The following is a 144179-nucleotide window of genomic DNA, read 5'->3' on the forward strand; positions in this document are numbered from 1 at the left end:
AGCACCGCATCACAGGATCCCACCCCATAGCCTTACTTATTGCCAAATTACGCTTTCCATCACTCCATTATAAATCTGTAGTAAACCCAGTTACTTGAACTAAGTTATTCCAGGTTTATTCCAATATAATCAAGAACAAAATTTAGCTCTAAATCAATCCTTAGCCAAATAGCTTCCTGAAGGAAATACCAATTATGCCTGAACGGAAAATTCAATAATTGCACAGTATGAATAAGCTATATCATCAGGGCTACATTTGCTAGTCCTGACCCCACATAAAACTAGAGGCAGGTAAAATGGAGCTAAATGAGTTGTGTACTTTACAAGTCTTTGGGCCAGCTGGGGAGTAGGCGCATTTGTGATACAAATCAGAATATCCACAGGACTTGTTTGAACTTATACCAGCTGTGCACAGATTCACAGGAAGGGGATTGGAGGTGGGTCCTGAAGTATAGTTCCCAGCAAACATTTAGGACAATTCAAAAGAGGCATTTCTTTGGCATTTCCTCTGATAGTCACTACAACAGCTCTGGAGCATATGGAGAAGTGCCCTGTTCTTTCCAGCTGTTTCATATAATAAGAGTCACAAAGCAACTGCCACAGCATATGAGAAGCTGGCTCTAGGACTGAACTGATTATCTTACAGGCTTCCTCCCAGATACGCCTAGAATCTAATATGGTTCACTGGCCTTTAGGTGACAAAAGGGTTAGCACTAAGGTGTCGTGATTAAGCCTAATGACTATGGTCCAAATTCTCCAGTGGAGTAGGTCAGGGTAGTTCTACTCACTACAGTAATCTGGCCTTATATATGCTGTACTGGAAGAAGGTGGTTATGGAGAAGACCTCCTGGCATGCTTTCATATTACCTGCTGTGGGGACGGTGATGATGAACGACCTATCCTCTTGGTCAGGAAGGGGTGGGTGTTTAGAAAAGACAATTAAAATGCTGACAGGCAGGGGAAGACTTGCTCGTTGGTATACACTCTGAGAAAGAAACTGCTGGACTGAAACTGTTTAGCCATGTTCTGGGGTGCAATCCAGACTAGCAAAATGTTGTTACTACCTGTCCTCTAATTGTGGACAGACCTTAAATGCTCTGCTATTGTGGCTTACAGCCTAGACACCAACAGCCAGCAAAAACAGAAACATTGCATGCCTGTGTGTTAACCAGTTCTAATGCAGCAAAGTTGATTCCAGCTGTCTGCTTGTTACACCCCAGCAACAGTGGTATCCACCATCCTGGGCTACCCCTTCCAAGGTGACACAAACAAACCCCAGTTCTGACTGTCCTAACACCCTGTGCTCTGAAATACTCAACCTTGAGCACTGGACCAGTCAGATGAATAAGATTCCTTTGTCCCTCTGAAGAGAAACCATGCATAGCTTGTCACTTTAACTGGAGTTAACCACTTCAAATCAAACACGGCAGTGGGCTGGTTTAGATTAAAAGTAAAATAAGTTTATTAATAAAAGAAGATAAGGTTTTAAGTGTTGTGGAGTAAAATAAAGTTAGAAAGGATTGCAAACACAACATATGCTTTCTAATGCTTAAACTTTAACAAGATATCATCTCATTATCAGATCAGATTCTTACTATACATTGTTCCAGCACTGTGGCTGACCACCTCTCTGATAAGAAGCTCTGTCTACCCAAAGACAAACTGCTCAGTTCTGTGACTTCTTGGGTGAAAGATAAGTGGGGGTTCTGTACTCCTCTCTTTCATAGTCCATTGAAACTTTCAAATAAAGGCTTCTGAAGGCCACCTCCCAAAATGAAGTTCATTCAAGCTGTGAGAAAGTAGATTTAGGCCAGGTCTACACTAGAACTGAAAGTTGCTCCTAGATACGCAATTCCAGCTACGATTGTGTAGCTGGAATCAGCGTATCCTAGGTTTGGCTTACTGGATCATCCTCACAGAGGGAGTTTGACAGGAGAAAGCCTCATGCTGACCTCCTCTACTTCTCGTGATAATGAGGATTACCAGGGTCAACTGTTGAGCCCTGATAGTTTGATTTCATGTGTCCCCACTAGGCATGTGAAATTGAACCCAGAAAGATTGACCCTGATTGAATTATCTCCCGGTAAGTACAGACATACCCATAGAATCAGCTAGAGAAAGAAGTTCTATGCCAGTTTCTTCTCCCACTATCAGTTGCTAAAATGCAAATTAATCTGTTCCTGCCCTCTACATGCAAATGGCAAATTTACCCATGACTGTTAATCAGCTCCGATGATACTTTTGTCTTGGAGAAACCTGTTTCCTCACTCTACAGACTTGTCTGGTAAACACATTTTAATTCAACATTTTGTTCATACCTGTATGATCCCTTGGGAATGTGCCATACATACACACTACTGCTACTTAACCCTTGTACTTCCCATGGAGCTTAGATCATCTACAAGTCTCCTCCACTTCACTCTGTCTTGGGACAAAACTTCTAGCTGGCTCCAGGAGTACCCCAGTTGTTGTCCTTCAGTCTCAGTAAACCTTCTCCACATTGTCTGAGGTCTTCCTCTGGTGCGTACGCCTTGTGGTTTCCATGTGAGAGCTTAATGGACTATGCTGGATGGTAATTTTCTGAGAGTATGGCCTAGTCATCCCCACTTTCTTCTCTTGATTTCAGTGTCAGTTGGTTCTTATCCTGCTCTGTTCCAAAGCTCTTCATTTGTGACCATATATACACCATAGAAAAATATGAATTATGAGTATGTTAGTTTTCCAGTGGTTCCTGACATAACACTTATCAGATATAATTTGACATGAATAAATTGGAATACCGTGAACTAGTTAACACAGCTGAAACTGACTACCAAATAAAAGCAAGGCTCTAACATTACTGTACTAGTAAGCCGTGTCTACACGTGCACGCTACTTCGAAGTAGCGGCACTAACTTCGAAATAGCGCCCGTCACAGCTACACGTGTTGGGCGCTATTTCGAAGTTGAAATCGACGTTAGGTGGCGAGACGTCGAAGCCGCTAGCCCCATGAGGGGATGGGAATAGCGCCCTACTTCGAAGTTGAACGTCGAAGTAGGGCACGTGTAGACGATCCGCGTCCTGCAACATCGAAATAGCGGGGTCCGCCATGGTGGCCATCAGCTGAGGGGTTGAGAGACGCTCGCTCTCCAGCCCCTGCGGGGCTCTATGGTCAACGTATGCAGCAGCTCTTAGCCCAGGGCTTCTGGCTGCTGCTGCTGCACCTGGGGATCCATGCTGCATGCACAGGGTCTGCAACCAGTTGTCGGCTCTGTGGATCTTGTGTTGTTTAGTGCAACTGTGTCTGGGAGGGGCCCTTTAAGGGAGCGGCTTGCTGTTGAGTCCGCCCTGTGACCCTGTCTGCAGCTGTTCCTGGCACCCTTATTTCGATGTGTGCTACTTTGGCGTGTAGACATTCCCTCGCAGCGCCTATTTCGATGTGGTGCTGCCCAACGTCGACGTTGAACGTCGACGTTGCCAGCCGTGGAGGATGTGTAGACGTTATTCATCGAAATAGCCTATTTCAATGTCGCTACATCGAAATAAGCTACTTCGATGTAGGCTTCACGTGTAGACGTAGCTGTAGAGTCACATCTTGCTGTCTGTAATAGTTTAGTTTGCCAAAAAGCAAGTGTCCTGTGCATCATATTTGCACTCTATTGTCCTGCTGGAGGTAAATATATCCAATTATGTCTTGTTTTGTTCTTTTTTTCTAAAGTTTGCCAATAAATTTTGCTTGTATTGAGGATCTCCGGCACTGAGAGAAGGAGATTGCAGTCAGAGAGAATAGCTGTTAAGGGCATCTTTTGAAGCCAAGGGCACCAGACATTCCAACCTTTTCATCAGCTGTTCTTTCTCAGAAAATAAAGGCAAGTTCAAATTGTTCCTAAACATTAATATAATTGTCACAGAGTGGCTGACATATGGGGAGTTGGGGTCAGCCTAGTTGTGACAGGGTTTGTTAAGGAGGATGAGCTCACCTACAAGTAACTAACTGCCTATGTGGCTGGTAGGCAGCTAGTGACAAAACCTGAACCTGAAAAAGGCTATCAGAGCTCAGCTGAAAAGCAAAGCTCCCAGAGAAAGGAATTAAGTGGGACATTTCTGATATGCGCAGAATGCTTGCGCTATAAGGAACTGTGTGTTCCTAGGAAAAGTGGTGTAGTGGACAGGAACCCTCTGGCTGTAGGGAACGGAATTAAGATCAAGAGTAGCTTGTAGGTAAAGGGTCTGGATATGGAGGCTGTCTCCCTGATGAGAAGCCTTGGTGAAGGACTTTCTTGGATTTCTTTTAAACTTCCTGTCAATAAATACTCTCCTTGGAAGGGAGGTACTTGTTTGGTGAACTCTACTTGTGAGACAACCGAGGAAATGGTCTGTTGTACCTGTGGTGCCACAGCTGTCCGCAAGAGAGCGCAGGGGGATGACATGTACCTTTTACGGCAAGAAAAGTGTACAGTTTTAGAATGTTAGTAAGTATTCATTTGGTCAAATCCTGAACTGAGGCCTGCCCCAACAATGTGCTGACTGAGTATGGACAGGACCCTCTGTCAGCATGAAAGCCGCTGGGTCTCAGCAGGGAAGCAAGGGTAGTCTTACAAAGAAGGAAATGTTTCATGGTGTTAAAAAAGAAAATTCTGTGGAACAAGGAAAAACAGACTTTAAATCTCTGGTGCCTGAATAGTCAAAATTCAAGAGAGAATGAAAACAGGTATCAGAATCAGCTGCTACTCTCACCACATCTTGTTTAATAGGAATAACACAAGGAGCTTCTTGTCTTTCAGTTCTCTATCATCTGCTTCCCAGACAGTTAACCTGGCTTTCTGTGCAGTCTGTGGAACTCAACCATTCTCCATTGATCTGGAACCTAGCAGGTTCTCTCTAGATCTCAACCAATCTCAATTTCTTAGTAGGAGAAGCAGCGCTCACAGTTACAAAAGGGAAGGTCTAATAACACCCTAAAATATAATAAATTCCTGCATAGTCCTCACTTCTATGTGAAAAATAATCCCTACTGTTATTTCAATGTCTAAAAATACCTTAGTGTGGTGTGCATTTATTTAATGCTTATAGCAGCATATCATTGCCATAGGATAACAATCATATAACACAACTGAATGTTAATATTTCTTAAAACCACTTTAATATAGCTCTTAGATGAAGGCATGCACTGAACAAATAAATCATGGGTGCTGATAAATTAACCTTTTACCATGCTTAGAATTCTTTCAAACAAGATTCAGGAACCTAGGTACCTTTCACACTCATTGGCTACGTCTACACGTGAACGCTACATCGAAGTAGCTTATTTCGATGTAGCGACATCGAAATAGGCTATTTTGATGAATAACGTGTACACGTCCTCCAGGGCTGGCAACGTCGATGTTCAGCGTCGACGTTGCACAGCACCACATCGAAATAGGCACTGCGACGGAATGTCTACATGCCAAAGTAGCACACATCGAAATAAGGGTGCCAGGAACAGCTGCAGACAGGGTCACAGGGCAGACTAGCACTTCCAGGGCAACAGCTAGCCACTCCCTTAAAGGGCCTCTCCTAGACACATGCAGCCTGCACAGCACGCGGTCTGCAGAGCCATAGGCACGCACACCTCGAGCGACGCAGTCATGGACCCCCAGCAGCAGCAGCAGCAGCAGCAGCCAGAGGTCCACACAGCCACCCCTGCAGGAGGCAGCTGAGCACCTCCTTGCCACAGAGGAGGAGCTGCCCGCAGGGGAGGAGGATGCAACCCCCAACCCTGCAGCACCCCGCCGCGCCCCCGCCCGCTGCACACGCCGCCGGCTGTGGAGCTACCCCACCAGCACTGACTGGTGGGAGCAGCTGGTGCTCAGAGAGTGGGAAGACGACCGCTGGCTCCAGAACTTTCACATGAGCCGGCAGACATTTCTGGAGCTATGCCAGTGGCTCACCCCCGCACTGAGGCACCAGGACACCTTCATGCAGCGTGCCCTCAGCGTGGAGAAACGGGTCGGCATCGCTGTCTGGAAGCTGGCCACTCCAGACAGCTACCGATCCGTGACCCAGCAGTTTGGTGTCAGCAAGGCCACCATCGGGGCTGTCCTTATGGAGGTAAGAGGACCCACGGGGGGAGGGGGAGGCAGCCCTGGCAGGAGAGGGGAGGGGGCCCCTGGCAGGGGAGGACCACACACAGCCTGTACACCCCTCATTGGTGCTCTCCCATGTGCTTCCCCTGCAGGTCGTCCACGCCATCAACGCCCTGTTCCTCCACAGGCTCATGAGGCTTGGGGACCTGGATGCTGCCATCGCGGGCTTTGCCACCCTGGGCTTCCCCAGTTTCTTCGGGGCTCTGGATGGGACTCACATCTCCATCCGTGCCCCGGAACACAGTGGAGGATGCTACTTAAACAGGAAGGGCTACCACTCAGTGGTCCTCCAGGCCTTGGTGGACAGCCGGGGCCGTTTCCTGGACATTTATGTGGGCTGGCCTGGCAGCACCCACGACGCCTGGGTATTCTGGAACTCGGGCCTGTGCCGCTGGCTGGAGGTGGGGACCTACATCCCCCAGTGGGAGATCCCTGTGGGGGACACCACCATGCCCCTCTGCATCATCGCAGATGCGGCATACCCGCTCCGGCCCTGGCTCATGCACCCGTACATGGGCCATCTGTCTGCCAGCCAGGAGCACTTCAACCAGCGCCTGAACCACGTGCGCCAGGTGGTGGAGCGCACATTTGGCCGCCTCAAAGGGCGCTGGAGGTGTCTCCTCACCCGCCTTGATGCGGGCCCCACCAACATCCCCCAGATTGTGGGCACATGCAGCGCCCTACACAACCTGGTGGAGAGCAAGGGGGAGACCTTCTTTCAGGGCTGGGCTGTGGAGACCGGCAGGGCCGATGTGCAGCCACCCGCTGCCCCCAGTCGCCAGGTGGACCCCGAAGGGACCCAGGTCCGGGAGGCCCTGCGGGCCCTGTTTGATGAGGCCGTGGGGTGAACGCTGGCAGGCCCCCCACTGCCCCCCCATCCTCCACAACACTCCCTGCCCCTACGCCCACACCACAGAGCACCCAAGAGCACACACCCCAACTTTTCTTGTAAAAATAAAAGCAGACAGTTGTTCGTCAGCTCAAATATCTTTAGAACTCTTATTATTATTATCAATAAGACTAACTATTTAGAGGGAAAATCTAACTTATATATATATATATATATATATATATGTATTATAAAAATAGGGATAACATGAAAGGGGAAGACAAGGAAGGGGAGAACTATTTACATGGGGGGGTAAGGATCAGCATTGTAACGGGGTCAAATATACAAACTATTTACAGCAAACTAACTTAAAACTGGGGGGAATATATACAAAGGGGGAGGGGGGGGCCACGTCCTGGGCCCCACGCCCCTAAAGTCCAATGCTGGGAGTGGACGGCCGGGATCCCCGCCTCGGCCTCAGCCCTGGCCGGGGCTGGCTGGGGGCCGGGCGGACAGGGAGATACAGCCGGCGAATGTCAGCTGGTCCCAGGTCCCCCTCGGCAGAAGGGCCCTCGGTGGCGGGTGGCGGTGCAACGGCGGACGGCACAGCGGCTGGAGCAGTGGGTTGAGCAGCAGGTGGAGCAGGCACGGCGGGTGCTGCGGCGGCCGGCGTGGCATGGGGGGGCCAGGTAGTCCGCGATACGGTTGAAGGTCTGCTTGTAGGCCCCCCATGCCTCCTGGCGCCAGGCCAGTGCCCGCTCCTGCAGCTGGAGGTGGCGTTCCTCCACCCACAGCCGCTGCTCGGCGACCTCCAGCTACCGACGGTGGAGGGCCAGCAGCTGGGGGTCCGTCGCCATCGGCTGGTGGTGCTGGGTCCACCGTCTTCCCCGCCATGGGGCTGGTCGGTCCTCCGCCAAGGGGCTGACCTGGTGTGATGGGCCCGGAGGGCTGTCCGGGACCACTGACGCCTTGCTGGCGCTCTCCGGTCCTTCCGATGGTGCAGCTGCGGAACACAGGAGGGGGGGAAGAAGAGTGGAGACAGCTGTTAGTGTGGGCCCCAAGCCATGGCCCTTGTCCCCCCAGCCCTCTGCTGCAGGATCCCCATCCCCGTCCCTGGGAGATGCTGCTGTGATGGGGTTCAGGGGTCCCCCTGCACTGCACCCCATCCGCAGGCAGGAGTGACTCTCACTCAGCAGGTACAACAGGAGGTTTATTAGGCAACAGATGCCCAGTTTCTCACAGAAGCAACAGTACAGCAGTCAGAGACAGTCCTTCCAACCCGTCCTGGGGAGAAGACCCCGAGGGGTGCCCCTCTGGGGTGTAGCTTTCCCCCTCCTCAGGCTGGCTGCCTTCTAGCTCTCCCTTCCCCTAGCCTCTAACTGCCGTCCCCGATTCAAACCCAGCTCAGCTCCTCCCTCCTCTGTGTTCAGGGCACAGGTGTAACCTGCCAGTTGTAGCCCCAGGATCATCCTTAGCCACTGGGAGCTATTCAGCTTGTTTCTCATATCTAGCCTGAGTCTCGCATTTGCACTCCCCCAACTCCATCACATGCTGCTGCTGCTGCTGCTGCTGCTGCTGCTGGGTGTCCCACCCCCTGCCCCCGGGGGACCCTAGAGGTTCTGCTCCCCCCAGCCCCGGGGATGGGGCATGGCACTGTCGTGGTGTGGGGGGCAGGGGGTGATGCACTCTTCCGAGGGACATGCCACTGCTGTCCTTGGGGCCATGGTCATCTGGGCATGTGGAGGGCCCTGGTCATATCTATTACCCCCGCCCCTCAACCCCGGGGGTGTGCACCGGGGGGGTACATACCTGACGGTCCACTCCCACGGTCGGGGGACACCAGGGGGGCAAACGCCCGGCTGGAGCTCCTGGATGGGAGGATGATCTGAAGGCCGGCGTCACTCGAGGAGGACTCCCCCTCCTCCTCCTCCTCCTCCGGTGCCCCAGGGGCGGGCTCCTGGGGGGGTCCCCGGGGTGCGGGGCTTGCCTCCGAGGCAGACTCTGCCTCCGGGGCCTGCTGGAGCTCCTCGGCCGAGGTATCAAGAGTGGCCGGAGGGGAGAAGGTGTGCCGGGGGCCCAGGATGTCCCTGAGCTCCCTGTAAAAGGGGCAAGTGACGGGGGCGGCCCCAGATCGGCTGGCCGCACCCCGGGCCCAGGCGTAACCCTGCCGCAGCTCCTTCACTTTACTCCGGACATGATCCGGAGTGCGGGCAGGGTGACCCCGGGCAGCCAGGCCATCGGCCAGCTGAGCGAACACATCTGCATTCCACCTCTTGCTCCCCATTACCTGGAGCACCTCCTCCTCACTCCAGAGCCCCAGCAGGTCCCGAAGCTCAGCCTCCGTCCAGGAGGGGCCCCGCTGCCGCTTCCCCACCTGGCTGCTGGGCTGGGAGCCCTGGCTCCCCTTGGGGGGGTCCCCTGGGGGCGCTTGGGGGGCTGGCTTGTGGCCATCGCAGTTGGGGGGGTGTCTGTGGCTGCTCAGAGACGTGCAGGCTGGCCGCGTGTCTGGGCTGCCGCCTGCACGTTCTCTCAGCTTCCTGCACAGGAAGGGAGGGGATGGGGAGCTTTAAGGGGCCGCTCCACGTGGCGACCATCGAGCTCAGGGGCTGGGGAGAGCGTCTCTCAACCCTTCAGCTGATGGCCACCATGGAGGACCCCGCAATTTCAATGTTGCGGGACCCGCAACGACTACAAGTTCCCTACTTCGACGTTGAACGTCGAAGTAGGGCGCTATTCCCATCCCCTCATGGGGTTAGCGACTCAGACGTCTCGCCGCCTAACGTCGATGTTAACTTCGAAATAGCGCCCAACATATGTAGCCGTGACAGGCGCTATTTTGAAGTTGGCACTGCTACTTCGAAGTAGTGTGCACGTGTAGACACGGCTATTTAGGTACATAAATATGCAGCTAGGTGCCTAAGTCCCATTTATTTCAAAGATTTACTGAGGGTGTTTTCTAAACTCAGGGTGTCACTGCTGACACATTTAAAATTGTCCAGAAGGAACCGGGACTTATCCTTAACACATCCCTCTTAGGATTATGTTTTCATTCCACGGGACATACTTTCGCTTGCTTTCAGCTACTAATGGGAAGTAAAACTGCTTGTTTTGATTTTCTAGGCTTCTCTCAAGGCTTAAATTGTATAATAAAAGCCCAAATTTGATCACTAGGAATCCTCCTACCCCACTCTTCCCATAAAACAACAGAGATCCTGACATGTTGACACATTCCCCCCAAGGTGTGACAAATAAATTACAGCTATGATGAGCCTCTCTACCCAGCAGCAGGAGGGAGGGTCCAGAATCCCCCACAAGACAGCCTCCTTTTCAAGCATAATTGTACAGCACTGGGTGAGTGAGATGAAACACCTTTCTGTAATGTAATTATTAGTAGGAGGAAGAGGGGTGGGGAAACCCCTCATCTTGAGGGCAGCATTACATAAGGGAAGAGATTTGTATTCAGTCCATCTTCTTTTAGACAGAGAGAAAAAACAGATTTCTGAACAACTGGCAAATCTGAAGCTAGCAAGAGGATGAACCAAATGAAAGTTTAATGGGGAGAACATGGGATTAGGTGTTCATTTATGACCTAGGAAACGCTCGCCTCCCATCAGCCAGATTTTGTGTGTGGGGCAGGGTGGTGGGGGAAAGGTAGCCTCCTGTTGGTATGATTGGGGGGGAGGGGCAAAACTACCCTTGTTATTGTTTCAGGGACAGTTGATACCTCCCTGCTGGGCATTTGGTTCCTATACCTGAGGGAAGAGGAAATATGATGCTCCCTGAAGTCTAACGCTGCCTCTTCTCCACCTTCATCTTATTATCTCCCTTTCCCTTGCTCCAGTCTAGGTGATTTTTAAAAAAAACAAGGGGAGAGAGAGAGAAAAGCTGTCACTTGGGAGATCCTGCTGACTTTTGGCCTCCTGTGCGTAGATTGCATTATCAACTTAGAGAACAGGTCTGATCAATCCTACTTCACTGCAAAAAAGGTTCAGCACATCAGGTCCTGGATTGATTGATTTGTGTGTGTGTGTGTGTCTGTGTGTCTGTGTGTGTGTGTGTGTGTTGATTTATTTATAGTGTCCGTGTGTGTGTGTGTGTGTGTGTGTGTAAGTAAAGTTGAGTTTTATTTTCTGTGCGTGCCGTATACTTGGGGATGGTGACAAAGAATACCATGAAGGCTGCAAGATGCCAGTAACACCAAGCTGCTAGATCCATGGTTTTGCAATATTCATGTTTTGGGGTGTAGGTCTTTACACAGTTAGACCAAAAATCCATTCAGCCCACTATCCTGTCTTCTGACAGCAGCTGATGGTAGGTGCCCTGGAGGGCATGTGATCCATTCCTGCCTCCCTCTCACTCCCAGCCTCTGGCAAACGGAGGCGAGATACACCAACCCAGCCCATCCTGGCTAATAGCCACTGATGGGCCTATGCCCCTTGAATGTAGTTCTTTTTTCAATTCTGTTATAATCTTGGCCTTCATAATATCCTCCGGCAAAGAGTTCCACAGGTTGACTGTGAATTATTGAAGAACTATTTTCTGGCCTATTTTCAGAAGTGAACTGGGCATTTTGAAGTTTAACCCCTTTCAGAGCTATCCCAGCTCTGAGGGTTTGGGGCAAACTGTCCTGTGCTTTGGGGCCCCGTGCTTCACGGGGACACAGAAGTGCAGAGCCAAGCTGGCCTCTGGTGAGCCTGGCATGGGTAGCAGGGGCCAAGCCTGTTCCTGCATTAACTGGCAGCAGCAGGAAGCAGAGCCACCTGCCCCAGCCTGCACTGCAGTGCTCTGCTCTGCTAGCCCTAGCGTTGCTTGTGGCAGGTGGCCTGAGGGAAGGGGTAAAATAGGGATGGGGAGAGGGGAAAGGAGTGATGGTGGGCAGGCAGGGTGGTGTTGCCCCCCCCCCACACACACACACCAGCGTAGCCCTGACTCCCACTGAAAGCCAGTAGGACTTAGGCTCCCAAATAGCATAAAAATGCAGATAGGAGATTAGAGAGATTTTGCAAACTGTCCGATTCCCGACTCTGGGAATGTCTAAGAACCATCCAGTGGCCTGTCTGCAGCTGCAGGTGCTAAAATGCTCTTGACAATCTGGTCCTTAAGCTCTTTGGCAAATTGTACTTCTGCTCTCTCTTTTCTTGTTCACATGGGGGCTTGTGGAGACAGAGCCGTAGGATCCAGCATTGCCTCCTACCCCCCAGGTATCTCGTATGGTGGGAATGTGCGTGGACTTAAATAAACACACATCGGGGCCAGGGTGTGTTACGTATCCAGTTTATTTGTGCTGCTGGATCAGAGGGGGCTGGAGAGGCTGATGGCTGCCTGCACCATGCCAGTCCCCAGCCCTGACATATTAGCCCCCCAGGCTCTCGGGGTATGGCCCCAGCTGCTCCCTGGAGAGCCAAACTGAGGGTAACAAGAGCTGCCCGCACCACGGTCCTCTCCAGCGCCATTAGCAGCCATAGGCTGGGGGTGGCTGCCCACAGCGCTGTCCCTCTCTGCTCCCCCATGTCAGCGGGGGGGCGCAGGCTGGGCGTGGGGGGCTGGCTCTCTCCTCCCCCTGGCAAATCAGCCGCCGGGGAGGGGAGGACAGAGGCTCGCTCGCTCCCTCGCCAGGCTGCGAGTGGCTCGGCAGCGCTCCTGCCTCTTCTCCTCCCTCCGCCCGTGGAGCAGGGACCGGGCGTCTTGGATGCCGGACTCGCGCGCTGCCGCCGCGCCGGCGATGTGCTGAAAAGGGGGCAGCTCCCCCGGGGCTCCGCTCGCCACCCCTCGCGTCCCGGCGGCAACGGGGCTCCCGCCCGCGCAGCCTGACGGCCCGGCCGGCGGTAAGTGACCAGGGCGAGGCGGCGCTGCCGGAGCCCGAGCCGGGGGCCGCGGGGGCTCATCGCACCGGGCGGCAGAGCGCTCCGTGGGGGGGGGGGCTGCTGCCTTCGGGGGTGCGTGCGGGGGGCACAGAGCCCTCATCGGCCAGACGGGCGGCGGGAGGGGGTCTATATGTGCCTGTAGGGTCGTGATGCTCCTCTATGATCCTGGCACCTGCCCGGTCTCTCGGGACCGAGTCCATAGGTGTCAATACAGTGCTGGCGCTCCGCCCGGCACGTGACGGGGTCTATAGTTGTCTATACAGTGCTGGCGCTCCGCCCGGCCCGTGACGGGGTCTGTAGGTGTCAATACAGTGCTGGCGCTCCGCCCGGCACGTGACGGGGTCTATAGGTGTCAATACAGTGCTGGCGCTCCGCCCGGCCCGTGACGGGGTCTATAGGTGCCTATACAGTGCTGGCGCTCCCCTCGGCACGTGACGGGGTCTATAGTTGTCTATACAGTGTTGGCGCTCCGCCCGGCACGTGACGGGGTCTATAGGTGTCAATACAGTGCTGGCGCTCCCCCCCGGCACGTGACGGGGTCTATAGGTGTCTATACAGTGCTGGCGCTCCGGCCGGCACGTGACGGGGTCTATAGGTGCCGGTACAGTGCTGGCGCTCCCCCCGGCACGTGACGGGGTCTATAGGTGCCTATACAGTGCTGGCGGGTCCATGAGTGTCTATGTGCTCCTGGGACCTGCCTTGTTTGTGGGAACAGGTCTATAAGGCCCTGGCGCTCTGCCCTGTCTGTGGCCGGGTCTATACGGTCCCAGTGCTCTGCCCTGCGGCTCCGGATTCCGCACGTGCCTGGCCCCCGGGGAGGAGCAGTGCGGGGCGGGAGCTGCTCCTCGGCGGGCCCGGGTCGCTGCAGCCCTCGGGGGGCGCGGGGTGGTAGCAACCCTCAGCGGCTGAGGCGGGGGCGGGGTGGCGCCCGCAGCTCCCGGGGAGCTCTTGCGGGAGGCAGAGCGCCGGATCTCATGCGCTGTGAACGCCGGCTCCTGTTTGCAGCCGTGGGCTCGCTGCTCTCTTCTGTGGGAGGGCGGCGGGTTTGGCGGTGGTGAGAAAGAGCCACAAGTCCCGCTGCTGCTGCTGATTTTTGCATTTAAATCATCACACGTTAGCGGCGGTTGCTGCAGCCCAGATGTTTGGCTTTAGACTCCCCCCCCACGCCCGTGCTCTTGCTCTCTGTGTGGATGGAGAAAGACATGATCAGCAAAAGTTAAAAATCTGGCAAAGCCCCTTTAACAACTTAAAAAGGGACTTCAATGAAATTCCTTGTCCCGCATCTACCCCTAGGGCCACTTCCCAATGTTTGGAGCTCAACAAACGTATTTTCTTTTAAAAATGTATAAATGACTTTTTCATCCCTGCTGCCACCAGAAATACCCACAAAAATAATAAGGGCACTGACTATGCCAGGGAACAAGAGAAGGCAAAATCCTATCAGATGCACTAAGCAAACAAAAAGGGAGAAAAGATTTTTTTCCCTTCATAGATTAGTAGATTATAAGGTTAGAGGGAGTAGTATGATTATAGGGGTATAATATAATTACAATAGAGCTTACAAGGATTACTTGTAAAGATAGTAGATAAACAATTTTCAGACAGATGAGTGATATTTGGGGGTGGGGGTTAAGCTGATAGTGCCTTTTAAATCTGGTGCCTCTGAATGAAGATATGTAGAAGATCATCTAACCAGAAGGCCAAGTCCAGCAGTTCTTAGAACAAAACTCCCATTCACATCAGTGGGAATTGTGTTTCGGTCGAGAATAGCAGGATATGGAAAAGACCTGTTATGTCAACGAGTGCACCTCCCTGTCTGAAATGGATTATAGTCTATAGTGAATTGAGGCCTTTCCATTTAAGACAAAACTTGTCCTAGTTGATTGTGAGAGTACTGCATGAATGTGTTTGTCCATGGCACTGTTAAACTTGTTTGTACAGCAGCATATTAGAAAATTGAAAATATGAAGACTGTTCAGAGAAGTGTTATGATTGTTGTATCCACTCCTTGAACCACTGCATGAAATATTGAACCCTTCTATGGACAGACACAGATATCTGTGTCTCTACATAGATATATGTATATAGAGATGTATATATAGATGACTGACGGATAAAATCTTTTTATACATAAGGTGCCAGTTAGAGTTTGAACACTCTTCCCTTCCGAAAAATATTTTCTTACTCAAAACATTTGTCTTGTTTTTCCCTAGTGCTGTGTAAAGAAAATCTTTAGCCATGGATGTATTCATGAAAGGGCTTTCCAAGGCTAAAGAAGGAGTTGTGGCAGCAGCAGAAAAAACCAAACAGGGAGTGGCAGAAGCAGCGGGAAAGACGAAAGAGGGTGTTCTTTATGTAGGTAGGTGAGCAACAGACAACAAATTGTTATTAATGTGTTTACTTCATTTTTCCTGAACTGAATGATCAGTGAAAAGATGAGAACCAGAGTTACCTCGCTGCAAGGATAGAGTAACTCAATAATAAAGATACAGTCATGGAAACGAGATCATAATTGAGTCCTGAATCTAGAAGTATAACCTCCGTAAAAATGCATACTGATTCTTGCTAAATCCATTGGTGTGTCATTGCATTGTGATAGCCCTCCGTTATTTAACCCTGTGCTAAAAGCATAGATGGTAGCATACAACAGGAGATTTCTGTGCCATACATGGCACTCTGCTATAGAAGGCACGTGTCAAATAATAACTGGCTCGCTGTCCAAGGCCCCTAAGAGTTTAAGGGCACACAGGCTGGTGCTGTAATAAACAGCATACAAAGACAGAGTGACAGTGTAACCAGAATGCTACTGAATATATTGCTTTTAAGGAGTTTTATTTTTAAGAAAGACTCAGTAATTTGTCAATTTATCCAACCCTATCCTTTCTTGCTGTAGAAAGCAAAGGGCGTTCGGTAGCTGGAAGGGAATACGAGTTGTTTCACATGATTTTAAATAAAGATTCCTGATATTCATCATTCTGTGTACAAACTTCTCATTCCCTCCACTCCTTGACTAAGTTTCCTCTAGTGGGTGCTTTTTACGCTGAAGGCCTTTTAGCACCTTCCTTCCTTGGAGCATGAAGGAGTAACCACAGCACCGCTGTGAGATAGAGGAATAATTAGATACCCATCTTACAAATGGGAAAACAGAGACAACAGCCGCGTCTACACGTGCACGCTACTTCGAAGTAGCGGCGCCAACTTCGAAATAGCGCCCGTTACGGCTACACGTGTTGGGCGCTATTTCAAAGTTGAAATCGACATTAGGTGGCGAGACGTCGAAGTCGCTAACCCCATGAGGGGATGAGAATAGTGCCCTACTTCGAAGTTGAACATCGAAGTAGGGCACGTGTAGACGATCTGTGTCCCGCAACATCAAAATAGCCGGGTCTGCCATGGCGGCCATCAGCTGAGGGGTTGAGAGACGCTCTCTCTCCAGCCCCTGCGGGGCTCTATGGTCACCGTGTGCAGCAGCCCTTAGCCCAGGGCTTCTGGCTGCTGCTGCGGCAGCTGGGGATCCATGCTGCATGCACAGGGTCTGCAACCAGTTGTCGGCTCTGTGGATCTTGTGTTGTTTAGTGCAACTGTGTCTGGGAGGGGCCCTTTAAGGGAGCGGCTTGCTGTTGAGTCCGCCCTGTGACCCTGTCTGCAGCTGTTCCTGGCACCCTTATTTCGATGTGTACTACTTTGGCGTGTAGACGTTCCCTCGCAGCGCCTATTTCGATGTGGTGCTGCCCATCGTCGAAGTTGAACGTCGACGTTGCCAGCCCTGGAGGACGTGTAGACGTTATTCATTGAAATAGACTATTTCGATGTCGATAAGCTATTTCGATGTAGCGTGCACGTGTAGACGTAGCCAAGGAGAGGTTAAGTGACTTGCTCATTTCATATGAGGAGCAAGTGCAGAGCTAGGAGTAGAATTTGTGTCACAAATTCCAATCCAACGCTTCAACCACCAGGTCATCATCCTTGCTTAGCATGTTCCAAGCTCTAGAGAATTGTATCTTCCAATGGCTCAGATGAAAAATTCAGGGGGAAAGAACCTGTAAAACAGATGATGATTCAATGGTTGGTTAATAAAGTAAACCTATGTCTCTGTTTCCTCCAAATTTAAATTAGGTCATGAGAAAGGGTGAATGAAATAACATATTCTGTCCAGTATGCTCATTCTGTTTTTTCATGATACAGCTGTTGTGTGCACTTGGGGAGATGTGTTCAGATTTGAATATGGTTGAAAACTGAAATAATTTCCTTGATATGGGACTATTGGGGTTGCCATACATTCCTGTTGTTTGTTTGTTTTCCTGAATCCTAATATCTTAACAGGTTAGCTCTAGTTTGTAACAAATTACTTCTGCTCCAGATATATTGGACTACACATTTGAGCCTATCTTGAACATTCTTTTCCAGTTAAGCCATAGTAAATTCCATTTCACGATTAACACAAAACGTAGTCATTTTGAAAACTAAATTTAAAATGACTATGTGTTTCAGTGTAAGTAGGCCTTTTTGCACAATTGTCACAATGTCTTCCAATGTTTCAATGTCTATTATTAGTTGTGTTTTAGGCATGTGTTTTATTTTCTTGTTGGTCATGAAAGCACTTTCGTGATTTCTTTTTATTAGGTAGGCTCATAAAGCATATGTTGAGTTAATCTTCATGTCTTTTCCATTTGCTGTGATAATAAGAATGCTGGAATCAAACCTGCTTCAAATGAAGTCAGTGGTCAAATTGCCATTGTTTTCAAGGTGCTTAGATTGTGAGCTGTTTGGGATAGGGTCTGTATATTAATAATTAATCTTAGTGCCAGAGTGACCCCACACAGAATTGATTTTTTCATAAAACAAAAATATACACATATGCAGTTGCACTAGAACAGAAAAGGGGCTACTAAGCGAAAGATCCATTCTCCTGCACTCCTGGAGAGATGGCACCTGGTGTTTATTGTCTCTGGAAGTTCCTCTTCCCTGACTGTAACTGTAGTTCAGAATGTTATCTCATCTAGGTTGCCTGAGTTGCCTTCATTTTCCTGAGTGAAATGGGAAGCCAGGTATTCCTATATTTAGTTTCCTGGCACAGGGCAGTAGTGATATCCCATATCTTCTGCTCAGCCAGAGCCGAGAAAGAGGAGGATAAAATTCCTAAAGGATTACTAGAGTAGAACTATTTACAGTGGAAGGAAACACACTGAAGCAATTGAGGATTTTCACTCCACAGTCCAAAATGTGGAATTGCAACCAAAACTGAATGATTTTCAAATAAGTTCTGTAATGCTATTGGTTGACACCTTCCCAAAAATATCCTGTTGTGACCAGAACTGAGAAGCTCTTAATATTAGTTTTTAAATCTCAGTGATCAGCTAGTCAATGACTCTTTGTCATCAGTTCATAGGGAGAGATTAATGAGAAACTGAAGCCTTTCTGTTGAAATTACTGCTGCCTATTGTTCAAGGGCCCCCCTCCTTCCCTTTGGTGGAGGTTCAGGCCTGTGGATGGTTTCTGGCATAAGGAGCCCAGCCACTCCTTCTGGTACTCCCTTCCCTCCTATCTCTAGTCTACAACTGTTTGTACTCTATATATCACACTTGCACTCCATCTCCTCTTCTTATGCTTACTCTCCACTCCTGTTCTATCCCTCCTTCTCCTGTTTCTGACCCCTCCCTCCACTGTGGAGGCTTTTAAAAGCTTCCAGCTGGCCTTCAGCAAGCCCGAAGTGGAGTCCCCTGGCCCCAACCTGCCTGGGCCAGCTCCCTGCCAGCCGCTCCTAATGGTCCTGCAGGCCTCACCTCCAGTTAGGAGGTCTTTTACCCTTTTTGGTCTGCCTTTTCCCTACTCTGTACTAGCGCTCCGGCCTGGCCTTATTACAAAGAATAATGAAAAGAAAAATCTAATGGAAAAAAGATGGCAAGAGAATTCTATGGAAAATAGCCATTTTCTGGGAAACAAGGGAATAATTGTAATGGTTTAATCTTCTAGGGCAGAAAGGAACATTTCTATCTGCAGGTAAGGAGGCTACAGAAGACTCGAGACCATTCATATTTCATTTTATTTATCCACATCATGAATGCCAGTCTCCTCTCCCATTGTTTCTTTCCTCTTTAGTGCCTGAACCGATGACCACTGCAGTCATTGGAAAGCCCTCTTGCGTGGCCTTTGCATTGGGCCTGAGTTAGCTTCTTTCTTATGCTCTGTGTTCAGTCTTAGTGTGTGTGCATCAACATAAGGCAGCTAATGAAACCAATGGAGCAACACTGATTCATACCAGCTGAGCATCAGGCCCTTCATAATCAATTTAGAACACACAAAGGAGCAAAGCTGATTACTGGGTGTTAAGAGAAGGGGAATGGGACTCAGCAACCAACCCTGCATGCTGGTTTCTGCTTTGCCACTGACTTGTTGGATAGTCTGTGCAAGTCCCTCAGGCCTGATAGTTCAAAGCTGAGTCCTGCTGTTGTTTTTAGGCTTAGTGTTTATGGATTTAAAATGGATTGTTTATTGGTGTTTGTCCTCATGCCAATTTCATTTGAGTAGGGGCTAGATTCTGATACTCTTTCAGTGAGATTGTTTGAGGAATGTGGTATTACTTGATGCAAATAAGACCATTTTAATTTGCCCCTTTGATGCTCTGAATCAGGGACTGCAGTTTGCTAATCTTGGCCCCAGGGAAAGGCTGTGGGACTTGTCAGGAGATGGTGTGTTGCAGAGTGAAGCTTTGCTATTCCCCTTTCCCTTCTGGGGTAGGATTTTAGCGTAGGACAAAATGCCCCTTCTCCCCCACGACTTTAACATTCACTGGGCCTGTGTAGCTCAACTGCAGGTTGTTGGGATCCTCTCCATCAGCTCCCCCTCTTCACGGCACATTGCTACAATATGGTACCTTCCCCAAACTCTTTATGTTGTAGAAATGCCTTTGCTGCAGCCGTCTCTCAAGACATGTTGTTTTTTCTTTGGCAGTAGCAAAGCTAGTGAGATAGCCAAGATATCCCAGTTCTGCTGCTGGAATAATGTGCAGCCTACTCCCCACTAAAGTCCTCGTGGGCACCCTTCTCCAGGGGAACACTCAGAAGCAGTAATTACCCCTTCTCACCACTGGGCTCGTGCTGCCCTTTTCCCAGCCAGCTGTTGCTGACAGTGGTGCATATGCTCCTGCAGTGAGGGCCTTAGCCAGATTGATGTCTGAATGAGGGGGCTGTTGCACTGCGTCCCAATTCAGTGACGCACTGAGAATGCTGGGCACTTTGAAAGAAGTGCTCAGAAGTTTGTACTTTGCAGGACTGGCCTCACTGCCAGCACACAAAATGGCTACTGAAGTTTAATAACCCGGACAAACACTAGTGAAATGGGAAGGAAGGGGAGAGGGGTGTCTGTTACTTCCTGATTTTTCATTCAAAGGTTTAAATTCTGGCTAGTGCCTGGCAACAGATGTGACCAGTGGGGCCAACAGTCAGGATGAGCCCTGGGACAATATGTGGGAGGGCAACTCCATGCCCATGGAAGGGGTGGTGCCAAGGGCAGCCAGCCCTTGGCACCGCCCAGACCACAGCCTCCTCTTCCCCCCAGCCCTTAGAGCTGTGCAGAGCTGCACTCCAGCAGCAATTCAATGGGGCCTGGGGCTCTGGCTGTCACTGCTACCATAGTAACAGGAGCTGTGGGTCCCTTTGAATCTCTGGGCCCCAGTTCAGTATCCCCCTTGTCACCCCTCATCATCAGGCCTGGAAGTAACATCCACCCTTTCTTCTCTGTGGCCTCATGAACAGTGTACGCAGGAGAAGTAGTGTGGCTGTGTGCCACTATTCTCCCTGAATTGTGTAATCTGTGCAGAGAGGCCATCGCTGAGTCAGACTATACATGCAGGACATGTTTCTTGACTGCTGCTCATGCCCTGTATCACCCCTTCACAGCTCCTGTCGTGCAGGGTATGCGGATCGGTCTTTCGATGATGTTTTGGAATGGCCAGAATAAAGACAGCTATTATCTGTCATGTGCTCCTACTCGGGGCTGCCAATAAGCGGAGGTGGTAGCATAAAGGGAGCAGCTGTCCCAGGGCACTGGGCCCTTTGAATCCCTGCTGGTCTAGGTGATGCTGAGGGCTGGCTGGAGAAGGTGCAGCATGGTCCACGGGATATTGAGGGCCAGCTGCCTCTGGCCCCTCGTTCTGCCTGAGGACTTGTGCCTCCCAAAGGTCCTGGAGCTGAGGCTCCCCGACACATTTCCTGAGGCCTAGCAAAGCCTGTCCCAGCCCTGCTCCCACTACTGGTGCTCTCGCCAGTCATCATTTGTCCAACACAATTCACCTGCTGTCCTTATAGGGCCACATTCTGAAAGCAAGCCGGGCATAGCCACAAATGGGTCTGCATAGGCCCAGCCTCCCACTTAACACCCAGCCCCAGCCTTGGCTCTGCTTCTGCCAGGCACTTCCAGTACTTCAGCTGGGCCTGGGGAGAGAGGGTGGGACTTACAATTCCTCATACCCCGATCCCTCCCCCCCAGCAGGAGAACCTGGCAGGTGGACTGAGCAAGCCCCTGAGCCCACTTTCTGGCTAGAGTGAGAAGTGGGCAGATAGACCAAGATAAGCTCATGTGCCCCACTCCCTTTCTCCAGCTGGAGCACTGAGTGGGCAGATCTGGGAAAGCCCTGACCCCCTTCCCTGGCTGGAGCATCAGGCAGAGCAGGGCAAGCCCCCATGTCCTGACTCCAGTCCCCTGCAGGAGCACTTGGTGGGCAGAGCAGGATGGGCCCTGAGTGCTGGGCGTGGGGGTTGTGGCCACCCTTTTTTGTGGAGGGCCCTGGTGAGAACGTAGATCTCTCTTCTTCCCCCAAGACCAGCTGAAGCGAGGAGGCAGTTCCATTGTTCCCACCCACTTTCATTGCCCAGCCACCTGAAGTTGGGACCCAGACATCTGTCCCCTCCTGTCCATCTGTCTATGCCACTCTACTAGGCAAAGCCTAAGTGAAAGGGAAGCTGTGTTACAACACAGCACAAATAAGGTACCAACATGAAGTGTGAGGCCAGAGAAACGGTACAGCTAGCTGGCTGAGATCTATTGCCAAGGACAAAGTCTTTATGAGAATCTGCACTTTTGGGCGGACCCACTGGCCAAACTTTCATGTGTACAATGGACCATTCCCCATGCTCCATAGACCTGATATTTATGTCACATACAGTCATGTCAAGCAGGGCCCACGTCACTTCATTCAGTGGAATGATGCCTGTGTAACACTAGTGTAAGTGAGGTAAGACTCACTCATCTGTCTGCAATGGAGAATTCTTCTGGGAGGGTTTTTGCTGCTTTACCCATCCTCTCCCTATCCCTACTGAACTGAGCGATCAGACTCCAATCCAGCAAAGCACTTCAGCTCATGCTCTATTGTAAGCATGTGTCCTACTGAATCCAATGAAGTGCTTTGTTGCCCACTTCTACAACTCTGACATTGCTCTTGTGCTTAAAATGGAATGTACTTTGCTGTATTGAGGCCAGAGCAACTATGGCCATGCAGGATTGACCCTGGGTGGCCTAAGAGTAATCCTTACACATTGGAAGGACTTCTGCTTTGCTTTAATCACATAGCTCAGTAAGCTTGCAGTGATCAGCATTTGCTGTGAAGGAAAACAATCTGTGTTTCTCTGTGTGCAAACCGAAGCGTGGCTATAAAGATCAGAGGATACTATTTCTTCACCCTTTGTTCTGATCTTTTGCTATTTTCAGACAGAGAGACAATTTTCTCCAAAGTACTCGAGGCAAGTCTGACATCTTCATTTTCCAGGCTAGTGCATGAAGTCATTTCACATGACACAAAGAAATAATTCTTTCCCCTGCACTTATGGTTCTTATTCTGTTCTTACTCTTTAATAAGAAGACATTTTCAATGATGCAAAAGTTTATAAGTCTGGTAGTACAATAAACGACATGATGCTTGTTTAGGTTTAACAACCTGTCTCCAGTAACACATGAAACATAGTGCTCATGGAGCCTATGTGCTGTTGTACGATGTTTACAATTACATTGCATGGTGAGTAGTCTCAGAGGGGACATCTGGTTAGTCTCTGGCTTCATATATAATTCAGCACCTTAAAGACTAATCAATGTATTAGGTAATGAGCCTTCAAAAATTCTTCACCTAATAAATTTGTTAGTCTTTAACGTGTTAGTCTTTAACAGGACTACTTGTTATTTGCAGTTACATTTGTGTGGTGCCCAAATGTGACAACTCTAAAGAATCCTGACAATCTTTTTCTAACACTAAACAAGAAACTTTATTGGAATAAGGAAAACAATGTTAAACCTTTTGCTACTTTCTCTCTGCTTTATTGCAGACTCAATTCCACCTAGAATTTTCACCAGAGGCTCTTGTTTGGCTTCCTACTACAGATTTAAAGAAACATGCTGTTGAAAAGCCCTTGGATAAATCAGTGTAGCTACGTTTACACTAAAGAGCTGTGTCAAAAAAACCCTGGTTTTGTTGACAAAATTGGTGAAGCATCCATGCTAAAAATGTGTTCTGTTGACACGCTGTTGAGGCAGAGCACCTTTCTTGACAGAATCTGTCAATAAAAACACCATATTGATGCTCTGGGGGGCCCTCTGTCAATGGACAGGGCTTCCGGGTCACCAGGCAGCCCTGTGTGCTGTGCTTCTGGTTGGCAGTTCTTTCAAGAGAGTGGTGCTCTCTGTCGACAGAGTGGATCACAAGACTGATCTGCTTTCATGTGTGGCTGCAGTCTGCCCACAGAAGTTTTGTCAGAAGATAGCTTCCAACAGTAATTTCTGTTGACAGATTGTTGTAATGCAGATGTAGCCTGTGTGAATATTCAACATGGTACATAACAATTACCCAAATAAATACAATAATGTAGCCAGCAGTTTTTAAATACTAGCTCTGTGGGGGGAAAAAGTTTTCTTATATGATAGTGTGTGTAATAAAGAAACTAAATGCTTCTAAAATTTAGATAGTGATACTGTACCTTGAAGACCAAGACCAATGGCATTATAAAGGTATTACTGAGGCTTCCATACCTGTTCTCTGCATTGTAAATGCTAAGCATGTTAAGATGAAGATGGGCTCATCCCCTTCACATGTAGCTAAGCTGTAGAATCAGAGAACTAGAAGTCCAGAATGGAAAAAGAGATTGAGGATGTGATTTTCAAAACCTCTTCCTGTTGGTTTATTTCTGCTCCCACTAAAGTGAAGGGGAACTTTACCACTAATTCTAATGGGTGCCCGTTGCCTTCCCAGTGTAGGATTTTTCCCTGAAGAGCCAGGCTACATTGGTTTGATTGTTGTAGCTGTCATATCATACCATACACTCACGTCCAATACTGTATCTAGCACTGCTAGCTTGTGCCACGAGGTGTCTTTCAGCATAGCTGCTTTCCAGATTCCTTTCTTGTGATTTGTTTAATTGCTTCCCACAGAAATGCTAGCTTGTATTTTTTTCCAAAATGAATTTTATGATCATGTTTGCTGTCCGTCTAGGCCCTTTAATATTATTTTCCTGTCCTTACTGTTTTCAATCCTCCCCTAATTAAGGCCAGAGAATTGCATTGTAAGTCACATCGGCTAACCTGAACCTACACAGCCTTACACACATGCAATTATGCATTAGCACAACTGTTTACATGAGTGAGGTAATTCATGTGCAAAAATCTTTGTAGGACTGGCAACTTATTTAACACACTGTTTACTAGAGCAGGGGTCAGCACCTTTCCAAGGCAGAGTGCCAAAATTCAACCTTTTAACTTCTATGTAGAGTCCGAGTGCCAGTGATACTTTTTAAAGTCACTGATAGTCCTGCTTACAATAGCTTCATTAATAAATAACTATGTATACAGAGCTTTACTATTTAGATGGGGGTTGGTAGCATTATCTGGTCTTTTGTTAATCCACAAGCTGCATGGTTTTGAACAAGGTCACAGCTGCATAAGGGAGGTGGGATGGGGTTGAGCTCCCACCTCGCATACCAATGAAAATTGGCTCATGTGCCACTCTCAGCACATGTTCTGGGGGTTGCTGACCCCTGTACTAGAACATAAATGAAATTGATAAGTTCAGATCTGATATGGATACTTCCCCCATGCTGCAGCTCAAAACACTGACACATCTTCACCCTGTATTGGTGGTTCTACAGTCAGTCCTCAGTCCTTATGCCATTGCTTGTATCAAACCTGATTTGAATTAATTTTAAGCATTTTATGAGACACTATAACAATTTATTAAAATCTAGCTGTGCTATATTTACTGCTTTCCCATCACCCACTCACTTGAACCTGCATTTGCTAATGGGTATTGCTTGTAAAAAATCATTGTAAAATGATTTTGCTTTGTTTAGGTTCCAGGACCAGGGAGGGAGTCGTTCATGGTGTCACAACAGGTAAGCACACAAGTACATTATTTCAGCTACCTTTTTACCTAAAATCTGTGATCTGTCAGGCATCTGTTTGTTCCCTGGGCTTTTTTGTCTTTGCACAGCCTCCAACATAGAAATTGGCAGCTCTGTTTGGACAAGTCTCCTCTTCCTTGAGTGTGGGCAAGGAAAGGCAACAAGTATTGAACATGAGGTGGGATGAAAGGGAATGTATTAGGGAGTGTGGAGTGGAGTGGGGTGCTTATGTGTCTGTCAGGAGAACTGGGATGCATGATGCTGTATGATTTGTGGGGTGTGGGTGTTGTAAAGAGGGTGATAGTTTGTGTGCGATCTGGGATGGAACATGCTGATGCTACCTAGGGATTAGGGACCAGTGGTTGGGAGAGGAGGCTGCAGAAGCTAGTGGTCAGGAGCTCACTCATGTACTCAAAATTGTGCATACTTGCCCATGGCCATATTAGCTGTAAATCAGGGCATCTGTACATTGAATTGAGATGTCTAAGAATCGGTGTGGTAACTTAAAATCAGTAAGCAACATGCTGCAATAACCATTACGATGCAAAGTCGATTAAACTCTTTTATATCCACCCAGAACAGTTAGGACTTAAACTTTTAAGCTGTTGTCTCATCAGTCTGCATTGCACTGACCTGCATCCAATGTGTCTTCTTTGGAATGCTTGAGATGGGGCATGTTTACACTGAAGCTGAGTGTGTGCCTCTCAGTGCTGGCAGAGAGATGCACTGTAGCTCTAGAAAAAACAGGTAGATGTGGCCTGAGTGGCATCATGAGCTAGCTGCATGAATGTGGACCTGGAGCAGTGGGACTAACAACTGCTGCGGGCCCTGGGACAAAGTGAGAGGGAGCCCAGCTCTGTGCTCCAGAAAGGGCGGGGCCTGGGTCAGTCAGCACATAGAGCTGCTCAGAATGTGATGCTGGGCCCACCTCAGAGCCAAATAGAGCAATGCTGCCACGGCACTTCAAAGGGGCCCAGAGCTCCAGCCACTGCGAAAGTAGCAGCAACAGTGTCCAGAGCCCTGGGCCCCTTTGAAACACCAGGGCCTGGCACAAATGCCCTTTTCACCCCATCAGTGGGCCTTCCTGGGGTACAGGAGGCTTGTCCAGGGGTGGCTAGCCTGTGCCATGAAATCATCACTGCTATTCTTAGCATGCAGTCTTGGGCAGATCTAACACATCTGTCTGTATGCTGGAAGACATGCTTCCATCTGCAGCACAAACATTCACCTAAAACCCTGGGAAATTACACAAGCAAGGAGTTCTGGGGTTCTGAAGAGCCCTGTGAAAATTAATAGGTCAGATAAGGAGACAGAAAACAAAGGGTAAGACAAAGAGTGTTTGCATTGCCATCTGCCCCAGGCAGAAGCCCAGGGGAGCTAAATAGCAGTTGATTCATGTTCAATTATACAAACTCTAGAATTTTTGAAGAAAAAATTATTGTGCAGCTTATGTGGCCCTGTTTCACATTGTATGTTAAATGAACGGTCGAGGAATCAGCAAGGAGCTGTTTTAGCAGCTTAGGTAAAACTACAGGTAAGCAACCAACTTTGACAGTGCAGCAAAATTTAGCCTTAGGACACGTACTGACACATACTGTTGGTACAAATAACTGGCAGTCTTGTGGTGTCTTTAACAAATTTATTAGGCCATCAGCTTTTGTGGTCACTTCCTCAGATGAAAAATGGAGAGGAAAAAGAGAAATCAGGGTTTGTATGGAAAGCAGGAAAGAGGGGGAGGGTTACCTGTCACTGGTTGTTATAAGTCCTTGATATAAAGTTTGCACCCTGACATCAATCTGGCCATAACTCAGTTAAAAGTTAATGAGAGGAGGAAAAGGAGACTCCACTTGAACTTGCAGAGGATCCATGATGACTGGTGAGTCTGAAGTGTGGTATATCCAGACAACTGGCATGAACATCCAGTTAAATAAGTTGTGGTGATGATGACCAACTGGACTTGAACTTGAAAAGTCCAAGGACGCTTTGTGAACCTGGGGCACATGTATCAACATTAGAATCTTTCTGTGCAGCAGCCTAGCAGGGACGAAAGCTGATCATCATGAAGAAAGAAGAAATGATTTGTTGTTAATCCTATGAGTACCGGTCTGTCTGATATTCATGAGAAAGGGGCTTCCAACTGAATTCATTATGTGTTTGAGAGGATTCTGGAGAAAAATGCCAAATTTTGTTTGTAAGACACCAAATACAGGGAGTGATGCAAAACACGCGGGCATCCATTCCTCTAAATGTTAGTTCAGTAACAAAAATATTGACCGTAAAAGGATCATTATGCATTTTAGACAAACCAGAACAGAACATCAGAAATGTCTAATATAGGCCTCATCCAACTCAAGAAATGGCTGACACCAAGCTGAATGGACAAACTTGAGCATTACTGATAACAATTCCCTTTTTTTTATTTTGTTTTGTTTAATTCAAGGCAGTTAAGCTCCAGTAATGGAACTGGGTTGTTGAATGTAAATTAAAAATATTAAATGGATAATAACTCTGCATATAAGCTCAAGAAATTAACAGAATAGAGCAAACTTGCTACAAAAGCTGGAGGACACATTCTAAAGTGACACAGAATAGTTTGCTATGGAGTGAGTGACTAAAGAACTTGTTCTCTCACACTTTAAATTGGGGAACTTCAGTTTAAGAACTGAATCTCTGGTATCTGAACAATTGGTTTGGAAAGCAAAGGTAGCAGGTAAATTCAAATTTGGATTTCATTATCGCTAGATATTGTGTAACAGATGTTAACTAAGTGTCTTGTAGACCCGTCCACAGAAGTTAAGCATGATAAAAAATTATTTGCATGTACATGTGTGATGGAATATTAAATGTAACAAAGTGTGTCATCTTGAATCACACTGGAAGGTTTCACATAACCTTGTGTTGGAACTGGAGGGAAGAGCCTGTTACTTAACCAATAATTTAGGCAGACTGCTGTAACTCACTACAGAGGTGATTTCTCAGCATTAGATTAACCAGGGAATAATTCTGACTCTTAGGTTCCAGACAAATAGCTGATACAATGACTATTGTGATTAGCATCAGAAGGTTCGAGGCATTTCCTATATATTGTCAGCTGCAAGCAGTGGGCATCAGCTTGTTTGATTTTTCTCATGTAGGGATGAATTATTGAGAAATGGCCTGGAGAGGACTGAAGTCATAATCAGTCGCTGCTGGCTGGCACTTTGTGGTCAGATTGCCTGTCTTGGAGATAAAGCCCATGCTCTGCAAGCCCTGAAGATCAACTCGAGGAGACTTTACTTCGCCTTGGACCGGCAGCAGCCATGTGATTGTGGTTAACCAAGCAGCACCATATCAGTAGTAATCCTGGAGAGAGCTGAGTTAGACATGTAGAATAAATTTGTACAGTATGACCATGGATACTTGGCACAACAAACCTTCTCTGTCTAAGTGTGCTGTTGCTGTATACTATGGGGGCTGATAGCTTAACAAGACTGCTGCCTTCCCACATTATTAAATAGAGCTTCATAAGTTTTTGTTGCCTTGGGGGATATGCTTTGAGGGACCTGATTAGATTTATTTAATAATTTTATATTAATCCGCTCCATTTTTTTCACTGAAGCAGCATTTAGCAGAACTGATGTCACCCTTTTGTTTATTAACATATGCAATGATGCAAAACATATCAAATAAACATATGTGCTTGTGTGCTCTTGTTTTGTTACTTAGTATAGCTAGTAATGTATCAAATGGAGGATTGCATTGTTTGGATGGTTATTCCAGAGTCAGGGTCCCTGAGGAATTCCAGAGTGAATAAAAGACAACTTCTTGATGCACCTACTGGTGGGGTGTGGAACTGCTGTATAGACCTATTATAACTGGTGCCTGAGCAGGAATCCTTTTGTTTTTTGAGGGAAAAATGACTTTTGTATTGAGCACTTTTTTCAGTAAGCAACGTGGACTCCCAAAGCTACAGGGGCTTGGGATAGACCATATGAGCGCATCAGCTTCAAGGCTGACTAGTTCCTTGTGATTGTGTCAATACTCTGCACAGGCAGAACAGAAGAAATGTGCTCTCAGTTCTTCTCTGCTTGTAGCGGGGTGGGAACATGAACTTCGACATCTCCACAACTGCAGTTGGCTGCATTTGCTCTCAGCCTTGCTAGCACCTGGTTTGATGACAAAGAATGGGCCTCTGTGACTCAGTGGAAGACACCCAGCCTGCTTAAATGCTTTGGAAAATCAGACTTAATTTGTTGGTACTTTCTGGTCTGAGTGCCTGTCTTGTAACTAAAGACCAGGTCTACATTAGACCTTATAGTCAATCACAGATATGCAATTCCAGCCATGGAATTGCATAGCTGAAATTGACTTATTTAGGATCAACTTACCTGGCCGTCCTCATTGAGGGTCGTCAATGGGAGAAACTCTCCCATCGACCTCTGTTACTTCTTGAGAGATTGAGGAGTATAGGGGTCAACTGATGGCCCCTGATAGGTCGATTTCATGCGTCCCCACTTGACGTGCAAAATCAAATTGTGGACTTTAAGCCCAAGAAGATCAACTTGAAGACACTGCTCAGCCATGGACTGGCAGCAGCCATGCCATAACAGCATCATTAAGCACGTTTGCAAATCTGCATTAAGTGATTTGGCTCATGTACATGCTTTTGAACTTTTTTGCATTAGAATATGAGCTAAAATAAATTCCTGGAAACTTCCATATAATACTAACATTGTATTTCTGAGAGGGAACACGCTTTGGGTGGCGTGCTTTACTCGTGTTCTGCAGAAATTAGCTCTGCTTATTGTTTTGAAATGGTAGCACTTCAAATGAATAGTTGTCTCTGGAGAAAGCAGCTTTCCTCAAGAAAGCTATTCAGCAGCCTCTCATCCTCATGATTGCTGAGTTCTGTATCCCAGCCCAGACTAATGATTTGGCAATGGTTTCTGAGCAATAAGAGAAACTGGCAGATGGGGTGTTCTCAAACCTTAACTTATGTGCTTGGGGTCAGACGCTCATTAGGTGCAACATTCAGTGTTATCTCCCCCCTCCCCCCAGTGTGTTTTATTCTTTCTCCACTAAGCCAGCAGGATGCAATTACACTGTGCATTTCTGCTGGTTTTTCCTCTTTTTTCTTTATGTACACTAGATGTTATTAAATATGGACCTAAACACAACAATTTTTCCTGTAGACTGCAACATGCTGCACACTGTTTATATTGTAACACAGTAAATCTCTTTAATGTGTCTCTTCTGTAAAGGTTAAACTTGATACTCAGTTGTGAACTCTATAGTTACTCTTCTGGTTCCCATCTTTATTATATATTTTTATTATGATTGTCTCACTAAAACCAGTGTCAGCGGTCACATTCTGTGCCACTTTTTCTTATTTGTATGCATGTACTAAGTCTTTCTGAAAGAGAAATACATCCCTTTTCAGAAAAAGAAAACATAAGTCAAAGATGAATGCTTTTTCTACAGGCTGTGACATTAGCCACTGGCATATCTTGACTGTTGTCATCTTAATACAGTCTAAGAAACATGTTCTTAATAATAGCATTGCAAAGGAGCCACCGTATGTCACAACTGCATTTGTACATCTGATGGGCTCCAAACTTACATGTATTTTTCCTTGTTTGTTAGTGATATGGCGTTAATTGGGCAGATCTTTAAATGATGTAAATGTGCTTGATGTGACTGAAGTCAATAAGCTAATAATTCTCTTGATCCTAAGCTAATAGTTCTCTTGAAAGCAATGGAATGACAATTTCACCTCTTTATCAGTGCTGCTGTTTTTGACTGGAGGGGATTGAAGGTTTTTTTCCCAAAGAAGGGCTTGTTTCTATGCAAATTAAAATTTTAATAGAAAGCATTTTACTTTTTTGAGTAAAAATCAACACATTCAAAACCCAAATCTGTATATTGGTGTTTTGGTTGGTTGGTTGTGGGGTTGGTGGTTCTCACCCACTTTTGTCACTTCTCCTGCCTCTCTCTTGCCCCTGTTTTACAACTGGGAGGAGAGTAGAGGCGAAACAAATCACAAAAGCCTTTCAAATTTGTTCCGTTTTTAATTTATTTAATCAAAAATGGAAAACTTCAAAATTCTTTATGATTTTTTTGAAATTCTTTAACCAATTAAAAAGAAACTGGAGAGCTAGCAGCTAATCCATGCAGTTCTCTGGGTATACATAGGTCCCTGCCTTGACTGCTTCAGTTCCCACAGACAGGAGTCTTTGGCTGGCTCCTCCCTGGAATTTTCTTCCAAGGCAACATATGCAACATCTTGGTCCTAATTTATGGCCTGGGCTTCTAGCTGTACTGCAAGACAAACAATAACCCCAATAAATAGTTGACAGTCTGAAGCTCAGCTTCTCGCTTCTATTTTACTCCCACTTGTCAGTGGGTATGACAAAGAGTTAATTTATTTACGTATACTTCCTGCAAGCTGTCCTTTATTATGGAACTTGTTAATTATTTTTTCTAATGTGGGCATTTGCTTGCTTATTTTTAGCTCAGCTCTTTTATAATTGCTTATAGTAATCTGTGGAATGAGCCATTTGATATAGGAAGCTGAAATTCTTTGAATAAGAAATTGAAGGAATCTAATTGCTGAAAGAAAGGAAAATGGCCAAAAGAAGAGCAGTGGGCCAAAAGAAGGGACACTTACAGGGTACGGCTAGATCCAATTTCTGTTACTTTGCTAGTAAAATTATGGGTGTGGATACATCTTATGGGCCAGGATTTCAGAAGAGTTTAGAGACCATTTGGACACTAAAATAAATGGCCAGATAGATTTTCAAAGGGAAGTCACCATGTTCAGTGTTGATTATTTTAAAGAGTTTGACCCTAATTTAGGTGACTTTGTTTGACCTTTGCTTCTATGTAAGATACCACAGCATGACCTTGTTTATGCTACTGAGGAGTGTTGACCTAAGTTATGTGACTTCAGCAACTTCGGCTATGTGAATAAATTAGCGGAAGTTGATATACTTAGGTCTCTGTACTGTATTGTGGTATCTTCATGAGGGTAAATAGACAGCTGATGTTCTCCTTGTCAACTCTGTGTACTCCTTTCATTTTGGCGGAATAGCAAAGAGAGTGGGATAGCACTCAGCAGTTGATATATTGTGTCTATACTAGATGTGATAAACTGACCCCCCACCACCACTGGATCAGTCACTGCCCGTCGATCTAGCAGGTCGTGAAGACATGCCCTAAGCAAGTGTTGAGCTCTTTTGAAAATCTGTCCTGTATCTTCAAAGCATGGAGTCATGTGGTTGTAATCCTGCTTTCTAACTTGATTCACTACAGTGCAAACTGCTGGGGTGGAAGAGAACCCTTGGGAATGAATAAACAGAGAGATCCCAGTAAGATTCCACAAGCTAGAGTAGAGAACTATTGATGTGTATATTAACTATTGATGTAAGGTAAATGTATTATTGTCTTCCTAGAGCCTTGAATCTAGCCACTCATTCAGTTTGCTCTGGTATCTTTGGTTTGTTTCATATTTTTGTATCGGTGTGACATGGGCTTAAACCCCCACATTGGAGTAAAGATACATAGAAGCATATAAATGTTTTCCAGAAAAAGAGAGTCTGCAGAGCGTTACTCAGAGACTGAGAAGCAATGACTCCTATTCATTAAGAAAACATTTTTATACTCTTGAGAAATTAATAATGGGAATCTGATTAATTTACTAAATTGTTTGCAATTAGCAGTAGCATGCAATCAGTGTGTTCAGTGAACTAATCAAAATATAGTTTCTGCATTGCATTGCAATATGTTATGAAATGTAGATGGACATTAAAAGGGCCTTTTGCTAATACCCCCTCTCCCACAAAGTAAAACATGCTAACTAAATGAATGAATGCATGTGGTCAATAAAGCTTGACCAAGCAGTAACTGATTGGGCCAACAGCCATAATGGGCCCTGGGGCAAGGTGGGAGGAAGCCCAGCCCTGAGTCCCTGGAAGCTGTGAGGCCAGGAATAAAAGGGGCGGGGCATAGCACCACTCAGACCATGGCACTACCCATCCCCCAACCTCTCGAGAGCTCAGCAGAGTGGTGGAGGAGCTGCCCCCTTTGCCTTCTGTCTGCAGGCCTGACAGCAAGAGTTGACTCACAAACAGATTCGTAATTCTGGTTGTGCTAGCACTATTTGTCTTATCAAATGTTGAGGTTCCATTGTCCTATTTGGGACATAAGAAATTGTAATAGTCCTACTGGTGCTGTACTGTCAGCTTCTGTATAAAGAAGCCACTTTATCCTCTCCCTCCCTCCCTAACCTTTGTCTTCCGGTCCTGTAACAGAGTGTTAATCTCTTGCTTTTCTGCAGTGGCTGAGAAAACCAAAGAGCAAGTGTCTAATGTTGGGGGAGCAGTGGTGACAGGAGTGACGGCAGTAGCTCAGAAGACGGTGGAAGGAGCAGGCAATATTGCTGCAGCCACTGGCTTAGTCAAGAAGGATCACTTGGCTAAACAGGTTTGTTTTAGTTACCAGATTTTTTTTTTTAAGGTAAGGAAGGGGGACGTTCATGGGAACTCTGTGAATCCACCAGTGAAAAGGCCCGGATCGTCTGGGTAGCTGCCTGGAGGTGTGTGTATCTGTCTCTTGATCTGGTGGTGGTACTTGTATGGAGAGATTCATATTGCTAAATGAATGAGCAATGAAAAAGCAAAGAGCTTGCGGAATTTAGGCACTTCAGTGGGATTTGAGCATGTAGCTTCTTTCTGGTTCATTTAAAAATACCAGCCTGCATTAGGATAGAAAACATTCAAGTCTACATTAAGGATGATCCTAAATGTCATGCTGGACCTGTATGGGATGACTGCTATTTTGGGCATTGAACAGGTGATGTCCCAAGCTAAAAGCATAAGCTACTGCACTTGAGTTTAAAAGCCAACTCATATTCTCTGCGTACTAGGCACAGAAGGAGACGTGTAACGTCTGTTCACCAGTTAATGACATTAATACGCTCAAACTTTCAAAAAGTTTTGATCCAAAACTTTGCAGCAGACTACCATCTTTCTACATATAGTAAGATGAACTTAAAGCTGCAGCTGAGCTTCTTTGACCTCTTGTTGGGTAAAATTAATTCAAGTTACTTTTGTTTCAGCACAGAGGCAGCCATTGTCCGTAGTCCTATACCATCAGTTAACACATTTTGATAGACTGCCATTGTATTCTTCTACTTACACCAGAGAAAAAGTATTGTCTCAGATACCAAAGCGTGGTAACTGCTCGTAAATGATGACTTTTTAATGATGATCATTGTGTATATTGATCTCTTTGGATAAAAACAACTAAAAGAAGAAGTGAAACAGCTCAGGTTGTGTTTTATGCCCAAATGTATGTTTTAAAGTGATAGAAAAAATATAAAGAAGAAATGCATTTGCAAAGGAATGAATTTTAAATTCAGGAAGTTACACTGTACTTTGCCTGAATAAGTTGTTACGTGTCATCGTTTTTCCCCATTTAATATCAAGATAAGCTACTAAAATTGAATTCTTTCTTGTAACTCCTCTATATCCTTACTATCTTTTTAAGATAGATATGCATTGTTGTTCTGGAAAGGAAGTGCACTGTGACTGGGCATTTGTTGCATAGGAATAGGTTGGTCTAAAAACATCACAGCAGTGGTTTTGTTAATTTGTAAATCAATTTTCATGTTTTATTTTTCATCCTTTTACATTCACATGCAAAGAAAATGCTGCCTTATTGTTTCCCACATGCTTTCTACAAGCTGTTTTCAAGCATTTAGAAAATTAAATATCTAGTGAACTCTCATGCAATTTATACGAGTGAAAAGTTCTGAGAGTCCATATCCTTATTTTCTGCTAAGATTTGGTTGTGTGTCTTCAGTGGTGTTACAGAGAAAATTACATTCTTGGCTGTTAGGTAGCTTTTGAAAACATTGTAGGAAGTGTGGCAGGCATCAGTTTTACTATAGTATATGACTACTATTTCACTCTTATCCACTCCTAATTTCTGTGATCCCTGACTTTTGAAATTATAACTGTAACATTAAATTACCCTACATTTATATAGTTAACTCTTTCATATCTGGAAGCCCCAGAACAAGGAGATTGCCAGATATTCAATTTGCGGATAATAGAGAGGTATACCTAGCAATGCATAACATTAAAGAAAAACAAGATGAGCTATTAAGAAACAAACAAAAATGTATGTAGAGTATTTTATTTACCAGCAACAGTAGTACTGTACACTAAAATTTATACTGTATTTGCTATGTTTATTTGTATGTACTTTCACTATCCTGTACTTATGGAAAACAAGACTAAAATTTACTTATGGTTAAAATGCTGGTTATTTGAGAATTCCAGATGATAGAATGCCAGATACGAAAGAGTTTACTGTATTTCACTGTAATTTTTAAGACAATCACTACTCTATACTGATTTTATTGTCTAATCACATTTTGCCTAGTGAAAAAATCACATCCACAGAACCAAGGAACATCTGTAGTGCGTATTTATATTATTCCACAGTCTTATAAATAGCATAATGAATTCTAAACATAGCTGAGATTTTGTAGTTTGGATGTGAAGAACCATTTTTTTCTATTGCATGTACTGTCATTACTTAAACATTTTTATATATTTAGGCTGGCATTGTGGAAGTCCCCTAGGGGATTTTGCCACCCACCCCACTGGCATTCAGCTCTCCTAGGCAGCCTTGAGAGTCTCTGCTTTATTGTTTTTCACAGAAGAGGAGCAGCTATCTTGAACACATAAAGTTAATGACTTTCAGCCTTTTAAATCTTTTGGTAGCAAAGTGGGGGACATGTTTCTACTGTGTATACTACAAAAATGAGTAAATGGATTTTGTTCCAATTTGCCACTAAAATTCATATTTGGGCTGAGGCTAAGAATGGAACATTTCAGCTAAAACTGAGTACTTTTCAAATAGCCCATGTCAAAGCATATGAAGTTGGGGTGTACAGTGGACGTTAAATGTAACTTTAAGTAGTGTGGAGGGGATGTAAAATATGTGTATGAATATCTGTCCTGGGCCAGTTAAGTGGGTGATAACTCCTGCTAGTGCCTGGGCCATACCAAGAATGAACCTTCTATTCTTACTAATAAACTCACCCTCTTAGCTCGATTGTTCGAAGTCTGAGCCTTTGTGCCCCAAGTTTCTCTCCTCCTGGCTGACAGATAATTGGGGTTGTTACAAAGCAAATGATCTTCTATCCCTCTGTGCAAGGTCTGAGTTTGCATATTGCTCTCATGATGTTACTCATTTCGTAATACTAGAAGTTAAACCACATTAATCTGAACTGGTCAGAAAGAGTTGGGGTTCCTTTGCACACTTGAATCCAGGATGTTTCCCAGTGTAGTGTCATTTGAATTTGCTTCCAACTTTGTAATAAATCTTGTCTCCCAGTTCACATTGGCTACATCTACACATGCCCCAAACTTCGAAATGGCCATGCAAATGGCCATTTCAAAGTTTACTAATGAAGCGCTGAAATACATATTCAGCGCTTCATTAGCATGCGGGCGGCAGCCGCGCTTCGAAATTGACGCTCCTTGCCGCCGCGCGGCGCGTCCAGACGGGGCTCCTTTTCGAAAGGACGCCGCCTACTTCGAAGTCCCCTTATTCCCATGAGCTCATATGCATTTCAGCGCTTCATTAGTAAACTTCGAAATGGCCATTTGCATGGCCATTTCGAAGTTTGGGGCACGTGTAGACATGGCCATTGAGTGCTAAGCACTCAGGCCTGGATTCTGTAGATCACAGCATGTGAGCAAATGATACTGGCTGGGTGGGACACCTTATGAGCAATGCACTTTGCCTGCATGCTTTCAGTTGCAGGATCAGGACCTATAAACACCCATCTGCAGCACTGTCTAACCCAATAGACACTAAAATCCATTTAAAGTGCCTTCTCTTTGAAGTTAGGAAGGGGGTTTCATTTGATGATTCTCAGGCATAAAACAGGATAGAAACAAAATATCTCTGTATTACCAAGTGTCTCTCACTTGAACTCTTCATATTTGATTCCCTCAAGATTTACAGTAGCACTTGCATCCCATCTTGGCATGGCTATTAATCTCCAAACTGTTGACTGCTGTGCTTCCTCATTCTTATTCTCATAAGCAAACAGCATTTTAGTTGTGCCTTTCAAATCCCTTTTTTAGAGAGAGGAATCATGGGCCTAAAAGCATGTATGTTGTTCATATGTAGGTGCAGGCTACTTGTGGTATGGAAATGCTGCAGATGCTTGGAAAAATGCTTTGTCTGTGGGTGAAGTCCATCTGAGGGTGCCTACCATTGATGTTCCTCCTTTAACCTATTTAGTAACACTTCCTTCTAAGAACTTACATGCTGGCTGTGTGCTGCTGTACATGGTCTGGGGACCCAAGAAATAGCATTAGTGATCTAATTGGCAACTGGAAAGCTTCTATGACCAAGGTCAGCCCAAACAAGAACAGTACGAAATACCTGTGTAAACTTTGGCTAGGAAGTGGTTCAGTGACCACACAAAGGATGGTTAACTGGGCTGATTTGTTAATTAGCAGTTTCAGTGCTGCCTATGAGCTTTGTCATTTGGGAAGAAATTACTTCCGAATAGCAAAGCAAGAAGTGTCACACTTTATATTAAGCTTATAAACAATTTTAAAGGATTAGAAAATTATTAGGAGGGCCCTACCAATATCACAGCCCATTTTGGTCAATGTTATGTTCATAGGATTCTTAAAGTGGTAAATTTCTTTAAATCTTTAATTTCATGGTTTTGTAGTGGTAGGAGCCCTGACCCAGAATGGGGGTTGCATTATTGCTACTTTTACTTCTGTGTAGCTGGTGGCAGCAGCATGGTCACCTGCAGCTGCTGGCCAGGAATCCAACTCTGAAGACAGAGCTACAACCAGCAGCAGCACAGAAGTATGGATGGCCTGTATGGTATCACCACTCTTACTTCTACACTGCTGTCTGCAGAGCTGGGTTGCTAGTCGGCGGCTTCCACTCTCTGGCCATGCATCTCTGAAAGCAGCAGTACAGAAGTAAGGGCAACATGGGTACGGCATTGTCATCCTTACTTCTATGCTGCCACTGCTGGGGTGCTGCCTTCAGAACTGGGCATCTGGCCACCATTACAACCACTGATCTCCAGTTGCCCAGCTCTGAAGGCAGCATAGAAGTAAGGATGACAAAACCATAAACTTCCTAAAATAACCCTGTGACTCCCCCATAATTCCCGTTTAGATCAGCCCTCCTCCCATTTGAGAAATGCTGGTCTGCCCCCAAAATCTGTATTGCATATGGTAAAAGCACACAAAAATCCAGCTTTCACAAGAGGACATCAGATTTCACTGTCCATGACATATTTTGCATGGCTGTGAATTTGGTAGGGCCCTAATTATTGGAAATTTTTTAATAAATGTTTACTCAGTTTCTATAAACTGTTATACAGCAAAAAAAATGTGGGAAGGCTGTGTACACTTGTATATAATCTATAACACATATTACTCAAAGTAAGAATGAGAAATCAAGACGCTGAGTTACTGGGTTATAAATTTGGCTGTGTACTGTATGAGTCATGCTTGGTAATAACTCTTAATCTGGTAATCAAAGATGATGATCAAACAGAACATGGAGGAAAAAAGATAATGATATTTGCAGTAAGAAAATATTCTTTCCTTGTATAGAAGAAGCCAGCCGCTAAATCCCCTGGGTGTCTTATTTGTTATATACTACATGTAGCTCCTATTAGCATAAAAACCCTGAAGAGCTTATTGTGTAATTCAATGGTCCTGCAATCATCTCTTTTAGATTTTAATATCTGACATCTTCTATGGTGAAACAAAAAAAGCTTTCCACTTTTCACAGTGACTCTGAAGTTACAGGCTGCATTGTGCTTGTGAGGGTATAAATATAGTAGGTGGGACTGGGTGATATAACTTGTCAAAGTAATTAGCATGCTTTCACTGGGGCAAAAAGCTGTTACGTAAGGATTTTGTTTGTTTTGATGTTATAATTCTTTTCTACAGGAAAGTTATTAAAATAAAAGCCCTTATTAGTGTATAACACACATGAAAATGAATACAAAAGCATAAAACAGTAGGAATTAGCAAGTTCCCTTTCCTTTTTTTCCTCTTGATATAACATGGCCATCTTTCTCTTGATTTCTCAGAGGAGTTTGATCATTATCCCACAATGGCAGTTCAATGAAGGAGGATAGTTAGACCTACTGAAGCACAACTTAACCATAATAGAGCTATTTTTTTACTTCAAAATTATTGTTTTACTTTATTCTTTTACTTTATAGTCAACCAATTTGTTCCATGTACCTGCTAACTTTAACAAGGCCCTGCATCTCTTTTGAGGGTCAACTTGATCAAATGACCATACAGGTGGATCTTTGTTCCTCATGCATGCTGGGAAGCTCTGGGAGGTATTGTGTCCAATGAGAGTTTGTGGCTAACGCATCACAATAAAGTCTGCTGTGTGGGATGTTCCCTTTAATTTGATGAGACAGATACAACTCTTAATTTGAATTAAGCTAACAAGCACCATAATTCCAGTTGTAGTGGGCAGTAGGCATCAATATCCCTTAAGTGGCTCAGGCTTAATTTTTCACTAGTGGCATGTTTCTATTTTTTCTTCTCATTTCTGTTAAACACACATATTTGAAATTTGGGTGATGCATCATCTTTAAAGATTTCATCATCCCATAATGGGAATAAGGGCTTTTGTGTCTTCTTTCAGTTGCTCTAATTAGCACTGTTGTGGCTAGAAAAAACAAGTAAGTACACAAGGTTTTTTCGAATCTCATTTAAAATGGATAGAAAATGCTGAAAACTGAACAGTGAACTCTTCCATGCATTTACTTATGCCACCAATGTCAAGTAGGTGCAAATTTGACCTACAGTAAAGTTATTTTTTTTTTTTGTGAAACTGCCTCAGAACTTTCAGGCTATGTCTACACTCGAGAGTTTTGTTGACAAAACTGTCATTTTGTCAGCAAGATCTGTGGAGCATCCGCATTCCGAAGGTGTTCTGTCAACAGTAAATCAACAGAATGCAGCACTTCTGTCAACAGAGTTCTGCCACTCCCCCATGAGGCAGAACTCCTCTGTCAACTGATTCAGTCAACCGAAAGCCAGTCTGGATGTTCCGGAGGACCCTCTGTCGACAGACAAGGCTTCTGGGACCCTGGGCAGCCTTGTCTGCTGTGCTCCTGGTTGGCCATTCTGTTGAGAGAGCGTCCAGGTAGTCCAGGCACTATCTGTCATCAGAGCAGATAGCTCTTGCAATCCACTTTGCAGTTTGGCCGCAATCTGTAGACAGAAGTTTTGTCAGAATTGACTAAATGTATGATTTTTAAAAACTAAAACAAAATCCCTGTTTACACGTTAGCACTGCAGTGGAACCTCAGAGTTGCCAACACCAGAGTTACAAACTGACCAGTCAAGCATGGAGTTCTTTGGGAATTGGAAGTACACAATTAGGCAGCAGCAGAAATCAACAGAACAAAACCAAATACAACTACAGTACTGTGTTTGACATAAACTATACAATGTAAAAGGGAAAGCAGCAGATTTCATATGCTTAGTAACCTTTCTAAGTTGTGTTAAGTTAATGTTCATTTGTAAACTTTTGAAAGAGCCATAACATTTTGTTCAGAATTATGAATAATCACCATTCTCAAGGTTTTCATAACTCTGAGATTCTGCTGTAGTTCTCAACACTTCATGAAATAGAAATTACCCTGTTCAAAAGCCTATTGAGATCAATGGAGCAAAGCCCATTGATTTCAGTGATAGTTGTATACCTCCTAAATACAAGTAGAAACTATGAGGTGAGATTTTTCACAAGTGCTTAATTTTGACCTAATTTTGCTTGTAATTGAAGCCAGTGAGTTCTGGTCTAACTACAGTTAGGGTAATGCAAGGCAGCTACATCCATATAACTATGAAAGGGTCTTCATTTAAATTTCACTCCAGCAGATGTAACTGCCCTGCTGTGCCAACTAACTTAACCTCTGTGAGTCAAGGTCAGTGTAGTTAGATCAACATAGTGTCAGTGTAGACACTGTGTTGCTTACAACAACAGTTACTGGCTTCCAGGAGCTGTCCCACAGTGCCTCAGACTGACAGTACTGGTTGGACCTCCCTGGTCTGACACCTTCAGGACCTGACCAATCCCAAACAAGGGAGCTTGCCAGACCAGAGATGGTCATTCCAGACCCTCTGCTGCCAGCTTCTGGACTCACCTCACCACCTCCAAGCCCACTGTCAGGCCTAGCCCCCAGGCACCACTGCAGGTCTTGGCTGGGCTCCCTCCAGCTGCATTCCCAGTCCCAGGGCTAGGATTCAAGCTGCCGTCTCCCCAGCTGAGGAAACAGGTCCACTGCCAGCCCTGGCTGGGCTCCCTGTCCTTGACAGGTTTCTGGGGAGGGCACCAGCTCCCTAGGAACCAACTCTGGGTCACTGGCTCCCTTGCCATGGAACCAGCTCTGCTTCCAGTTCCTGGTTGGGCTCCAGGCCACCAGGTGCCTGGCCCTGGAATCAGATCTGCTTTTGATCTCCAGCTGGGGTCTCTGGCCCTGTACAAAGACCAGGTTCTGGGCCACCATCTCCTCCATCACCAGACTCTCAGCTGGCCACTGCGGCTTTCTGGTCCAGAGGCTCTCTGACAGAGGAACAGCCACAGTCCAGTCGGACCAGAGAGTCCTTGACCTGAAAGGTTCAACCTGTACAACCAATACAAGCATTCCTAGTAAGGACATGCACAATTAACACCAGGAGTCAAGTGTAGAAGGGTTACGGCCAAGTATGGCTTAGGAGTTCTTGTCGTGGACCAGGAACTCATTGTGGTAAGCATTGTCTAATACAGAACAAAAGACATTCTTCTCCCTGAAGTTCTTGCAATCTGCGTAATCACAGATGAATACAGACAGATGGGGGAGTTCCAGGGAACAATGTGGGTCAGCTTGATAGGATTTTGTAGGAGTCATGGCAAAGAGAGTTTGAAAGAGAACCATGGCTTTATGGAGCAGCACAGATGAAAACAGAGTGGTGAAGGCTAGCATTGTGAACCAAAGGAATGAATCAACCTTTCAGCACTGACTGAGAAATAGGCATGGGGAAATAGACTGTGAAGGACCTTGACAGCAAAAACAATCATCTTATTTTTGATGCAATGGAGAAGGGGAGCCAGTAGAAAGAAGATGAGAGATGTGTTAAGGTAAGAAAATCAGGTGCAAAGTTAATCTTTGTAGCTCTATTTTGAATGGATATGGTGGGGCAAGATGGTATTTATCACGGCCAGAAAGAATGATGTAGCAGTAATCAAAATGATAAGAGCCTGATGGGGACACTGATAAAGGGTCTTGGAAGGCCTACGGGCCACGTGACCCCCCTTCAGCCCAGGAAAAGGCTGGGACGGCCCCGTTCTTCCATAGGCCCTGGTTGTGCTAGCTAGAGGCCAGCCTCTTGTCCCTCCTGCCCACAGTGTTTGGGGCACATGCCCCCTTGTGGCCCACAGGTGCCAACTCTGGAGCCAGAATACAAGTTCTGGCTGTGGGAATGAATAAGAAGGACTGTATGCTTTAGTGGTTATGCAGAAAAAAATCATCAGGATTCAGTTCTAAACTGGATGTGAGGGCATAGAGAGAGGGCTGAGCTGAAGATGATGGCCGGGTTCATGGCCTGACCAAAAGCATGATGGTGTTGTCTATAATCTTCAAGAAAGGAGGAAGCCAGGAATATTTCAGTATTGTATTCAGTTACCAGACGCTGCACCTGAAATCTTATTGGCAGTTAGAATTGTTTTAAAAGACAGAAAGTAATTCACTGTCTCATGAAAGCAGTGATAGCAACTTCTAATCCTATTAGAAGGAAGCCATGAGAAATACCATTCAACTTGCTTTTCAAAAGTGACTAGATAGGTGGGTTAAAATGCTAATGAAGTGCTTTGCTTTTATATGGCCATCCCAACCCTGCATGCTATATTGATGACTACAGTATTTCACCAAGGTACTTGAAAAACTTCCCCATCTGGGGAGGCAGGACAGCATCTGGAGAGGGCAAATGCTAGCTCCTCCCTGCTTGGGTTTCAGCTGCTGTTGCTCAGAGAGAGTCAGGACTGGTAGAAGAATTTTGTACCACAGCCTGTCCTTAGCCTTCCTGAATGCGGAAGGAGATTGGGAAAGAACTGGTCCCCTCACTGAGTAGACTGTCAGCACTTTCCTTAAGGAAGGTAGGATAGCAATAGTTTAAAAGGAAGCTCTTGATTAGCCCCCATCCAGGAAGCCATGTTGTGATGTGGACCTTCTATTTGATTACTGACCCCAGTGTAATCTTACATAGCTACTTATTATCACTGTTAAGGTTTGGCAAGATAACTCTCACAGTAACTACATGCCTTGGACTTCACTGACCTTTCTTAATCTTGGAATGAATCTGAGTCTGGCACAATGATGGCACAGATTACACTGGTTCATCTCCTGCTGATGACTGATAACATACTGATGATTTTAGGCCTGTTTACTGCCTTGGATACCACTGATCATAAAGTGTTAATTGCAGTAGAAGAGCTGTACTGGGTCTTGAGTGGCTTCATTCTGTTTTCTCTGTCCTAGGAATCCCAGTGGCATTGTTTTAGGTATTGTACAAACATATAGCTAAAGGTCAGCACTTCCTTAAAGAGCTTCAGAGAAGTAGCCATGTTAGTCTGTATCAACAAAAACAATGAGAAGTCCTGTGGCAATTTACAGACTAACAGATTTTTTTGGAGCATATGCTTTTGTGGGTATCTGACAAAGTGGGTCTTTCCCCACAAAAGCTTATGCTTCAAAAAATCTGCTAGTCTAAAAGGTGCCAGAGGACTTTCTGTTGTTAAAGAGCTTGCAATTTAAGTGTGAGACTGTAGAGAATAGAAAGGAAGGTTGGTCCCAGGAGGTAGCCTGGGACATTAGAGTCTTGGATTGGGGTCCTGACATAGCCACATGATTTCTGCATGACCTTAGGCAAGTTATTTAGTCTCTCAGTGCTTTGATTCCCCATCTGTAAAATGGGAATAATGGGATGTCAAAGGGATATTGTGAGGATAAATACACTGATGATTGTGAGGTGCTCAGATGCTCTGGTAATGAGAGGCTGTATAAATACCTTACTCTGAATAAGTAAAGAACACTATTTTCCTTCTAGTCTCATTCTGTCATGCTCTAGTTTCTTATGCCAGTGCCTTCCCCCTCCCCAGCAGTCTCCCGCTTTTCTGAAATTTGACAATCATTTGATCCACTGAATTACTTTAATGTTTTAGTTCCCATACTCTTTATTTTGCACTTTGTGCTTTGTCTCACTCACTCATTCTTTCCTCTGGCTGCTCCTCCTCACTCCTGTACATTTCATCTTTAAGGTCATTTCCAATTAACTTAATTTCCCCTCTAGCAAGTTAGAGGCTAATATACGTGTAGCCTCTAATTCTAGTCCTATTAAGGGCATGTTATAGGAACATTTTCAATTAATGTGGTATCAGTTCTTTGTCAGTGTCCCACTTTTTCCCGTGTATCTATCTTTGCCTGTGTGGGGAATCTCATGCAGAATTCACGCAAATGTATTTTTTTTTACCTAAATAGGGTAGTAAAACCTATGTGAAATATGAAGGGGGATGCTGCTTGTTAAGAGAGGGTGAATGTGTTCAGGTCCATTTGGGGATGATTCATATTCATGCCAACTATTCCTGTACTTTCCCACTGTTGCATGAAGGATTCTTGAACAATGACTCATAGGGGGAATATTTTTTTATAATCTACAGGAGTTGGTATTATTGTCTATTCTGAATGTTGGGGGCAAGTTTACAAGCCTTCAAACCTCATCAGTTACAACAGTACTCTCTCCAGTGTTTCCTTCCTCTTGCATATTGTCTCAAAGCCTCTTTACCCATCTTGCTGATCACGTACAAACAAAAATGTGTATTACGTAGGGTTGTCAATTAACCACAGTTAAGTTATGCAATTAACTCAAAAAGCTACGTTTGATTTAAAAAGTAATTGCAATTAATCACACAACAACAGAATAGCACCAACTCACATTTATTAAATATTTTAGAGGTTTATCTACATTTTCAAATATATTGATTTCTAGGTTAACACAGAATACAAAGTGTACAGTGCTCACTTAATAATTTGAATACAAATATCTGCACTGTAAAAATCCTATCTTTCAGTTCATCTCACACAAGTACTATAGTGCAAACTCTTTATCATGAAAGTGCAATTTACAAATGTAGATTTTTTGTTACATTGTTACACTCAAAAACAAAACACTGTAAAACTTCTGGAGCCTATAAGTCCTCTTAGTCCTGCTTCTTATTGGGCCAATCAATGAAACATATAGGATTATTTACATTTATGGGAAATAATGTTGCCCACTTCTTGTTTACAGTGTCACTTGAAAGTGAGAACAGATGTTCTCATGGCAGTTTTGTAGCTGGCGTTGCAAGATTTTTACATGCCAGATATGTTAAACTTTCTTATTCTGTTTCATGCTTCAGGCACCATTCCAGAGAGCAGGCTTCCAGGCTTATGATGCTAATTAAAAAAAAAACCAATGTGATAATTAAATTTGTGACTGAACTCCTGGGGGAAAGAATTATATGTCTCATGTTCCATTGTATGAATTCTGCCATATATTATGTGTGATAGCAGTCTCAGATGATAACCAAGAACGTCTTCATTTTAAGGACACTTTCACAGCAGATTGCAAACAAGTTACCAACATGAAATTTCAGTGTTGCAAGATATTTAAGTGTCCCATGAGCTAAACATTCATATGTCCCCTCAAGCTTCAATCACCATTCCAGAGGACTTGTTTATGCTGATGATGCATTCTGCTTAGTAATGAGACAAGGCCATGCCCTCAGATTTTGGATTGCACTGAATCCAAGGTTTTAGAATCTGAAGCACTAACCATGTAGTGATTGTGTGGATGAGCAAAATTATTTCTGTTTTCAGATATATCACTCAAATATCAATCCAGAGAATTAAATTCACTATAAATTTAAACAGGGAAAAATGAAAATTTTAGCAGTTCATTTATAAGGATAGATTTGACAAAAATAGAGTTTGTTTATATAGGGAGTTGTATAACAACTCCCCAAATAAACACTTTTTTAAAAAAAATATGCCTGTTTCAAGCATTAAAGGAATTTCATGAGAAACGTAAATAAGTCTTTTAATAAATGTACAAAAAGCGCACATTTCTCATGATTATAGCTAAGTTTTATCAAAAGCCATCGGGTGAAGAACAAAGCAGTCCTGGTGCCCTATTATCTGTATAAGAGGCTACAGTAGAACTGTCTGTGCAAATTGCCTCTAGTGCTTTCAGCTCTTCTATATATAGGCCTGGAATTGACTCCTAAACAAGAGAGAGTAAGATCATTTGTGGAGGGATATTTGATAGGGCTGTGGGGCTCCTTCCAATAGTTTTTACAAAATGTTTGTTGCAAAAGCTCTCAGAAGATGTCCAGAGATCTTGATTCATTACTGAGGAAAACTAAGTGGACTATACCACAAACACATCAGATTTTAGCATCTGCATACAGTAAACCCTTGATTTAATGGACTAATGGGCGGAGGGTGTCCGTTAAACCTGAAAGTCTCTTAAGTATGAGGGTTTACTGACCACCTACCCCTGCCAGGCTCCCACAGGCCCGTTCCCCCAAGTCCAGCTCCCCAAAATGCTGGCAACTCACCAGAGCTGCCACTATTGGAGGAGGGGCAGCTGGAAGAATTGCTGCAGCCCACTGCCCAGGGCTGGAACTGCTGGCCTCCACATGGCTCAGACCCCACCATGTGGCTGGAGCGGCCCTGCTGCCGCACGCCACTGGAGCAGCCAGTCTGCCACACATCTGCTGAAGCTGCTGGCCTGCTGAGTGGTGGGGCGGGGACGGGATTTCGTATTGTATGGGCTGGTGGACATCTGTTGTTCACGAAGTCCACTAAATTGGGGTCTGTAAAATTGAGAGTTTACTGTACAAACTTCTGAAACTTTTAAGCTTTTTGTTCTCTAATTTAAATGTTTCCCTTTGAGCAAATGGATGCAGTTATCAGAAATGGGTTATTAGTTCACTGAAAATCAGAGAATCCTAGGGCTCGAAGGAACCTCAGGAGATCATCCAGTCCAGCTCCCTGCCTAAAGCAGGATCAACCCCAACTAAATCATCCCAGCCAGGACTTTGTCATGTCATGACTTAAAAATCTCAAGGGATGGAGATTCCACCACCTCTCTAGGCAATGCATTCCAGTGCTTCACCACCCTGCTGATGAAATAGTTTTTCCTAATATCGAAACTACACCTCTCCCTCTGTAACTTCAGACCACTGCTTCTTGTTCTGCCATCCATCACTACTGAGAACAGCCTCTCTCCATCCTCTTTAGAGCCCCCCTTCAGGAAATGGACATCTGCAAGAAACTACAAACCGAAACCAAGCCAGCAGCATTGGTTTGCTTTTTTATTTTTAGGGTTTGAGGCTGCACATTGTTGAGCATGCCGACTCTGATCCAAACGTGTAGTGGTGTGCTTATTGTGAAGAGAACTACTGCAGAGACTGGCTGCGCCAGGGCTTGAGAAATCAGGAACAAGCCCGACATGAGCTGGTGTAGCAGACATAGATAACAGAGAACTTCCTCCATAGCCTTAGATAGTTTAATACCAATGTGCTAGGTGGTGGGTTAACCACTATCCCTAAGCAGCAGCACAAAGTTATAATGGCCGTAGGAGCAGATCTGGGATTGAACTGTGTTAATTTGGTCTCTAATTCTCCTTTTCCTTTGCTTCGGGGGGAAATACTCTTTATTGGCTAAAGGGCTCCTCTACAGCAGTACAGCTGTGTTGGCCTCCATGCAGAGAGCGGAGACCAACAAGTCCACACTGCCACTTTACTGTGCTGCAGCTTTCTGGCTCAGGTGTGAAAACACACACACATGAGCACAAGTTACAGGGCTATAAAGTGCCAGTGGAATTGGGCTCCCGCTGCTGTTAGCTCCCCTTGTGGAGGTGGTTTACATAGGGCAGTAGGGGAGCACTCTCCCATCGCTCTTACCATAGACGCACTTTCACTTGAAAATATTCCCGCCCTTACATGCACTTTAGTTTTAGAAGTGTTGACAAAGCCCCATGCGCCACCCATTCCCTCCTCACTCCCTGGTGAGGAGCACTGGGCCTGCAGAAGCTGCTTTCTCCTCTGAGCTGTGATCTGTAATGGTGGAAGCCCATGCAGATGAGTAACAGAGCATCACACACCCACGCATTCCCCTGGGTGGGTGCATGAGAGGAGTGACAGTCATCACACCCAGTGTGACAGCAGAGTTGTAAAATAAGGTTGAAATAATTCCACATGGCAAAGTAATTATAATTTGTGAGAAAAAAAAAACCTTCCTTATGAGAAAATGAGTATTTTAGCAGTGCCAGCACCACCTGCACTTGGAAGGAAGCAGGAAATAGTCAAAGAAGACTTGACAACTGAAATGGTCAGTTGACATCGCTAAAGAAATCTGTCTGGAAAATACACGTAGGTAGAAACAACAGAGCTAGGCTAAGTCATGGCCATTAGGAAGAAGAGCAAAGCAAAGAATTAGAGGTTTTTCTTATTTCATGTGTACCTTTTGCCATGAGGCTGGAACCTGTAAAAGTGTGACTGGCTGCCGTGAAAGCATATGCAGCCAAGATTCTGATCACTTCTATAATGAAGCATTTATCATCAGTTATAGCTGAAAGACTATGAATTGTTAATGTTTAAAGCTGCAGTTCAGCTAGGCACTTGAGCATTTTCCTTAGCATGTAGCACGTTCACTGACTGCAGGTATAGAAATAATGTAACACAGTTTGAAATTAATTTGCTTTCTGTCAGTATCCTATATACATTACATATACACACTCTATAGTATATATAGCAGTTTGGTGTCAGAGTTCGGTATACATTAAGATTATTTAAAATGAAACCAGCTATACAGTGGGTCTAACTCCTGTAATTCATTGCAGGATTTAATTCATACATAAATCATTTAAGCATTAAATTGTTGTGTTCAGTGCTTACCGAGACTTATTGAATGAATGATTTGTGTAACTGATGCAGAATATATCTCCTTTAAAAATGGCTTTATCCTCCTACTGCTGTCAATTTCAGATGTTTGATCAATTCTGATTTGCTTGTCGGTAGTATTTCGTTTTACCAAACTCTCAACACATAACTGGAAGAGCTCACACAAAAGAAGCAGTCATATAGTACCTTAAAGACTAACAGACCTGTTTATTAGGTAATGAGCTTTCGTTGGTAAGAACTCAGACTGGCATATAGAGTGTAGAAATCTATTCTACAGGAGGGCCAGAGATTAACAAGCATGGAGACTGATTTAATTTCCATGCCTTGAGAGAGTTACTCTAATAGGTCAAGGGGGAAGTCCCTAGACAAGTGTTGTAAATATAAGTGCTTTCCATTCTGTTCCTTATGCTGAGGAAAGAGGACTTTTCCCACATGTTTAGCAATTTATATTGAGTGAGGTTCATGAGTGTGAAAAGTACTGGATTGACAGTTCTAGAGACCAAAGTGCTCTATATTTAGCTACAGTATGACCAGTGTCTGTCTAGTATCCCCACATCACCTCATCAGAAGTCTCAAACCTGATTAGGAAGACCAGTTTACAGGTTGGAGGATAGTGTAGATTCTGTGCACTTTCCACTTGTTGGCCATTCAGTTAAATACAACAGCCAACTACCTGTTTTTATGCTGGTGTCTGTGACATGGACCTCAGACCAAAAGGATCTGAGGGCAGACCACTAAAAGGGGTTTAGTTTTTAGTCCTGGTCATTTATTTCATGTTGACATTCAGTCACATCAAAGCTGATCTCTTCAAATGTGATTACGCAGCATTGATGCAACTTCACTTTCTTGCAAATAAGCCACATGGGTTCACTTGTGAATATGAATGTAACAATTGATCGTTCCAGGTGCCTTGTGGAGTTAGTTATTAACTGGTTTATTATAAGCATGGAAAGGAGTTATGTTCATGCAGGGACAGGGGACTGAGGAGTGAGAAGAAATATATTAAAACAGACAAAGTAATCATGCTGTGTCTAAACTGGTGTTGCTCTTCCTATTGATTTGCGTAGCATTTACTCACTAGTCTTTTCATTTGGACAGGTATGGGCTGAGCATTGGAAGGAGAGGAGACATTTTTAGCAATATTTCTTTTCCTCTCCTACACAGCAGGCATCTATGAGAAGAGGTTTGTAAATTTCTGGAGCTCTGCTGGCAGATTTTCCTGAGGGTTTCATTTCAGATGCATGCCTTATGTTAAGGCCAAGGGGAACTTACACACTCTGCCACAGCATAGGCTCAGAAATATAAGACAAATATTTCCAGCTCCATAATGGGACTAAAATGGAATGAAATTAGATCTGGTTTTTGCTTAGGTTTCCGTACTGAATGGTAAAATTCTCAATGATACCACATATGAGTAAAAGTAAATAAGGTTGTAGATCTACCATTTGCTGTGTTCTTTAAACCTAGCTTATCTATGGTTCCCAAGCTTCATGAGTGATTCATGCACAGGCAAGGTGTAGGATGTAGCCAAAGACTTCAGTGGATTTATAAAGAGGGTCAGGTTTCTGTCCAGTGATTTGTGCTTGGGGGGTTGGGGTAGAGTCAGTGTTAGGAATCCACAATGGATAGGTAGAGGGGATGAGGTAGCAGATTGAACGGACTCTTCCAGTGTACATGTGTAGGACCAGCACAGATAAGAAACGACATCGACTTACTTTTCTTAGAACAGATTTTGGGAGGAGGAGCTGTAAGGTTTTTTTAAATAATATTTGATGCATTATCATACTGAACAGACATGGTCTCTTCAGCTGTGCTGAGACCTGACTTGGCAGGGAATGGCATATCGTCTCTGCAACCCATATTTTTGCTTTGAAGGATAAAGTGCTGCCAAAATATCCATTTAGAATTAGGGCATGGCAGGGGGATTTTTGGAAAAGGCCTGTGTGTAATGCTGCTATAGAGAGCTTTCATTTAAAAGTTCTGTAATTCTCCTTCCACGGTCCTGGCATCTCCCGCTGCCCCCATGTCCGTATCCTTTCCATAGAATAGTGGAAGGAGGGTTGTGGGTAAACATGGGAAGCTAGCAGCTCCCCAATACATATTTCAGCTGCATGTCTCTGGTCCTGTCAGGGAATGACCATTAATGCTGTGGTGAGGAAGAGTTTATATCTGACATGGGATTTCGAAAAATCTGGTCTGCACTGACCTAACTTTGCTCTCTTTGAAGCCCACAGTAGAACTTCCATTGACTTCAAAGGGAGAAGAAATTAATTGCTTTTTACGTCCTTACTCTGAATGTTTTACAAATGGACATTGGTGTTTTATATGCTCTATTTTTAGCAGGCTGTCCCCAGCACAGAAAGGCTTTCACTGATTGTTTTAGTGACAGATTCAAATGTGACTTATGTCTGAACTAAAGGGACTTGTCTTGGACAGAACCAGTGTGCTGCATGAACAATCATGTCATTAGAAGGAGATATGAGTTTATACAAAGCTGATAGAGAATCATAGGGTTGGAAGAGACCACAGGAGGTCATTGAGTCTGATCCTCTGTTCAAAGCCAGTCCGATCCCAACTAAATGATCCCAGCCAGAGCTTTGTCAAGCCAGGACCTAAAAACCTGTAGCGCAGTGGAGTCCACTAATAATTCAATTGACACACTTGTGGTTGTGGTCCTTACATATTTGTTGCAGCCCCCCGCACTCTAAATAAATGCCCCCTTTCCCTCAGAGCCAGGTGCTCCCAGCCCATCCCGCCCCCTCGCTCTAACTGAATGCCCTCTCCCTTCCCCAGAGCCAGCTACCCCAGGGTCAGCCCCGAAGTGAATGCCATTGACTGACCAGACCCACGGCTGCTGGAGCTGTGCTGGGCCCTGTGGAGCCACAGCCAGCAGAGCCATGCAGGAGCCACGTTATGGTTGCAGCCTTAGGGGTCGCCATTGCCACCATGCACAGTGGTGGGGTGCATGCAAAGAGCAGGTGGAGGGCACACGACATGTGCAACTCTGAGGAGCCACATTTAAAGGCTACAAAAGCCACATGCGGCTCAAGGGCCTGGGAATTGCCACACCGTGGTGTCCTGTTAACCACACATGGCAAGTGGTGTGTATTGGACACCACAGCTCTAGGGTTAGAGATTCTGCCACTTCTCTAGTTAACCCATTCCAATGCTTCACCACCCTCCCATTGAAATAGTTTTGCCTAATATCCAATGTAGACCTCTGCTACCACAACTTGAGGCCATTGCTCCTTGTTCTGTCATCTATCACCGCTGAAAACAGTCTCTTTCCATCCTCTCTGTAATCCCCCTTGAGGTAGTTGAAGGCCACTGTCAAATCTCCCCTCACTTTTCTGGAGACTAAATAAGCCCAGATCCCTCAGCCTCTCCTCATAAGTCCTGTGGTTCAGCCCCCTAATCATTTTGGTTGCCCTCCACTGTGCTCCCTCCAATGCATCCACATCCTTTTTGTAATGGGGGACCGAGAATTGGACACAATACTCCAGATGTAGCCTCTCCAATGCTGAATAAAGGGGAATAATCACTTCCCTAGATTTGCTCACAATGCTCCTATTAATGCAGTCCAATATGCCATTAACCTTCTTGGCTACAAGGGCACATTGTTGACTCATGTCCAGCTTCTCATCCACTGTAATGTACAACTCATTTTCTGCAAAACAGCTGCTTAGCCAATAGTAGTGTTTGGGATTCTTATGTCCTAAGTGCAGGACTCTGCATTTATCCTTGTTAAACCTCATCAGATTTCTTTTGGTCCAACCTTCCAATTTATCTAAGTCACTCTGGACCCTACCCCTACCCTCTCGTATATGTACCTCCCCCGCTATCATACAAATCTGCAAATTTACTGAGGGCACAATCCATCCCCTCCTCCAGGTCATTAATGAAGATATTAAAGAAAACCAGACCTAGAACTGAGCCTTGGGGCCCTCTGGTTGATACCAATCACCAACCAGACACTGAGTAGTTGATTGCAACCCACTGGGCCCAATGCTCTAGCCAGTTTTTCTCCACCTTACAGTCCATTTACACATCCATACTTCTTTAACTTGCTGGCAAGAATACTTTGAGAAACCATATCACAAGTTTTGCTAAAGTCAATGGCTGTCATATCCAGTTTCTTCTCAATATCCACAAAGCCAGTTACTTCATCATAGAAGGCAGTCAGGTTAGTCAGGCATGATTTGCCTATGGTGAGTCCATGTTGACTGTTCCTGACCAATTTCCCCTCTTCCAAGTGCTTCAAAATGGATTCCTTGAGGATCCCCTCCATGATGTTTCCAGGGACTGAGGTGAAGCTGACCAGTCTGTAGTTCCCCAGATTTGCCTTGTTTTCTTTTTGAGAGATGGGTACCACATTGCCTTTTTCCAATCATCTGGAACCTCTCCCAGTCACTAGGAGTTTTCAAAGAAAATGGCCAATGACTCTGCAATCGCATCAGCCACTCCCTTAGCACCCTGTCCTATGTCCCTGCGTATCCTGATATGTACTTGCTGACTCTGGGAAAAGACTCTGATTTGGTACCTAATGATTCAGAAAAGTGAGGGTCAGGGCAAATGGGGTAGTTGCCCAGGGCCCGACATTTCAAAGCAGCCCAGAGTTCCAGCCATGACCACTGATGCTTTGGTGATATTCTGGCTGACTTTAAGAGTTGCTGTATTTGCAATTCACTAGTTTACAAAATCATTTCTATATAGATAAGCAGCTTATAAAGCTGTGCAACAAAAAGGGAAAAACAGCATTAATCTCTGAGAACCAAAAGGATGAAGTTGTTATCTTGACTGACTACCATAGAGTGTATCTACTGAGCGAGGGAGTTGGGGTGGGGGAGTTAACAATTTTGCTTCATGCATCTGATAAAGTGGGCTCCAGCTTATGCGCAAATAAACGTGTTAGTCTTAAAGAGGCCATGGGTTTCGTCACTGTTTTGACGGAAGCACACAAAAGGGGCTAACCTTCTGAAATGTAATTTTGCATTGCTCCTTACATCTTTGTCTTGCACACATAAAACGCTTTATTGTGGTCAAGAATTGTAGTCACCAGACAAAAGTTAAAGTTAATGATGTTATTGTAGGTAAAACCCAACAGCTGCTTGCTGTGGTGCTGGGATGTATTGCATAGCTGTGCAAGTGCTAACTATCTTAGCATGCATGAATACTGTACTGGTACTCCCTGTCGAGCACTCTTATTTCGTTGCTTGAACTTGCATCTCTTGGTGATAGTGGAGCTCCTCAGGAAGGGATGGCATGTTTGTGTCAGGCAGCACAGGACAAGTCATTGAGCATTATAGGGTGGTATTAGCTGGGTGTCACTGGCGTTTCAGTTTAGTAAGCTGTAAGACCTTGGAAGTGTAGAAACTTTCAAAAGACTACTATTTAAGAAAGGCCAGACACTATGGAATGGAATGGTGTAAGGAATAGTAGCTGTAATAAACATTATCTGTGCCTTTCAGAGCAGGAATTGTATTTGAGTTCCATGGCAGGGGAGAATGGCTGAGCTTTTCGGGAACTAAAATCAGAGGCAGGTAATTACTGCAGATCCTGCCTGCAAGAGGCCCAAGAGACAAAGAACCTTTTAGCATAAAAAGTCAGCCTGAACTGACTCAGATACCTTATTTGATCCTCAAACTAATATGAAACTAATGCAAAGAGGAAAACATGTAGCTAAATGTGTTAAAAGGGTGGAAAATCTGCCATGGTGTGCATAGGGAAGATGTAAGGCACTTTGCATGCGTGTACGTTGCTTGTTGTTCATTTGATGTTCTCTTGCTAATGCTTTTGTTTAAAATGCATATACTGTGCTTAGTGAAAGTAGGCTGGTCACTGGTAAACAGTCATTGTTCCTGAGAGAGAGAGTTAACCAACCAAGGATGGTGGACTGAGGTTGGACCTGAAGGGAAAGGTGCAGCGGACTGCAGGGGATTTTCAAGTCTAAATCCCCAGTCTGGAGGGAACAGTCTGTCCCTACCCATGCAGAGTTAACCTTTGGAGACCTAACAGGTGCCTTTAAGCAGACCAAGAAAGTGGTGGGTGGGAGGGCAGTTAATGGTGGAACTGTGACAACCCATTTTAGGTGACAAGTGGTGTGAATTTAATGTGCTCAGATTTGTTTGAAGTGGGAGGTTTCCCCCAATCTGCTGGCTACAGCAGCTCACACCAAAATATTTTAATGAGAGCTCGGGAATGGGAAGCATGTGGTAGATTAGGACTGGAAAGTCTGAGCAGAGAATCTCACTTTCTTGACCCTCACAAGGGCCCTCGCAGGGCTATCACTCTTCCCTGTGGCTACGTCTACACTAGCCAAAAACTTCGAAATGGCCATGCAAATGGTCATTTTGAAGTTTACTAATGAAGCGCTGAAATACATATTCAGCGCCTCATTAGCATGCGAGCGGCTGCAGCACTTTGAAATTGACATGGCTCACCGCTGCACGGCTCATCCAGACGGGGCTCCTTTTTGAAGGAATAAGGGGACTTCGAAGTGGCCAGGGTCCTTTTGAAAAGGAGCCCCGTCTGGACAAACTGTGCTGTGGCGAGCCGCATCAATTTCGAAGTGCCGCAGCTGCCCGCATGCTAATGAGGTGCTGAATATGTATTAGTAAACTTCAAAATGGCCATTTGTATGGCCATGTCGAAGTTTTTGTCTAGTGTTGACACGGCCTGTGAGATACAAAGCTGATAATATAATGTTGTTTTTCAAAACTGAGAGGTGCCTAGTCAAAAACCTAACGACATTTTATTTCAATTCCTGACTGGCAGTGCTGGTGTAAAGATGACACCAGGGACTGAGAAATATAAAGTCAGCCAATAGGATGTTCTTATTAGTGAAGAACCGTTAGTTTCTGTGTCTCTGAACACATGAAACAATATTCCAGCAAGCAGTGCACAGCAGCACTTTACAGTTGCAATAGCCTGAGTTCCAACAGTATGATTACTCAGATATGCTGTTGTCTTGGCATGTGCTTCCTTAACACATTTTGTTCTTGTATAATACCTAATTATATTGTACATATTATGGTCAGGAAGGGTATGTCTGCACTGCAGCATTATTTTGAAATAAACTGTTTCAGAAGAGCTATTCTGGAGTAGCTTACTTTGAAATAATGCTGCCACACACAACATGCATTTCAAAATAGCCCTCCGCTATTTTGAAACAGAGCATTTACACACAATAGAGCCTATTTTGAGATAGAGCCTTTGGATGCAGTATGGCTTATGTCAAAATAGGCTCTATTCCCTGTCTAAACAGCTCTTGTTTCAAAATAGCTGTTTCAAAATAGGCACTATTCCTTGTGCAGTGAAGTTTGCCTATTTCAAAATAAGCCAATCACTATTTTGAAATTATTCTGAAAGAGTGGTTGCATTGTTTAGACACTAGCAAAGTTATTTCAAAAGGAGCTCCAAGTGCTCCTGCTGCTTCACTGGCTGCAGAAAGTGAGCTCTGCTGGGAAGAAAAGCCGCCCCCGCCCCCCCGACTTAGACAAAATTCAAGTTATGTGAGGGTGCGTGGGAACACAACCCTCGTGTAAATCAAGGAACTACTGGAACTGGAACTGGGAGAAGGCCCTGGGGCAGGATTAATTCTGAGCTTTTATCCAGAAGTATGTTCCCATGGCATATATATTTCTGGGGTAGGGGATTTGACTTCAGAATGTTGATAATGAAGGAAGAACTTTAGCATTCTCCCTCCCTATTAGAGATTGTATCCACAATGCCACAATAACACATACTGAATTGTAGTTTAAAACAGCGTACTCGAAATATGTTAACCCTAATTCACTAAAATTTAACTTAATTTAATAACACTTAGCTTAATTCCACGAGGTTTGTTCTGTATATTACAGAATATTGTCAGTGTCACACATTCCCATCTTCTTTTCATTTGTTTTTAAGTTTTCAGAGCTAAATATATGCAGTTTTCTTCAGTGTCACAAACTTTTTAACTTTCACATGGAAAATATCTTTTGCTGTGCATTCTAATGTGTATGAATACTGTATGTGGCCTCAGGATTTGAGTAATGTCTCAATACCTGAACTTTACTTGACTAAAACATTTCACACACAGTCTTATTTTCAGCAAAATGAAATACCTTAGCAGCATTGTTCTGTGCAGATTGCCTCTTGACAATGTGTTCTCTGTGCCTCCTCTATTATAAACTGAGGATGTAGGCAGGCATTTTAAAGACAGCAGACACATTACCATAAATAAATAAATAAATAAATAAATAAAAGTCTGGCTTTGGTTTCATTGAACTTTCTATAACATGCCCAGTTTGTCCAGTCTGATACCCTGGCACTAGACCTTTCACATGAATGTGGCTCTTGCTTTTTTTAAAGGCAGGTTTCAAACCTAGAAAGTGCTGAGCACCTTCTGTGAGGTGTTGAGCAACTTTAAACTCCATTTCAAGGCAGCAATCTCTTTCTTGCTCCTAACTGGACTTTTATAATTGACGTTAGTGGGCACGGGGCCAGGCCCCATGGGAGAAGAACTGCTTGGCAACTTGAGTGACTAGATAAAGAGAGTGAGCAACCCCCTACCAGTCAGATTACAATGACATTGACAGAACACTTTGGGAGAGCTTGTAGCTGCCAGTGCTGTTCCTTTTTGGAAGAGAAAAGGATGACACTGGGCCTTGAGTGCTGTCAAAGTTCTCATGAGAATTAAGTCCCTTCTTCTCCAGACATTTTGAAATAAGAAGGATGTAGTGAAAGATGCCTGTACCTACTATGTTAGAAATGGTTGGTCCCACCCCAGATTCCCCATTGTTCATTGACATCAGGGATAGCTTACATATGTCCCCATGGTGAGGGTTGTGTCTGAAGACACATTAGCCCACAGAGAGTAATCTTGGACAGACAGAAAAAAATACAAAGTTATCCAGGCACTGAGAATAAAATCAAAGGATACACCAGAAAGTCGAAGCAATCTAGTCTATGTTGGCTGTGTGACATGGGCCATATCTGTCCCCTAGGGGTTTCTGTGCTTCTTGGCAGTCTCATGTGTGCCTCAGAGACTTGCGGTGGCCCCTTTGTTGCCTTAGAGCTTTCCGAAGGCACGGGCCCCCACTCACCAAGCCATTCTCATCATAAGCAAGTTCTACATGAGGGGCAAACAACACCCCCCTCAGCAGTCCTTGGGCTGCTCTTATCCATCTGTCAGGACAGCCCTCCAGGGGAAGGATGGTGAGGGCCCAGGCCTGCCCTGTCCTCTGGGCTCCAGCCCAGGGACTCTAGGAGAGAGGCAGCTGGAAGGGCTTTTGCCCCTGCTCCACACAGCAACATTTTCCTGGGCCACTTCACTCACCACTTCCCTTTGGAACTATCCCCTGTACCTTGCTGGTGGTCTGGTCCTTAGGCTCTCAACCATCCTGCCTTTCCTCCCCATGTACCCCTCAACTCCTTCCCCCTTCTGCCTCGGAGGGAGCCTTTTAATAGTGAACCAACAGACCTGTCACTGACAACAGATGTTTAATTGGCCTTTCCCTGCAGGCTTGTCCTTAGTGAGCCACATCGGCCTCAACTGGATGCTGGGCTCCACTCTGAAAAACTAGTTGGAAAACAGGAAGGCGTTAATCCAGTCCCCAGAATACCTCCCTTCCACCAGGCTCTTGCAGCCTGTCGGCTATGGTCTGCCACAGCTATTTAGGTGTAAGATTAAAACAATTCAATTGACTTTCATCATCACAGCGCTGTCCCTATTATAGGGATAAGAGTGATATGTCACCTTAAAGCAGGTGTTTCCAGTCTATCAGCAATGCAAGCAGGAAGCTTGGGTTTCAAGTCACTGTTGGACAGACAGGAATATAATCTACAGATTTCAAATGTGTGAACATGAGCGTCCTCCCATATTTGGATGCCTGGAAACACATGAACTGTACAAATCGGTCACTGATGTGCTTCAGTGTTGTTCTGCGCACCCAAAGATGGGGTTTGGGGGCTTTCAGACACCTATTTTTCTAAGTCTGTCAAGTCTTTGCTTGAAGTCTGGAGGGGCCTTTTGAAAGGCCCCCATCTACACTGGCGGCGCATGATTTGAAAGCAGCACTTTCAAATCACCACGGCTGCCCTTATGCTAACGAGGTGCTGCATATTCATAGGCCAGAACCCCCCTCATCCTTATAAGGAAAAATTATATAAAATATTAGTGGAAAGAAATGATATTCTTGAAAGACTGTGTCATATGTTTGATATTAGCCTACTACACACAAACGTACGTGTACTCAAACTGGAGATCCAGGGATCAATTTATTTTACAGACGCAATGCATCAATTTTGTCTGAATTTATGTGGCATTGAAAAATGAAAGTACATTTGTATCACACAGGGTGTTCAAAGTGTCTCTTTCAAAGCTCTGTTTGCTTTTTTCCCTTTCCTCTCCACCCCTAGCTCTAGGCTATTTATAACAACTTGCTTTGTATGAAAATAAACTTTGAACTCTTCTCCCCTTGCCCTTTTTCCTGGAATCTGCTAGCTGAGCTCATAGCTTTTTATTTCTTTGCTGTATACCTTTGATGTTAGTTGCTATGACAACCAAAACCTCCACCCAACTCAGAAAATGGTATTTTGGAAGGTTGTTTCTCTGCTTACAAATATACATCTGACACAAGGGACAAGATGAGGTAAGTGTGATCAAAATAACTCAACTCTAAATCTCTTTCAGTTCCTTTTTGTTTTCTGCATTTTCCAAAGCTTTATAAGGTTCACTGAGTTTTTGGGGTTTTTTTTAAGATTTTGCATTGTTCAACAGGGACCTTTCTCAACTGAGCAAACATGGAAGAAACCTTTTATATAACAAATTAACTTGGACAATACTTTTTTTGTGTTCCCGTTGCTATTATTGGATAAGACACTGAATAGGAATCTCAGAAGTTGGAAAAGGGAAAAATGAGCATACTATCTTCATAGTAAGCTATGTCTTCCCTGCAGCTGGGGATGTAACTTCCAGCCCAGGTAGAGGTACTTGTGCTAGCTGTGAGAAAGCTGTCATGTGACACATATCTGCGTAGCCATGGTTGCACATGTGGTCACACAAACTAGGTGCTTTGAATACAATTCCGTTTGACCTCTTGGGAATGTACATAGGTGACTAGCCTGTGCCACCACTCAGGTAGCTGCAGCTACTTCACTGTTTTTGTACAGTGGCTCGATGAGACCTAGTGTGGGTGCATGTACCCAAGCTGGAAATATTGCCCCCAGCTGCAGTGGAGTTGCATCCACAGCAAGGATTTCCACCTACAGTATTTTTTCTAGTCTATTGCTCAGTCTCATTTAGAAGGCTTGGGCAAAATAGAGAAATTTACCTGCTTTTTTTGTGGCTGCGAATATCTGTAAACAGACTTTCGCTTCAATGAATTTTCTTCTTACTATTTAGAGTTACTGGTGAATTATGGCAGCTTATTCACCATGACAATTGGTTGAAGTTCTACTTATCTGTAACTGGCTATTTGTGCTATGTGATTGGTCATCTAAGTCACATAGTGATATTCCAGCTCTCTGAGTGGATGACATCAAAACCCACAAACCTGTTTGAAATGGCTGTGCAAGTACACTGGCAAATACATTACTACATGATTACTTCTATCACGCTTTCATGAGTGGTAATAGAAAGTAAATAAAAGGAGCTCTGAATGCAATTGGCGAGAACACATAATTTTTATTTGCGTTAATATTCTTGAATATTTCAGTAGTATTTTTTCAGCTCTTAGTATAGGTGTTTTTCATCATCTCTCCTCTACAAGTAGGTCTCCTTACATCAAGACTGTGAGATTGGAATTAGCACAAGCTGTCATATTTTCCAAGATAAACCTCCTTTACTTATTTTATGTCCATGTTTTTAATCCCTATAAATAAAGGCCTCTCTATAGTCCAAGGCAAACTGGACCTAAAATCTGTTGTTGCAGTTCCTAGATTCTTTGGCAATCTGATGCAACAGACTGGAAAATTTGCAGAAGTTTGCTTTAACATGCAGGCTTCAAAATAATTGAATATTGAAATGTGTGCCCCAGTTAGCATTGTAGCCTCTGTGTTAAGTATTTGATACACTGTTAATTTTATGCTAGCCCATATTGGCAGCGTGTCTAAGACATTTCTGTACAGGCTGTACCTCCCTGGACTGGCACCCTCAGGACCTCAGTGGTCCCGAATGAGGGATTTTGCTAGACCATGGAGATTAATGCCCCTGTCCCTGGTCACCCTCAGCTGCCCCTCCAGCCATGGGTCCCTGGCTGACTGACGGTGGCTCACCACAGCAGTTATCTCCCTGGCCCCTGCCCCATCACTACAGGCTAGCGGGTGGTTGCCACAGCAACCTGGCGCTCCAGCCGCAGTCTCCTATGGGGCACTAGCTGGGGACACCACCTCCAATCCAGCCTTTTTGTTCCCCTTTGGGGCTGCCAGCTGTTTGCCTTCCTGCCCTGGTTCTCTGGTCCAGGGACATTCCTCGTGTTGCCTGATGAGGGATGTTGCTGGATGAGAGAATGCCAGTTTTTGGAGGTGCAAGCTGGGAATGAGAGGTTATTGTGGCAGTTGAACCTGGAGATTTTTGGCAGTGGGCTTTTGGGATTGTAGGGTAAGCACATTAGAAATTCCTGGTGAAATAGAAAACTATGTTGACATTTAAATTGTCATCTTCCGATTTCAGACTTAACTCAGGGAAGTGAATGAGGGAGCTTACATCTCAGAGCTGTCATTTCCAGCAGCCTTCAAACTCAGGCTAAGATTACTACGTCAGCTGCACTTGCTTCACATTTTCAAAGTTTTTTAATTTTCCCAACCATAATGGTGTTTAAAAAATGTCTTAGGTTCTGGAGCATATAGCTTGTAGCAAAAGGTGGATTTGGGAAAAATTCTGCAACTGCGTAATTGCAGAAAAGGCTCTGGCTATATGTCTCTGTTTCTGTTTTTTCATGGGTGTTCACAATTTGTTCCAATTTATTACCACCAATGAATTTTGATAGCATGCTGCTCACTTCACTTACAGACCCTTAATGAAGATATTAAATAAACCCAATCCCCAGAGTAATCCACTAGGCACCTCCCCTTAGCTTGGAACACTATCATTTATTATTACCCTTTTGTTGCAGTCTTTTAGCAAATTTTTAATCAACATGACCTGTGAGGCCCAGTACTTGACACTTCATTAAGATCCATATAAACTAACTCCTGCCCTTAATCTACTATTTTTGTAATTCTCTCTAAGAAACATCAGCCATAGAAAAAAAATTGTTCTTATAAATCCATGTGGTTTATTGCTGAATTTTCTTGGGCTTTTTACCTTTACCCTGCTCGGACTTCTGAGAGGTTGAGTGTGACCTATTCTATTACCTTCGTGTAACTCAGTGGAGGGAAGGTTTCCATTCTTCATGGGATTTTTATCTTACTTATGAGGCCCTGTTTGAGGAAGGGGAGTAATATTTCAGTTCAAGATCGAAAAAATATCTACTAGCATTTGATTAAATGAGTGTCAATGGGTGTTAGTTATAAAGGGCAATTTTAGAGTACAGGTCACTGGAACAGATCACTGGTTGGATATCACCAAAGGAAAGTATTTTTTTTTAATTAAACAGATTCTAGTTCTGAACCTTTTTGGAAATTGGAAACTTAGATTACTGCTTTTCCTATTTTGCATCAGTTTGTACTGAGGTTCACGCATGGCAACCTTTTGTTATCAGTCTATATCTGTATAAATATATATATGTATACAGATAGTTTGTGCATCTGTCTGCCTGTGCATCTGTCCATCTGTCTGTGAACCCATTTGTTCAAGAACTTCTCCTCAATGGTAAGAGCTAAGACCACCAAAATTGGTATACAGCTTCCCTTTATCGTAACTTAAAGAAAGGTCAGGGTTTGATTGTGCCCGGAAAATGGGATGTGCCTGGAATGGGACTGTTTTCCCTAGCATGGAAAGAGAGGGGCTGATAGGAGGGACAGTTATACTGTAGTGAACACAGGGGCAGCAAGCATGGGAGACAGATATACTGCAGGGTGATCACAGGGGAATGGTCACACCAGAAAAAGCAAGGGCAGCTGAGGTCAGGGCTCTCCTTGTTGCCTGCCAGCAGATCAGTAAATGTCCTTCCTGCCCACACCCCTCCCCATGGCCACAGCGCTGTGCAAGGGGGGCTGTCGGTCAGCAGCCCCACTGTGCCTCCTGAGGAGCTGGTGGACAAGGCCAGGCACCACAGTCCTGTGCCCCAGGAGGAGCCAGGGGGATATCAGCAGTGTAGTGCCAACCTCACCACCAGAGGTGGCCCCAAACTCCTTCCCCCATACCTCCATGCCCCCTGCTTTGAACTCCTTGGCCTAAACCCTCTAAACACCTTCTCTGAGGCCCCTCTCACACACATACCTCCTACCCTCCTGCCCTGACTCATGCAACTCTATCCCCTGCCCTGAGCCCTGCACCTCCACATGACTTGCACGGAGCCCCCATAACTCCTGCCCTGACTCTTGCACTCCCCACAATGCCAGCTCCCTGCCCTGAAGGACCTGAGCAATTCTGGGTAAGTCTTTTAGTTGCATGTAACTATTATGTCCAGTGAAAAAGTAAATAAAATATTTTGGGCAGTGATCTGGGGCTCCTCAGTTAATGGGGGCCCTATTAGAAATATCTGAAAGGGGAATAATTTTCAGAAAGTGCTGAGCACCCATGCAACAACACTCTGAAAATCATGTCCTCTTTAGGTGTCTCAACTGGACACTCACAAATTGATGAATCTAGAATCACTAGCTACTCCTGACAATCTTTTTCAATATGGCTGAGAAGAATTCCTAGATATAGTGTAAAAAACAACAAAGCTTCCACCCAGTCACATACCACAGATAAGCAGCATTCTTCACTCCCACGTTGATAAAGATAGAGAATAAAAAGCTCAAAATGAAGCTCAGATTAATGGCTCCTTTGTTAGCACAGAGTGTGCAGGAGCCTCTTTAATACAGAGCATTCACTGCCTCTTGAATAGCATTGTACGTACAATAAAATCATGCAAAACATAGTGTCTGAATTGCTCTAAATTATGCATTTTGTTGCTAGGAAATGTGCCCCTTGATATTTAATTTGTAGGACATATTGCTCCATGAACCACATGTTAGCCATTAAATTGTTGCTGTTTCCAGGGTATGAAATTAAATAATAGCACAGCTTTCATTCCTATGAACATTTGCTAGAAATACAGAAGTGACAGCCCTTCTCAAAACAGAATCGTACTGAAGTATTTTTGACAGAGACTAGAAGAGAGAGGATGTCAGAATATAGGGTTTTCTAAAATGCCTACATATACCAAAAACAGAAGGGGTGACTTTTACTTGAGAAGCACTTCAGCATGTATTGGACTGCATGTGAATGTATTAATTTTTATGTCACTTTGTTAAGAAATTACTAAATTTTCTCTTCTAATTAACTTCTGTTCCATTATAAATATCTTGTTGGCTATAGCTGTGTCTACACGTGCACGCTACTTCGAAGTAGCGGCACTAACTTCGAAATAGCGCCCGTCGCGGCTACACGCGTCGGGCGCTATTTTGAAGTTAACTTCGACGTTAGGCGGCGAGACGTCGAAGTCACTAACCTCATGAGGGGATCGGAATAGTGCCCTACTTCGACGTTCAACGTCGAAGTAGGGACCGTGTAGACGATCCACATCCCGCAACGTCGAAATTGCCGGGTCCTCCATGGCAGCCATCAGCTGGGGGGTTGAGAGATGCTCTCTCTCCAGCCCCTGCGGGGCTCTATGGTCACCATGGGCAGCAGCCCTTAGCCCAGGGCTTCTGGCTGCTGCTGCGGCAGCTGGGAATCCATGCTGCAGGCACAGGGTCTGCAACCAGTTGTCAGCTCTGTGTGTCTTGTGTTGTTTAGTGCAACTGTGTCTGGGAGGGGCCCTTTAAGGGAGCGGCTTGCTGTTGAGTCCGCCCTGTGACCCTGTCTGCAGCTGTGCCTGGCACCCTTATTTCGATGTGTGCTACTTTGGCGTGTAGACGTACCCTCGCAGCGCCTATTTCGATGTGGTGCCGTGCAACGTCGAAGTTGAACATCGACGTTGCCAGCCCTGGAGGACGTGTAGACGTTATTCATTGAAATAGCCTATTTCGATGTTGCTTCACGTGTAGACGTAGCCAATATGTTCAAAGTGTGTGTGTGTGTATTTGTCATTGGGTGCAGAGTCACATCTTGTAAATATTTAAGACTTATAAGGGGTGCAGACTTTGAAGTAACATGTCTAAGAATCCAGAGGCAAATTCAGAAATGGATCTGTAGGAGATCAATTCACCTGCTGAGATGGAGTCGTCCTAATAAAATATACCCACAGCAGAATGTTGATTGACAATATATTACACCACTGAAATATGGGATACAAACGTTTCATCAACCAATCCCTATCTCATCTGGACAAACCTGGGAGACAGCAAATGTCTCAGAGCAGAGTAACTTGAATTTTTGTGCAAGTTGAGGGGAGCTGGGAATGAGGCTGCTGCCTGGTTCCTGGCTCCCTTGGTCTTGCAGGAACCAGGAAATTGACCAGCCCACCAGGGTAATATTCTTAAGCAAAAGGAATTTAACACTGCTTTGGTCAAAGTGTATTGGACACCTTTTAGACTAGTCTGGAAATTGGAAGAAATGTTGCTTTCACCTACTCCAAATAACATGACCTATAGGAAAGTTACAAGTTGCATTATCCTGAAACAGAATGTAAAGAATATGGAAGGAGCCTGTGAAATAAGAAAGAAGAACTTCAAATGATATTTGGCACAAGAACCATGAGGTCAGTGAGAGCTGGCAAGGTTCTCACAAATGGAAAAGCAGTTAAACAAACATTCTATAGTCAAGAGAGACAAAAAACAAACAAGAGAGGGGAGAGTGGTGCTGTCTATCAAAGTTATCTTTTAATATATTCCACCAGATAGAGAAATTTTGGTGGTGGGAGAAGCATGATAATGAAATTTTTGGAGAAGAGCATAAGGATGGAACAGCTAGGGACACAGCTAGAGAAGAGTGAAAATAAAGCTTCCCAGAACCTTCTGCCATGATTACCAAAGCCACACAATACATTTCTTATCTATTTAAATGTCTGAGTAACAAATACAGCCAAATGTGCCACCAGCTGTTTCCTAAGTTACACAGAACACAGTGTAAGAATAGCCATATTGAGTGAGAACAATGGTCCATCTAGCCAGTATCCTGTCTTCTGACAGTAGCCAGAGCCAGATGCTTCAAAAGGAATGAACAGAATAGTGAATTTTATCAGCGGATCCATCCCCTGTCATTGAATGCCAGTTTCTAACAGTCAGATGGTTAGGGGCATGTAGAGCATGTGTTTGCAACTCGGCTCTTCTAGCCACTGATCAACCTGTGCTCCATGAATGTATATAATTCTGGTTTGAAACCAGTCATACTTTTCACCTTCACAAAATCCCTGGCAATGAGTTTCACAGGTTGATTGTGTAGTGTGTCAAGGAGTACTTACTTATATTTATGTTAAAACTTCAGCCTATTAATTTTATTGGTGCTCCCTGGTTACTGTGTTATGTGATGGGATAGATAGCACTTTCACTTTCTCCATACCATTCATGCTTTTACAGACTTCTTTCATATCTTCCCGTCTTCTCTTTTCTAAACTGAGCAATTCCAGTCACTTTAGCTTCTCTTTCTATAGAAGCTGTTCTGTACCTTTAATCATACTATTGCCTTTCTCTATACTTTTGCCAATTATAATATGTCTCTTTTTGTGACAGAGCAACCAGAACTTCACCCACTATTTTAGGTGGATGTGTGCCACAGTATATAGTGGCACTATGATATTTTCTGTCTTATTATCTATCCTTTTCCTTATGGTTCCCAACATTTTGTTAACTTTTTTGACTGCCACTTCACATCAAATGGATATTTTCAGAGAACTATCCAAAATGATTCCAAGACCTATTTCTTGAAAGTCAATAGCTAATTTAGATCCCATCCATTTTCTATGCACAATTATGATTACATTTTCCAGTGTGCATTAATTTGTATTTATCAATATTTAATTTCATCTGCCATTTTGTTGCCCGGTCACCCAGTTTTCTGAGATCCTCTGTAATCAATTGTAATCACTTTTGAACCAAGATGGATCGCTGGGAGATGTCTTTATTAATCTGTGAAAACTGACCATTCCTACTCTTTTCTTTCTATCTTTTAACCAGTTACTGATCCATGAGAGGACCTTTCCTCTTAGCCAATGACTGCTTGCTTTGTTTAAGAGCCTTTGGTGTGGGACCTTGTCAAAGGATTTATGAAAGTCCAAGTATGATAAATCAACTGGATTCCCCTTGTTCAAATGATTGTTGACATCCACAAAGAATTTCAGTAGATTGGTGAGGTATGATTTCCCTTTCCATAAGACATGCTCAATCTTCTCCAACACTTTATATCAAAACAAAAAAGCAGTCATGTGTCTGATGATTTTGTTCTTTGCTATAATTTCAACCAATTTGCCTGGTATTGAAGTTAAGCATACCAGCCTGTAATTTGCAAGGATCACCGATGAAACACTTTTAAAAAAAGAGTTACATTTATCTATCTAAATAGAGTCTGATTTAGGTAACATACTACAGTTAGTAGTTCTGTAATTTCACTTTTGAATTCTTTCAGAATTCCTTGGTGAATACCATATGTTCCTAGTGACATACTACTGTTTATCAGGTAGGCAATAACATTACTAGCCAGAGTGAGTAATAAAAATGACATCAAGTGCCAGAGTATCATTGGGCACCTAGAAATATACTAGGCTTAATTCTGATCTCACAACAAAATAAACCAGGAGTGATTAAAATCAGTGGTGTTTTGAGTAATGCAGGATAAGGATTAAACCCCCATAGCTACATCTACACTACAGAGTTTTGTCAACAAAACTCACGGAGTGTCTACACACAAAATGCAGTTTGTCAACAGTCTGTTGAGAAAACTCAGCACTTTGCCGACAGCGTTCTGCCTCTCCACAATGAGGAATAATGTTTTCATTGACAGTTTCTGTCAACAAAAAAGAAGTGCAGATGCTCTGGAGGGCCCTCTGTTAACAGACCTTGCTTCCTGTTCACAGGGCAACCCTGTTTGCTGAACTTCCAGTTGGCTGTTCTGTCGAGAGAGCAGCCGGGCAGTGCGTAGACGTGATTTGCCGACAGAAGTTTTGCTGAAAAATCTCTTCCAACAGTAATTTCTGTTGATAGATCACTGCAGTGTAGATGTAGCCCCGTTGTGTTGTGCCTTGTGCTCTATTTCTATTAAGGTGTTTCAGTGAAGACAGTGCAGCAGTATGTTGCTGCCTATGTTATTTGTGTATTTGTGAATCATACAATGAGGACTGTTGGCACTTAACGATAACATTAGAAAATAACTGGAAGTTAAGTATAGGGGCTGCACACACATGAGTGATGACAGTAAGGCTAGGATACTGGGAATGTGTTGCAAAAATCTAACTATTTTTTAGTTTTTGGTTTCCCTTCCCTTTTATTCTTTTAATATTGTTTATCACCAGCCAGAGTTCTCTTGTTTCCCTATTTAGTTTGCATAATTTTTTCCCAGAGGAAACGAAAGAGGAACTGTGCAACCCAATGCAATGACACATCTGCTATTAGCAAGACATTTCCTTTCATTACAGCCTAGAAGTTCGATTAGCAATGATAGCTTTTTTCAGTTTATTCCTTTCACATTCATTTCACGCAGCAGGATCCCTAAGTATTGTTCTCTTGAAACCCATACGTTTTCTTTCAGCATCTGTTATATTGCTTGTTTTTAATGCCATCATTTTGAATATCAGATTCCAAGAACAAAAGATAGCATTGATACCAGTTTAGCATTGCCGCATGCCACTGCAATTGCCTTACATGGATAAATACAGGCGCAGTTTTGTGGGATATTTAAAACATTTAACAGGAGTTTCTTTACAGGAAATGCAAGAATCCAATCCACAGTACCAGTATCCTAGAAACTCCTGTGCAATACTGTGGAAACACAAGTGCTAGGGAATATTACCTAACAAAGTTGAAGGGAAATGGGTGTTTAATATTTAGTAATTCTCAGGCCTTTTGTGTGCTGATCTGATAGTGCTTTGTAAAATCTTGTTATGCCCAATAAACAGATGGGAAGACTTCAGAACAGATGACTTGCCCAAGGCCTCAGAAGAAATCAATGTCCAAGACGGGACTGTAACGTAAAAGTCACTCATTCTTTGTTCTTAGCAGAACCTGCTTGTTCTCTTTCAATGAATGTGCCTACTTCTTCAGGTTGCTTATTATTGGTAACTCTCTCATTGAGCTCTCTTAGCTAATCAACACACTTCCTCTGTTATTGGGTTTCTCACTGAGCATGAAATTCACCTTTGTACAGGTGAATTCAAGGGCTGTGCCCTAGTTAAGCTGTGAATAGTGCACCCCTTGGGTGTGTCTACACAGCAAAGATATTTCAGAATAATGGCCACTCTTCTGAAATAACTTTGTGAGCATCTACATAACACAACTACTAATTCAAAATAATTTCAAAATAGTGGACGGCTTATTTCAAATTTGGTAAACCTCATTCTACGAGGAATAGTGCCTATTCTGAAATAGATATATCGGAATAGGGCTGTGTAGACACGGAATAGGGGCTATTTCAAAATAGGGGGCCTTGGGCGATGTCTACACAAAAGCTTTATTTTGAAATAGCTGAGAACTATTTCAATACACATTTTGGCTATGTCTGCATGAGAGTTTTTTCCGACAAAACGAGGTTTGTCAAAAAAACCTGTAGAGTGTCTACATGCACAATGCATGTCCACAAAACCCAGCGCATCCACCAGCAGCATTGTGCCTCTTCGGGTTGTGGAACAGAGCCTTTGTCAAGTGTAGATGCTCTGGGGACCCTTTTGTTGAGGGAGAGGGCTTCCTGTTCTGGTCGGCCATTCAGTTGAGAGAGGGCTGGGCAGTCTGGCCACTCTCTCTCAACAGAGCAGATTTCTCTTTCGATACACTTTTATGTATAGACGCAATCTGTTGATGGAAGTTTTTCTGGGAAATCCCTTCCAACAGTCACTTCTGTCGACATATGCTTCTTGTGTAAACATAGCCTTTGTGTATAGCTGGGCTATTTCAAAATCAGCTGTTCTGGAAAAGCTCTTCCAGAATAGTTTATTTTGAAATAATGCTGCCATGTAGACATAGTCCTTCTGTTTGCCCTGAAATTCCTCCTATAACCTCTGCTCACAGAACTTTCCAATATCACAGCCACTTGCCAACACTTTTCACTCAACAAAAAGAAGTCCTGCAGCACTTTAAAGACTAACACAATAATGTATTAGTTAGTAAGCTTTCATGGGGCAGACCCACTTCTTCAGATCTGTTTTCAAAAACATGTAAGGCTAATTGAGATGATCCAAAATACAGAACTGGAGTCTAAGGGATTGGTAAAATGGCTCCCATTGACTTCAGTGGGCTTTTCATTTTTTTGCGGATTGGAAACTCTCATCACACACAAAGATGGCACTACCAAAATTCACCACTAGCTTACCTCTACGTACCACGTGAAGAGTCACAGAGAGGCAGCCATGTGAGTCTGCATCTTCACAAAACAAAAGAACAGTCATGTAGCACTTTAAAGACTAACACAATAATTTATTAGGTGATGAGCTTTTGTGGGACAGACCCACTTCTTCAGATCTGAGATGACAGATTAAAAGGAACCCTGTTATCTTTATCTCAGGTCTGTGCAGTGGTAAGATACCAAAATACAAACACAACTGAGAAAATAAATAAACATGTGGGACACACAATAGTCCATTATACTAACTCACTTTGAAGAAGTGAGTGTGCCCCACGGAAGCTCATCACCTAATAAATTATTGTGTTAGTCTTTAAAGTGCTACATGACTGTTCTTTTGTTTTGTGAAGATGCAGACTCACATGGCTGCCTCTCTGTGACTCTTCACGTGGTACGTAGAGGTAAGCTAGTGGTGAATTTTGGTAGTGCCATCTTTGTGTGTGATGGGAATGTCCAATCCACAAAAAAATGAAAAGCCCACTGAAGTCAATGGAAGTCATTATACCAGTCCCTTAGACTCCAATTCTATATTTTGGATATCCCAATTAGCCTTACATGTTTTTGCATGAATGCAGCATGAGTCTTCTCAGCTCCAGTCTGTAGGGATATATTTTATTTGTGCTGATGTTGCAGATTGTGGGCTCATGGATAATTTGAACAGCATTCTTAACATGTTTTGGGAAGTGTGTGTGACTTACCATGATGGATAACACATTGCTTGCTCAGTCTACTTGATCACATAGAGTGAATTAGTGTAATGGACTATCACATGATCCAGATATCTATTTATTTTCCCAGATGTGTTTGTATTTTGATATCTGACCACTGCAGGTACCTGAGATAAAAATAACTAGGTTCCTTGTAATCTGTCATCTTTCCTTGGGTTTCTAAAAGTATTCATTGCACAATGAGGTAGCATTTAAGAGGTTACCTAAGATGTTCAAAAGTCACTTGTGATTCTGGAGAGCTCAGTTTTTCGATGCTCATCTTAACTCTCCTTAAAGAGGGCCTGATTATCAGAAAATGCTGAGCAGACAGCTTCTGAAAAACAAACCCCTTTAAATGTTCTCAAGTTGGGCATCACAAAAAATTAGACATTGCAATCAAAACGTTAACTTTTTAAAAGTTTGGCATTTAGTATTTCCTATTCAGAGATAGGTTCGGAGTTCTAGGTCAGCGGTGAGGAACCTTTTTTGCACCCGGGGCCACTGACCCACTGAAAAATCATTAGGCAGCCAAATGAAAGAAAGAAAGGGAAAAAACCACCCACCTTTCACTGATGTGGCCACTGATTCAGATACCAGGGGGCTGGAGAAGGGGCAACTGAGGTTCAAGGCTTCCCCAGGCCAGATTTACTCCTCTGGGGGCCCAGAGAGGGACCAAAAATGGGGAGTTCAGGGTTCAGTGTGTGGGTGGTGGCTGCTGGGGAGCAGGTGTGGGGTCTGGGCCGGAGGAAGGGTACAGGAGCAGGGTGAGGTTGGGGTCTGAGTGAGAGGGAGAGTGCAGGGGTGGGTGGGCATGGAGGGGGTCTGGGCAGGAGGGGGTGCAGGAGCAGAGTGGGGTGGGAGTCTGGAAGGGAGGAGAGTAAAAGTGTGGGGGGCGGGTGCCTATCTCCGTATGCTGCTGCCACCCCCAGCTGGGGGAATGGCAGCGGGGAGAATAGCTTCCTAGAGAGGCTTTTTTCCTGCAGCCCCAGGCACCACCTCTTCCCACTGCTCTGATTGGCTGGAATTGTGGCCAATAAGAATGCCAGGTGAAGCCTCTCCAGATCAACGGTGCTGCCATTCTCCCAGCTGGAGGAAGGAGAGGAGGAGCAGTGGCAGCAGTGCGCAGCAGTGGTGCCACTTCCTGCCCCCACCAGACAGAGCCTGTGGGTCAGATCCAGCCCCGGCTTGCCTGACTCTGGGCTGCAAGACTTGGGGCTTCATAGCCCCCACCTGCTGCGTGCTGGATGCTGGGGAGGCGAGCCCCAATCGACAGGGGCTACATCCAAGCAAGGCGCAGTCTGGATATGGACCATAGACTGGGGATTCCCCACCCTTGTTTTAGGTAGTTGCATTTTAGCTGTATGTGGCGGATTAAATATAAAGGTTTAATTTAATTCCTAATGCTCAGGCAATGCAAATCTGCTGTGCTATGTACTTAACTCCATCACAAAACATACATTTCATGTGTGTGAATGAGATGTCAAAGAGAGAGAGCAGAATTATTGGTGACAAATATGCAGTGCCAAGTCTCTGTGTGTATTTTTTTAATGTATTACATATGAAAAAGATTTGGGAATCCATATTTCTTTTGCCAGTATAATTTAACCAACAACTTCAGAAGGAGGTGAGATATTTTTATCTGAAATATCAAATGTTTTAATATAGTTTAATACTGTCATTACTTTTAGTTCTTTGTTTCCTACTGTGGATAAATGTGTTTCCATACACCAGACACCCTGAGAAATCTCAATGCACAGAAATTCTTAATGGCAAAAAAAATCCAAGTTGTGACACTTAAAAGAAACTAAGCTCAGGCTTGCAGCCCTATTACCATAATGCACAGAATTTAAAAAATAGCTCAATTAACTCAGTAGTGTGTGTGTGTGTCTTGTTAGGACTAGATTCTCCGTAGAAAGGGAAAAAACAAAGATAAAAGTAATTAGGGCTATCAAGTGATTTAAAAAAATTGTGATTGTGCAATTAATCACACTATTAAACAATGGAATATCAATTGAAAAGTATTAAATATTTTGAATAAGTCCTATATTTTCAGAGATACTGATTTCAATTACAACACAGAATACAAAACAAATGAATGCAGACTGCAAAACAGAGTTTACAAATGTAGAACTGTGGAAAAAAAGCTGTGTTCCAAAATAAAATAATGTAAAACTTTACACTGTGTCTACGCTATAGCAATCCTTCGAAAGAAGTTCTTCTGGAAGTGATCTTCTGAAAAAACTTCTTTCGAAAGATCACGTCCACATACAAAAAAGTGGATTGAAAGATCAAGCCTCTCTTTCAATAGAGAGCATCCACACAGCCCCTGCTCTGTTGAAAGAATGGGCCAGCGATTGAAAAATGTGGCACCAGGACTGCTCTTTTTAAATAAGAGCCTGAGAAGTGTCTACACACTTATTTTTTCTTTCAAAAGACTCTTTTGGAAAAACGTACTCTTCCTCCCATGGGAGAAGAGGAGGGCTGCCAGAAAGATCAGATCAAAAGAGCGCATTTTGTGGGTAGCCCTCTTCAGGTATTTTTGAGAAAGGTCAACTTTTCCGAAAAAACTTGCTGGTGTAGATTCAGCCTTACAGACTACCAGTCCACCCAGTCCTACTTCTTATTCTGCCAACCACTGAGGCAAACAACATTTGAGGGAGATAATGCTGCCCACTTCTTGTTTACAATGTCACCTGCCAATAGCCCTGGCTAAGGGATAATGTGCAATTCCACTGTCACTCAGGAAGTTCCACTATCCAATGATTTACAGATCTCTCTCATGTACTGGTAGAGCTCATATGCTACATATTCCCTTAGAATGGAGACCTTGAATAAGTGTATTTCCTCTAGGAAAATGCTCAGGCTATAGGAGTTTGTCTCAATATAGACTACAGCTGACCTCCTTATTAGATAGTTATATCTGTATGCGTAGATACAGAGATATATTACCGATGTTATAAAACAGGAGGTATGGGATGGGGTACGTCTAGTCCATTCCTGGGCTGACAGGGAAAGAATTAACTCCATTTTATGTCAAAAGGCCCATAGCTATTAGTATTCATTGCAGAGACCCTCACGAGGGGGAGGAGACGTCTGAGAGATCAGTTGTTAGAGCAGAGGGAGGTGTGCACTGGGAAGAATCCCTTCAGTAAAGCTCTCCAAAGAGTTGAGCCTGTGGAAAGGGCAGAGGAGCTGGAATTCTTTGTTGGCTGTTTCAGTACCCTACAAATGGGGGCAACTTTCATTTGTTTAGCTGGTGGGACAAATCTCACTACTGGAATATTTGTCTGGAAGATGGGATGGGGAAAGCTTGTCTACTTACACAGTTTTGTGTGGGATTTTTTTGTCTGAACATTTAGGTTTGGTTTTGAACAAAACTCAGCTAGTTGTTTGGCTTCTGTCTGAAATCACCAAACTTTATAGCATGATGAGCAGTTCATAAAAAATTCAAATTCTACCAACTGACCTCTCAGTTGTCTTGCAACTGGTACTAAGTTCAAGCACTGCACAGTAGTCTCTAAGGCTGCACTTTACAGGCTTTTGTTTTAAGAGAAGATGGGACCGTTGCATATCTTGTCTGACCTGCTTCATAAAACAGGCTCTCAATTTCACCTAACTGCAAAAACAACAAGTCCTGTGGCACCTTATAGATTCACAGATTTATCGGAGCATATCAGTTGCATCTGATGAAGAGGATCTTTGCTCATGAAAGCTAATGCTCTGATAAATCTGTGAGTCTATAACGTGCCACAGGACTTCTAGTTTTTGCAGATTCAGAATAACATGGCTACACCTCTGATACTTATCTAATTGCTACTGTATTGAGCCCAATAATTTCTGTTATCTACGACGTATCTTCTAGAAAGGCATTTAGTCTCTCTTTGACGACATCAGGAGGTGGATAATCACCATTTCCCTTGATAGATTATTCCAATGGTTAATCACCCGCCCTGTAATATAAAAAAAAAAAAGTGCCTTATTTATGTGTCTCTCATTCCCATTCTTTGCTTCTAGTTGTATCTTTTTCTGTTAAAGAGTTGTTTAAAACCCAGTATTTTCTCCCCAGGAGAGTACTTATATCCCACAATCAAGTCACATCTTTTTCTTGTTTTTTATAAGCTGAGTATTGCACTATTTCTTGTCCTCCCTTTGACTTACTTACGTGGCTCTTCTCGGCACCCACTCCAGTTTTTCTGTAAATTCTTTTAACTGTGAACCCAGACGTGGACATGAATCCAACTATCAGCCTCACCAATAGCATAGACAGAGGTAACATCACATTTTGACTCTTATTGCTTCTCCCCACTCCCACCGCATTATATACCCAAGGATCACATTATCATCAGATCAAGTACAGCCCTCAGAATTGACTGAACTGTGTGAACGTTGAAAGAGACTGAAACAAGATGCCCCAGAACAATAGAATGGACCTGGAATAGTCCTGCTTCTCAATAAACCTTATGGAACCGAGATAAAATGGCAAAATTTGGAGGAGTGCTCTCTTTTGGCACAGCTGAATCAATGCATGAAGTTTGAAAACTAGAAGAAAATATTATTGGAAACCAGATTGATTATCATTCATTTTTTATTAAAACATAGTGACTAATAAGAGTTCATAGGGATGAATAAAAAAAATTGGATAGAATTCTATTTTCAAAAACTTTACTAAAGAAATTAAATGGACAAATTCTAATCCCTTCTGTAAAGAAACATGAAATAAAAATTAACTTCATAAAAGTAACACTATTTTTGAAGAATACAATCATTTAAATAAAGCATTTTCCTTTGGTTTTTTTTTGTTTGTTTGTTTAAACCTTGAGTTAAGGACCTGAGCAATGCCAGGTAATCTGCTAGTACTTAATAAAATTGCTTTTGTTTATTCATAAACCCAGTTTGAGTAATTCTGACCTGGGGGGGACAAGCAACTGTGCATATCTCTCTTCATCCTAACGAAGTGGGTGAACAATATGAACTCACTGTGCATAAGACTTTTTATAGAGTAAGGTGTATTTATCCTGGACTCAGGTCCCTTTGAGGCTGTGTATTTGGCTGCTGTGACAAGTCCCTTTAGAGGAGCCTTCCGAGAGCTGAGCTGATCTCTGTGTCTGTATTTCATTGCATAGGCCTGTCACCTCTGGAGGAGGCCTAAGGGCCCAGTTCAGCAGGACTGAGTTGAGAGATGCCCTCAAGAATAGACAGGTTGGATCAGTAGTATTTTAGCATAAGTGACAGTCCAAAGGGTCACAGCAACAGAACCCTTACATCCAGCTACTTGAAAAGCTAAAGGTAGCAGATTGCTTGAGATCAGGGATCCTGGGCTGTGGTGTGCTAGGTAAATTCGGTGTCTGGTGCCAATGGAGGCATGGCTAGTGTGTGGCTAAAGGACTGTCTAGAACAGTGTTTCTTAAACTATATTCCACAGAACACTGGTGTTCCCTGAATGACTCACGGGTGTTCCACAAGCATTTGGAAAAATACACTGATGTTCTATATTTTCTGTTGTTAAAACTAGACACAATGTTACTTCTTCATTGCTATGATACCTGGTCAAATTACTTCATTTTGGTTTTGCTGTGTATGTTGCTATTTGGGTTTTAGGGCTTGTTGTTGTTTCTTTTCTTTTTTTTTGTTTTGTTCTGACAACAATTTTTGGAAGAAAATTTTATAGATGTTCTGCATAAAAATATCATTGTTTGGTGTTTCGGGGTCTCAAAAAAGAAAAATAAGGAACACTTCTAGAACAGCAGGAATGGTGTCTCTTGGTCAGTGCTCTCTTTGGGAGAGCTCAGGGACTGATCAAGCAGTGTGGTAACAGTATTGCACAGGGAATTCGTGATTTGTTGCTTCTCCATAATGATCTCTATATCCATTTCGTAACCACCAGCCCAGCTTACCAAGCAACCCAGACAGTTCCGTATTAACTGTCCATATTGTCTTGGGCCATTTTGGCAATCTTGTATTCATTACAGATTTTATTGGCAGTGATTACAACATAATGAACAGCATCAGGCTGAGAACTGTGAGGGGTCCTAGTAAAAACACATTCCTATTCAATGACGAGTCTCCATTGACCAGTAGTATTTGAGGTATGGCACTACCACCCCACCCCACCACCCCATCTCGATTTTCTGTGGAATGAAGTAGATGTGAAACTCATTTTCGCAAGCCATGAGGGCACACTGAAGCCACCTGACTCCAGAAGAGGGTTCCCAGCAGTGGGCTGCAAGCAGAGATAGATGCCTACAAGTAGTCCAGAATTAGGTGCCAAACTCTGTGAGGGGGTCACATTTAGGACACACCCATTCCCTTTACATCTCTCATTGGCTAGCTTAGGCAGTTTGTTACTTAGTATGCTGGCTTTTCTGAAACAGATTCTTAAATACCTGTCTCTCCCCATTCATTGTGTAGGAAGCTGGGACACCTAACTCAGGCTTTGCAGATTCCAGTGTTCTAGTGATTGTCTAGGCATGTAAAAGTTATCTGTCCTAATGTCCCTAGCATCACAGAGCCTAAGTCCCTTTGTGGATCTGGACACAAGTGCCTTCCACAGATGCACATTTTCCTAGGTTCTCAGCAATGACAGATTAACATAAGGATAAAAGGGACAGTTGCCCCAGGGCCCCCAAGCAGGAGGGGCCCTAAGATTCTGTAACAATTTGTTTAAACAATTCACTTTAATGGAACAAAAGAAACATGTCATTCTTAATTTAAAATTAATTAAAGTGTGAATTTATTATGCATCTTGAGTAATAATAGCATGAATAGGTTTTAGAGCATAAATAATGTTGTATTAATATTTTAATACATTGGGGAGGCCTTGTGACTGTGTTGTCCCAGGGCCCCACCTGTTCTTAATTCATCCCTGGTTCTTGGGAGACAAACTGTGGGCCTCCTAAAATGTATGAGAAACAGGGTATTCCAGTCATGGCACTCCAAGCTGTTCTAGAAGACTGGATCCAGTGTGCATACATTCTTTGTTTTGCGAGCCACAAGCCCTGGAGTGTGCCATGCTTTCAATTCATTGTTATACCCCTATTTTGTTTTATGAAAAAGCTAATTCTATTATTAAAAGGCTACAGTAAGGGATGCCCAGGTAAATACAGTTGCCAGGTGTCCAGGTTTCAACACTAGAATACCTAGTCCAAAAGGGACCTGGAGGCTCTGGTCATTCTAGTTGGTGTGAGGCTGGCAGGTTTCTTACATGGGTCTAGATGACTCCCCAGAAGTGGCAACATGTCCTTTTGCACTTAGGTGGAGGGACAGCCGGAGGAGCTCCACTTGCTGCCCCTTCTCCAAGCCCCAGCTCCCATTCGCTGGGAACCATGGTCAGAGGGAGATGTGGGGGCAGTGCCTGGGGACAGAGGCAGCAGGCACAGCTTCGCAGCCTCCCCTAAGCCTAAGACCTGAGTCACTTGTCACCACCTGCCAGGAGCTGCCTGAGGTAAGCGCCACCTGGAACCTACCCCAAACCTCCTCCCATGCGTCAGTCCTCACCCCATCTTGCACTCCAAACCTCCCCATCCCAGCCCAGAGTCCTCATCCACACTGTGCTCCAACACCTCACCCCATCCCAGAGCTCTTTTCTGCACCCTGAAATCCTCATTTCAGGTCCCATCCTAAAGTCTGCACACAAACCAGAGCCTTCACCTGTCCTGTAGCCCAGCCCTCTGCCTCAGCGTAAAGAGGGTAAGATAGTGACAGAGGAAAGGGGGATGGACTGAGATGGGTATGGCATGGACGAAGCCTCATAGAAGGGGCAGGGCAAGAGCCTTCTGTTTTGTGTGATTAGAAAGGTGACAACCCTCCAGGTAAGAGAAGCACTCAACAGCCAGGAGGGGCCAAATGGTTTCATGTGCACCTCTAAACTTCACTGGATCTCCATCAGTGTGACCAGCTCTTGTGATTTTTACATTGCAGGCACTGTTATGTTTGGCGTTCTTCTTAGAATCCCTGTTCCTAGAGTCATGTGACTTCATATGACAATCTCAGCTTCCATTTAAAAGAAAAGTTCAACCCACAGGATGACAGAGAAAAAGCTCGCAAATAAGGAACCTCACCCTTTCCAGACCAAAAGTTTTTTTGCTTGTTTGTTTTAAGTTTTGAAGCCACTCTGGTTGGTTTGGGGAATTGTGATTATTTCTAAATGCTTGTACTGAAGTCAGATGTTCCAGAAGCGCTCAGCCACTGTTGAAGCACCATCCTCAGCAATCCTGACCTTTGAAAAGAGCTCATCACGTGGGGTGTTCATCTCTTTTTGAAAATCTCAATCTCAATGTGGATGCCAAACACTTCAAAATGTGATCCAAAGTCCCAAGATGCATGTTTGTTGCAGAGTGGTTCAGTCCTGCCCATTTTATTTGGCTGCCATACAATGCAGCGGAAACACAAAACCCTGAGCTGAAACATATATTATTTCTTGCTTCTCCGAGTATAGCCCAGAGTAGGATCAAGTGGGTCTGTCCCACGAAAGCTCATCACTGAATAAATCATTTTCTTAGTCTCTAAAGTGCTACCTTTCTTCTGCTTTGTTTTGTTCAAATATAGCCTACTTCAGCATCTCATTAGCAGGAGTGATAGGTTTGTTTCAAATCGAGGTAGCAGCATTTGGTACCACTCAGGAGATTCACACATTTGTTTAATAAATGAACAAATTATTAGCAGCAGAGGTCATGTCCTAGTCACATGATGGCAGTTATTGTCCCTGCACAGGACAAAGCAGTGTCCATCAGGACTCACTTGGGCCTTGCAGGCATTGTGTTGCATTAAGGGTAGTGCAGGTCTGTACTGCCTTGATGGAAGTACAGAGGACATGTCTCAGGGATGCACCGTGCATCCTGCATCTGCTAGGAACATAGGACAAGTTGCTCATATTCTGTGAATGTAACAGGTGCTCTCCACCAAAACCAACCAGAGTGTTGTTGACCTGGGCCCTGCCTCCTCTCCACCTAGGTGCAGTGGCACTGTTAGCTAGGAACAGTCCTTGCATTTGTCAGAGTCCATGTGCGCCTTGCCTCCTGCTCTAGCTGTAAACAGTGGGGCTTCTAGCCATTATCTGACCTTCAGTTTGGGAGAAAGTCCCTTGTAACTAAGGTGTGACAGCTTTATCACTCCAAAATTAAGCCTTTCGTAGCTTTAATTTTTTTTTTCAGTCAGTGGTGCCACATGAAATCAATTGATTCTGTCTGCAATAAATTGATGCCAGTATCTTGAGAAGTGCAAAAGCACTCCTGTGACTGTCTGACTCATATGAAACCTGCGTCACTAACAGTATCTATTACAGTCAAAAATCAGTTTAGAAGATATTTCAGTGCCACGTGTGCATTAAGTAGGAGGTCCTCCAAGGCCTGTGCAGCTCGTGCAAAATACAGTTCTGAAAGAAGACCAGACATGAGGGAATCATCGGTAAAACAGAGAAGCACTTCAATGAGTGTATTGAAGAAACACTAGCCAAAAAGCACCACAGCTCCCTGTGCTCTGTAGGAGTTGGGAGACAACGTGTCTCAAAGCTCTGTTTATTCCAGAAGGATAGCTTTATTTGCGAAGGGCCTGATTCTTCCCCTCTTCACACCATAAAAATTCATTCTCCTTCTAGTTGAATGATCTTGCTTTTCAAACTTACTAGAAAGGGGGTGATTTAATAGTGAATTCAGTTGCTGATTTTAGCATCTCTAGTTTGGCCAAAGTGCTGTTTTCACCAGCTGAGCATCTGGACTGAGTTTATAATGTATGATATAATATTTAGATATACATTTTGCAGTAGGGGTATATCTTGCAAAAGTACGGTTTAATTGTTAATATACCCATTGTTTTAAATGTTTTATAATGCTTTATGCCAGTGAAATGCATTTTATATTGGTGTAAAAAAACATAAAAATAAGCAATGGCTAGTACTCCTTCTATGCCAAAGAGCTGGCATCCAGAAAATTTGCATATTAGCTCTAATATTAGGAAGGCAGAAAATAGATAGTTCTCCAGTTCTTCATAGAGCAAAGCCTGGCCAGTGGTTAACTACCACTGTCTGGTACTTGTTAGACTGGAGGAGATAAAGGAATGTATTTAGTTACTCTCTTAGAGACTGTCTCGACGGTACAGCATTTAGGCTCTATTGCTTTATGCATCTGTTTCCCCTAGATAGTACTAGACTAACACAGTGGTTAATCAGAGTTGCAGTATTTAGGAAATGTTTAACAGTTACTTTCATGGCTTCCTGTCTATGCCATGTTATTCATTTGTTTTGCTTGTTCTGAGGTAAATACTGGTCCTGGGGTTTTTATATCCATTCTCTTAGTACTTTGAATGTGTCCCTTGCACACTGGCCAATGGATGACTAAGCATATGAGCCAAAATCCATTCTCACTTGTATAGCTCATAACTCCATTGACTTTGTGGAGCTACCCCTGCTTTCTAATGGTGCAAATGAAATCATGTGGAATGAAGACTGAGAATATGCGCTGTTACCTAATATGATGGCACAGGGGAAGCACACATGCCTAATTAGGATGGTCTCACTACGGTGGGTATTCTATATCTATTAAAGATGGAACTGTCTGGGAAATAAATGTGTCCAGCAACTGAATGGTTGACTATTTTTCCCCAAAAGCCACATCACTATCTTACTCTCAAGTTAGTTAATGTAACAACCTGTGTGTTAATTAGAGTGCTATAATAACGTACAATTTACCTTTCAAAAGTGTTTGGGTTAGTAATTTATGGATTAGAGATTATATTGTTTTAAAGTAGAATATTTAGATGATAGGCATCACTTGCTGATCCCTGGTGTAAATGGAGCCAAAAAGATTTACACCAGCTGAAGAACCGACCCTATAAATATGCTTACAAAGAGAAGTGACGTATATCAAAAAGATCTTAGTCTGTGTTGTTTCAATTCTGTAATAGTCTAATTCCTGGAACCTGGCATGTGCCAGAGCACCTATCTCAAGTAATAAATTGGTTGCCAAAATACTAAAGTTAATCCATTAGTCCCAATGGTGGATGTGTTTGGGTCTTGGTCATGTCTGACAGTGCTTCTGGTGTTGTGGCAGAAAATGACTGTGGACCAACCCGTGTAAATTGGTATCACATTGTAGACTTCAGTGAGACTTTGACAACATGTACCAGCTTAGGATCTAGCCATGATGCCAGTGTGTATGTGAAACCTATCTAGAGTATGAGGCCAACCCAAGTTAGGATAGAACAAGAGGCAATGGACTGAAATTGCAGCAGGGGAGGTTCAGGTTGGGCATTAGGAAAAAGTTCCTAACTGTCAGGGTGATCAAACACTGGAACGAATTGCCAAGGGAGGTGGTAGAATCTCCATCACTGGAGCTATTTAAGAAGAGGTTAGATAGATGGCTTTCAGGGATGGTCTAGAAAATGCTTGGTCCTGCCATGAGGGCAGGGAGCTGGACTCGATGGCCTCTCGAGGTCCCTTCCAGTCCTACTCTTCTATGATTCTATGGTTGTCATTAATGTAGGACAATAATTGGTCTACATGGAAACGATGAAGTGCAGAAATATATGAGAAAAGATTAATCAGCACCAGAATTAAATGGCTAGGCCTGAGCTCCAGGATTTAAAGACTGAACCCTAAGGTCTGACATGAAAGTAGGTTCAGTTAAATGAAAGTGAGTCCTCCTCAATAATCCCAGTATTATCATCCATACTTCACTTGAGTGGACCGTTATCAGGTTTTCCACATCTGGCCAAAGTCTCTCTGAGCCACAGCCACAATGGAGCAGAAGGAGGAGGAATTGGCCAAATGCCTCAAGGTATTCTGGGAAGGCCATAACTAGGCTGTTACTAAACCTGCAGCATATGTCCAAAGCTGCACTGTCAGGTATGTCCACACCCCTGTACCATTGCAACACGTGCCTTGAAGAAACTAGAGTGCGGCTGTCAGTGCTGGTTCACCTCTTCCCTATTTCTGCCAACGTGTTTGCAATTAAATGATAGCAACATTCAGTGTCCACATGCTGGTTATAAAGGAATCCGTGTTCGTTAATTTAAACTTAAGAGTCTTGTTAGTTCAAATTCTATTAAAAGCGATATTTAAAGGAATTAGCATTATTTTAAGGTTGCCCTTCAAGTTCACCCAACTCACCCTTTTCGTAAGATAAAGAAGGAAAACCTTCTATTGCAGTAAATTCATTCCTGACTTTTGTTAGAGGGTTGGATGGTGGAGAGATGAGCTGGCCAGATTGGTGTACTGAGAGACAGAATCTACTAGGTGTGGGAGAAAAGTGGAATAGGTGACTTCAGGAATCTAAATAGAACTTCCATGGTGTCTTTCTCAAAATGGTGAATCACACAGTGCCTTGTTTTAGAATGTGCTGAAAGATCAAGTTCACACTTTTACTATTTTCTGGAAGAATAAAGTCATTTTTAAAACACTGCATTCATTATTTACTCTTTTCCACAGGAAACATCAGTGAGGCTATGATACAAAATATATTAACTCCTTACAGGAAGATTTTCATGGTTGTTTGTTTCATGTTATTGGGGAAAAATGCAAATGCAGCAAACCCAGTTGCTCTCATCCCCCACTGCCAGACCTGAATATGCATGTAAGCATGTAACATACAAAAGGGTTCTGCAGCAGCAACATTGAAGGCTTAAAAATGGAAGCTATTAGACTGCTGTAGACAGCTTATCAGTACTGATCACATCACCTGTAATTGTGACATGTGGGAGAGAGAAGTGTGGTGATTAGCCTCAATTTGCTAGTACTGCATGTGTGAACTACGTACTCTCTTCCAATGTACTTTTCAACTGAATCTTATAAACATCCTAGATAGAACCCTATGGTAATGTCCAGATTTGCATGGTAATAGGGAGGGGAGGGTTACTCCTGATCAATTTCAGTTAAGTTGTTGTAGACACACACACAAAATGGGAAGAGACTGTCTAGGAAGGAGTTCTGCAGGAAGGGATCTATTGGGTCATAGTAGACCACAAGCTCAACATAAGGCAACAGTGTGGCACTGTTGCAAAAAAACACACCTTATTTTGGGATGCATTAACAGGATTATAGTCAGCAACACATGAGAAGTAATTCTTCTGTTCTACTCGGTGGTGATTAGGCCACAATTAGAGTATTGTTTTTAGTTTTTGGCACCATATTTTAGGAATGGTGTAGAGAAATTGGAGAAGGTCCAGAGAAGAGCAAAAAAACTGATTAACGGTCTAGAAAGCATGACCTTTGAGGGATGATTGAAAGAATTAAGTTTGCTTAGTTTGGAAAAGAGGAGACTGAGAAGGGACACGATAACAGATTTAAAGTACCTGAAAGGTTGTTACAAGATGGAGGGGGAAAATTATTCTCTTTAGCCTCTGATGGACAAGAAGCAATGGTTTTACATTGCAGCAAGGGAGATTTAGTCTGTACATTAGGAAAAACTTCCTAACTCTCAGGGTGGTTAAGTACAGGAATAAACAGCCTAGGGTGGCTGTAGAATCTCCATCACTGGAGATGTTTGAGAATAAGTTGGATAAATATCTAACAGGGATGATATAGATACTGCTTGGTCCTGCCATGAAGGCAGGGAACTGGACTCAATGACCTCTCAAGGCACCTTCCTGCTCTAGTATTCTATGGTTACCATTAATTGAGGTTCATGTCATGAAATCACAGAAAACCAGTTTTTTTCTTTTGACTTTCAAATGTTGGAGTCAGTAAGCACCCTTCCTAGGCTATGCAGTGGGCACTGTGCTGTGCATGTAAGTTGGAAATAGCTGTCTGTCTGCTTCCAGAAGAAAATTTGGTATGTTGATTTTATTTTTCCCATGCAGACTTTTCCTGGATTCTTCTGCAGCACTTGTTCTTTGCAGGAGAGATTCCAGAAGGCTTTATAGTTCCAATAATCATGATGGGCCTTTTTCACTGCGAGTGATAACTTGTGTCTTTGTACAAGAGACATTTTTAACTTCACTTGTTAGATGGTGTGCTTTAAAGTGATAGACTTAAGGGAGTATGTCAAAGACAGGAACTCACTGACAATAACTGAAAGGTAACCACTTCTCTGACAGCAGGGCTTTCTAATCAGTTACAGTCTCTGGTGGGAGTTGTGCATCCATCAGCTCCTTGCTAGTTGCTACCATAAATTCAGCATGCAGAGAGGAAAGCAAATAAGGGTGACAACATCTGCTTATTTATCCAGACCCTCTGAAGTTAACATAGGGACCCTTCCTTCTCTGTACAGGCAGAACTCTACCTTTAGAAGTTCCCTCAACTCTCCTTGCATCAGCATAGCATGTGAGTACTGATCCTCACAGACTACCAATGGGGAAAATTCCACAGGGTCAGGAGTTAAAAGGAGCACTCCATCCTTTTCTGCACGCACACACACCTCGTTGATTTAGAACCAGCAGCAGATGAGCTGATAATTTAGCTCATGGGCTTCTGAAAGGCTGTGAGTTGGTCATTTAGGTCACGAGCTGCTGAGAGATCTTGAAATATTTAGTTGTGTTTGGTCGTACCTTGCACCCTAAACAGGTCCATTCACTTTAGTGTGACACAGTCTGAATAAGGGTATTGCTTCTGACCCTTTTCTTATCATCAACCTCACCAAGATCCAAAGGGGTTGTATTTTGTTGTTGTTCATATCGTATAAATCCCAGGGTAAAATGAAAATGAGAAAAGCTTCTGTTCTATTTGTTTAGAGCATTCAATTTATATGGATCATATACTGAAGAATTCAAAATGTGGATAGGCTTCTTTAGGCCAATATGTAAAGGACTGGGAGTCTGACAATATAATGCTAGCCACAGCTCTAAAAGCTTCTACTGGTTCCAGACTCTATTAGGGGTACTTTTGTAAGCATAAGAGAATTGCAAAATATAGCACAAAACAATTTGCCTAATGTTGAGGCCTGAGGTTTAATAGCTATTGTGTTAAAAAAATATGTTGGTTGTTAACTGTGTATTTGATAGGGTTTCAACGTAGGCCTGTACTTTGCACGCCAACAATAGGTGAGAAATAATTCTTGTTTCAGAAGAACCATCTGTTCGGAGGGCAAGAATCTCTGCTGGTGTGAACTGGTGTTGTTCCATTGGCTTCAGTTAGTCTAAATTGGCGTCTTTAAGATGCCACAGGACTGTTTGACCTTTTTGAGAGCCAGGTGAATGCCCTGCAGTACGAAGAGTTACTGCCAATCCCTTGGAGCTCAGAGTAGACTCAGAGACTCCACACTAAGGGTATGTCTACACTTCACATAAACACCCACAGCTAGTCCCTGTCAGCTGATTTGGGCTCAGGGCCTCTTTAATTGAGAGGTAGACATTCAGGCTCAGACTGAAGCCTTGATTCGGAGACCCTTCTCTCTCATGGGAGAACTGGAAATTCTCATTTTCCTCACACTGATGCTGTATTTAAACACAATACTTGCTTAAGTTTATCTTCACTTAATTGTTCACCTCAGAAATACTGAACCTAGTTTACTTCCAGCAATTGTACAGATGTGCTTACCTATATGATACGATCATGTGGGATAAAAACCTCTATGCTGCAGATGCACATCTGTCATGCATAGCTGAATAACTGCCAGCTGTCTTCAATTGCTTTTCCTCTTAGCCTTGCTTCCCAAGGGCTCTTACCTACCAACTCCGTCAGTTTGCTAATTGAAATACATTTGAAATACATTATCTTTCTTTTGCTTTTTTCCCTCCTAACATTTCTTAGAATCTTGAACTCTGTCATTTCATGATCGCTTTCAGACAAGCTGCCTTCTGCTATCAACTTCTTAACCAGTTCCTCCCTGTTTCTCCGAATCAAATGTAGAAGATCCTCTCCTCTTGCAGCATTCTCCACCTCATGGAATAAAACATGATCTATACCTTGATTTGTAATTTTCCTAACATACATCTGGGTGTTTGAAGGCCCCCGTCACAACCAAGTCCAATGCTTTGGATGATTTCATTAGATAGGTAAAGAAAGCCTCATCCACCTCTTCTCCCTGGTTAAGTGGTCTGTATTATATCCAAACTGCGGCATCAACTTTATTTTTTACCCCTTTAATACTTCCCTAGAGACTTTCAACCAGTCTGTCTCCTGTTTCTGTTCCAACTTCAGACTAAATATATACATTGTTAATATATAAGGCAACAACCTTCTCTCTTTTTCCCATGCCTGTCATTCCTGAACAAGCTGTGTCAGTCTATACCAACATTCCAGTCATGTGTTTTATCCCATCAAGTCCCTGTGGTGCAACAATGTCAAAGTGATGTTCATCTTCTAGCATTACAAGTTCTTCCTGCTTATTCAACATATTTCTTGCATTTGTATTCAGACATTTAAGATACTGATTGGATTTCCCCCACACTCATTTCTGCCCTGTCTCTCCTTAATTCCTGCTATTACAGCCCTGGCTGCCCCCAGTTTATAAACCTTTTCCTGTCTCCATGTTTTTGACTTATCTGTGGGCCTACCGCCTTCAAACCTAGTTTAAAGCCCTCCTTGTTAGAGTAACCAGTCTATGTCCAAATGTGCTCTTACCTTTCCTCAATAGGTGGATCCCATCTCTGCTTAGCAGTCCTTTCTGGAACAGCATCCAGTGGTCAAGGAAGCTAAAGGCCTCCTGCTGACACCATCTTTGCAGACAAGCATTCACTTCCAGGATGCCTCTGTCTCTGCCTGAGCCTGTACCTTTGACTGGAGGGATCAAAGAGACCATCACCTGTACTTTGAACACCTTCACCTGTATTCCCAGAGACCCATAGTCACTTCTGATCTGCTGAAGGTCAGACCTCATGGTATCATTAGTGCCCTCACAGATGAGCAACATGGGTAACAGTCCAAGGGCCAGATGATCCTCAACAATCCCTCTGAAACCTCTCAGATACCAGCCCCTGGCAGGAAGTGTACCTCCTAGGGTTCCGGATCAGGATGCAGATTGGCACCACTGCCCCCCCTCAGAAGAGAGTCTTCATCCACCCCTATTCTATATTTATTCCTGGGAGTGGTGGCTGCAGACCTCACAGACTCAGGGGCTCACAGCTTCTCCTCCACCTTAAAGGGTGATTCCTCATCTCTTGTTGCCAGAGTAGAGTAAAGGTTCTCTGTCACCATGGTATGGGGGGTGTCAGGTGTAGGGGAGGAGCACTGCCTGCTGCCAGAAGTAACCAGCTGCCAGTGTAGTCCTTGTGACAGATCCAGTTCATTTTCCATCGGTGGTATGGCAACAATCCTCCATAGCTGCATGGCTTCCTCAGCCTTGGGTGTCTCCACATGAATATTCTTGAGGAATTCCTCATCAGCATGGGATGCTCCTCAGCCTAGCCACCTCCCTCTGTAGGCTCTCCCTCTGCTTCCTGAGACAGTCCACCAGCAAGCACCTTTCACAATAGATGGTCCCCCTGGTTTTCTGTGAGTGGGAAATGCAGGTCATAGAGAGAAAGCATGAGTTTCCTTTATGGCCTTAGCTGAGAGCCAGCTGGCTTTTAGGTCAAGCACTAGAGGTTCATGAACTAAGCTCCAGAAGTTCCAGGTTCATTTCTGCCTGTTGGTGTTACATAGGCAGGCTGGTTGGAGCATGGGCTGTGAGTTTTTGACTTGAACAGGTCTACTAGCCACAGGAGGAAAGGGAGGCAGTACCCCTTCATGGCCCCTATTGTAACGTGGAAGCCCTGTGAGTCCTGCAAGCCAGCAGATGCCTGAGCCCCACAAGCCACCCGCCCAAACCCCTCCCCTTCCACAAAGCCAGGCACCACCAGCCCCTTGCTTTTACCCCATCCCCATCCTCTGTACCTGAGCCAGGCACCCCCAACCCCACATCTAACCCCATCCTCCTTCTCCCCTACAACCCACACTCACTCACCTTTGCATGTGGGTCTTTGCCAGCTGCTTGCTTTTAATAGTGGCTGCACCGGCTCACTCACGTAAAATGGCAGTGCCTGAGAGCCAGAAGCAAAGGGTGGGGGCAATAATGGGAGGGCTGGGTTGCCTCACGTCCCCCTGGAATTTCTCCCCCGCTCCCCAGTTTGGTAAACCACGTTTTAAACTGAGGAGATGAGGGGGGCAACATCCATTTCACCTGGTTTTGTTAACTTTGTAACCTTGTAAAAAAGCTGAAGTTAGCCTGTATTTCTGATTACTTTGAGCTGGTGCTACAGGGCAAGACTAAGTTCTCGTGTTCTGCCTGTAGCTTTGTGCTTATCGCATCTTTACTTTTTCGTAAAATGCCGAGATTAAAGCCTTTTGGAGTAAAGAGTAAGTATTTATATCCCAAATGGATTTAATCATCAAGAACCCACTTATGAGAGCTTTTGAGGGCTTGGGAGGAAGAGATTTCCCTTAGGAGTCGACTGTATTTTAAAAATAGAGGAATGTTGATTTCTGTCAGAAGATGTTGTGTGAGGAAGTTGGTAATCACAAAACTGACTTATCAGAAGAGATCCCCTTTGACAAATGAATGGGGACATTAAACTGTTAGCTTCATCATGGTGACATATAGGAGAATGATTTTACACGCCATGTAGAGCTGACACATTTATTCATATTATTGCACTAAATAAATAATGGTTCTGGACACACCTCCACTACTGCAATGTTATCAGGGGCAGGATGTTTCCTCTTCTAGAATCTTAATTGCGCAGGGAAGAGATGGCTTGGGCAGCAAGGCTGTCATTAGAAGGATGGGTGTGTTAACCTATAAAGTAGTGTTCAAATGCAACCAGTTAGAAATATGATCTTGGGTAACACTATTAGTGTTTAACTAAATACCAGTTCTCTTCAGCTTGACAGCAAAATGGATAAGTGTGGCATTGTGAGATGATGGTTACAAATGGACAATCAGAGGTGAAAGTAAGCCCAAGTGCCCAGTGAGCTGGCTGGCTGGGTGCTTGGCTGCAGCAGGAGGTGGGGTGCACTGCCAGTGCACAAGCTGCAATGCTAAGCACCATGCAGCTAGGCAGGTAAAGGGGTTGGTTGGGGGTGCAACTCTCACACCAGTCCTGGACTGCCCCAACCCCAAATACCTCCCCCAGTGCCCTTTAGGGAGGCCAAGGGGCTGCAGCCACACCTACGAGGATGCTGCTGTTCCTCTTCCCCTAGTACTTTCAGGGAGTGAGGGGAAAGGGTTCAGCTTGCCCTCCTGGCTCCCTCCTGGCTGCTGCGGGGAGGAGCAAGATATCTGTGTGCTTTCCTCTCATTCCCTGGTAGTCAGGAGAAGGGGACGAAGAGCAGAAGTGTCCCTATAGGTGAGGCTGCAACTCCCCCAACCTCCCAAAATGGTGCCCTTGCCTGTTTCACACTCACCCCTGGACATACACCCAGCCCCCTGCCCTGACTCCTGCACCTCAGCCCTCTGCCTTGGGCCCCTCCTCACCTCTCAGCCACGAATCCTGCACCCCTCCACGTCCACACCATCTCCCTGCCCTGAGCCCCTCCACACGCCACCCACAGTTACATTTCTCACCCATGCTGTTGTATCACACGCCACCATCTCCCTTCCCTGAGCCACTCCCACCCCCATGGAGTGACACACAGCAGTACCTGTAAAAAACTGCCTTACTCTCACCCCTGTGACAACCCTGATAAACCTTTCCCAGACAGCCAGCTCTTTCATTTGTTTGGTGTGGTGTGTATGTTTCTGTTTCCTTAAAGGAAAAAAACAAGGAGTGTGAGGTTTAAAATAGAGTAAATGGTGGGTTCTGTGTAGCTTGAAGTCTTTATGTTATTATCTGAGGACGTCAGTAACAGAGCCAGAGGTTAGGAGTCTACTAGAGGAGTGGATGGGTGAGGTTCTGTGGTGGACAACGTACAGGAGGTCAAACTAAGTGATCATGATAGTCTCTTCTGGCATTGTAGCCTATGAGACATTAATGTTGTTCTGAATGCAGCTTTGTGTTGTTTCACCAGCTCTGCTGATTTCCTGGACTGGGAAGTATACAGTATTTTTTGTTTTTGTGAAAGAATTTCCCACTGGGGTGGTGGCTAATTCAGTCTCTTTTTCTCTGTCCATCATAATTTAGACTGGCATTTCAGGTCTGTGATAAAGATATTTAGCAGATAAGAAGCTCATAAGTTGTGAAGCCCTTCTTAAAACTCTGTTGGCAAACCATTCACTTCATCTTTATTAATGACATTGGCAATTTAAATTGCCTTCTGTTGTGCTCTTACAGATAAACTTCGCCTGCAAGGCTTCTTTCTGGTGCAGCCTCAATAAAAATTTCAGGCACAATTTTACTTGGCAGATGGATTACTAGCAGTGTCTGCTCTTCAGTGATAGTCAAGGCAGAAATGGCTTAGTGTTTTCTTTTTTTTTAATTAGAATAAAAGAGTTCAGAGCTTGGAAAATATAGGCCCTAAAAACTAAAGTGCTGGATGAAGTGTTAAATAACACCTTTTAAATTATTTATCACAAGAACACACTGTGAGCTGCTTCAATCAAATTCAGCATAAGCTGTTTGCTGGGAAGCAGTCAGCGGTAGCTCTGCTTTCAGAGAAGCTGTGGGCTGGGTCATAGTCCTGACCAGAAAAGCCACAGCTAATAAAATTGATCAAAAGTTCAAAAATAAGAGTCTAAAATTTCAGAGCGATGAATATTTTGGGGAGCCTCAATCTTTGAGTGTCCTGTCTGTCACCTTAAAGGGGCACAATTTTTCCAGATGGTTCAAATATCAGTGCTTTGAAAATCAAGTGTCAGGTTGGGAACCCAAAATCATCAGTCACTTTTGACAGTGCAATGCTGAGTACAGATGGGGTGAACATATTTCCCTATGCCAAATATGGGGCACCAAGTAAAATTGCTTGGATATAATCAAGTTCAATGGCAATAAATCAGAACCATGCAGTACACATGTTCAAAATAATATTAAGTTGACTGAGCACCAATTAAAAAGACATACTGCATGAACGATCTATATATGTTAGAGTCTGTCTGTCTGTTGGTGCTACATTTGTTCAAGAATTCCTCTAAAACCATAAGAGCTATGGCCACAAAATTTGGTGTGCAGCTTCCTCTTCTCCTACCTTAAACCAAGGTCAGGGTTTGGATGTGCCTGGAAAGTGGGAAATGCCTGAAATCCGAGGATTTCCTGGAACATGGACAGTGGGAGGGCAGAAGGAGGAGGGAGGCAAAAGGGAGGGGCAAGACAGGAGGGATGTGATACTGAGAATGGCCACTGAGGGCAACTGCAGCACCAAGAGAGAGTCCAGCAGGGCTGGGACTCTGCCATCTTGCCTGCCACGTAGATTAGGTCAGTATCACCCTTGCCCCAAACCCAGAGCCTGCTGTTCCAGACAGCCTATAGGGTGCAGGAGGGGGGCAGCTGGAGAGGCAGACAGCTCCCAGAGCCTGGCCCGCTCCAGACAACCTGCAGGCTGAAAGTGGGCAGCTCCTCGGAGGCCTCCATCCCCCCTCAAGGTAGCCTGCAGGCCATGGGAGTCTGCTGGAAGGGGGGCAGTCCCTGGAGCCTGCCCACTTCCAGATAGCCAAGAGACCATGGGAGAGGTGGGTGAAAGGGAGCACCTTGGGAAGGGGCAGCCGCTTACAGCCTGGCCCTGCCCAGACAGTCTGCAGACCCTGGGGAGAGGGCATCTGGAATGATGGCAGCCCCCAAAACCTGGACCCCTAAAATCCTACAGGCTGCAGGTGGCAGCTGGAGTGGAGGCAGCCCACTGAAGCCTGGCCCCCTCTCAGAAAACCTGCAGGGCGCAGGAGGCAGCTGGAGAGGGGCACAGCTCCCGGAGCCTGCCCCTCCACACATCCAGAAGACTGCAGGGGACAGCTGAAGTGGGGCAGCTGGAGAAGGGCAGCCGCTGCTCCCCCAGACAGCCTGAAGTCCATGGAGGTGTTCTGCAGGCTGGAAGCAGCCCCGGAACTTGGCCCTATCTGGCCAGCCTGAAGGCCACTGGGAGACCGTTGGAGGGGGAAGCAGTTGGGCAAGCAGCCCCCAGAGCTTGCCCCCTAGAGGGACTCCAGACCATGGGGGGCACTTGAAGGAGGGGCAGCCCCCCAGAGTCTGGTCCCCTCACAAACCAGCACACTACAAGAGGCCGCAGGAGTGTCACAGCCTCCCAGAGCCTGGCTTTCCCCCAGACAGCCTGCAAGCCACGGGGGGCTGCTGGACTGGGGGCAATCCCTGAAGCCTGGCCTGTCCCCAGACAGTCTGTAAGCTTCAGGGGGCACTGAAGGTGGGAGGCAGCCCCCAGAGCCTGGCCAGCCCTTGGAGTGCCCCTATCAAATAGGCTGCAGAATGGAGGGGGTCACTGAAGACTGGGGGTCATCCCCAAAGTGCCTTCTCCCAGAACAGTGCAGGGTTGGGGGTGGGGGCAGCTGGCCCATAGTATCCTTCATTTTGTGCCTTATTCTAAAATTGAAAAAACCCACTGTGCTGTGTATTTTGATATCCTTTGCTTCTGACCAGACTGATTGATCCACATATTGTGAACATACTGGGACTCTTTTTAAACCATTCTGATGTAAATAGGACTGGTTCATCAATCGATAATGTAATCTTATTGGAGTAACCATTTGCCTTATTTTTATCAGAAACCAATTGATCTAGTGGCCCAGTCCTGCAAATGTTTAAGCCCTTTAGTAGCTTCACTCACACAAATAGTTATGTGGAAGTAAATGGGAAGTTACATGGAAGTAAATGACTGAAGTTACTCATAAGCGTAAGTGTTTCCAGGACTGGGCTTTCCCTGGTAATCCTCAAAACAGACTGATTTGTTTGCTCATTTTGAGCTAGACAAATCCGTATGGTACCAGAAAGTTTCTCGAGGAAACTCCAGAAGTTGACACTGATATTCCCATGGGTTGAAGAATTTCTGGACACATCCAAGGAGGCAGAAGAGAGTGTTGATGAAGGTGAAGTGTTGATGAAATGTTGATGAAGATGCAACCTTCCAGCCAAATGGGAATTTTTCAGTTCTTGTGGCACCTGCACTCAGAGGTGCTGACTTTAGCTTTTGCTGGTGGGTGCTCCTCTCCACCCCACCTCCCCAGTGCTAGTGGAAGGGAAGTCTAGTAGGGGCGGGGCTTTAGAGCAGGGCAGGGATAGTGCCTCAGGGGAGGAAGTGGATGGTGGGCAAAGCTTTGTGGAGCAGAAGTCAAGCAGGGTTGGGGGCTTGGGCCGAAGCCCAGGTGGATTGGGGAGTGAGGGCGTGGTCAATCTCCAGGGCCCACAAAAGATTAACATATGAGTGCTGAGCATGCCCTATGGTTTTTTCCAGTGGGTATTTGAGCCTCCGAGTACCCAGGGAGTCAGTGCCTATGCCTGCCGTGGTCATACATTTGGAGATAAGTGCCATCTTTAACTTGGAATCATGACTCTTTGATAAGTGCCGTTGGGTCCTGGACTGTTCTGTACTTCCTACACAAGGGCGCAGAATTTGCAGACATTATTTATGACAAGAACCTAAATACCAGGGGGATCTTCTAAGCTCCCTATTTGGGGCCACCTCGAGCTCCATCACCAACTGGCCATGTCCTCTAGCCAAATGCCCCCTCCCCCGGCCCCAAATTGAACATTAGTCATAAAGGGACAACTGCCTGTTGACATAGAAGGGTGATGCTGCACTGGCTCCATTCCCCCTACAGTCTGGGATCCACAGTTTTGGAATTTCCACACCTTTTGTTCTCCTGTTGGCAAGTAGCAAAAAGGATAATATGGGCCCTTTGTCTTCAGTAACAACTGCTCAGTACCTGCTACGCTGTCTGTAATGGGAAAACCAGTACTGATGTAGGTATATTTTTCAAGATGAATTGTAAAGAACCTGTGACAGACCATTGCTTTTCTCTCCTGTTTTAAACATTAGAATGAAGAGGGAATCCCGCAGGAAGGAATGACGGATAACACAGATATGCCAGTGGACCCAGATAATGAGGCTTACGAAATGCCTCCTGAGGTAAATCTTCCTTAGCTGTGCTCTCTGGATGAACAGAGCTCATGGACAGCTGAGCTGAGCACAAGGACTTTATGCTGAAGTGATCTAGTTGCAGGAAGGTAATGACGATGGCTCTCAGGCGGTTGCAAAGAGTGTTGCCCTCCAGTATGGGCGTCGAGAGGATGAGAAGTTGCAAAATGGAAGCAAGTCCATGTGTCTAGCACTCTTCAACCCAGGCCATGGAAGAAGCCAGCCACACAGGGGTGAATGGAGTTGTGTGTATCAGCCAACATGACTAAAATCTCAGGAAGTGAGAATTCATCCCTAAGGCAGCACACCCACCTGGGCCTCCACACCGCCCACTGATTTGAGCCAAAATAGCGCAGTTAAGCCCAGTGGCATCAGATTCACACTTGACTGTAGGAGGCTTTATTATGTAATTAATAAGTAACAGTGAATGAGTACTCCTTCTGAGTGATAGAGCTGGTATTAGGATGAATGCCAAGCCATTGTTTTGTGCAGCCAGCTGCCCTCATCAGGAAACTGTAATTCCTGGAAAACAATAATCCTTTAGGGCCAAATGTCCTTGGAAGCATGAGAACAATCCTAATGAACGTAAGGGGAATCACTCCTGCATTGGAAGATAAAGGGTAGCTTTTATTACTGTAGCCGTAGAGTACCAGAAAGAAAAAGGAAAAATATTGGTAACTGCCCTTTTAATGCACCCAAAACCCTTCCCTTCCCTAACAATAGTGTTGCCCAAACAAGAGCATACACAGCACCATGTCTTGCATTTCTCGTTTCCCTCACCCAGCTTCTCTAAACACACAGTATCTTAATAGATGCATTCCATACAGTACTGATCTTTGAGAGAACAATTAAGCTTGTGCATGCACACGCATTCCAGAATAATCCACAATTAATTTCCTTTTTTTTTTTTTGTATCGCTTGATAAGTCATGGGAGGAAATTATACCTTTGTTGATACATGAGTTAAAAAAATCTGTGTTCACAGTATCTTCTCTCAAGTGCCTCCTAATTTTCTGGATACAACATAATAATAATAAGCAAATCACTATTACTCCGTTTGGCTCATGCAATCAAGAAAGTAAAATCTTTTGTTTGTTAGGGCAGGGTTAAGTTCACCTGTTATGCAATTCCAGCTATGGAAATAAAGTAGCTGGAGTCAATGTAGCTTTGGTGAACTTATTGTGGTGTCTACACTGCTCTGAGTCTATGGGAGACACCCTGCTGTTGACTTACTGTATGCTTCTCTTTCCAGTGAAGTACCTGAGTAAACAGGAGAGAGATTGACAGTTGATTTAGCAAGTCTTCACTAGTGTTACCTATAAGCTGTATGCTTGTGCATCTACTCAGGAGCAATTCAAATGCCACCCAGCTGATAAGCAGCATGCCCACAGCGAGGGTTTTTTTTTTTTTAATTTCAACCAGCGATATACATTAGCACATGCTTCAGTGTACATAAAAATACATAAAGATGGCTTATGCACTTGTTATATACAGAAATGTGATTTTCTCTTTGCTGATTAGTTCTTTTGGGAATTCTCTAGCTGTCAGAAGCTATAAGTAATCGTAGCCATTGATCCGGAAGGTGAATGGCAAGTTAACACCAAGGAAAGTTTAATCAATCTGTAAATAGCTTTCTCTTGTGAATTAAGTATTTGGGGGGAAAAAGCTGAAGTAATGCTAACCAAATAAAGACAAATAGCCAGATAGGGTTCTGTTTAAAATTAATGGTAGAAGATTAATTGGGCCAAAAATGAGTCTTTTCCTAAGTGTTACCAGTTTTTACTTTTCCTTTCGTCAATAGGAAGACTATCAAGATTATGAACCTGAAGCATGAAAATCTCTTCCCGCTATCTTCTGAAGTCTTCTCACAAAGACATCCTGTCCTGTACAACTGCTGAGTTCCAATGTGCCCAGTTGTAAACTTTTTTTTTTTTTTACAGTTTTTACGGTGTATTTTGAAGTCTTCCATCAGCAATGATTGGAGTGTCTGTGACTGAGCCCAGCTTTCATTTCAATGATTCCCTCCCACTGAAATGAGGAACTGGGTGTCAGGGCCATTGTTGTGCTGTGGATATTGTGGCTTCAAATTTTAAAAGTATTTAACAAATTGAAAAAACCACCTAAGTGTCTATAGTTCATTTATAATGCTGAATATGTTTTCTTTGATTGTTAGTAACTTTGTATTGTTTCTGATACAGGGATTTTATTTGTTTTGTAAGATTACTCTGTCTTGAGGTTAACTTATTGTGCGAACTGTTTATATACATGTAATTGAGCATGAACTATGCACCTATAAATATTAACTGTTAACATTTATATTGTTTTGTGATGTATTTTATTAATGTATGTCTGTAAATAATGGTGTTCAACTGAAGCAAATAAAATGTAATTCACTAAAAATGAACTTTCAAATTGGTGGTTATTTAGAGCACCTTCTTTCCAAGAGTATACATTAAATTATTCAACATAAGAAAATGAATTATTGTGAAAGAGTTGTAACATATAAATTTATACTCAGAGCAGTACAAAAGAGGGAAGGATGGATGCTACACCAGCTGAAGATATGGCCCTCTATGCTTGTAGGTAAGGTTTGTTAAATACAAGTTTACAAAATAGATGTTTGATAGTGACAATAAATTTGCAGCCATAAAGAATTAAAAAACCAAAGAGTCATTAACAATTAAACTGCTGCCTTTATCGTAAAATTATAAGAACCTGTGAAGAATCATTGTCTCAAGGTGGTTAAAATATCAGGATATGGAGAAAACAGCTGAACCACATTCATGTCAGGTAAAATATGACTCTAATTTGTTTTTCCAAAAATAGATCTAATCATATGGTTACTGTTTTACAGCACTGAATTTTAGTCCTTTATTATATCTAAGTATTGCTATATTGACTCTGTTGACTGGATGAATGCCTCTGCAGTGAGATACAGAAATCTAAGAGAGATCTTACTTCTCTTTCTCATATTAGGCAGGCTACACCCTTTTATCCTTGAATTCATGTTTTAGCTCTATTTTTAATCTAAATGTTTACCTTCACATATTGTCTCAGGTAGGATTTTTACTTGGCCTCATCCCTTCTCTTTCCAATTAACTCTTGCTTTGCATGTGTGATCTTAATGCAGGTAAATATCATTATCCCATTTTTTTCTGGTGAGGGGAGAGAGGCACAGATACATAATGTGACTTGCCCAAGGCTACAGAGCAGATCAGTAGCAGAGTTAAAAATAGCACCTGAGTCTCCCAGGGACTGATCCAGTACCCTATCTGCCAGGCAACACTGATCATTTTTGTTGTTCTTTCTCTGGTGGTCGGCATCCTTCTGGTACTTGAGAAATTAATGTAGAATTGCCGGCATAGTCTCACCAGAACTGTGTACAGTGACACTTGATGTTGTGTGCCTTGCAGTCAAAAGAGAAAAAATCACACTGACATTTTGTTTTCATTTTGTACTGCAAAGTCACATTTAATTTCCTGCCTGCTATCACTCCTAAATCTCTTTTAACGGTGCTGCATTTCTAAATAAATGATTGAAATGAGAGAGAATTGGAATAGAGGGCTTTTAAAAATGGCATTTAAAAATGTTCTAAATCATTTCAACTAATTTTTCATCCACAGTAATATTCTTTATTGAAGACTCAAATGAAAAATTTTAAAAAAAGTAATAATTTAGCTCTTGATCTAATGTACACTCCTGTCAATTTGAGGGTTGGAGTGTACTCCCATTGTCTTCACTGGGCTTTGGCTCAGGGCCTATGGCATACTGTAACAGGGTCAACTCAATGCCACGGTGCCTCCTGCTGGTCACAGTGGGAATTAGCTCTGTTGATAGAGTGTGCCACATTAAGGTTGTGTGTTGCTCATTGTCTGTCCCACTGTATCTCTGTGTACCTACATCACTCCCTGGACCTCAGTGTCCTCTTCAGGACACCGCCCTGTGGCAGTGCCCACCAGTCTGTTCTCACCTCTTTCCTGGGTATCAGTAATCCTCCATCCATATATCTGCCACCACGGCAGCCCCAAAATCTAGCCCTTTGCCTCACATCAAACTGCAGATTATAAAGGCCACACTGTTTGGTAGGAAGGTGAGGTGTAAGGTGGAGGGGAGGAGGAATCCATGCATGTCCACTACTCTGGTCTCAACTGAGGGATTCTCTGGTGGCAGACATCTTCTCTCCTTCATTCACCTAAACTGCCCACAGTGTTCCCTGGGCCACTTCCCCATGACCCTAGCAGCTTCTCAGCCCTTGTCTCGAGGCCTATAGCCTGGCAGGTATCAACTGGGGGCTTCTCTCCAGCTCCTCTGAGCCTGCTCAGCACTGCTATGTCCAAGGTTATGTGCCTTCACTGGGCACCAGCTTGCACCCTCACTGGTCAGGACCCAACTGCCCTCTTCGCTGCCGAGCAGCTCTATATATCAGGGGTGTCCCAGCAAGCTGCCTTCTGATTAGCTCCCTATAAGCTTCTTTCATTGGCTGGGTTTGTACAGGCTCACACCTTTTAACCTTTCTCTAGCCAGAGTCAGAGCAGCTGTCCCACTATACATTCTCAAAGTGTTTAATAAAATCTCTTGTTTATCCACAGGACAGGGGGTTCTCAGACATCATCACAATAGGGACCACATTGCAACAGAACACCTCTATTCCCATTGAAAGTCCTTTTTTCCCTTCCTTTGGCCATTGTGTAACATCACTAGGTCAAGTATGAAAATTGCATCAATGGAAAATTGATATCGGAATAATGTTTATTATAAGATGTATGTACTAATGTTGATTTTTTAAAATTATTATTTGACAGATGGAAGCAAATGAGAAGATCCAGCCCTATGGAGCCAAGCTGCCAATAGACACTACATGGATCACAAATGGGCAATAATCTGAAAACTGTTGTGCAAGATCAGAGGATGACAAAACTACCTCAGGGAATCAAATGCCCAGTTCCTTTAAAAAACTCATACATTACTGAGTGTCATCTCTTCCCTGCACTTCAGTGAGGAGTACACTTAGATTTGCTGAATCAAGACATCATAGGCTACGTCTACACGTGCACCCAACTTCGAAATAGCTTATTTCGATGTTGCGACATCGAAATAGGCTATTTCGATGAATAACATCTACACGTCCTCCAGGGCTGGCAACGTCGATGTTCAACTTCGACGTTGCTCAGCCCAACATCGAAATAGGCACAGCGAGGGAACGTCTACACGCCAAAGTAGCACACATCGAAATAAGGGAGCCAGGCACAGCTGCAGACAGGGTCACGGGGCGGACTCAACAGCAAGTCGCTCCCTTAAAGGGCCCCTCCCAGACACACTTTCATTAAACAGTGCAAGATACACAGAGCCAACAACTAGTTGCAGACCCTGTATATGCAGCACAGACCCCCAGCTGCAGCAGCAGCAGCCAGAAGCCCTGGGCTAAGGGCTGCTGCCCACGGTGACCACAGAGCCCCGCAAGGGCTGGAGAGAGAGTATCTCTCAACCCCCCAGCTGATGGCCGCCATGGAGGACCCCGCTATTTCGATGTTGCGGGACGCGGATCGTCTACACGTCCCTACTTCGATGTTGAACGTCGAAGTAGGGCGCTATTCCCATCCCCTCATGGGGTTAGCGACTTCGACGTCTCGCTGCCTAACGTTGATTTCAACTTCGAAATAGCGCCCAACACGTGTAGACGTGACGGGCGCTATTTCGAAGTTACTGCCGCTACTTCGAAGTAGCGTGCACGTGTAGACGCAGCTATAGTGAATTATTTGGGGAAGCTATGTCCAGCTGCTGTGAGTAATGAAACATTACTCAAGCCAAGGGGCAGGCTCATGAAAATTAGGAGCTATATAAATTCACCCCTCAGGGACCACGCCTCTTTGTTTCTTAGAATTAGTTCCTCTCTTTTTTGGTCAAAGTCAGCAAATCATTCATAGTACAATCACATTTTTAATATGATATAGGTGATATCTCTGGTTCATGTACTTCTTGAAAACATGCCCTCAGATGGGTTGAAAGGCCCATACGTTCTCACTGTTACTATGGCAACACAGTGTGATCCAGTCATGTAGTGCTGTGCTGCATTTTAATTAGCTTCCTCAAGGGCTGCCTCACCATCATTTTCAGGTAAGCTAAATGCCAGTTTGTCTTATTTCCTGCAGTGCAATGAAAGCAAGTTTGTGGACTGCAAATGTCAAAACTGAGTTAGACCTTGGTAAAAAGCGATCTAAACAAATAATACTGTAATGTAATCTAAAGAGCAGTCTTCCCCTTATATCAATGAAAAATAGTAGTGCAGTTGTGTTACTGTTTGCTTAAGCAATGTCTGCTAGGGAATAGTGGACATTTTAAAGGAAGTAGAATTTAAAAGCTCTCCCTTTTTCTTGATTTAGGAATTTGGCTTTGGGTTTATCAATGAAACTAAAGGCAATCCTCAGTCCTATGATTAAATAATCTATAACATATCTCTGCATATTCCATTTTTCCAGGGAAAACTATGTTATGTTTTTTCCCATTTTGAAAGCCTTAATTGCTGTTCTGATGACTCCTAATTTGGTTCATTAATTGTTATTACTGGAAATCATGGCATCATTAAGATTTGCGGTATATACTTTTGATACAATGGTTTTGAGAAAACTGGATTTGCCAAAGGGGAAAAAATGCAGACAATAATCACCATAAATACCAGAGTCTTCAGTGTAACATTTCCTGTAGATCAGTGATGGGCAATCTGTGCCCCAAGGACCACAAGTTGCGCATTGGGATTCTATGTGTGGCCCTCCGAGACATTTTGTTCGCAGTTGCCTATTGATACAGGGTTGCCAGATTCTGTTGGGTTAGGTCCACAAAGGTTATTTCCTATGGCTATTAGTCAAGTGACACACACATATAGCAATGGCACATGAAGTGGGTGCTGATTGTGCACAACACTGTGCGAGAGCTGTGCGCTACTCCTGCATCCAAAGTGCTGCACAGTTCAGTCAGCACACCCTACAAATTCTAGGTACACAAGCACAGCTAGGAAAACTACCCCATACCAGGAAACTGTCTTGGTTACAACAGTCTTGGGGCCCACTGAGAAGAAGGAGGATCACCTTATGCAACTCACTGGCTAGCCTAGGTTGCCCATCACTGCTCTAGATAGTAATGCAAGGTTAGGATAAATTACAATGTATTGTATCTTGAGAACTATGTGAAATAACTTACATATGATTAACACTGCACTTGTTTCACTCAATGGAACATGCATGGTCTTCCCTGGTCTTCATTGGTCCTCTGCTCCCCCACATGATGCATTTTCCTGAGTGCTCATGTAAATCATAGTTCAGACTCTTTCCCTCTGGAAAACCTGATAGCAAACCCAGGAATTTCCCAACGAGCAGGGAAGCTCTTTAGATTACATTCATCCCTGGCTGAGCAGCAGCAGTGAATGGAGTCCAATGACTTGGGTATCACAATGTAATTCTCCCATACAGTTCATCAAGGCTTTGTGGATATTCAAAGTGCTATTTGTTAGTTGCTGAAGCCCTTCTTGAAGTGCAGTTGTAGACATATGCAGAGCAGTATTTTGGTCTTGCCTACAGGTAGCCATAAAGTATTTGTGTACGACACACTACTATCTGGCTCCTTTGGGGCCAGATTCAAAGCCCAGGTATGCTCAATGGATTTTAATGGCCTCTGAACTGGACTTCATCTTAAGTGACCTCTACAACACCCATGTCAGGATATCTAAGCTCTTCTCAGCATGGTAAATCAGCATGGTGAGGTGCCAGTGGATTTCTTTGAGGTTCTTGGTCTTCTCTGCATTCTGCATGGGCAGGAACTGTTGGGTTTGTGTCTTGTTTTTTTAAAGACACCATTTGCCTAGGTAGTATTGTCATCATTAGCGCCATTTGTTAGCCGAGCTGAGACTAAACCTGTGAGTTTCAGGGAATTTTAAGTGAAAACCTGTGCATTGTGTCACCACTGCAGCCCCTTTCATAATGCCCAGTTGGCCCATGGCTGAGAAACCATTCCAATGACCTGATTCAAAACTCACTGAAGTCAATGGGTAGTTACCAGCATTTGCTATGACTAATTTTGATTGAGTTTGCATGACAAAACCACTACTTCTATTATCAGCACGGAAACTGCTGCTGCTAGTAGAGGGCTGGGGAGTAAGCTGGAGGTAACCCCGGTCAGACTGCTGGTTCTTTCTTTACCTGAGCAGCCACAAGTAGGGTCACTTGCAGCTCCCATTGGCTGCAGATCACTGCTCCTGGCTAGTGGGAGCTGTGGGAAACATCATTCCAGGCCACATAACTTCCTAAAGTTCCCATAGACCAAGAATGCTGCTCCACAGCCAATGGGAGGTGCAGATGGCCATACTGGTGGACAAGCAGATAAATAAAGTGCCAACAGCCTGCTAAGACTGACCCTGATGAACTGCAGCTGGTCTGTTAGAACATGGAAGGATCAATCGTTTCAACATTGTTAAAGTAGTTCCCAGACATATTGTAACTCAGATGTACAGCTGGAAAGTACAGGGAAGAATTTGTTTGCCTTGGACTGTTTTATGTGCCTGAAAAAGAATGGCTTCATCCCCAAAGAAAGCAACTCTGAGTTACTGCTTAAGAGAATGGATCTCACAGAGTGAATTTTCCATAATAGAGTCCTTTTCTTTTTCTTCCACTCTAAAAGAAAATCTGAAATATAAATGTGAGATGAAGAACCATCTTGTGGGTAAAGCACCGGCCTGGGACTCAGGCAATCTGAGGTTTGATTGCCAGCTCTGGCAGACTCCCATGTGACCTTGCTCAGGTTCTCTGGCCCTCAGTTTCCATCTATAATATGGAAATTATCCTTCCTTTGTGTATCAGGTCTAATTAGAGTCTAAGTTCTCCAGGCACAGCCTAACTCACTTTGTGTCTGTTTGTTAAATGTCCATCGCAATGGAGCTTTGATCTCAAATAGCACTCTATATACTTCTGTACTACAAGCAGAAATAAATATCTGCCCAAGATTTGAGTCATATATGAAAAGATCAAATGTTGCTCTCCCCTATATTGCTGTGGACCAGGCTTAAGTACATTAATTTCAATGACCACTCCTGAATTTCAGTGCAATAGAGAAGCTTTAGTTTTAAATGTCTCCATATTTGTTTCTTTGCACAGTGTTTGTCATATTCTTAATCTGTACTTGATAATTCACATTTTTCTTTAGTTACTTTAATATAAAGAAGGGGTATAACCATCACACCTGTAATGAGAATTTTTAACAGGCAGTATCAGCTCCTTAAAACCAGACATAAGCTTTTTTGCAACAATCCTGACATTCACTGTATAAAAAGGCTTCTTTGAGCTAAAAATGTCTGGCAGATGGAGAAGCAGCAGGTGGAATCACATAAGAGATCACCAGACGGTAATTAAGGAGATGGGAAACTAGGCTGGATGATACCGATCATGCTGAGGGAGGGCCTTTAGAAATATGTTATTCTGTGGAAACACAAAGGTGGACTTTGTCCCTTCCATTGATGTTCAAATCTATCTTTATGCTGTACTCTAGAAGCAGCCAGTGCCTTTGCAGTATGTTTCTCTGGAAAGAGGGAAAGGAAGTGATAACAGTGCCTGGTTTGTTTGGTTGCTGGCACAGGGCCAGAGCCCCAGGCCACTTTGAATTGCCCCTGGAGCACTGCTCTGTGTGACTCAGGGCTGGGGAGTGTGTGCTGCTGTCTTGGTGGCACTAATGGCTGACATCCCTCAGTCTCACCCCTACCAGGGCTGCAGAGCTGGGGTCCCCTTACACCTTCCCTGGGGTCCACAGTGGCTGTCGGCCCCACTGAGTGCAACTGTAAAGAACAGTCATTTATAACTGCCACGTAATGAGGTCAAAATAAAATGTTATCTCACTTCTGAACTAATTGTACCTGTCAGGGATGATGTACCAATGTCTTTGAGGCATTTTTGCATCTTGAAGATGCGCTACTCAGGCTAGTTCTGAGGCTATGGCTACATCTACACGTGCACACTACATTGAAATAGCTTATTTTGATGTAGCGCCATCGAAATAGTCTATTTCGATGAATAACGTCTACACGTCCTCCAGGGCTGGCAACATCGATGTTCAACTTCAACGTTGGGCAGCACCACATCGAAATAGGCGCTGCGAGGGAACGTCTACACGCCAAAGTAGCACACATCGAAATAAGGGTGCCAAGAACAGCTGCAGACAGGGTCACAGGGCAGACTCAACAACAAGCTGCTCCCTTAAAGGGCCCCTCCCAGACACAGTTGCACTAAACAACACAAGATCCACAGAGCCGACAACTGGTTGCAGACCCTGTGCATGCAGCATGGATCCCCAGCTGCAGCAGCAGCAGCCAGAAGCCCTGGGCTAAGGGCTGCTGCCCACGGTGACCATAGAGCCCCGCAGGGGCTGGAGAGAGAGCTTCTCTCAACCCCTCAGCTGATGGCCGCCATGGCGGACCCCACTATTTTGATGTTGCGGGACGCAGATCGTCTACACGTGCCCTACTTCAATGTTCAACTTCGAAGTTGGGCGCGATTCCCATCCCCTCATGGGGTTAGCGACTTCGACGTCTCGCCGCCTAACGTCGATTTCAACTTCGAAATAGCGCCCAACACATGTACCCGTGACGGGCGCTATTTCGAAGTTGGCACCACTACTTCGAAGTAGCATTCACGTGTAGACACGGCCTATATGACAAAACCGAAATAAAGAAAAGCTCAACTTATCATTCATCATCTTAAAGACACCCTGGCCCAGTAATGCACTGAAAGCATTACATTTCATCTGAATAACGGGATGTTTTTAGGTGTGAACAAAATGCAGAAAAATTCAGCAACCTTTATTTTTCATTCTCAGTCTTAGAAAAACCCAGCAAAATCAAATGTGATAATAATCTTTGCCTGTTACAGTCTATGAGAAAGCTGATAATCTCACAGCACAGAAAATGGAATGAGGTCTTCTTCCAATGTATTAATGCATTGCTTGGACAGATGGATTTCTTCATGGCAAACAAATGTCTTTCTCCCTGTATTATTAGAGCCCTGCAAATCTGCAGATATCTGCGTATACAGATATATGCAGTTCATTTTTGCAGATTTGTGTAAGGATACATATTTTGTGTCTAGAATCCTGCAAATGTGTGGGTGTTCTCTTTATACGTACAGGTACCCACATCTATGGTTGCGGATAGGGATCTCCACATATCATTTTTGGGATGGAGATGTGGAGGCAGCTATCAATTTTGCATGCACACAGGGTTCCACTAATTATATTTGCATTCTTCAGAATCTACATGTTTATGGGTTTGGTTTACTGTTGGGCGTACCAATTGCAGGAACTTTACATAAACCTGGCTTAGCAGAGTTCATGGAGTCTGGTTTTCAGATGTGTATATGCTAGTTCGTATGTGTCCAGTAACAGATACAGTTTTAAATATGTTAATGAGCACAAACTGTCTTGGAAAAGTTTTCTGTCTCCCAAATGATCCTTCTTTTCTCTTTCCCCTTCAGATTTTTGCATGCTTTCCAGAGCATTCTATTTTACAGAGAGGTCAAGTTTAAACATTTATGTAGTGACATGCTTGTGGGTATACTTACACATACATTCAACCCAGAAGGCATCAATTATCATTGTATGATGTATCATTTATCAATTATGATTGTATGATGTTTACAATAATGACAGCAATTGTGGGGTTTCTTAGAATGTGAAATTGTCACAAATATTTAACACTTGCTATTTCAAGGGCATCCAATGTACTGACGATATAACATTTTCAAAAGTGCCCAAGTGCCTTGGGAGCCTCAATCCTATTCTCAAAAATCATTTGAGACAGGTCTCTACTAGGACTGTTTTGCCCATAGAACTGCACCTACTGTAGGTGCACAGCTATGATGATCAGGAATCCTCTCTCTTCCCATCCCTACCTGACAGCTATGACAGCAAAAGGTTGCAGTGTAGATCTGTCCTTGGGCACAGAATAGCATATGGCTTTCCTGCCGGTTTGGCTTTCTGTGCATGACTTTCAATAGGACTCAGAGTATTAAATCTCCATCATATATTTACACTTCAGGTCGAGGTGTGATGGCAATGTAGTCAAAGCAGCACAGCCTGTATGAGCACAGCAATGATCCCAGGTATGTGCATTCCTAGTTCATGCTGAAGCCTGTGCCATGGCATCCTCACTGCTACCTCTAGTGGGGGGATGCTGGACTAGCAAAGTTAGCACCAAGAGCATAGCTACCCTGCAACTGGGTGATTCCAGTGCCTGTGGACTTACCCAGCCTAGATTTAGTATAGTTAGCTTGAGACTGGGTAGCAGTGCTTCCATGGCAGCACGGGCTTGAGTGTGGGCTGTAGACGTCTGCCTAGAATCCTACATCATTACCTGGTAGCTGATGTCACCGCCATACCGGTATCCACACTAGCTAGGATAATCAGCTCAGTCTGTCTGCTGCAACTGCAGCCCCTGACTGCAGTGTAGATAAGTGCCTGAGTCACATCTTAAACTTTTTCAAATTCACATTATAGCTGCTCCTGAAGTTCCTGTTTGTGACACTCAGGAAAGGATCACCAAAGGATTAGCTGCAAAAAGCAGCTCTTGGAAGGAGTTTGATGCAGCACTGTACTCTCATCAACCAGCCAGTGCAAGCTGGTGCTGGTGGAACCAGAGTGAGGCTGAACGTTGTCCTGTGGGAGGTGGGCAGAGCTGAAGAAGGGAACTTGGTTAGCAGAAGAGAGAATGGGAAGAGTGAGGGGGTTGGTGTGTGTGGGAAGCAGGGAGAAAATGTACCTAACATTTGGCAACTTGCTTTATTTGTTGTCTGTCTTTTGTTGTTTGTCTTATCTCTTAGACGGTAAGACTTTCAGGACAGGGGACGTCTTCAAGTCTGTGACTAAACAATACCAGCACTATGGGGTGTTTAGGCACAGCTGGAATACAAATGATAAATAAGGACAGTGGTACATAGTGCTTCTAAGGTGACATTTCACCCCATGAAGGTGTTCTCACTGGACACCCTGTTGGAGGATCTTGAGGATGGAGTTTATAGGGGTCCGGAATTCTGTCTCCAGCTCCTGCAGTGCAATTAGGCAATTCTTAAACAATTATTTATCTTATTTGTCTCCCCATTACTGTGCCTATAAGAAAAAGGCAGGTGCAGCAAGCAGCATTACATCAGATTTTAATTTACTGAGTTGCAGAAACTTCTAGCATTATTTTAAGTAAGTTACCTGAGTTGCCCCTCTTCCATTGCTGCATTTCCAGAGGACCCTTTCTTTTACTGAATAATAGAAGCTCAGCCTCCTGAGAACATGCTGACGTACAGCAAGGTTGTTTCCAGTGCTGATCAGTTGTACACTGACAGGAAGAGTGCACAATGACCTCCCTCTCTCAGACACACTCCAAGGCATGGGCTGGGAACAAGGACAGCCCTGAACTCTTGTTTGTGTGAGGCCTGCACAGGACCCTTTGTAGACCTGTCCCTTCTACTTCTGGCCAGCAAAATGAGGTGGACAGAGGAGAGTACATGCAGCCATGGTTTCTCAAGCTCTGGGAAGCATTGTGGTTCCTTGAGTCCCTGCAGTAGTGGTATATCCACACACTGTCTCCAGAGCAGGACTAGCCTGCAAAGGTTGACTCCTTAATGGGTTTTAGGTCAAGGGACTGGTGGCAGTATAGGATATTTAATAATTGGTAAGTTCAGCTACTGCTCAAATGTAGCTTTGCTAAAGCACAAATAGCCTTGTATAACCTTATTTGCTGAATTTAGAGTCTGGAACAGTCCAGGTCCACCATTTACTCAGCGTCACCATGCACAAGACATTGTACCTCTGACTGTTTCCCCTTGTGAAATGAGGATGCATTTGATGAAGTGGTTTTTACCTGCAAAAGCTTATAACCAAACCTGTTAGCCTTTAAGGTGCCATAAGTTGCTTTTGCAGATAGAGGCTAAGAGGGTTACCCCTCTGAGTGGAGACATATTGGCATCAGGGACTGCCAGGGAGTTTGGTGGTTGCAAAATACTATAGATGACCCCCACACATATACCCTTGAACTGTTCCATGGCCCACACTCACAGTGGCAGTCTTTCCTGATAGATCTGGAATTATGATGCAACACGGGGTCCAATTGCTGGCAAGTAATCCCACTGTTTGAGCTCCTGCCTCAGTAACCATACCATTTTTCTCCTCAGGTTCAGCCTTTTAGATCTTGCTGACAAAATCAATAGGGCTTGTGGAAAGATTAAAGGGGAAAAAGCAACCTGGTAGAACATCAGCAAGGGATTTAACTGCAAGTATCAGATCTTCTCTTCTCTGTGACATCAGCATGACAGAGAAATAATATCAATTTTGATTCTGAAACTCTTTATAATAACAGCAAGGGACATGAAGACCGAGGATGTGAGCACTGCCACTGTACTTCTGTCATTCAATGAAAATTTTTCTTCTGTAAATATCTTTAGTCTGGAAACAGGTTGTCCTGTTACAGTGGTTTTATACCAATCTAATTCCATTGGCTTCCATGCAATTACTTTCACTTTATACCAGTGTAACAGATGGGAGAACCAGGTACACCATTCACTTCTTCTAACTTTTATCAAAAAGAACAGACACTGGGCTTGTTTTGTTAGTGAGAGTTGTGAAACCAAACTTAAAAAAAACAATTCAAATGGTGGAGGAACATGATTTTGGTACTTACAAGGATCTTAATGTAGGATCATAAATGTAAGAGGACAGTTGGCCCCTTACTAAAAATCAATGAGGGTTTTTGGCTGGCTAGCCCCAGTACCAAAAGAAAGGGAGGGTGGGGGGGTCAATGAGAAATTAGGAACCTGAGACTGGCAATGCCCAGAAACAATGGGAAGAGGCTAACACTCGTGGTCAGCCTGAAAGACAGGGCAGGCAGCTAATAAGGCCAGGGGAGTTCCGTACTCCCTGTGAGCTGGAGCAACCTGGGTCAGACTGAGTGGGGCAGAAGAAAGGCAATAACGTGTGCCTGAGAGACAGTGCAGAGAGCAGAGCCGGGTGAAACAGCTAGTTGAGTCGTATAGAGGGCTCTCTGGTTCCCAAAGTGTCAGGCAGATACAGAAATGGAATGACAATGTGCAAGCTGCGGTCAGGGGGTGCCCAACTTTAGCTAAGCCCAAGAATGACCAGGAGGAGGTGCCAGGCGGACAGTGAGTGATGTGCTCTGTGACAGACCTATACTGATATCTTTTTAGCAATGGCCACACTATAAAAAGTGGCCACTTTCCTACAGGCTTTGCATGAACAATGTGCTGTATATTTAAGATAGAAGAATCAGGAGAAAGGGTATCTAGAAAAAACAGCTGTAACATGTCTGCTTTTTATATTGCACATTCAAATAAGTGCATGCAATGGAACCTAAATTTGGAAGTTTACTGAAGGAAAATTCTAAAAGGTTTCACATTTGTCTTAATCCTGATAATGCAGTGCACAAAATTATAAAAGAAACGTCATCTCCAGATGAAAAATTGGAACACTGCTGTCTGAAAATGTACAAACAGACACTTCAGTGTTGTCAGAACTTTGGGGGGGGGGGGGGGCAGAGCTTAGCTCCACAAGAAAATGTTAGTGGAATAAACACACTAGCCTTGTCTACACTTGCCCCCTCCTTTCAGAGGAGGCATGATAATGAGGCAGTTTGGAAGATGCCAATGAGGGGCTGACATGAATATGCAGTGTGTCATTAGCATAATGATGGCCATGCACGATTCAAAAGTGCTGCTTTCGGACGGCACACTGTGAGTGTAGATGGGGGCCTTTTGAAAGGACCCCCCCTGACTTCAAAAACCCCTTCTTCCTATTTGGTTTTGGACTGACTAACTCCTAAACAAATCAGGACCTTGCTGAGAACAAGATCTCATATTACCCATCAGCACCTCTCTGCTAACTGCTGCTTCTCCTACCCCTGATTTCCCGCTGACTCTAATAAACTTGATGGATTCCCAGTTCGCCCAACCTTCAGATCACCTGTGAAAGCTGCCCATTCTGAGAAATCAACCCATGATAAGAAACAGATTTGTATGCCCACCGGATTTTACATTTCATGCTTCCCATCACTAAGTATTGGAGAGCCGGAGTCTGCAGACTGTGGGTCAGATTCAGCCTACTGTAAAGTGTAAGGTAAGGTTACAGAGAGAGCTAACTGGGAAATGAGCCGGTTTGAAAATCTGACCCCATAAATTCTGGCTCCAAGGGGACAAGGGCAGACACCAGTATAACAACTTTTTAGGCTGGTTGATGATTTTCTCTATACACCAGTGGTTATCCTGGATTCCTCCTCAGTCCAGCTGAACACACACTGGCATATGGAGTACTCTTGCTTTTAAATCCTTGTTTATTAGATGCTGCTGTCATTCTGTCATGCACAGTCTGTGGCTCAGATGGAAAACAGCATCTGCTGAGCAAGAAAAAGCAGACGGGCTCTGTTTAAGCATTATTAACAATCTACATTTAACTCCACGCTGAATACATCAGAAGAATTTATTCCCCATTACTGAGCTCATATTAATTCCTGCAGGCACCAAGTTTCCACTACACATTGTTCACAAGGTACTTCAAAACAGGAGCTCTCTTGTTCCTCAACATAATTTTAAAGCAGATTTAACTCCACGTAAATAAAACTCAGATTTGTTAACATATTGTGAATGTGCATTTGAACTTCACCTGGAGTGTAACTTTCCCACTTCCCAAGAGCACATAAGGTACAAAGAGAGCAAGTGTCTGTTAATGTTACCTACAGACACGGAAAAGGAAAACTGGTGCTTTCTCTTTTCCAGCAGACTGAGAAAATTAGCATTGCAATTAGCAGCAATGCAAGAGCTCCAGTTTTTAAATTCCCTTTTCTCCTGTGAGACCTCCAGTCTCCCGTTTGCTACTCTGCCACTGCACGGCTGCTTTGCTATGATCCACTTGTTAGCCTTCACAGTCCCCCTCCAACACTCAGCCAGCTCCTGTGTTCACAGATTCCAGCCCTTCCCTTCCTAAGGGCTCAGCTTCTCCCCACAACAGGCCTCCAGCTTCTTGTCTTGGGTTCTCAGCAGCAGTGACCCAAGTCTTATGCACTTGAGTGTACAAGACAGTCTCAGCGACATCTCGTTTGGGAAGCCTCAGTGTTTGCTAGAGCTCAGGAGGCTTGATTGGTTTTTTTAGGGACCCAGTATGCAGCCAACTGGGCTTTGTAACAAATATTCAGTGTGTGGAAGGAGAAAGGCATCGTGAGGTAAAGGAAGTAGTAGACCCTCAGAGTGGATTGGTGGGCTGCAATAAAGAGCCAGAGAAAGGTGTCTTGTGAGGAGAGGACAGAGACTGTGATTAATGCTCCACCTTTTCTTCCACCCCCAGTTGTAGGCAATAAGAGCCATTGAATACCAAGAACTCTAGAAAACCTTGCTCTTCACATTAAATGGGAAAATACTGCAACTACTAATGTATCAACACACGGGAAACCAAAGGGCCGTACAGTGGCAACACCTTTCAGCCAACACCTTTCGCCTTTCAGTAGGGAACAATAAAGTAGATTTCCTCAGTGAAGAGGAGAAAGTGGGCCGATCAGTCACTTCTCTAAGGTGCTTGTACAAAAACGCAAGAAGCCTGGGGAACAAGCAGGAAGAATTAGATTCCCTGGCACAGTCAAAGTATGAGGTGGTTGGAATAACAGAGACTTGGTGGGATGATTTGCATAACTGGAGCATGGTAATAGAAGGGTATAAACTGCTTAGAAAGGACAGATGGGAAAAAAGGAGGAGGAGTTGCGCTCTATGTGAGGGAGCAGTATGATAGCTCAGCACTCCAGTAAAAGGCGGGAGAAAAACCAGTTGATTGTATCTGGGTTGGGCTTAGTGGTGGAAACAACAGAGGTGATGCTGTAGTTGGTGTCTGCTATAGACTGCCAGATCAGGAAGATGAGGTAGATGAGGATTTCTTCAGACAACTAAGAGAAGCTTCCAAATCACAGGCCGTGGTTCTCATGGGAGACTTTAATCATCTGGACATTTGTTGGGAGACCAATACAGCAGCCCATAGACAATCCAGGAACTTTTTGGAGAACGTTGGAGATAACTTCTTGGTACAAGTGCTGAAGGAATCGACCAGGAGCCGTGCACAACTTGACCTGCTGCTCACAAACAGGGAAGAACTAGTAAGAGAAATAGAAGTGGGTGGCAACCTGGGCTGCAGCAACCATGACATAGTAGATTTCGGGATCCTGACAAAAGGAAGAAAGGTGAGCAGTAATATACAGATCCTTGATTTCAAAAGAGCAGACTTTGACTCCTTGAGAGAACTGATGGGCAGGATCCCTTGGGAAACAAAAATGAAGGGGAAAAGAGTGCAAGAGAACTGGCAATATTTTCAAGAAGTTTTACTGAAGGCACAGGAACAAACCATCCCTCTGCACAGTAAGAAATGCAAATATGGTAGGCAACCAGCTAGGCCTAACAGAGAAGTCCTTGGTCAACTTAAACTCAAAAAGGATTGGTATAAGAAATGGAAAAGTGAACAGTTGACTAAGGAGGAGTATAAATATATGGTTGGAGAATGTCGGGCAGTAATCAAGAAAGCGAAATCACAAGTGGGACTGCACTTGGCAAGAGATGTGAAGGGTAACAAGAAGGGTTTCTAAAGGCATGTTAACAATAAGAGGGTTATCAGGGAAGGTGTGGGGTCCTTACTGGATGAAAGAGGTAACCTACTGTCAGATGATGTAAGAAAAGCTGAAGTACTCTGCTTTTTTTGCCTCAGTCTTCACGGACAAGGACAGCTCCTACACTACAGAGATAGACAATGCAGTATGAGAAGGTGGAGGGCAGCCATCTGTTGGGAAGGAAAAAGTTAAGAGCTACCTACAAAAACTAGATGTACACAAATCCATGGGTCTGGATTTAATGTACCCAAGGGTACTGAGGGAATTGGCAGATGTCACTGCAGGACCTTTGGCCATTATCTTTGAAGATTCTTGGAGATCGGGAGAGATCCTGGATGACTGGAAAAAGGAAAATGTAGTGCTCATCTTTAAAAAAAGAAAGGACAATCCGGGGGCCTATAGACCAGTCAGCCTTACCTCCATCACTGGGAAAATAATGGATGGGATCCTCAAAGAATCCATTTTGGAGCACTTGGAAGAGGGGAAAGTGATCAAGAGTAGTCAGCATGGATTCACCAAGGGCAAGTCGTGCCTGACCAATCTGATTAACTTCTCTAATGAGGTAACAGGTTCTGTGGACATGGGGAAGTCAGTGTATGTGTTATACCTTGACTTCAGCAAAGCTTTTGATACAGTCTCCCACAACATTCTTGCCCATAAGTTAAGGAAGTATGGATTGGACCCATGGACTATAAGATAGATTGAAAGTTGGCTTGACAGTTGGGCCCAACGGGTAGTGGTCAATGGTTCATTATCTGGATGGCGGTCAGTTTGAAGCGGAGTGTCCCAAGGCTTGGTTCTGGGGCCAGTGTTGTTGAACATCTTTATTAATGACCTGGATGAGGGACTGGATTGCACCCTCAGCAAGTTTGCAGATGACACTAAACTAGGGGGAGAGGTAGATACATTGGAGAGTAGAGATAGGATCCAGAATGACCTGGATATATTGGAGGATTGGGCCAAAAGAAATCTGATGTGGTTCAACAAGGAGACGTGTAGAGTCCTGCACTTGGGACAGAAGAATCCCAAGCATTGTTATAGGCTGGGGGCTGACTGGCTAAGCAGCAGTGCAGTGGAAAGGGACCTAGGGGTTATGGTGGATGAAGGGCTGGATATGAGTAAACAGTGTGCCCTTGTAGCCAAGAAAGCTAACAGCGTATTAGGGTGCATTAGGAGGACCATTGTGAGCAGATCTAGAGAAGTGGTCATTCCCCTCTATTCGGCACTAGTGAGGCCACATCTGTAATACTGTGTCCAGTTTTGGGACCCCCAATACAAAAAGGATGTGGATGTGCTGGGGAAGGTTCAGTGGAGGGCAACAAAAATTATTAAGGGGCTGGAGCACATGACCTATGAGGATAGGCTGAGGGATTTGGGCTTATTTAGCTGACAGAAGAGAAGACTGAGGGATGATTTAATAGCAGCCTTCAACTTCCTGAAGGGGAGCTCTAAAGAGGACAGAGAGGAATTGTTCTCAGTGGTGACAGATGGCAGAACAAGGAGCAATGGCCTGAAGTTATAGGACAGGAGTACGTTGGATTTTAGGAAAAACTACTTCTCCAAGAGGCTGGTGAAGCACTGGAATGCGTTGCCTAGAGAGGTGATGGATTCTCCATCCTTAGAGGTTTTTAAGTCCTGGCTTGACAAGGTCCTGGCTGGGATGACTTAGTTGGGGTTGATCCTGCTTGAAGCAGGGGACTGAACTAGATGACCTCCTGAGGTCCCTTCCATCCCTATGATTCTACGATTCTATTACTAACAAACTGGGCTAAATTCAGACTGGTGCCCTAGCACTGGAAAGTGCTTCATATCTTTTCTGATAACACATCACTAGATCATCAGTTTCCTAATCCATCTTCGGTGTTACCTTCCTCCCCCAACTCCTGACATTGTATTTCCTGGAATGGTTAGTGCTCACATTCAGAAAAATAAATGAAGTTGCAGAGTTAACAATGAACTACAGGTGGTATCCCAGGATGTCACCTTCAGCAGAAGGCCATGCCAGGCTGTGATGTAGTGAAAAGCATACGATACTAAACTACAGCATGAGAAGGCAATAACTGCCTGATATTTATCACAGAAATGAGTGAGTCCTGTGGGTTAAGGATTTGGACATGCTGCTGATCTAATACAGGTTGTAGTCTCCTTCAATTTGTCTCCCTCACCTACCACAGCCTCTAGAGGAATTGTTCCTAAAACCTGCCCAGAGAACATTGTTGCCTCTTCAGTATTTTCTGTCCGTATCAGTAAAGGCTGCTGAAAAGAAAGCTGAAACTACCAGCTGTAAATCTGATGAGGGTGCAGAAAGGCTCTTTTGTATTCCCAATATATCTTGTGATGCTTTGATAATGTAGAAGTTGATAGATTTTAACAGCGTGTATTTTGACACTGCTTGATGTAGTGGGGAGGATAATGTCTACCAGGATGTGAAAAACAGCAATTGTATTGGACAAGATTCTTCTAAGTGGCAGCCATCTGAGGTTTATCTGATAGCTCCACTGCATTTTAGCTATTTGTTTGTTTGTTCTATACCATGATATAAATATGTAGGATTAAAGAGCAAATCTGGGTACAATTTTCCTAGAGACCAGTGGGACAGATCCCCCCATGCTTCATGGAAATTGATTATGAATATAAATATGCATGACTTGGAGCTGCTTTGGACACAATACCTCATGCAACTGAATCTGATCTCAATGTTACTGTCTGCTGGAGCTGTATATTCTATTTTGGCATATGTATCATTCTTTTATGTGAAGTTAGAAATATGGAATGTAAGTTGGTTTATCGTTTTAAATGGGCTGATGAGAGCAATTACAACTGCCCTGAAACTCTGATAACTGGGTGAACAGCATAAGAATTTGTTGACAGCCTCGTTTGTCCTGTAAGTCTAGAAGGCAGCTGGTGCTAGAAAAGCATGTGACCATACGACCGAGCACTAAAAACCATCTTGATCCAGACTTTCCCCATGAAAAGGGGGCTTGCAAAACAAAGACTTCCCACTCTGTGGGAAAGGCTATTTAAGAAAGGGGAAGTTATCAGGTTTTTTGCCTTCAGCCTGTCTGGGGAACTGCCTGACACACCACAAGAGGAAACAAAAACCTACAAAAGGCTGTTGACTCAAATCCAAGTGAAAGAACAGCTCTGGTTTGAAGATTTTGCCTGCATGAGAGCAGTTCTTTAGGGTAAAAATCTACATGTGATAAGTTTCTTAGGCTATGTCTATACTAGACATAATAGTTGACCATTGACATGCAACTTTAGCTACTCCAATGGCATAGCTAAAAGCAGCCTATCAGTGGTCAACTATAATGGCTGTCAACATAAAAAAAGGTCAACAGGAATGTTTCTCCTGTTGACCTTCCTTAATCCTCACCACTCACGAGGAGTTCCAGGGTCAACTTTGACCCTGGAAAGCCCCATTTTGTGCATGTTGGTCTATTCCGCAGCAGTGTAGACCTAGACTTAGGGAAGTTAGAACCAGTTAAGCATTCTTGTTTTAATTTTGGTTTGGTTTTCTGAGTGCTGTGTTCTGCATCCTCCAAGAGCTGAAGCTGATCAGAATCTGTATCGCTCTGTAAGAGGGTGGTAACCTCAACTCCATGCCTTCTCTGGGGGGTCATCAGTGGATCTGACTGAGCAAGATGTGGAAAGAGCCCCAGAGAGATTGAAGGTGGGTATCAGTGGCATAATCAGCGCACCAGGGAAACAATCCCAAGGAGTCTTCAGTGACTGCATCCCATCACAACAGCACCTTAAAAACAAATTTTTAAAGGAGAAGATTATGTTTCACTTTCTCTTAATGGTGAGCATTTTTATTAAAGTCTGCAGCTGCTTACCCCTGGGAGTAAGAGACTCACAGGCTGACACTATATGGACTAGGAGCATTACTAGCCCTGTCACATCCACAAAGGTGGTTTCTCCATGTCAAGGCTGAGAAATATTACTGAGGCAAAACAGAGAAGCTGATATTGGTGATGCATAATACTCAGGTCACCAAATCTTTTCCCCACACCCCCCATTTTAAACTGAATACTTGGTACAACCACTCGCTTCATTTTTTTAATTCATGAGGCTTTTTTTTTCTGGATGAGCAGGATTCATAACCAGATTGTTCTTAATTAGCAGCTCTGCTGTGTGAAATGTTTCTGGATCTCAGTATGACCTAATGGTAATTAGTTCATAAGCAACAAGTAGGTAGTCCTGGTGCCAAAGAATCCCTATATAACACTGTCTTAGGCCTGACATCTTTAAAAAGTCCAAAATTAGACCTTCAACAACACACGCAATAGATCAAGAGTCTGACTTAAACCTACACCAGCAGCGAAAAAGGTTGAGTTTGGTATTGGATAATTTCAATAGCTTGTTTGCCAAAGCTGAAGTTGTTACCTCCTGGAATGGCATTAAGGAACCTGTATGCACATGTTAATGAGGTTTAATAGAGAAGAATGTTGATAAACTGCTTAAAGGCTATCTAGGGTTATCAGCCATCATGTAAGCCTTGATGGTGATATACTCTTTGTTAAAGCTGGGGGGGGGCACACAAGAGATTTTAAAATACGCTGCCATTAAACACTTGCATTCAAACTCCCCCACGGCTACAGGTTCCCTGTCCTTGGATGAGTATCACTGCCATCACCCAGTGCAAAACCCTTTTGTGAATCCAGGAAGGGGCACTTGGGAATTCCTTCCTGTGAGGTACCATCAAGCTCTTTAACCCTCTGTCTGGAGAGAGCTTGAAAACCCAGCTGATCCAAATCAGCTGAAAAAGGAGTGTTACTTTCTGTTAGTAGTTCGGCTGTGCAATCTTAATCCAAGGGCACACAGCAACTCCTGCCTTCTAGGACACCAGAATCAAATCATGGCCTTAAAAGGAAACAAGAAGGCCTGTGACACCTTATAGACTAACATATTTTGGAGCATACGATTTTGTGGGCAAAGACCCACTTTGTCAGATGCACGAGTGGGGCGGGGTTCAGAGGAGGATTTAAAGAGGGAGTCTCAGTAAAGGGGAGGGCCAGAGCTGACAAGGTCTATTCAGTCAGTGTAGATGTGGCCCATCATTGGTAGTTAGTGTGGAGTTGTGAACATCGAGAGGAGAAATCAAGTCAGTTCATCGGTGCAGGGGGAATGTGGCCCATTGTCAGTTGCTAATGTGGAGGTGTGAACATCAAGAGCCAAGAAACTGCTTTTGTAATGGGCCAACCACTCCCAGTCTCTGTTTAGTCCTTGGCTGATGGAGTCAAATTTGCAATGAATTGTGGCTCTGAAATTTCTCTTTGCATTTTATTTTTGAATTTTTTGTTGTTGTAGGATGGCTACTTTTAAATCTGTTACTGAGTGTCCAGGGAGACTGAAGTGCTCTCCCACAGGTTTCTGTACATTACCGTTCCTGATGTCTGATTTATGTCCATTTATTCTTTCATGTAGAGACTGTCCAGTTTGGCCAATGTAAATTGCAGTGGGGCATTGCTGGCACATGATGGCATATATTATATAGTAGATGTGCAGGTGAAAGAGCCCCTGATGGTGTGGCTGGCATTGAGTCCTGTGATGATACCAGTGGTGTACATATGTGAGCAGAGTTGGCAGTGAGGTTTGTTGCAGGGCTTGCTTCCCAGTTTAGAGTTACTGTGGTGTGCTTTATAGTTGCTGGTGAGGATTTGTTTAAGGTTGGCAGGCTGCCTGTAGGCGAGGACAGGCCTGCCTCCCAAGGCCTGTGAGAGTGAAGGATCATTGATCAGGATGGGTTGCAGATCACTGATGTGCTGGAGAGGCTTTAGCTGGGGGCTGTATGTGGTGGCTAGTGGTGTTCTGTTTTCCTTGTAGGACTTGTCTTGTAGCAGGTGGGTACACATCTGGCTCTGTCAATCTGTTTCTTCACTTCCTTCCTTATTTGCTCAAATTCCTCAGACAGAGACAACGTCTACAAGACCTTTACCAAGCTTTCCTGAAACTACAATACCCCCCTGACTGAACTGATGTGATTTCTCCTCTTTGATGTTCACAACTCCACATTAACTGCTGATGGGCCATTTCTACCCTGACTGAATAGACCTTGTCAGCTCTGGCCCTCCTCTTTACTGAGACTCCCTATTTAAAACCTCCTCTGAGCCCCCCATCCCCCCACCTCACATCTGGTGAAGCAGGTCTTTGCCCATGAAAGCTTATGCTCCGAAATATCTGTTGGTCTACAAGGTGCCACAGGACTTCTTGTTGTTTGTGAAGATACAGACTAACTTGGCTATCTCTCTGATATTGGCCTTAAAAGGGTGATGCTTATTAGTGAAAAAACTTCATATTAGGTGAAGTGTTACTAGGTGTTATAGAGCAGATGGGGGGTGGAGTGGAAAGGAATTTTAAAACAGAATTTCATGTGCCTTTCAGCTTGGAAAGTTAATATCAGAGGGTAGTTAAATGCACCTAGAGCATAAGTCCATTAAACCCCAAAATAGAACCTGATAACAGTATAATTAAACATTTCCTGTTCTACTCATATCTATAGTTCAAGATTTAGTCCTTCCCTGGGCATGAATGTGGCTGGATTCTCCACCTCTGGCTCCTTACAGGGCTCCCAGGCTCTACTCTGGCCATATAACAGGAAGGCCATTGCTTCGAATTCAGAAGCATATACTGCTTCTATTGACTCTCTGGGCCCCCTGCCAACCCTATCATTCCTTGGGACTCTCTAGAACACTGTCTATGGTTTTACCTTAAGACGTATAGGCAAGGCAATTAAGGTTCATCTAAACAGTTAACCATGGAAAAAAAGACTTCAATTAACTTGCTGGAATGTCCAGAAAATGGAGTTACCACCACCAGCACCACCACCAATTCCCCACAGGACAAGAAAAGGTGACTATAATGGCAAGCTAAATCTGTAAAGCACCATAAAGTTAATAGCTGATGTAATGTTTGAAGGAGATCGTCCAGGGACGTGGTGAAGAGACAGATGTGGAAGCCAAGAATGGAGCTGTGAGACTCCCACAAAGCTGGAGAGGGACTGAGAGAAATCTCCTCATGAAACTGAAGGAAAGCTTCGAGGTAGGAGCATTAGGAGAGGACGGACTCATGAAAGCAAAGGGAGAACAAGATTTTGCAGATAGCTGACAGACCCAGGAGGATGAGAATAGATAATTGGTTCTGAATTTTGGCTTGGAAGAGGTCATTAGGCTTTACAGAGCAGTTTAACTGGCATGCAGGAGATTAAACAAAGTTTGGAAAATACCCAGGTATTGAACAGAGGGCCTCCAGCCAGTGATGAGACAATGCATTATCTTAGAAATAAAGGAGGGGATAGGAGGACAATTAGGCAAGCAAGATCAAAAGTGGGGAGGAGGGTTTTGTTCCAAGTGCAGTCACTAATGGGGGTAAGGTAGTGTGGAACATGGATAAGGATGTCAGCATCTGATCCATAATTATAAATGCTTACTTGTTCAAAAGTGCTCAGCCTGAGCAGTGCTTGTCGTCTTCATCGCTTCTCAGTTTTGCCATTAATGACTCTTCAAATGTGTTCCAAGATAGTTTGTCCTGTTGCCAACCCTTCCTGACTTCCCTGAAATAGGGCTGTTTAGGGTGATGCTCACTCTGGTACATGGCAGACTCCTTCAGGCATCACTTACCAAAAAGGAGGACAACCAGCTAACCAAGGTGCTCTAAAGGTTATTTTTACAACCTTGGCTTCTTGATAGCCTTCATGGGCCCCATTTCAATCCCAGATAGCTTACAAATGAGCAATAAGATCATAGAAAAACAAGCATAGCTTTGTATGTGCCAGAGCACATTTAACTATAACACACCCATCCTGTTAAAGATAAGAGTCTACCACACCCTGAATTTCCTTTGAGTCATAACGGTATTAAATCTCTTAAAACAAAGGGTCGCATGCAGGTCTGTTCACCTTTCTTACTGATAGTATTAGAGTGTAAGCTTACTACTGTTTAAGATACCAAAGTAACAACAATTGAGGTTAAGGATGCATTGATGTGGGGTAATTAGTTTATTCCCCTGTCATTGTACCATTCTGAAACAGCTTCCTAGGATTCCATTCTGGATGAAAGTGAGCATTTAGTCTAGGAAAATGACTCTGCATCTAAAGCATGCTGATAATTCTGGAGTGAAGGGAGGTTTTTATTCAAGAGCAAGTGTCCAGACAGGGAGATAGACTTCAATGGCTGTGCCAGTGAGTGCCACCATACAGACAAGCCCCAAGGCTTTGTCTGCATAAACTCTTCCATGACAGCTGGCATAGTTTTCTGGAGACACTCTAGGGCTTGGTCTAAACTAAAGGACTTATTTTGAAATAATGGGCTGTCCATGCACACTAGACAGCCCATTATTTCAAAATAACTCCCATTTATTTTGGAAAATGATGTGGTCCTGGTTCTGCAAGGGGTAAGTGCCTATCTTGAAACAGTAACTTTGAAATAGTACTAGTATGCATGGGCAGGGACTGTGACAGCACAATAACTGGCCTCCGGGGGCCTGGCACACCTGTGACCAACTCTACTGCTTGCCCCACTACAGAGCCTTAAAGGAGCTGGCTACAGGCAGCAGGGCTGGCTGCCCAGGGTCTGCCCTGAGCTGCAATGCAAGGTAGTCAGAGGGAGCCATGAGCCAGGCCAAAGCTCTGAGCCAGCCCCTGATGGTTGATGGCCCCGCTGGAGCTAATATCGCAGCAACTAGTGCCACGGGACACAGGCAAGCACTGTCCTAGACTGGTGTGGAGATCCTGAAACTCAGCTCTGAGGTGAGTAGAGCACTCCCCAGGATCTTCACACCAGGAGGAGGAACTCCAAGGTCTACAGCCAGATTGCTACCAGGCTGGCAGAAAAGGGACACACCCAAACCCTGGATCAGTGACAGGGCTACCACAAGGCCTGAGAGGGAGTACAGACACTGGGGGGGATACCCCACAGCTGCCACTGTTATGAGTAGCTGGATGCCATCCAGGAGGGGCCATTCACCAACCCCTGTAGTTGTGTAGTCCAGCTGGGACATGCCCAATGTCACCCTGGAGGTGCCTGAAGATAACAGGGAGGAGGAGTAGGAGACGGCCAGCTACCATACCTGCCACCCAGGAGGTCCTACTGCTCCTGGAGCTGGTACCTCCCCCCTCTCCCAGGACATCCCTCAGGATCCCAGCAAGGGCACTTCAGGTGAGTTAGACACCTTTCCCTGTTGCCGAGGAGTCAGGTGGTGGCACACTGCTCTTGCAGCCCAGGGGATGTGGAACAGCCTGGTTACCTGTCTGTGCACAGCCTGCCAGTTCACAGCAATCAGCTCCAGGATGCTCCCACAACGGGACCCATGGTCCCTCCCACAGAGACCTGCCTTAGTCCAGCCTCCGTGGTAGGCCATCTTCTCATGACACACTGCCACTAAGTGGTCTGGGGTCCATGACCCACACAGCCATGCTGGTCATGGCCCAGGGTCAGGCCCACACTCAGGCAGCGGTCACTCGATGCAGGATGGTGCTGTGGGTGAGACTGATGTTCTGCATGGGAACCTGCTGAGGGAGGAGGCAGAGGTGGGGAGTCTGGTGGGCCTCTCCCCAGCCAGTGGCGCCTGCCACTCACACACCTTCCACAATTCGCCCCCAGAAGGCATGGACAGGAGTCCTCTCTGTGCGGTACACTGTGGGTGACAGACCTGGCATGTGTGAGACTTTGGGTGGAAGGCGAGCTGTCCAGTCCCCCGTCCTGCCTGCAGGCCCATGGCATGCCTGGCTAGTTCCTATGCCTGCTCATCCTTGGGCTAGCAGTGTTGCACTGCTCCCTTCAGCCACCTGTGCGCCTGCCGGACAGCGCCTACTCACTGGGCAACCTATGGCTGTGCTTGAAGCACATCGCCAGCATCTGAAGCAAGACGTTTGGTGTCAGCTCAAGGGTGGGGGCTGGGCATCATGCAGTCTCCCATGCTGACAGCCCTCATAACATCTTTGCATAGCTGGGCCAACTGCAGGTAGGGTGTGTCTCCCCCCCCTCCCCCGCCCCATGCCATCCACCTGCCTGTGTGGCTTTTGCAGTAGGAAGCACTCCTGGGATGACCTGCTCCACAAGCACATGGCCTGCCTGCAAATAGTCAAGGGAACCCTGGAGGAGGAGCAGGTGGAGTGGTCAGTGGACCAGGAGCAAACACTGAGCTGCCTGGGACCACCCGAGTTACCAGCAGGACACTATGGCCATAGCAGTGGAGTGGCTAGCGTCCCGTGTGGAGGGGGCCACTGGCCACCACATTGCCTCCCCAGTCTTCCCTCCCCAGTCTCCACAGAGGCCGCTGGGTGGTGGGGCCAGAAGATGGGACAGTGGGACCTCCCAAGCAGCTGCATCTTCACTACCTGGAGGAAGGCAGTAGTCTGAGCCCCATCCCCGAGCTCCGCCTCTCCTTTCTCGCATTCCAAGTTTCTGTCACCTTCTCTACCTTGTATGTCCCCCCACAATAAATACTCCTTTTTGTTCCAGAAAGTGTTTTGTTCTTTCAGGGAGAGGGGTGGTGGAAAGGCAGTGGCAGAGAATGAAAGGCACACTCAAGAGAGCAAGGGCCCTGTGTGGAAAGACATGAAGAGTCTCAGAAGTGGCCCTGCAGAAAGAATGTCCTTCAAAGCCTCCCTGGTGAGCACAGGGCCCTTGATGTACTCTGCATATGGCACTGGTGTCTGGCCGCTCATAGACCCTGGCCAGACATTCTGGCTCAACCCCGCACACACACGCTGGTAGGAAAGCCTCCGCCTTCTTCTTGCACAAGTTGAGGCACACATCAAGCTGCCACCATGAAGTTGCACTCACTGAAATCCAGGCAGGGGAGGAGATACAACCTTGAAAAGGCCAAACATGCATTCCACTACCGTGCAGAACCTGCTCAGCCTAGAATTGCAGTCCTTCTTGCTGGAGTCTAGGCTGCCCACGTAGATCTTCATGAACCAGGAGAGCAAGGGGTAGGCCACATTACCCAGGAGGACGATGGGCATGCCCACCTCTGACTCACGGTGTGGTCAGGGAAGAAGGTGCTGGTGTGCAAGAAGCACTGGTGCAGCGGCAGGCGTTGCAGGAGATGCATGCGTTGAGCCTTTCCCAGCCATCCGATGTTGATGTCCGTGATGCAGTCCTCCTGAGCCCTGAGGGCCTGCGGCAACATAGAGGAGTAGCCCTTGCAGTTGACCTGGTTTGTGCCCTGGGGGGCAGGCACTGAATGGGGAGGTGCATGTCATCTTTCCCCCACTCACCCTGAGGCTGAGGAAGCCCATAGTGGCAAAGCCATCCATAATAGCATCCATGATTCACACAGTGACTGTGTGCAGCAGCACCTGGTTGATGGTGTGGACAACCTGCAGAAGTGTGACCCTGATGGTGATGTTCCCTATGCTGAACTGATTCCCAACTACGCTGCAGCTATCTGGCATGCCAAACTTCCTCAGAGCAATGGCCAAGTGCTTCTGCACAGAGATGGCAGGTCTCATGAGGTTGTCCTGTTGCCTGAGGGCAGGCGTGAGCCACACATAGGGCTCCTGGAAGGTGACCATCATGTGGAAGTTCTCCTGATAACGATCAGCCATCTCATTCATTCCCAGTGCTTCAGTAGGATGAACTAGCAGTTAGCGCAAACTGGATAAGATTTTTCTGACTAGTTTTATAGATTCAAAAGATTAGAAAACATTGTATTTTATCTCTTGGGTTCTTATCACAACTTACGCTGTGACCCACTGGCATCTTTTTTTTCTAGAGACAGAAACAGCTTCCACCAGCCACAAGTGGGGTGAGCAACCTTTTTACACTAGGGGTGGGGGCAACCTGTCTAACGTAATCCAAACTAATGGAAATTTCAGTTATGTTCATATGAAAAAAACCCCTTTTGGCATGTGTAAGGAAATAAGTATGTGGAATGTAAAAAAATTTTATTGGTATAAATACAAATGCAGTTCAAGTAACATTTCCATGTTTTCAGTGAGATGGGGATGAGCCTGAGACCCAGCAGCCAGTGGTGCTGTGTCTCCCTTTGGAAATCGCATGCCCTGCGGCAGGGGGGCACTTTGCACACTCCTGCATTAGATGTTGAAGCTGACAGATTAGTGTAGCTGCTGAACAAAGCATTTTAAAGAGGAGCTGCAGCAAGGGTTTCATTGTGAGTGTGTGTGTGTGTGTGTGTGTGTGTGTGTGTGTGTGTATCACTTGTATATTTGCTATACCTTTATGAAGCTCATTAGATTTGTTTCTACAGTTCCCTCTTGAAGAGTTTGTTATTGTGCAGGTTCTGTTTTGTTTTTACTATTTCTAACTCCCACTTATGAGTTTGTCTATATGGAGGTGGGGGCGGAGAATGAGTGAGGGAATGCAGTAAAATTATGACCTATAATAACTTCAGGTTTCAGTGATGGAGAACTGAAAAGCGCAGCAGATTTATAATGGACAGTTTTTTTCATTGGTAGATCACTAGCTCAAATGTGACTCTGGTCAGTAAAGGGATGCAGTTATTACTGTAATAACTACTTGGGGGTCCATAAGACAAACTTTTCATTACCATCTTGTTCCCAACGACACCCAAGTTGGTTAGCATCAGCACTTAAGGCAAGCAATTTAAAAGGCCTTGAAATGAAATTGCCTAAACATGGATTATGTCTCTCTGAATGTTTGCAGCGTGTCAGCTGGACCCCTGTGTGGATGCTGAACATGTAGTACATGTTTGGGTAAGGGATGTCAGTCTCCAAAGGTGCAAATCTATTTTTCTAGTTCACCAAGATTGCTCTCAATATATTTCAAATCTGAACAGAACTGTGAAGAACAAATGAGCCTGTTTCTGTCAACTTCTAGTGTCAAAGTTTCAGAGATTTGATAGATATTTGCATATCTGCATATTTAGCCAGCTGTAACCTTCAAGTGTTGTGAGTCTGCACCATCATTAAATGGGGTTCAGTGGACCCCTTATGCCATTTCCAGGCAATAGCTGTTGGTATATCTAGCTACAGAACAAATAACCACAACTGAATAGACAGATCTGATTCTTGGAGGATAGAGAATTCTGAAAGCATACAAAATCAGCTGTGCTGTCTTTACTGACAAAAGAACTGACAGCTGGTCAGAGGATAGTACACAATTTTGGACTTAATACACCACATCATATTTCTCAGAACCATAATGTTCAAGAAGGTATTAGAGGATTAGGAAATTCTCTGCAAGACACAATTTAGCCAGAAAACTTTACAAACCCTCCATTAGTCAGAATTCAACAATAATCAGCATGAATTAAATATGCAGCTTCCCTGAAAGAGTGACACCATGTTGTTATGCAAATCTTTCTAAAGACCCAGTGCAGATCATCATTTTGGTTCCTCCTTTTTTAGCCTATTTCCAGTCCAGACTGCCTCCATTCCTACTTCCTATTCACATATGCTGTCACTGGGGAAGGGCTGGAAGTCTCACTTCTATCCATGTTGCCCACAGCATGATTGCCAGCAGGAATGCTGAGAAGTGGTACAGTGTCCAGACTAGAAAGGAGACCAACCCATATCCTACAAACATGAGGTTTGGTTCTGGTTCTGAATTTCACTTTTGCCCATACTTCTAGAATAGTTTGAATGGAGACCTTGGCTCAAAAATCTCAGCAAGGTTTGGGGTTTTCAGAAGAGGATAGTGGAACAAGTTTGTCATTCTGAGGCTGGTGTAAGCCACAAAACTCAGGATTTCAAACATTCGAACAACCTTCTCATCCACCACCTCTAATGAAGTTAGAGGGGAGGAGCTTTCTCTAACATCTCCCACCCAGGACCTGGGTACACACTTGAACAACAACTATCAGTACCATTACAGCTGCACTGCTGTTGTTGAGTTAACTTTCTTCTGTGTCCCTGCAATACAAGGAGCAGGTATGACCTGGTGGGTCACAAAAATCCCCTTGAGCCCTGACTACTTGTCTCACTGAGCTCTCTGGAACACCCCACCACCCCATCCAGCTGAGCCAAAACCTCTCTCTCAGCAAGCAAAGGCACAGAGTTGGGGTCACAGCCCACAGCAGAGCAACGCAATGAGAGCAGCAAACCTCTAGGAAGGCCGTTGCAGGGACTTGACACAGGACCCAGGAGCACAGCCCCAGTGAGTCAAAACCCCAAATCTTACTTTGCACAGAAATTTTACACAGGGTAAGCTCATAAGTTGCTCACTCCCTTTATCAAAGAGAGATGTACTTCCCCTGTTCCAATTATTTATGCTGGGTCTAATAATAAATGTGATGTCAGTATAAAAAGTGGTATTTAAGTGGTTGCAAGTGACAGACAGATCAAAGTAAGTTACCAGGCCAAATAAGATTAAGTTTAGCCGGCAAGTTCCATGAGGTAATGTATGATAGAGAATGGACTGGGGCATGTGGTAGCCTGTTTTAGAATATGTATTTACACTGATGAACATTCCTGCTTTTGGGAGCCATGTTATACTCCAACCCATTCCACTGAACTTCAGCCTAATCAATTCACTTTTGCCTTGCTGGAGTGACAAGCCTGCAGTTGAGCAGTCTTTGGGAGTCATGAGGTTGAGGTATCAGGAAATTCTCAAGCAGTCAGGTCTACAATAGGCATTCAGTCAATTGTAGAGATGCAATTCTAGCTACAGCTATTAACGAGAGTTTAGCTACAAATTTTCAGTCAACTTACCTGGCCATCTTCACAGAGGGAGGTTGACAAGAGAAACTCCCCCATCAACCTTCCTTACTTCTCATGACATTGAGTACAGGGGTCTACTGCCAACCCCAAATAGTTCAATTTCATGCATCTCTACCAGGTCAATCTTCCACATAGTCTAAACATATCCTAAGTCCCAGTTAGTGTCTTTGATCACCAAATCTGCACAATTTGAGTCTGAATTTGACTCCTCCCTCTTCCTTGTAGGACTCCTCAGCTGGAATCCATGCAGATTTTCCCCCCCTGTGACTGCCTGCTAGACAGCCAGAGAAGAGATTTAACTGAGTGGTTAGTCACGAGTATACAAAGTTAGAGGAAACCCTGTAACAAGAAAATACAAACAGTGAGACTAACAAAATTGACTTTCCCCCACTACATTGAAAGAAAAGTTGGTGAATCACACTTCTTGAGAAAATTAACTAGAACAGCTGGGTGAAAATCTAAACAAAATATACAACTAAACCAGAAGTTACTTCCCCTTTGCTACAGTTAACTCTGCAGCTGGTTAGTCAAGTTAACCCTCCAGCAGGGAACAGGGGCAAAGTGCTTCAGAGGGAGGGACACCAGCCTGCCTTTTGATCCTGGCTCAGCAGCTCCCAGCTCACACAGGGCACATGGCCTTAGAACAGCTGCCCTGCCTGCTGGCCCTGAGTGAGTCTGACCCCCACCAACAGAGACAGAACCTAATGGAGCGGACCCCAAAACTACCAAACCCAACATCAGAAGCTTTTGAATGTGGAGTGCTAAATCTGCCTAGCAACAGTGACCCAGATGACACTCACTCCTGCCCCTTCCATTGGCCTCTTAATCCCAGATGCTCCTGTAACCCACCTATCTAAGTCCTGTTAGGTTCTTTTGAAAAAAAGAAGTGTGTTAAATAAACATTAAGGGTTGATAAAACAAAGACAATGGTCTTTGGAGAAAAGGAAATAAGAAGGAAGATCAGTGTGGATGGTACTGAACTAGAAAATGTAGAGAAGTTGCCATATCTGGGGAGCAACATAATGTATGATCTAGACTGTAAGAAGGAAATAGCAACTAGAATAGCGAAAGCAAGAGCGAGTTTGAAGGCGATGGGTAAGATCTGGAAGAGCAAACCAGTTTAGCTTAAGAACGAAGCTGAGCGCCTTGAAAATGTGTGTATTCAGCAGCATGTTGTACGGATGTGAGACATGGGTGATAACAACAGGGTCGAAAAAGAGAATATTGACATTCAAAAGGAGTTGTTATAGAAAGATTCTGAGAATAGGATGGAGGCAGAAGGTCACCAATGAGGAATTATGTAGGAAGATACAGCCAAAAGAGAACCTGCTGCAGAAGGTTATCAAATTGAAGCTAAAACTATTTGGACATATTTGCAGAATGAACAACGAACGAAAAATCAAGACCCTAGTATTTGGCATAATGGATGGTTCGAATAGGAGAGTGTAGCGGGTCAGTATGGCCTCCCGCAGACCCGGAGGCCGGGGAAGCTATGCAGAGGCCCTGGTGGGCGGGGCCGGAGTCAGGAGACCAGAGGCCCGCCCCTCAGAGGGCGGGGCCAAGGGCTAGAAGAGCCAAAGGCGGGGCTCGGGAACCATTCAGAGCTGGGCCTCCGGGCAGGGAGGACGTGCCTGCCCGAGCTCCCCGGGGACAAAGGGAGAGGGCCTGCGGCCGCCCGGCCAGGCCAAAGGAGCAGGCCCCCAGAGGCTCCACGCAACCCCGGGTCCGTATGCCCCAGGGAGACTACCCGGACTTCCCGGACCTACCAGGACCTTCCCGCCGGTGGAGACCCCCTGCCGTGGAAAAGGCCCCGGGAGCAGGCTGCCCCAGAGCCCCAGCAGACCCCTACAACACTGAGACCCAGGACCGCCCTGCATCTCCTGTATTACCACCGCCTGACTACCCTAACGACGTGGTCATGGACGATTGGCCGGAGCCCCCACAGGCGGATAACCCAGAGGAGACCGACCTAGGAGGACCCCTCGACCAGATGGACTGGGACCTGCCACCAACAGAGGGTGAGGTAGGAAGTGGCCCGGGGAACGTCGCTCACGAACCAATGGCAGTGTGTTGCAGTCTGGATCCCCACTGCCGGGGTTGCATGTGAGCGACCCCCAGGGCCCCGGGCCGGGTCGCAGTGGAGTGGGAGGGCCTGCGACCCCCTACCCCCCTCCCTGACAGGGCCAGCCCCCGCTGAGCCTGTCTGTAGACCTTGTGTTGCTGCCCCGCCCCAAACTGAGGGCTGGGCTGGTGTTTTCCCTTGTGTTGCTGCCCCGCCCCAAACTGAGGGCTGGGCCGGTGGTTACCCTTGTGTTGCTGCCCTGCCCCAAACTGAGGGCTGGGCCGGTGTTTATCCTTGTGAACTGCTGCCCCGCCCTGGACTGAGGGCTGGGCCCAGAACTATATAACTCCTGTGATCTGCTGCCCCGCCCTGGACGGAGGGCTGGGGCCTGTACGGGGGTAGCGGTGACTGCCCGAACTGAGTGCGGGCTGGTGCCCTAACCCCCTCTTTTGTTGCCGCCCGCCCTAGACCAAGGGGCTGGGCGTCATGGGACTTGTTACAGAGAGGCAGACCCCACAGAGAATGGATAGATAATGTAGTAGATTCATGAGGAGCTAGTCTACAGAAACTAAGCCACTCTGCACTGGACAGGGAAAGGTGGAAGGAAACAGTGAGAGAGGCAGACACTAACGGGCACTGAGCCCACGGTTATTGATGATGATTATTAATTTGTCCTGTTGTAGTACCTGTTCAGAGGTCCATTAATAGTCTGTGACTGACTTTGTCATTTCACATGTGTCTTAGAAACAGGGCAATTTTGCTATAGGTGAATTAGACATGGCAGAGAATTGATTTTTTTTTTCATGCTTTTAAATGGAAAATGCCATGCTGCTTTTAATAGCTCTTTTGCCTGTTGCAAAGACCAAAACGCTACTTTGATAGCAAAGCAGTTTCCATAGCCAGTGGGTTAAATCAATATTTGTTCTTACACTGCTCAGATGGATGTCAAATTACTACTTCCCTCCTCGCCCCTGGAGCAAGGGGGAAACAGGGAGGTATTTCTGAGGAACAAGCTGGAACCCTGACATTTATGTACCTCCTCTTGCTTGGCTTACAGGGCACAGTCTAGAGCAGGGTCATGCCTCACGTTTTGCCTCTGCAATTAGCCAGGGCCCCTCAACTGTGGGAGGACGACAGGAAGGGATGCAGGGGGAGGTGCTCCAAAATGGGTGGGACATTCAAGAAGAAGGGTGCTGGTAAGCTCCAGGGGGTGCTTAAGGGGAGGATGTCAGGAGGAGCCCAAGAAGGTACCTCATCAAGCCATGGAGTCACTGGCTACCCCCACCACTTGTCTCAGGGCCTCTGTGCCTCCTCTCCATCCACCCATAGTGGGGCAGACAGGGACATGTGCCAGCCCAGAGGCTGTGGTGCTGTGAGTGGCGGCCCCTCCTGGGGGTGGAGGGAGTGCTGTGGGGCCGGGGTGGCTGCTGTGCCATGGGGAGGGGGAGAGCAAAGGCCAGGATGCACACACCCCCACTGAGCCTAGCCCCCACTGCTGGGAACCAGCTGCCTCAGCCCAGCAGCAGGGGAGGAGCCACAGGCATGCCTGCCTCTGCTCCCTGATTGACCCAGCTATTTGAGGGGGGCACAGAATGTAGCATTCCCTTGGCAACTCAGTGGAAGCTGTGGGATGGGGGGAGGGAGTCAATCACACTGCTTCCCTCTTAAATGTCATGTCCCCTTTGCAGGTTGCACCCCCAACTTTGTACAGCCCTGGTCTAGAGTAGGATGCTGGACTTCTATAGAATTCCATACCAAAAAACACAACAATGATGGACCACACCTGGTGACCTACTACCTCGCCAATATTCAGGGACAGCAGATGCTGCCGGTGCTGACACGGACCAAAGAGTATGTGATGTTTTATGCAAAGAACACTTTTGTAATTGTAAAGCTATTAGCCATTATCCAGGGATAATAGTGCCAGCTGTGCGCACACAGTTTAAGTTTCTAAGAGAATGGTATGAAAAAACACGTCCACAAGGACTGGATTTGTTCAGCAAATGGGACTGAAAGAGTGAGGGAAGTAATTCAACAACAGCATAATCCAGTTCAGGGTTCCTAGTGATCACACAATTAAGATCACATAATTAAAGTTGCACAGTTAGGCTACGTCTACACGTGCACGCTACATCGAAATAGCTTATTTCGATGTAGCGACATCGAAATAGGCTATTTCGATGAATAACGTCTACACGTCCTCCAGGGCTGGCAACGTCGATGTTCAACTTCGACGTTGCGCAGCCCAACATTGAAATAGGCGCAGTGAGGGAACGTCTACACGACAAAGTAGCACACATCGAAATAGGGATGCCAGGCACAGCTGCAGACAGGGTCACAGGGCGGACTAGTGCTTCCGGGGCAACAGCTAGCTGCTCCCTTAAAGGGCCCCTCCCAGACACACTCAGCCTGCACAGCACGCGGTCTGAGGAGCCATAGGCACACAGACCCCGGGCGCCGCAGTCATGGACCCTCAGCAGCAGCAGCCAGAGGTCCACCCAGGCCTCCCGGCAGGAGCAGGGCTTGCCCTGCTCCATGCCATCTGGGAGGCAGCTGAGCACCTCCTTGCTACCCCGGAGGAGGAGCTGCCCCCAGGGCAGCAGGGCTCAACCCCTAACCCTGCAGCACCCCGCCCCCCCCCCCCCCCGCCTCACACGCCGAAGACTGTGGAGCTACCCCACCAGCACTGACTGGTGGGAGCAGCTGGTGCTTGGGGAGTGGGACGACGACCGCTGGCTCAGGAACTTCAGGATGAGCCGGCAGACATTTATGGAGCTGTGCCAGTGGCTCACCCCCCACACTCAGGCACCAGGACACGGCCATGCGGCGTGCCCTCCCTGTGGAGAAACGGGTCGGCATCGCTGTCTGGAAGCTGGCCACTCCCGACAGCTACCGATCCGTGGGACAGCAGTTTGGTGTCAGCAAGGCCACCATCGGGAATGTCCTGATGGAGGTAAGAGAACCCACGGGGGGAGGGCAGGGCAGGGGAGGGGGGCCCGGGCAGAGGAGGGCAGGGCAGGGCAGGGCCATGCACACCCTGCTCACCCCTCCTTGGTGCTGTCCCATGTGCTTTCTCTGCAGGTTGTGCGTGCCATCAACGCCATGCTCCTGCACAGGCTCGTGAGGCTGGGGGACCCAGATGCCACCATCGCGGCCTTTGCCACCCAGGGCTTCCCCAACTGCTTCGGGGCTCTGGATGGGACTCACATCCCCATCCGCGCCCCGCATCACAGTGGAGGACGATACCTGAATCGCAAGGGCTACCATTCTGTCATCCTCCAGGCCTTGGTGGACAGCTGGGGACGTTTCCAGGACAATTATGTGGGCTGGCCTGGCAGCACCCACGACGCCCGGGTTTTCCGGAACTCGGGCCTGTGCCGCCGGCTGGAGGCGGGGACCTACATCCCCCAGCGGGAGATCCCTCTGGGGGACACCGCCATGCCCTTCTGCATCATCGCAGATGGGGCATACCCCCTCCGGCAGTGGCCCATGCACCCGTACACGGGCCATCTCTCCGCTAGCCAGGAGTGCTTCAACGGGCGCCTGAACCACGCGCGCCAGGTGGTGGAGCGCTCATTTGGCCACCTGAAGGGACGCTGGAGATGTCTCCTGACCCGCCTGGATGCGGGCCCCAACAACATCCCCCAGATTGTGGGTGCCTGCTGCGCCCTGCACAATTTGGTGGAGAGCAAGGGGGAGACCTTTTTCCAGGGCTGGGCTGCGGAGGCCGGCAGGGCAGACGTCCAGCCACCTGCTGCCCCCAGTCGGCAGGTGGACCCCGAAGGGACCCGGGTCCGGGAGGCCCTGCGGGCCCACTTCAATGATGAGGCCGCGGGTTGAACTCTGCCAGGCCCCCCACTGCCCACCCCTTCCTCCACCACACTCCTGCCCCAACGCCCACACCATGGAGCACCCCACCGCACCCCCCTCCCACTTTTCCTGGACAAATGACAGCACACACTTGTGGCTGAACTTAAACTGGTTTTTCTTTTAGAACTTTTTTTTTTAACTGTAAATATATAAAACAAGAACAAACTATATACAACATGTGGAAACAAACTAATATGTACAAATAAAACAATACTAACAAACAAGTGTCCTCATGAATAAAAAGAAAACCAGGGAGGATAAAGGGGAGAACTATTTACATGGGGGGGACGGGGCAAACGGGGGGCACCAAATAAGAGGTTCAAACTATATACAAGGGGGGTGGCCACGTCCCGGGCCCCTCGCCCCTACAGTCCTGCACTGGGCATGGCCGGCCGGGAGCCCCGCCGCGGTCGCAGCCCTGTCCGGGGCTGGCTGGGGGCGGGCCGGACCGGAAGATGTGCCTGGCGAGTCTCAGGTGGCTCCAGGGGTCCCTCGGCGCTCCGGCCCTCGGCGGTGGGTGGCGGGGCGACGGCGGACGGGACGGCGACGGGCGGAGCAGCTGGTGGTGCGGCTGGTGGAGCAGGCAGGGCGGGTGCTGCGGCGGCCGGCACGGCTTGGGGGCCAGGTAGTCCACCAGGCGGTTGAAAGTGTCCATGTAGGCCCCCCATGCCTCTTGGCGCCAGGCCAGCGCCCGCTCCTGCAGCTGCAGGTGCTGCTCCATGACCTCCAGCTGCTGACGGTGGATGGCCAGCAGCTGGGGGTCCGTCGCCGTCGGCTGGTGGTGGCGCGGGGTACACCGTCTAGCCCGCCATGGGACCGGTCGGTCCTCGGCTGAGGGGCTGGCCTGGAGCGATGGTCCCGGAGGGCTCTCCGGGACCACTGAGGCCTCGCCGGCGCTCTCTTCCGGTCCTTCTGATGGTGCAGCTGCGGGACACAGGAGAGGAGTGGGGGAAGAAGAATGGAGACAGGCGTTAGTGTGAGCCCTGAGCCGTGGCCTTTGTCCCCGCGGCCCTGTGCTGCAGGTTCCCCATCCCCGTCCCCGGGAGATGCTGCTGTGATGGATGGGGTTCAGGGGTCCCCCTGCCCTGCACCCCGTCCCCTGGTGGGAGCGACTCTCACTTCACCCTGCAGGGTCTGACAGCAGGAGAGGTTTCTTAGGCCACAGATGCCCAGTTTCTCCCAGAAGTGACAGCACCAGCTGTCGGAAGAGACAGTCCTTCCAACCCGTCGTGGGGAGAAGACCCCAAGAGGTGCCCCTCTGGGATGCAGCTTTCCCCCTCCTCAGGCTGGCTGCCTTCCAGCTCTCCCTTCCCCTAGCCTCTACCTGTGGCCCCCACCCTCCCCCCCACTTCCAAGCCAGCTCGGCTCCTCCCTCCTCTTTGTTCAGGGCAGAGGTGTCACCTGCCAGCTATAGCCCCAGGATCCTCCTTTGCCCCTGGGAGCTATTCGGCTCTTGGTGCTCATATGTAGCCCGAGTCTCCCTTTTGCACTCCCCCCACTCCATCACATGCTGCTGCTGCTGCTGCTGCTGTTGCTGCTGCTGCTGCGGGGTGTCCCACCCCCTCCTTCCGGGGGCCCCTCGAGGTTCCACCCCCCCCCGACCCGGGGATGGGGCATGGCACTGTCGTGCGGGGTGGGGGGGGAGCAGGGGCTGATGCACTGCTGTGAGGGACATGGCCCTGCTGTCCTTGGGGCCGTGGCCATGTGAGCATGTGGGGGGCCCTGGACACATATCTATTACCCCCCGCCCCTCAAGCCCAGGGGTGTACACCAGAGGGGGGTACCTACCTGTCGGTCCACTCCCACGGTCTGGAGATCCCAGGGGGGCGGAGGCCCGGCTGCTGCTCCGGGATGGCAGGAGGAGGATCTGCAGCCCGGATTCTGCAGAGGAGGAGCCCCCCTCCTCCTCCTCCTCCTCCTGCCACGATGTCCTGGGGGTGGGCTCCGGGGCGGACTCCGGCTGCAGGGCCTGCTGGGGCTCGTCAGCCAAAGTATCAAGGGTGGCCGGAGGGGAGGAGGTGTGCCGTGGGCCCAGGATGTCCCTGAGCTCCCTGTAAAAGGGGCAAGTGACGGGGGCGGCCCCAGATCGGCTGGCTGCATCCCGGGCCCGGGAGTAACCCTGCCGCAGCTCCTTCACCTTACTCCTGACATGATCAGGAGTGCAGGCAGGGTGACCCCGGGCAGCCAGGCCATCGGCCAGCCGAGCGAACGCTTCCGCATTCCGCCTCTTGCTCCCCATTACCTGGAGCACCTCCTCCTCGCTCCAGAGCCCCAGCAGGTCCCACAGCTCGGCCTCCGTCCAGGAGGGGCCCCGCTGCCGCTTGCCAGCCTGGCTGCCCTTCTGGCTGGGCTGGCTGCCCTGGCTCCCCTTGTGGGGGGGTCCCCTGGGGGCGCTGGGGGGGCTGCCGGGCAGCCATCGCAGCTGGGTGGGTGGCTGAGGAACGTGCAGGCTGGCCGCGTGTCTGGGCTGCCGCCTGCACGTTCCCTCAGCTTCCTGCACAGGAAGTGGGGGGGGAGGGGACCTTTAAGGGGCCGCTCCATGCGGCCACCATTGAGCTGAGGGGCTGGAGAGAGCGTCTCTCAACCCCTCAGCTGATGGCCGCCATGGAGGACCCGGCAATTTCGACGTTGCGGGACGCGCAATGACTACACGGTCCCTACTTCGACGTTGAACGTCGAAGTAGGGCGCTATTCCGATCCCCTCATGGGGTTAGCGACTTCGACGTCTCGCCGCCTAACGTCGAAGTTAACTTCGAAATAGCGCCCGACGCATGTAGCCGTGACGGGCGCTATTTCGAAGTTAGTGCCGCTACTTCGAAGTAGCGTGCACGTGTAGACACTGCTTTAGTGTCTACAGAGTGAGGGTGGCCAGCTTATTCTAGGGCATATATTCCACAATCGTTACCACCAGTGCTGCTTTTCTCTTTTTTAAACACAAAAAAGCTAGAACTCAGCTGGTCCCCATCTCACCCACTTGCCAGCTGGGGTTCCAGGAGCTGGGGCTGCCAAGGTGCTGGTACTCAGTACCAGTGTGCACAAAGGCACTGTTCTGCCCCTTCATGTGTACAGCTGCATGAGCACTCTTGCTTATCCTTTCGGAGTACAAACAGATTCCAGCTAAAGTAACCAAGCACAAAACTGAAACCATGGGAAAGCAGCAGTATAATTCATTCAAATAAGGAGGACCACACAGTTGTCCCTTCTAGCTCTCAGGCTAACACCATGTACTCGTTGCACTGACTTAAATTTCCCCCAGTGTCATTATGTCTAATGATGTAGATAGAGCAGCTAATTAACCTAGGCCAGGGGCCTGCAACCAAGATAGCAAGAAAAGACTTTTTCAAATTCAGTTACAAAAGCAATACCTCAAGAGCCACAATGCATGTGAATACGAGACAGTCCTTAATAAAGGACAACCCATTCTTTTTGTAACCCCTAGCTCGAGGGATCTCAGGGCAGTGTGCCAGATAGCCTGGCCCAAGCAGCTGGCCCAGCTGTGTGTGGCTTCTGCCTTGGGACACGCAGCTGGTTGCACAAGCTTGATTTAAGGTCAGGGGGTGATGGAGACTTTGCCTCACCCCAAACTAAGTTGTTTCAATGGCAGATTCCTGTCTTTGTAAAAATATTGCATCTGGAGCCATTTAGGAAAAATGCGCTCCTTCCAGCCCCACTGACAATTGCAGGTTTTGGCAGAAATTCAATTGTAAATGTTGCTGTGTTAGACCAAGGAACTATGGTTCAGGTGTCTTGATCTCTGCTCCTTCTCAAACTACCTCTCACAAAAATGCATTACAGCCTCCCCTCTTGGCAAGATGATGCATCCTAGCTGGAGAACCTACCCCAATCGAGGCAAATAGGTAAACTACAACTCCCAGGAGATACAGCATTTTGCCAGTGAACTATTTTGGTGTTGGGGAATTCAGTGTTTCCAGTGCAGAATCAAAAACTTTCCATGACAACAAACACTTTGTGTAAAAGTGTATAATTGAAAGCCCAATTTTACTTGAAAGAGTAGTTCTAGTGAAAAAACCTTAAACCATCTCAAATTGCACCCTATTAGTAGTCTGAATAGGTAAAATTACAGCTTCAAGACACTGGAACATAATGTCTTTTAGATTAAAAAGCCCACTGCACACAAATCTCCCTATGCTGATACTTAACAGAACAAGATAAGGTCCTCTTTGAAACCTTTTCTTTGTTGCATTTGGGGAGGTGAAATATAGCCAAAGTGTCAACAAGGGTTCTAACTTCAGAGATGGGCTTCAAGAGTTTCTGTAGAAGGAGAACTTGAAAGGATATAGAGCAGACAGTGGGATAAGAAGTATAACAGGACCAATGAGGTTGTGAGTTAGGAAAACGGGGTACTGAAAGAAGAATTAGAGGGGGAGAGAGAGCAGGGTTTGGAAGGAAAGATAAGCTATTCCATTTAAAAGAAAATGAGTAACGATGCACATTGTAACAGGATTTGTCACTACAAAGAAGGAGGCAACTGTATTTAATTAAAACATGCTGCTATTTCATGTTAGAGCACTCGGTCTGCATCTTGCCAGAATTGCGCCTGCCTAATTGGAGTACAAAAAGAGCTGGTAGCACTGAGATAAAACAGAAGCCAAAGCAAAATCTTTTTAAAAAACTGTCCTCTCATGTCTTTTTCCTATGGAGTTATTAAACAGCCCTATACTCTCTGAAACAGGGAAATTAGATCATTCAATTAGGAATTCTACTACAGTGGGAGTTGAATCTAGAGGACAGATGGGGTTTCACCAAAGACATTTACAATTACACAAGCTATGTTGGAACAAGAGATTCTTTACAAATCCTATTGGACCAAAACCATGAGCTATTTTCTTCTTTTTCACTCAGGCAAATTTCTGCTGGGGTCAACAGAAGTATAAAAACTGAGTAGCAAAAACAGGAATTTGAGCAAAGAGTGTATCTAGCCATACAGAGCACAAGGAAAGGAGTTTCTCTATATTGCAGAGTTTTCATTCTTTTGTAGATCTTGGGTCTGCTCCTGAAGTCTCAGGAAACTTAGTACAAACTGATGGCTTTTGCATTGAACAAAGTAGGCAGATTCTCAGTGTGCAAAGCATAGCCAGGTATTGCACTATTCTCATATATAAATTTCAGGCATTCCATCTTCTTGCAACTGAAGGTACCCAGAAAAGCTGGACAAAATACACAAAGTGAAGTGCTTAGTTCCTAGTTTATTTCTATTTTAAATGACTTACTTTGTATAAATCGGAACCAGTGGCTAAGAGGTCCAGTGGGTCTGTGTAGCTCAAGTCCTATAATTATGGGAAGAACTTTATGAAGCGATTAAGACTGCTTTCAAAGTCCGGAAGGGGCTTCTCTTTTCTGATCTAGCTTCTCTTTTAAGATGCTAGGACATTGGGCAGGGGAGAGAGAATACCACAAGCAAGTTTATTTTCAAATGCAATTACAACATGAACCTAGTAAAGCAAATTAAATCGTTGAAGTGCTCATTCTTTCTCACTGATTATGCATAAAAGGAAATCTTATTACTCCTACCCTTTTTACATAACTTACAATTTTAAATGCTCTCTTTTCTCTTTCTACCCAAAGTCCACAAATGGCCCAGCTTTAACATGGAAGTGTGGTTGTATGGCTGTAAAGAGCTGAACAAAGCTGTTAGAGTGGAGCCAACAGAAGTTGCATCTCTGTATCTGGGGAAGTCTGGCATCATGTACAACTGTAAGAACCAACTTGGCAAGGATCAACACTAATAGCTGTAGTGCTGGTGGCATCTGAGAGGAGGTGACAGATGGTAGTTAGTGCAGGTGCAAAGGTAACATGCATATGAAAAGCATGGGGTTTATATTTGTTGAATTCAATCTGCATACCTACACTTTTTCTCCTCATAGTATTAGTAGAGGCCTTACTTTTGTTATTTTTCAACAAGCCTATTAACAAAGATGATTCATTGTTTATAGCGTACTTAGATTTTCAGAATGCCTTGAACAGTTTCACCAAAGACTCTTAAAGCAGAGTATTCTGTCAGGGGATAAGGAAGGTGAGTTCTCTTCTAGATTGCTAACTGGTTAAAAAACAGCAAACAGAGTGGGAGTAGATGGTTAATTTTCAGAATGGAGACGGGGTCTATACCAGTGTCAGTGCTATTCTACATGTTCATAAGTGATCTGGGAGAAGAGGTCAAGAGAATGATGGCAAAATTTGCAGATGTACAAAGTTATTCAAGGCAGTGAAATCCAAAGCAATGTGCAAAGAGTAACAAATGGAACTCACAAAACTGGCTGAGTGGGCAACGAAATAGCTGATGAAATCTGTTGATAAATTCAAACTAATGCACACTGGAAAAAACATAACAACCATACATTACCGTAGGATGGGGTCTAAATTACCTGTTGTCAAGAAACAGATCTTTGAGTCACTCTGGATAGCTCCTGACAACATCCACTCAATATACAGCAGCAGTCAAAAAGTGAATAGAATTTGGGGAAATCGCTAAGAAAGGGGTAGATGAGACAAAATCATATTGCATCTGTATAAATCCAGGGTAAGCCTGCATCTTGAATACTGCATGCAGATGTGGTTGTGCCATTTCAAAGAAAGATATTGAACTGGAAAGGTACAGAAAAGGGCAACAAAAAAAATAACAAGGGATATCAGGGCTGCCTTCCCATCCTGACTCTGAGTGCAGAAAGTGGGGGCTAGCCAAAAACACCCAATACCATGCCTTTATAGGCTTTGCTTAAAAAGGTCCCCAATGACAGATTCCCTGACCCTGGTAAGTAAGGCCACCACCAAGTGAGAAACCTCTCCCCACTTAAAACCCAAAAAGACACACTTGGATATCTCCCTGTGGGGTAACTCCCAAGTTTCACCCTTTTCTTAGGAGATAACTTGGAAACAAAGCGCTGTAAAGTGATAGCTGACCTTGCTTTATCTCTTGAGCCCAGTAAGCAGTGGAAATGTTGGTAATGCTGCTGTAAATGAGTGTAAACAAACTTCATGGGACCACAGCAAACCTGGCCACACCCACAAACTGTCATCCAGATAAGCAAAATCATACTGGACTACAGATGTTGTGGGATGAGACAGTTCTGGACTAGAGAGGCTCAACCTGTACTGTCTAGTAGAGTTCCCATAGACTAGTTACAGTAAAATATACTCTAATTTGCTTGATCACCACCACCCTGTGATGGCAAAGACAGTAACTTGAAATACTATCATGCTACCACAGCTTCATTACTGAGATAATTGTCAATAATACCATTATACCTACATGTAGCACCATTCATCTCAAAGAATCCCAGAGCATTTAAGAAACTTAAACAATGTACAAAATATACATTAGTGATCATTGTGGCAGACCGCAGCCTGTAGGCTGCAGGGCCTGATCCTGTTGGAAGCTGAGGGAGTGGGTGGGCATAAGCCCACCCACAGCTACAAGATCCCCTTTGGGGGGAGGGAGATCCACTCTTGATTCTCTGTATGAGTGTGGGTATCATTGCCAAGAAGCAGGTCATAAGCATTGCAATAAAGATAACTAACAAGGTTTTCCATTTAGTGGTGGTTTCCATTTATGTATTATAAATGTTGTATAACACTAATAATGGAAAAAGTAGGGAAAAGCTGATATTTCAAATCTGAGTTCTGACTTGATTAGAGCATTTTGTTTTGTTTTTTAACCTTTGTTCAAATGTGCGTTTATCAAACTACCATGTATCCAGTTTGGGCTGATGGAAGGATTCCTCCCCTTCCAGGTCAGGGGGTGGCCATCCTGCCCCACTGCCATGAGTGCCAGACAACCCCCAAATCACTGGTTTGGGGGGTTCCCATCTTGCCACAGGTGGGTGAGAGTCAACAGTTCAAAGCCCCCTGCCTTACTGCAGGCAGGTGTTGGGGAAAAATAGCTGTCATCAGGATCGAGCCCAAGGTAGGGGCACCAGAAGCTCCAGTCTTAGAAGGCCTCCAGCCCTAGCTCAGGGCAGGGTAGCAAACAGCTAAAAGGAGCCCATACCCTGGTGCAAGGTGGGGCAGGCTTAGGCCCTAACTCAGGGCAGGGCAACGAAACCAACAGAGTCTAGGCCCTGCTGCAGGGTGAGACAATAAGCACACACAACACAGTCTTTTAAAGCCCAGGCCCTAGCTCAGAGCAGGGCAGCAAACATCCAAGACACCTCAGGCCCTGGAGCAAGCCAGGGCAGGCCCAGGCCCTAATTCAGGACAAGGCAACAAACAGTTCAGGAGGCCCCTGGTCCTAGCTCAGGGCAGAGCAGCACACCCTGTTCACAGACTGCCCAGGCCCTATCTCAGATTGCCTCCTGACCCAAGAGAGCCCACCCCTAGCTCAGGACAGGGCAACCAACCCAGGTTCCACATTCACCCAGTTCCACAATGGGCACAGACACTTCACCTGAACTGGTGGAATGGGGGAACACTGACACCCAGCAAGTGGGGGGCAGGGGAGGGCACTAGCCCACCCACTCCACCACATCCCAGCCCAGGGGCTGTGGTTGCAGCAGCACAGCCTGCTGCATGGGTCAGCAGGGAATCCAGACCTCAACACACCAACCTAGGGCTTTTTAACAGTCCTCTTACCTCCTAGGCCACACACAGTCTTCCCCCAGCACATACCCCGTGTCCTGCCAGCTTCTCAGGGTTCTAGGTCCAGCTGGGGTCTAGGCCAGGCCACAGGTTGATCCTCCAAGTCTTCTACAGTCTGGGAGGATGGGGTCAACAGGACCAACAGTGGCCCAGGCAGTCCAATCCAGGCCTCAGTCTCACCCAGCCTAAGCCTGGGCCTCTGGAGGCTCAGCCCCATCTGAGTCCTCAGCCCAGGCTTTCATAGGCCTGGCCCTGCCTCCTGACTTCCTGTCAGGTGACTGGGAGGGGCCAGGCTCCACACAATATAGCTCCTGGAAGTGTTCCTCCTCTTCTGGGTAGTGGGGTGGCTATTCCACTCCACTCCAACACTAAAAAAATCTGGATGATAGGATGTCTTTTTCACTGTGTCTCTGCCCCAGAGTTCTAATCCAGATCGTGATCTGAAGTTTTCCAAAGCTTCTAACTTTTGAGGCTCAACTCTGGGAATTACTAATATATTAATTCAAGAGATTAGTTGGTTGAGGTAATATCTCTTATTGGTCCAGTTCCTGACGATGTTACACAGAGTTCTTCTTCAGGTGCCCACCGGTTTCCATAATATCCTGCAAGCAACATAGCTGCAACAATACGTTGTATTGCAGTTAGTGCTCATGACTTAAGGGGTTTCATCTTCAAAGTGTTATGCAAACATTATGAATCTACTCAATAGCCTAAAATTACAAATTTCCAATGTTCTAGGGAGGAGTTTTAAAATTATGATATGAGGTAGATGTTCGACTGAAGATTCAATAGAAACCTTAATCAAATTTTGGCACCCCACTGAAATTGGAGAGAAAATTCTTTTCTGTTCTGTGCCTTTGGAGTTTAACAACCAAATATAGATCAATGAGCAAGCTGAAATACAAGAAAAGCCTCACATGTCCTTATGTAACCCAGGGTCAATAGCCTACATGGGCACCAGAAAAGAACTGCTTTCTTTTTAATTAATTCTTTG

General features: G+C 45.2%; 1 protein-coding gene across 3 annotated transcripts; it reads left to right on the forward strand.

The window, feature by feature from the left end:
• The first annotated feature begins 12568 nt into the window (after positions 1-12568).
• SNCA (synuclein alpha) lies at positions 12569-97729 on the forward strand. Of its 3 annotated transcripts, none has more exons than XM_074991997.1 (6): positions 12569-12758; positions 15011-15156; positions 25124-25165; positions 33489-33634; positions 95253-95342; positions 97152-97729. In XM_074991997.1, exons 2-6 carry the CDS (start codon positions 15036-15038, stop codon positions 97182-97184), a joined length of 432 nt encoding a protein of 143 aa, XP_074848098.1. In that variant the 5' UTR covers positions 12569-12758; positions 15011-15035; the 3' UTR covers positions 97185-97729. The 3 variants fall into 3 exon arrangements, with proteins under 3 accessions (XP_074848098.1, XP_074848097.1, XP_074848099.1); XM_074991996.1 differs by having other exon boundaries at positions 97291-97729; XM_074991998.1 differs by lacking the exon at positions 95253-95342.
• The last annotated feature ends 46450 nt before the right edge of the window (positions 97730-144179 follow it).

The sequence above is a fragment of the Carettochelys insculpta genome, chromosome 4 (genome assembly GCF_033958435.1).
Source record: "Carettochelys insculpta isolate YL-2023 chromosome 4, ASM3395843v1, whole genome shotgun sequence".
NCBI classification, from domain to species: Eukaryota; Metazoa; Chordata; order Testudines; family Carettochelyidae; genus Carettochelys; species Carettochelys insculpta.

Excerpts from the sequence above, each read along its gene's own strand:
- SNCA (XM_074991996.1), top strand. The coding sequence starts at position 15,036 with ATGGATGTATTCATGAAAGGGCTTTCCAAGGCTAAAGAAGGAGTTGTG. Across the intron at positions 15,157-25,123 it reads AGAGGGTGTTCTTTATGTAG|GTTCCAGGACCAGGGAGGGA; the intron begins GTAGGTGAGCAA and ends TGCTTTGTTTAG. Across the intron at positions 25,166-33,488 it reads CGTTCATGGTGTCACAACAG|TGGCTGAGAAAACCAAAGAG; the intron begins GTAAGCACACAA and ends GCTTTTCTGCAG.